Source organism: Schistocerca cancellata, chromosome 7, assembly GCF_023864275.1.
Source record: "Schistocerca cancellata isolate TAMUIC-IGC-003103 chromosome 7, iqSchCanc2.1, whole genome shotgun sequence".
Lineage (NCBI taxonomy): Eukaryota > Metazoa > Arthropoda > Insecta > Orthoptera > Acrididae > Schistocerca > Schistocerca cancellata.
The window spans coordinates 479,825,491-479,969,669 of record NC_064632.1 but is presented as its reverse complement, the minus strand read 5'-3'; positions in this window follow the sequence as shown (position 1 = coordinate 479,969,669).

Below are 144,179 nucleotides of genomic sequence, written 5' to 3'. Positions count from 1 at the left end.
GTAAATTTGGTATTTTTATAAAAAGAATTTGCTTGTTAGTTAGAAGTTCTTGCTCCGTATGACGCAGTATTGCGTGTTCTAGATGGGCTTCTTCATCCGAAATTATGATCCTGTGTTAGTAATGTTCTCGTTCTACGTAGTGATATATGATACGTAATACCTGTTTAGACACCGCATCTGTGTGTTGTATTATACACCCTGGTATTATATTTTAAATTTACCGCCTTCTTTTGTAGTTTTTGTTGTGGATTGGCAAGACAGCCAACCCACTATGACAGGAAGCCGACAGGCACGCGTTTAAGCTCACGCAGGCTGGCGTGAGGTCTGGAACAGGTCAAGTAATTGAGACTAGCAAATGAACTACGTAGCTGATGGAATACTTTAATCCATAATTGGTGAACATCGCTCTTGACGGTACATGTTTTACAGCATCAATAGTAACTGGTAATGGCGCCTTACTAGGTCGTAGCAAATGACGTAGCTGAAGGCTATGCTATCGTCTCGGCAAATGAGAGCGTAATTTGTCAGTGAACCATCACTAGCAAAGTCGGCTGTGCAACTGGGGCGAGTGGTAGGAAGTCTCTCTAGACCTGCCGTGTGGCGGCGCTCGGTCTGCAATCACTGATAGTGGCGACACGCGGGTCCGACGTATAGTAACGGACCGCGTCCGATTTAAAGGCTACCACCTAGCAAGTGTGGTGTCTGGCGGTGACAACACAGTTTTACTCCGTCATAGTTTTTGGATACATTATTGCATAGGTGTTGCTTTTAGTAATTCTGTCTTATTAATGTGTTATGTGCATTATAATTATGAAGTGTTAGTGCCAATGTATATCCGGTTTACGATCTCTCATCCTTATCAGCAGCTTCGAGGCAGCGCCATCTAATGAGGTGATTCTGTATTAGGCATCAGTACTATCACACAGCGCTGTGGTGCATTATGCTGACTACTTAAGCCCTATCTTATTCTATTATTTGCTCCTGTGAACGTGTACGCGCTATGCAGGTCTTGGAGCCACTCACGTCCATCTAGAAAGGTAAGGGCTTATCATAAGGCTTCGGCAATATGATTGCATTTCTGAGTTTTGGCCTGATGTACTCGACGATGCCCTTTAGCTACACTGTCTAAAGCATCGTCCTAAGAAATATCAAATTAAGGTATTTGCTTTCTCACTATTTCATCTGTTTATACATGCTTTTAAATTATCCAAGTCTGCACAACGCGATCGTGATCCTTAAATACACTCCTGGAAATGGAAAAAAGGACACATTGACACCGGTGTGTCAGACCCACCATACTTGCTCCGGACACTGCGAGAGGGCTGTACAAGCAATGATCACACGCACGGCACAGCGGACACACCAGGAACCGCGGTGTTGGCCGTCGAATGGCGCTAGCTGCGCAGCATTTGTGCACCGCCGCCGTCAGTGTCAGCCAGTTTGCCGTGGCATACGGAGCTCCATCGCAGTCTTAAACACTGGTAGCATGCCGCGACAGCGTGCACGTGAACCGTATGTGCAGTTGACGGACTTTGAGCGAGGGCGTATAGTGGGCATGCGGGAGGCCGGGTGGACGTACCGCCGAATTGCTCAGCACGTGGGGCGTGAGGTCTCCACAGTACATCGATGTTGTCGCCAGTGGTCGGCGGAAGGTGCACGTGCCCGTCGACCTGGGACCGGACCGCAGCGACGCACGGATGCACGCCAAGACCGTAGGATCCTACGCAGTGCCGTAGGGGACCGCACCGCCACTTCCCAGCAAATTAGGGACACTGTTGCTCCTGGGGTATCGGCGAGGACCATTCGCCACCGTCTCCATAAAGCTGGGCTATGGTCCCGCACACCGTTAGGCCGTCTTCCGCTCACGCCCCAACATCGTGCAGCCCGCCTCCAGTGGTGTCGCGACAGGCGTGAATGGAGGGACGAATGGAGACGTGTCGTCTTCAGCGATGAGAGTCGCTTCTGCCTTGGTGCCAATGATGGTCGTATGCGTGTTTGGCGCCGTGCAGGTGAGCGCCACAATCAGGACTGCATACGACCGAGGCACACAGGGCCAACACCCGGCATCATGGTGTGGGGAGCGATCTCCTACACTGGCCGTACACCACTGGTGATCGTCGAGGGGACACTGAATAGTGCACGGTACATCCAAACCGTCATCGAACCCATCGTTCTACCATTCCTAGACCGGCAAGGGAACTTGCTGTTCCAACAGGACAATGCACGTCCGCATGTATCCCGTGCCTCCCAACGTGCTCTAGAAGGTGTAAGTCAACTACCCTGGCCAGCAAGATCTCCGGATCTGTCCCCCATTGAGCATGTTTGGGACTGGATGAAGCGTCGTCTCACGCGGTCTGCACGTCCAGCACGATCTCTGGTCCAACTGAGGCACCAGGTGGAAATGGCATGGCAAGCCGTTCCACAGGACTACATCCAGCATCTCTACGATCGTCTCCATGGGAGAATAGCAGCCTGCATTGCTGCGAAAGGTGGATATACACTGTACTAGTGCCGACATTGTGCATGCTCTGTTGCCTTCTTCCTGCCTCCTCCTCAGGGCTCCCTCTCCTCCTGCTCCCTTCTCCTGAGCGGCTTCCCCCTCCTACTCCCCCTCCCCCTCTCTTGTACTCCCTTTCAGTGTCTCTGCACTCCCTCCTGCCTTGTCTTCCCTCTTCCTCTTCCGCCCCACGTGTCTCCTGCCTCTTTGTGTACCCACTGATGCCCCTACTCTCTTCATCCTGCCGCCTCCCCTGCTGCCCCTTGCTCTCCCCTCCTTTTGCATCCTCTTTGACCTCTCCGTTGGCAGGTCCCACCTGGCAGTTTTATTCTTCAACGTGTGTGCTCCGAGTGGGTTTTCAGTGTGTTGTTTTGGAGTGTTTTTAATACTGTGGTCGACTTTTAACCTGTGACTGTGCATTTAGTGTCTTCTTTGTGTTTTAAGAAACTCCAATTGTGTTTTTTAGCTTTCCGGTGACTTTTTTAATTGTCCCCCATGAACATCTCCATGTCAGTGTATTTTTACCTCCATTTACTCCCCTTACTCTGTTTTATGTTCCCTTTTTTATCGCCTTTTATATGTAACATTTTATTCTTGTTTTAGTTGTCATGTCACTCAGCTGTAGGGCTGAAGAGCGGCGGATTGTGCCGCTGACAGCCCTCCCCTGCCCATATGGGGCAGGGGAATGAAATCACAATAAAGAAAAAAAAGAGCACTGAGGCCCCAAGCTCTCTGCTAGAGGGCCATCGGCGCACACACGTGTGACGACAGAGGGAGTAAGTTCGTTTCGACTGTCCACAGCACATTTGTACTAAAATGGTAAAAGGGAGCCTTGAAAAGAAGAGCAAAGGGGTGTAGTTCATTTCCTGGCAGCGGAAGGAGTGCGTGGAACGGAAATTCATGAAATAATGGCACAAATATAAGAACAGTAATCCATGTCCGTTGCAAGAGTCAAGACATGGCAAAAGCGCTTCAAGGAAAGACGGGAGTCGTTGGCCGATGAGGTACGATCTGATACCCCACACAGCTTTACCCAGGTCATTAACCAGCAGGTGAATGCCCCCATTACTGAAGATATGTGAGTTGCGGTGCCAGCCATTGCCCCAAAGGTCGGATTCAGCCACGGAATTGCATTGGAAATTCAGTGACCTCTGTACACGTATGTCATTCTTCGATGAATTTCCATTTCCGCACTCTTTACATCGTCGGGAAATGTACTAGACCTATTTGCGCTTTTTTCGATGCCACCATTTCTCTGTTTTCAGCACCACTGAGTGCAGTGGACGATTGATGGCAGTACGTGCCTGCTCTGTCGTCACTTGGGTGTGCGCTCATTTCCCCCAACAGACGAGTTTGAGGCTTTAGCGTTCTTATAGGGACTACACCCTCAGCTGTAGGCAACGCCATTACGATATATTAAGTGGTTATCATTTTACAGCCTCCTCTTCGTTTCTTTTTGGAATGACCCGCAAGTACAGCACAAACAGGTCTAGATATGTGTCGTATTCACCAAACACACACGACGTCAAACGTATAAATGCGGCAGGAAGAGAACCAGCCCCCTATCAGCGAAAGCTGTACAAGTTCTAAGGTGGCTTACTTGCACACACCAATCACACAGCTTCGCCATAAGGCCAAGAAGGGCTGGGCAACGTCTAAGATAAATGGTGGCAACACAGATCAGCAACAATTTACGATAATTCATTTGTAGAAACTTCATACTCAACTGTAGTATGAAGGTACTGTGATGCACTTGTTCAGTGTCCATTTGCGCCGATCCGGTTTTGTTGTGAATCTAGTGAAAAATAACTACGACCATGTTTACAATGTCCAGTTTGGCTTCTCTTGGCAGTGACTGTAGACGTCGTCCTGCTACTCTCTTGAGGTGTCGTTAATACTCTGTTGAAGCTTTGAGTGAAATGCGCTTTTATCTCCGTTTGGCAGACGGATGTCCACTTGCGAACTATTGTGTGAGGTAAGGCGGATACGTGAAGTACGCCTTGGCCTCTGCGCCCTTTCTGGAAGCTAGCTTTGACTCAGTTGTGCCTGAATTTTAGACAGCTGGACGCCCTTCTTATGTACGGCTGTCGTCTGTATCTTCCAGACAACATGATGACGCATACGGCCATGTATCGCTATCACATCGTCCAGAAAGCTGTCATAGGTCCGTCCTCTACGAATCGTAAACTGCGGCACAATTCTTACAAGGTATAGAATCGCATTTCTGTGATTTTTTTACATTTATGGTGCATGAAGTTCGGAAATCAAATATAAAGCAGATCGATTCAACTCTCAAATATTCCCGAGAAAATCGACTTAGAAATTTTCCGAGTGTCTTTCATTCACTAAATCATGAAAGAAATTTTGGCAGTCCATGTGCTCAGTTCCCGGCGAGTGCAATCTTTTATCAAACTTGCATTTTCAAGGAGCATTTCTGTGAAGCGTAAAATACATAAAGATAGAAAAATGATAGCGCTTGAGACTCGTTATTGCCGGACTTCGTTTCTTTCATTATATCTTTTCGTTTTTTTCCGTTCACTAGAAATACCTGCGTCATTTAAATATAAAATTCATCAATTATCACAAAAGTGAATTAGTGCATATCTAACTAATTTTTAAGAAAAGTGTATGTCTTCCTGTTTCTAATTACATACACATAAAAGTACAGGTTGCCTTGCAAATATAAATTCTTAATTACCAAACTTTTTAAAAGACTGCTAATGAATATTGTTTAAATTAAAAGTAAACATTAGAAATTAACTTTCTTTCATCTTTAGGTAATCTGCTCCTGACGGAAATGGCTGCAGACATACGTTTAAGAATTTGTATTAACGGGGAATCGAACCCAAGCCATATATATGACAGGCAAAAACTCTACCACAGCACCATATCATCATTCAAAAATTCGTCCTTGTTTTAGCATATTGAAGTCGCTCGGAAAACTTCAAAGTCGATTTTCGTGAGAATTTTTGAGAGTTGCATCCAGAGGTTTTGTCGTATTGAAATTTATGTTCTGAACATCGTGTACCGGAAACATAAAAAATTCTAAAAATCCTGTCGGCATGTGGTCTTGCTAGATTCGAACGCATCGCCAGCTATCAATGAGGTGGTTCGTCTTTTAAATTTACAGTAATACATCTAGCATGTCATTGCTGGGCACTTTCCGACCTGTACCTACTGGTCCATAAGTCTATCTTCTGTTCTACTCTGTACTGCTCTTGTTTGGTAGAGAGTTCTCCGTACCAGCGTTGCCTGGTATAGGGTGCCTTGTACCTATTAAGCGTGACAGAAGGTGCTTTGTAGCGATTTGCGTGCTAGAGGGCGCTTGGTGCCAAATTTGCATGGCAGAGAGTGTTTCGTATCTATTCTGTGAGGCTTCGATCCGATGCTTTGTGGCAGAGGTTTCTTCTTCTATATGAATGCGTGGTGTCTGTACATTTTGACATTTCCGACAGAACAGACACCACGCGGAATCCGCAGATGTGATATATGTTACGTAAATTGCACGTGGAGGTGAGGGTAGGGAGAAAGGGAAGTAATACCAGGTGCATAGGGACTATATGCGGAATCAGCGGCGACAGAGTGAAAATGTGAGCCGGACTGGGACACAAATCAGGTATCTCCTGTTTGCTAGGCAGTAAAGTAAACCACTGCGCCACCCGGGCACAGTGTTAATTACAAACGCGAGGACTATCTCGGCACACTCCTCAGCCGACACACACTTCATCGTACCACCACCACTTACCTGCAGTCCCCGCTCGTGTGACGGCCGCGGTGGTCCCGCGGTTCTAGGCGCGCAGTCCGGAACCGCGCGACTGAACGGTCGCAGGTTCGGATCCTGCCTCGGGCATGGATGTGTGTGATGTCCTTAGGTTAGTTAGGTTTAAGTAGTTCTAAGTTCTAGGGGACTGATGACCATAGATGTTAAGTGCCATAGTGCTCAGAGCCATTTGAACCATTTTGAACCCCGCTCATGTCCCCCACCCTCGCTACTTTTAGGTTACCCCTGAAGGTCAAACGTAAATGTACGTCTTCACATGCTCGAAAGAACAAGCGCCACACATTCATATAAATGATGTGCCTCGATGAGCTATGGATCCACAACCATCAGTGCAGACGCAAATTTACGTTCTACCTCGAGCAGGTATCTGCGTTAGCGAGCACGGTGCACATGGACAGAGACTGTGGATAAGAGGTGATGCTAGGTGGGAATGTGTCGACAGTCCACGCATTTTCGGTTAACACTGTGTCTGGGTGGTCCCATGGTTGATGTAAGTGCCTAGTAAGCAATAGGTCCAGGGTTTGAGTTCCGGTTCGTTACACATTTCCCTCGTCACCACTGATTCTTAATGAAGTCCTGATGGTTCAGATGGCTCTGAGCACTTAACATCTGAGGTCATCAGTCCCCTAGAACTTAGATCTACTTATACCTAACTAACCTAAGGACATCACACACATCCATGCCCTAGGCAGGATTCGAACCTGCGACTGTAGAGGTCGCGCGGTTCCAGATTGAAACGCCTAGAACCGCTCGGCCACAGTAGCCGGCAAAGTCCTGATGCAGCTGACATCATCAGTTCCTTCCCTTCCATTTCCTCTCTCCTCCCTCCACCTTCAATTTACATAAAAGGTTGTTTTGTACCAATGTTGAATCGCACAGGGTGGTTTGCACCGATATTAACTTGTAGAGGGTGTTGTGGCATGTTACGTGGCAGAGGGTGCTTCGTAACAATATTATGTGATGGAGATTGTTTCGTACGAGTGTTGCATGGCAGAGGGCACTTCATATCAATGATACGTGGAAGGGGGTGCAACCTACCAATGTTACGTTGGAGACAGTGCTCCGTGCCAGTTTTGCGTTGCATAGGGCGCTTCATTCCAATGTTATGTGACAGAGATTGATCCATAGCAACGTTCCGCGGCCAAGAGCGCTTCGTACCAATGTTGCGTGGCAGAGAATGCTTCATATGATTAATTTTTGAGTACATTTCTCAAGGAGAACAGCAGTTTGCCAAAAAGTACTTTAAAAATGAACAATCTCGACCGAAAAAAAGAAAACATTTAATTTGTGGTGACCAGTTTTGGTCAGTTTCTGACCATCTTCAGGCCCTCATACGAGGGTAAGTCAAATGAAAACCTTAAATTTGTAATAACAAATCGAAATTTCGCGGCGTTATCCTGTAAGTTGGTAAGCCTGCTACAAACAGCGTGCAGAATGGCCTGTAGGTGGCAGCGTAGTGCAAAGGCACACATACCGTCGCAGTATCAGTATAAAGATGGCCGCCACACTTGCGACTTGCACCAGGGAAGAACAGCGTTCTGTAATTCGGTTTTTGCGTAGTGAAGGTGTGAAACCTATTGAAATTCATCGACGAGGGAAGGTTCAGTACGGTGATGCATGTTTCTCACAGCAGCAAGTCTACGAATGGAGTAGCAAGTTCGTAAATCGTGTGACTTCAATGCCGGCCGCGGTGGTCTTGCGGTTCTAGGCGCTGCAGTCCGGAACCGCGGGACTGCTACGGTCGCAGGTTCGAATCCTCTCTCGGGCATGGATGTGTGTGATGTCCTTAGGTTAGTTAGGTTTAAGTCGTTCTAAGTTCTAGGGGACTGATGACCTAAGATGTTAAGTCCCATAGTGCTCAGAGCCATTTGAACCATTTTGTGACTTCAGTAGAAGATGTTCCTCGTTCAGGTCAGGCACAACGAGTTGTGACTCCACAGAAAATTGCAGCAGTTGAAGCAAAAAATGGTTCAAATAGCTCTGAGCACTATGGGACTCAGCTGCTGTGGTCATAAGTCCCCTAGAACTTAGAACTACTTAAACCTAACTAACCTAAGGACAGCACACAACACCCAGCCATCACGAGGCAGAGAAAATCCCTGACCCCGCCGGGAATCGAACCCGGGAACCCGGGCGTGGTAAGCGAGAACGCTACCGCACGACCACGAGATGCGGGCTACAGTTGAAGCCATAGTGAAGGGAAACCGCCGAGTGACACTGAATGACATTGCAGCAAGTTTACAGATTAGTTATGGGTCAGCACACCACATTGTGCATGATGTGCTCCAGTTTCACAAAGTGTCTGCAAGATGGGTGCCACGGCAGCTGACTCCTGAAATGAGAGAACGACACAGTGATGCTTGTGAAGAACTTCTTCGGCGCTTTGAACGAGAAGGTGATGGCTTCCTTGCAATAATCGTTACTGGGAACAAAACCTGGGTTCACTTCCACCAACCGGAAATGAAGAGAGCGAGCAAGGAATGGCGCCATTCCTCATCACCAAAACCAAAGAAGTTTCGAACAGAACCATCAGCAGGGAAGGTTATGCTGACTCTCTTTTGGGACGAAAAAGGCGTCATTTTGGAGCATTACATGCTAGAGGGACCACTGCCACCAGTGCATCATACACAGATCTCCTAAAAAATCATCTGCGGCCTGCAATCAAATCAAAGCGACGTGGATTGCTGTCAGCAGGTGTCCTTTTGCGACATGACAATGCAAGGCCTCGCACTGCCCGTACAACAGTTGTAACAATCACAGACCTGCATTTTGAGTGTCTTCCTCATCCACCATACTCACCAGACCTTGCCCCAAGTGATTTCCATATGTTTGGACCACTCAAAGACGCAATGGGAGGAAAGAAGTTCCGTTCTGTTGAAGAGGTATGCCACGTGGTGCATGAGTGGTTGCGCGGACTTCCAAAAGAATTTTTTTCTAAAGGATTTTATGCACTTTGTAGGCGCTGGAGGACTTGCATTGAGCGTGTGGGAGATAACGTTAAAAAGTGACTCAGCTTTGTACCACTTCTGCTCTGCACAGTAAATAATATTTTAAAAAAATATTTGTTTTCATTTGACTCACCCTCGTACTATGGTGGAAGGTGGTGGCGGTGAATGGAGCGGTTGTTGTAAGTCCACGAAAATATAGTTATTGCAGTTACTTCGTATGTGTTTTTAGTAGTGGTGGGTGCTGTTACCAACGTTGCGTAGCACAGTGTGCTTCATAGTAATATTACATCTCACAGGGTGTTTCGTACGAATACTACATGTTGGAGGATGCTTCTTACCATTTTGACGTGACAGGTGGTGCTTTGTACCCACTTCCGTGGCAGAGTGGGCTTTGCATCAGTTGTGCAGGCCAGTGAGTGATTCGTACCAATGCTGCGTGGCAGAGAACGCATCCTACTGAAGTTACCTGTGGCACGTATTTTGTAGTAATCTTATGTTGGAAAATACCGGAAAAGGTCACACGGAAAATGAAGCTCACGCTGGATTGTCACTGGAGTTGGGCAGTCAGTAAGTGGCCATAGTGGGGGACTACGCTCTACTGGTACTGTACTTATACGGATGGAAAGTGGTTGTAGCTTGCATCGAACTGGCGCTACAGCCGGGCGGACCGTGAAGCGTGGTAGCTCACAGCTAACGTCATGATGTCACTCAAGACGCCAATAAAATACGGAAACGATAACGTTCGTTCATCCTGAGAAGTTTCCTGGCGTGTGTCTGCTAAATAGTTTGTTATTTAGAGTGATAATATTCAGTTGCCTAACATTTTTCTCTGAATTTTTATATAATTCTACGCAATGGCCCGTTAACAAAATTACCGCTATGCGCTGGCGATAGTTTCTGCTAACCACACAAAGTTGGGGCGGGTCGGTGGTAATTACACTGGTTCACTTATTATTGCACTGGTCTGCAGCTATTCACACTAAGGACAGAGGTAGCTGAAGTGACAGACCGATAATGTACCAGTAACTAGTGGCCAAAACTTAAGGTAAGGCACTGGACGTGATATCGTTTGTCGGTTACAAAGGCCTACGGGGCCCATTTGCCTCGTTGCGTTGCGTTGTTTTGAGGGAAGAGACCAAACACCGAGGTAATCGGTCTCATCGGATTGGGGAAGGACGGGAAACGAAGTCGCCGTGCCCTGTCAAAGGAACCATCCCAGCATTTGCCTGGAGCGATTTAGGAAAATCACGGAAAACCTAAATCAGGATGGCCGGACGCGGGATTGAACCGTCGTCCTCCCGATTGCGAGTCCAGTTTTCTAACCACTGCGCCACCTCGCTCGGTCATTTGCCTCGATACATTCCTGTTCGAAATAGCTTTCTGACGCCCCATATCCAAAGCAGCAGCAATGAGACTCCCATCAGACGTTCGATCGGCCCGTAAGGTTTCGCGGAGGGGATGTGACGTGGTCATCCATCCCTGAGTTTTACTCTTATGGAAATCCTGAGACACTTTAGATCCACATTAGACATTGTTGACCTTAATAACCCCAAATGCCACGAGCCACATGTCTTGCACCGATTATCACCGCATTTTCAAGGTCGGTAAACGTGCCACGGTCTACCTGTCTGCAACAGACTGATCAGATATCGCATGCTGTAGCATTTCTGACTCTTGGAGCCATAATTTATTACCGCACATGACATCTTAGCTAAGATACTGTAGCTGACGCGTAATGACAGGATGCACAAAGTCACAGACCAGTATACGTAACATAACACTTTTTCAGGTGGACTGATAAGGTGAGGAATGAGGAGGCTCTGTGCAGAATCGGAGAGGAACGGAATAAGTGGAAAACACTGAAAAGGAGAAGGGATAGGCGGTGGTAGCTCTGCATGGAGGCACCAGCAGCCCCGACAGGCCACCGCTGGCGCGCCGGCGCCCGGACCCACGACCATCAATGACGTTACAGTCGATGTACTTCTTAATATCGCTTTTGGAAGAAGTAAACCAGGTGTAAATCACACAGTATTTTACTGATGATCTGGAAACGCAAGTTTAGAATAAGTAGAACATTATATAATGATTTATTTATTTATTTATTTATTTATTTACACGTCTAGTTCCGTAGGATAAAACTGAGAAGCAAATCTCCAAGGTCATGGAACGTGTCACTACATGAAATTACAACATAAAAGTAATAGAAGATAAAATAAAATGTTTACTAACCCATAAATTTAAGTAAACGCAGTCCACAATATAACATAACAATCAGCTTAATTTTTCAAGGAACTCCTGAACAGAATAGATGGAGTGACCCATGAGGAAACTCTTCAGTTTCGATTTGAAAGCGCGTGGATTCCTGCTAAGATTTTTGAATTCTTATAGTAGCTTGTTGAACATGGATGGAGCAAAATACTGCAAACATTTCTGATAGGACATCTGTTAAGACATCGGGGAATGACTTCCGTGATACTAGATGGAGCTGTAGAGGACAAAAACTGTAAAGGAAGACGAAGATTGGAATACATCCAGCAAATAATTGAGGACGTAGGTTGTAAGTGCTTCTCTGAGATGAACAGATTGGCACAGGAGAGGAATTCGTGGCGGGCCGCATCACAGCAGTCAGAAGACTGATGACTCAAAAAAAGAAAAACAAAAAAAAACTTAACATCGGCTTGCTGTATATTTCTCAAATATATTCTCAGTTCGAATATAATAAATTTTCTTGAGACTGAGAAGCATACGTCCAACGACACGGTTTTAGAAAGCATTGCTCGTGCGAAACTTAGCTTGCCCTTTTCTATGGAAGAAGGGCAACAAGCAGATTCCATATTTCTGTATTTCCGAAAAGCATTTGACACGGTGCCCAACTGTAGACTGTTAACGAAGATACTACCATATGGAGACATATGAGTAGCTCGAACACGTCTTAAGTAATAGAACCCGGTGTATTGCGCTCGACGGTAAGTCCCTAGAGAACTACGACAGGACCGCTATTATTCTCTGTATACAAAGATGATCTGGCTGACAGTGTAGGCAGCAATCTATGGCTGTTTACTGGTGATGCTACGATGAACAGGAAGGTGTCGAAGTTGAGTGAGTGACTTTAGAAGGATGCAGGATGACTTAGACAAATTTTCTGTTTGTTGTGATGAATGGCAGCTACACTCCTGGAAATGGAAAAAAGAACACATTGACACCGGTGTGTCAGACCCACCATACTTGCTCCGGACACTGCGAGAGGGCTGTACAAGCAATGATCACACGCACGGTACAGCGGACACACCAGGAACCGCGGTGTTGGCCGTCGAATGGCGCTAGCTGCGCAGCATTTGTGCACCGCCGCCGTCAGTGTCAGCCAGTTTGCCGTGGCATACGGAGCTCCATCGCAGTCTTTAACACTGGTAGCATGCCGCGACAGCATGGACATGAACCGTATGTGCAGTTGACGGACTTTGAGCGAGGGCGTATAGTGGGCATGCGGGAGGCCGGGTGGACGTACCGCCGAATTGCTCAACACGTGGGGCGTGAGGTCTCCACAGTACATCGATGTTGTCGCCAGTGGTCGGCGGAAGGTGCACGTGCCCGTCGACCTGGGACCGGACCGCAGCGACGCACGGATGCACGCCAAGACCGTAGGATCCTACGCAGTGCCGTAGGGGACCGCACCGCCACTTCCCAGCAAATTAGGGACACTGTTGCTCCTGGGGTATCGGCGAGGACCATTCGCAACCGTCTCCATGAAGCTGGGCTACGGTCCCGCACACCGTTAGGCCGTCTTCCGCTCACGCCCCAACATCGTGCAGCCCGCCTCCAGTGGTGTCGCGACAGGCGTGAATGGAGGGACGAATGGAGACGTGTCGTCTTCAGCGATGAGAGTCGCTTCTGCCTTGGTGCCAATGATGGTCGTATGCGTGTTTGGCGCCGTGCAGGTGAGCGCCACAATCAAGACTGCATATGACCGAGGCACACAGGGCCAACACCCGGCATCATGCTGTGGGGAGCGATCTCCTACACTGGCCGTACACCACTGGTGATCGTCGAGGGGACACTGAATAATGCACGGTACATCCAAACCGTCATCGAACCCATCGTTCTACCATTCCTAGACCGGCAAGGAACTTGCTGTTCCAACAGGACAATGCACGTCCGCATGTATCCCGTGCCACCCAACGTGCTCTAGAAGGTGTAAGTCAACTACCCTGGCCAGCAAGATCTCCGGATCTGTCCCCCATTGAGCATGTTTGGGACTGGATGAAGCGTCGTCTCACGCGGTCTGCACGTCCAGCACGAACGCTGGTCCAACTGAGGCGCCAGGTGGAAATGGCATGGCAAGCCGTTCCACAGGACTACATCCAGCATCTCTACGATCGTCTCCATGGGAGAATAGCAGCCTGCATTGCTGCGAAAGGTGGATATACACTGTACTAGTGCCGACATTGTGCATGCTCTGTTGCCTGTGTCTATGTGCCTGTGGTTCTGTCAGTGTGATCATGTGATGTATCTGACCCAGGAATGTGTCAATAAAGTTTCCCCTTCCTGGGACAATGAATTCACGGTGTTCTTATTTCAATTTCCAGGAGTGTAGTTGTAAAACTGAGTTATGCCGATGGTAGGAAAAACAAACCAGTAATGTTCCGATATAGCATTTGTAGTGTCCTGCTTCACACAGTCACGTCGTTTAAATATCTGGGTGTAACGTTGCGTAGCTATAAAAAAAATGCGACGAGCGTGTGAGGACCGTAGTAGAGAAGGCGAATGGTCAACTTCGGTTTACTGAGAGACTTTTAGGAATGCGTGGATCATCCATAATGGAGAGCTCATATAGGACACTAGTGCGACCTATTCTTGAGCACTGTTCGAGTGTCTGTGATCCACACGAGATGGCATTAAAGGAAGACATCGAAGCAGTTCAGAGGGGGGCTGCTAGATACGTTACCATTAGGTTCGAACAATACCCAAGTATTACTGAGAAGATTCAGGAATTCAAATGGAATCTCTGGAGGGAAGGCGACGTTCGTTTCGAGGAGCACTACATAAAATTTAAAAGAACCATCATACGAAGGTGACTGCAGAGTGATTCTGCTGCCGCCAACTCTTCGCGTAAGGACCAAGAAGAGAAGACGCGATAAATTACGAAGGCATATAGACGATCGTTTTTCCGTCGCTCTGTTTGCGAGTATAACGGGGGAGGAAACGACTGGTAGTGCTGCAGCGTGCCCGCCTCCGCGCACCATACGGTCTGTTGCGGAGTATGTATGTAGATGAAGATGTAGATGCAAAAAGGTGAAAACCACTGAAATCACTCAGCAGAGGAAAGTCCACTGGACCTGACGGGATACCAATTCGATTCTACACAGAGTACGCGAAAGAACTTGCCCCCCTTCTAACAGCCGTGTACCGCAAGTCACTAGAGGAACCGAAGGTTCCAAATGATTGGAAAAGAGCACAGGTAGTTCCAGTTTCCAAGAAGGGTCGTCGAGCAGATGCGCAAAACTATAGACCTATATCTCTGACGTCGATCCGTTGTAGAATTTTAGAACAAGTTTTTTGCTCGCGTGTGATGTCGTTTCTGGAAACCCAGAATCTACTCTGTAGGAATCAACATGGATTCCGGAAACGGCTATCGTGTGAGATCCCACTCGCTTTATTTGTTCATGAGACCCAGAAAATATTAGATACAGGCTCACAGGTAGATGCCATTTTCCTTCACTTCCGGAAGGCGTTCGATACAGTTCCGCACTGTCACCTGATAAATAAAGTAAGAGCCTACGGAATATCAGACCAGCTGTGTGGCTGGATTGAAGAGTTTTTAGTAAACAGAACACAGCATGTTGTGCTCAATGGAGAGACGTCTACAGACGTTAAAGTAACCTCTTGCGTGCCACAGGGGAGTGTTATATATAGAGATAGTGTCGGAAGTTCCATGCGGCTTTTCGCGGATGATGCTGTAGTATACAGAGAAGTTGCAGCATTAGAAAACTGCAGCGAAATGCAGGAAGATCTGCAGCGGATAAGCACTTGGTGGAGGGAGTGGCAACTGACCCTTAACGTAGACAAATGTAATGTATTGCGAATACATAGAAAGAAGGATCCTTTATTGTATGATTATATGATAGCGGAACAAACACTGGTAGCAGTTACTTCTGTAAAATATCTGGGAGGATGCGTACTGAACGATTTGAAGTGGAATGATCACATAAAATCAATTGTTGGTAAGGCGGGTGCCAGGTTGAGATTCATTGGGAGAGTCCTTAGAAAATGTAGTCCATCAACAAAGGAGATGGCTTACAAAACACTCTTTCTACCTATACTTGAGTATTGCTCATCAGTGTGGGATCCGTACCAGGTCGGGTTGACAGAGGAGATAGAGAAGATTCAAAGAAGAGCGGCGCGTTTCGTCACAGGGTTATTTGGTAAGCGTGACGGCGTTACGGAGATGTTTAGCAAACTCAAGTGGCAGACTCTGTAAGAGAGGCGCTCTGCATCGCGGTGTAGCTTGCTGTCCAGGTTTCTAGAGGGTGCTTTTCTGGATGAGGTATCGAGTATATTGCTTCCCCCTACTTATACATCCCGAGGAGATCACGAACGTAAAATTAGAGAGATTCGAGCGCGCACGGAGGTTTTCCGGCCGTCGTTCTTCCCGCGAACCGTACGTGACTGGAACAGGAAAGGGAGGTAATGACAGTGGCATCGTTGGGTGGCTTGCGGAGTATAAATGTAGCTGTAGATGTAGATGAGGTGTGTTAAGAACGTCAGATGCTACTACACAGTTACATCTACCGCTGGAAATTGCACAAATTCAGCAGACTTTTGATCTGATTGTTTGCACAGTAAAAGATGGAGGCATTACACTCCCATTCGCGGGATGAAACATTTATTTTTGTTTATTTTTACTAAATTAATATTTACATTTTGTTTATGGTACAAACAGCGTTCATTAAGTAATGCAACACCTTTTTCTTTCTCTGAAAGCAGGTTGGTTTTAATCAGGAATCCAACACACTACGCCCGGGTTCCCGGGTTCGATTCCCGGCGGGGTCAGGGATGTTCTCCGCCTCGTGATGAATCGGTGTTGTGTGATGTCCTTAGGTTAGTTAGGTTTAAGTAGTTCTAAGTTCTAGGGGACTGATGACCATAGATGTTAAGTCCCATAGTGCTCAGAGCCAATTGAACCAACCAACACACTATATTATTCCTCTCCCTGTATGCCCATATTGTATCACTCTAATGGTTGACGTCGGAGCCAACATCTTGCTACGTCAATTACCTCCCCGGTTAGGTTAGGTTACTGGTGTTTAACGTCCCGTCGACAACGAGGTCATTAGAGACGGAGGGCAAGCTCGGGTTAGGGAAGGATGGGGAAGGAAATCGGCCGTGCCCTTTCAAAGGAACCATCCCGGCATTTGCCTGAAACGATTTAGGGAAATCACGGAAAACCTAAATCAGGATGGCCGGAGACGGGATTGAACCGTCGTCCTCCCGAATGCGAGTCCAGTGTGCTAACCACTGCGCCACCTCGCTCGGTAATTACCTCCCCGTTATCCACCTACTGCTTCCCGCGCAGTGCATCCTAATTGGGCCAAACAGATCAAAGATGGAAGTTGTGAAATCCAGGCTGCAGGGTGGATGAGGAAGGCCAAACCAGTGAATTTTTGCAAGGTCTTCTAGGGTGGGCACATTTGTGTGAGGTCTTGCGTTATCATGAAAAAGGAGATTCGTTTGCATCCGTTGATTACTCGAATGAGAGCGTCCGCACGTCAGAACACTGCAGGTGTCGCAGCTGTGTGGGGCCAGCCGGCACACGGGAAGTGGACAGGTTTCCAAGACCTTGTTGTGATGACAGATGCCTTGTCCAACGACTCATCATGCTTTCGTTCAGTGCCAAGTCTCAGTAGACATTCTGCAAACGCCCATGAATATCTGCGATGCTTTGGTTTTCCACCAAAATAAACTCAATGACAACTCTCTGCTTGGAAAGCACCCCCGTACAGACCCCATTCTGAAGGCTACGTATAGCGCCGCCAACTATCAGAACTTCATGAAACTATAGGGGCTGAAGCGCGAATGTTTACGATGTACACAAATACCATATTTTTTCAACACAAATTGCCGAGAAAAATATGTGTTGAGTTACTTATTGAACGCCCATCGTAATATGGGAGAAGTTCTCAATACAGCTTATCACTACGTAATAAAACTTCATTTTATTTTCAATTTGCAGAAAACATGACATACTAGCCAGACAGTTCGGTCGCTAAAGGTAGGGCCAAACATTTACACTACTGGCCATTAAAATTACTACACCAAGAAGAAATGAAGATGATAAACGGGTATTCGTTGGACAAATATATTATACTAGAACTGACATGTGATTACATTTTCACGCAATTTGGATGCATAGATCCTGAGAAATCAGTACCCAGAATAACCACTTCTGACCGTAATAACGGCCTTGATACGCCTGGGCATTGAGTCAAACAGAGCTTGGATGGCATGTACAGGTACAGCTGCCCTTGCAGCTTCAACACGATACCACAGTTCATCAAGAGTAGTGACTGGCGTATTGTGACGAGCCAGTTGCTCGGTCACCATTGACCACACGTTTTCAATTGGTGAGAGATCTGGAGAATGTGATGGCCAGGGCAGCAGTCCAACATTTTCTGTACGCAGAAAGGCCCGTACAGGACCTGTAACATGCGGTCGTGCATTATCCTGCTGAAATATATGGTTTTGCAGGGATCGAATGAAGGGTAGAGGCACGGGTCGTAATACATCTCAAATGTAACGTTCACTGTTCAAAGTGCCGTCACTGCGAACAAGAGGTGACCGAGACGTGTAACCAATGGTACCCCATACTATCACGCCGGGTGATACGCCAGTATGGCGATGACGAATACACGCTTCCAATGTGCGTTCACCGCGATGTCTCCAAACACGGATGCGACCATCATGATGCTGTAAACAGAACCTGGATTCATCCGAAAGAATGACGTTTTGCCATTCGTGCACCCAGTTTCGTCGTTGAGTACACCATAGTAGGCGGTCCTGTCTGTGTTGCAGCGTCAAGGGTAACCGCAGCCACGGTCTCCAAGCTGATAGTCGATGCTGGTGCAAACATCTTCGAACGGTTCGTGCAGATGGTAGTTGTCTTGCAAACATCCCCATCTGTTGACTCAGGGACCGAGACGTGGCTGCACGATCCGTTACAGCCAAGCGGATAAGATGCCTGTCATCTCGACTGCTAGTGATACGAGGCCGTTGGGATCCTGCACAGCGTTCCGTATTACCCTCCTGAACCCACCGATTCCGTGTTCTGCTAACAGTCGTTGGATCTCGACCAACGCGAGCAACAATGTCGTGATACGATAAACCGCAAACGCGATAGGCTACAATCCGACCTTTATCAAAGTCGGAATCGTGATGGTACGCATTTCTCCCCCTTGCACGAGGCACCACAACAACGTTTCACCAGGCAACGCCGGTCAACTGCTGTTTGTGTATGAGAAATCGGTTGGAAACTTTCCTTCATTTGCATATCACAGCTTCTTCTTCCTGTCAGTTACATTTCGCGTCTGTAGCACGTCATCTTCGTGGTGTAGTAATTTTAATGGTCAGTAGTGTATTCTGCTTCTTTCTTCACTTTCCAGTACACCTTCATACTTGATCTGTCTTCAGTTTTTATCGGGCCATCCAGTGGGCCATCTTAGGGCTAAATCTGAGGGATGTGCTATGGGGAGCTTCCCTCGTTAGAAGCAACACGTCTACTAAAGGGAAAAACTACCATACGCTTTCCGTCTTTTGCTAGAGTATTGCTGTGCGATATGGGATCCCTACCAGATACGATTGACGGAGAGCATGGGTAAAGCCCAGTGAAGGCCAGCTCGATTTGCATTTTGCGAAACGGGGGACAGGTGTAGCAGATGTGGTAAGTGAGGTAGGGCGGCGATAGTTAAAACAAAGATTTTTTTCGGCGCAGTGAGATCTTTCCTCGAAATTTCAATAGCCAACTTTCTCCTCTGAAACCGAAAATGTTTTGCTGACGCTAACAACATAGCGAGAAATGATCATCGTAATAAGAGAAATCAGGGCTCACACAGAGAGACTTAAGCGTTCGAGAGTGTAACGGTAGAGGAGTAAACTGAAGGTGGTTCGATGAACCCTTTGCCAGGTACTTAAGTGTGAACTGCGAAGTGAGTTTCGGCATACTCACCGAAAAACGTTCGGATCGCTCTACCAATCATTCACTTCCTTAACGACAGAAATCCGCTCTCTGATCACGGAGCCATCGAGGACCGGTTCCCGAACGTCCTCCTCGTTGGAAACTCTCTTCCCATCCTTACTAAACCTGCCTTCCAAACACAGATTTTGTTTCTGGCATGACGAAAGGTTCATCAAAAATGAGCACATACGTACCCAACAGACCAAGGGAAGACATAATGCCGCAATACAGCCGAGAATTCCGCGAAATCCCTGGTTCTCCCAAATCAAACTATCTAAACGTGATACCACTACCACAGGGCGTAACCGGCTTGGTCATGGCTGTCACCCTTCACATCTTTATAGGATCAAAAATTCAGCTGTCTCCATACAGCGAAAGCTGAAATTGCACACTCAACCATTTGATTCTAGTATGTTCACGCTACGACAGACAACGCCAAGTTCCTAAAGACCTTTATCAGAGTAAGAATTCCTCAACCTACATGTGTGACGAACCTGTTTCGACAGCTGACCACAAGGTACTATTTCAGTGTTGCCCAGTTTCTGCAAGAAGCGGATATCCATTTATAAGTCAGACTCAAAGGTTCGAGCGTAAGAAGTTGTGATATAAGGACTGTGTTGAATGCGTGAATGTGCAGAGTGTACCATGAAGTTTACCTGTAATTAATGTAATTTCTAATTCTATGCTGTATATAGATAGACTTGGTATACACCACATCTGTAGTTACTCACTTCTCCGGCTAAATGGTTAATGCCCCCTCCCTCCCTTCCCCTGCCCCCTCCATCCCCCCTCCCCTACCCTCCCTCTCGCACCTGCCGACCCGCCAAAAAATTAGAAATCATAGTAGCGCAAGGTCTGGACTTCACCATCAGCGTCACAGACGTCTTTGCGGCATCGGCCAGTTGGCACTGTTTAGTTACGGCTGGACGTACCGTCGCATTTGATCCATATACCGCCTTAATTTCATGGTGAATCTGCGTGAAATTTAAACCTTTTGCTCACAAGAGCAAAAGGTTCGTCGTATTTAAACTTCGGAGTATATTTTGAGTTGGCTCATCATTTCAACCGTACACATTGCGATGCACCTATTATCCGCATCTCGGCAGACGGCACCTGGAACATATACTCGCTTCTGACAATGTGCCACTTTTATTGTGCAATGGTCTTAGCCCGCGACGACATGTGTAACTTGCGGTAGGTGCTGCGAGTTTTCTACGGCGATCTACGCAAAATTAAATCTATCTCAAATAAGAATGACGGGACAAATTCCGTCATCTGTGCGCGTGCGATTCCCTCCTCTGTGGTACCACGGACGGCGTATAACTGTCTCCATTGGTAATGGAGGACTAGTGGGACGTGTAAGGGACCTAATTTTGTCTTGCTGCGTCAGTACACAACGCTCGATTCTTAAAATGTTTACCGAGCTGGCATCTTCATGTGAATTCGTCGTCACGTCACAGAAATGGCATGTAGATCTTGAGTCCCCCTGCTTTTGATGCGAGTCTATAATGGAACTACCGAGAAACCAGCTAAGCCCCTGTCTTACTGAAATCCTGAATTACATAGTTCTAAGGAATTAACGCAATTTTTGTTACACACAATTTTTCTATAAAACTATAAACTGTGCCATAATGTGATGTAGTAAAGTGTACGCACACAAGAATCACATCAGATGTTTCTAGTCACTGTTGTTGATGAACATACAATTTTTTCTCGTTTCCAAACTGCGTTCCAGACTTCACAAAGCAAGTAATACTTTTCAAAACTGACTTAACTGTGCATTGCTCGCAGAGTCACGGTCTTAGACGTGCGCAGCAATCTAAGGTAAATACACTACTGGGCATTAAAATTGCTACACCACGAAGATGTGCTACAGACGCGAAATTTAACAGACAGCAAGAATATGCTGTGATATGCAAATTATGGAACGTTTCCAAGCGATTTCTCATACACAAACAGCAGTTGACGGGCGTTGCCTGGTGAAAGGTTGTTGTGATGCCTCGTGTAAGGAGAAGAAATGCGTACCATCACGTTTCCGACTTTGATAAAGGTCGGATTGTAGACTATCGCGATTGCGGTTTATCGTATCGCGACATTGCTGCTTGTGTTGGTCGAAATCCAATGACTGTTAGCAGAATATGGAATCGGTGGGTTCAGGAGGGTAATACGGAACGCCGTGCTGGATCCAAACGGCCTCGTATCAATAGCAGTCGAGATGACAGGCATCTTATCCGCATGGCTGTAACGGATCGTACAACCACGTCTCGATCCCTAAGTCAACAGATGGGGTCGTTTGCAAGGCAACAACCATCTGCACGAACAGTTCGATGACGTTTGCAGTTGCATGGACTATCAGCTCGGAGACCATGGCTGCGATTACCCATAACGCTGCATCACAAACAGGAGCGCCTGCGATGGTGTACTGAACGACGAACCTGGGTGCACGAATGGCAAAACGTCATTTTTTCGGATGAATCTAGGTTCTGTTTACAGCATCATGATGGTCGCGTCCGAGTTTGGCGACATCGCGTTGAACGCACATTGGAAGCGTGTATTCGTCATCGCCATACTGGCATATCTCCCGGCGTGATGGTATGGGGTACCATTGGTAACACGTCTCGGTCACCTCTTGTTCGCATTGAATGCACTTTGAGCAGTAGACGTTATATTTCAGATGTGTTACGACCCATGGCTCTACCCTTCATTCGATCCCTGCGAAACCCTACATTTCAGCAGGATAATGCACGACCGCATGTTGTAGCTCCTGTACGGATCTTTCTGGATACAGAAAATGTTGGACTGCTGCCCTGGCCATCACATTCTCCAGTTATCTCACCAATCGGAAACGTGTGGTCGATGGTGGCCGAGCAACTGGCTCGTCACAATACGCCAGTCACTACTCTTGCTGAACTGTGGTATCGTGTTGAAGGTGCATGGGCAGCTGTACCTGTACACGCCATCCAAGCTCTGTTTGACTCTATGCCCAGACGTATTAGGGCCGTTATTACGGCCAGAAGTGGTTGTTCTGGGTACTGATTTCTCAGGATCTGTGCACCCAAATTGGTGAAAATGTAATCACATGTCAGTTCTAGTATAATATGTTTGTCCAATGAATACCCGTTTATCATCTGCATTTCTTCTTGGTGTAACAATTTTAATGGCGAGTAATGTGGAAATTAGTGAACGTTCCAAGCTCAGGATGTCGAACACCGAGAAAATTTTTGTATCATCGGAGTCCAACATCAATGATCAAGGTGTTGGACTGTAAAGCGGGCGATCTGTGTTTAAATCTCTCTCGCGCCGCTTTTATTTTTTTCACAAAATTAAGAAGTTTTCGACAGGGCGTTGACGTGTCTGTTCTCCTTCTGTAGTCTTGGCAACTGTGATATTATACATAGGTTATAGATTATTAATCATGCGGCAAGAATATATTTCCGCTGAAAGTAAATGTGATGAATAGTGATAGCAGGCGAGGTACCGTATAGGCCTCTCACAGAAATGAAAACAACAAATAAACTAGTATGAACTATTTTACAACAAAGGAATTAAAGAGTCAAAACTTCCAAAATGGAACGCAAGAGTCATAACATGTGATATACTTCTGTAGAACAACCAGGAGGTGCGTACGTCTGGAAGCCCCTTTCTTACACCTCACTGTTACAAATGGACCTTACACCACAACACTGGCACAAATCTGAATACAGCAGACAGACATGTAAATGAGCAGGCGGACACTATACACTGGGCCTTCTTACCACTAAATTTGAGGGTACTGCGAAAGGGAGTTTCCCTCGCAAGTATTCTGCCAGTGAAACACAATCATAGTTTTGCCTCCCCTGCAGCATTATCTATGTGATCGTTCCTATTTATATTATTCGTAATTGTAATCCCTAGGTATTTAGCTGGACTGACAGGCTTCATATTTGTGTGATTTATCTTATAAACGAAATTCAACAATTTTATTTTGGTACTCATGTGGATGACCTCACACTTTTCCTTATTCAGAGTCAACCGATGACGTCAGTAGACGGTAAACGCCAGCATCACCTGCAAAAAATATAACAGAGCAGTTCAGATTGTCTTCTAACTCGTCAATATAGATTAGGAACAGCAGAGAGTATGTAGCACATTCTACAGGAACGTCAGATATCACTTCTGTTTTATTCGATCCGCCGATTACTGCGAATTGTGATCTTTCTGACAGTATGTCACGAATCTACTCGCACGACTGAGATGATACTCCATGGGCACGTGATTTCCCTTTAACAGTCTCCTATGAGGAACGACGTCGAAAGACTTCTGGAAATCTAGAAACATGGAACAAATTTGAGATGACCTCTCGATACACTCACTAATACGCGATAGTAAAGATCTAGTTGTGTTTCACAAGAACGACATTTTCTGAATTCGAGCTATGTGTTAATAGACAGTTTTCTTGGAGATAACTCATAATGTTCGCCCACAGTATATGTTCCAAAATCCTGCAATAAATCGACTTCAGTGACATAGGTCTGCAATTTAACGGATTTTTTCCGCTGCTTTCTTGAGTATCGGTGTGACATGTGCAACTTTCTTCCTTATGTATAGTTCTTTCTTCGAGCGAGAAGTTGTATATGATTGCTAAGTACGGGGCAATTGTACCAGCATACTTTGAATGCAATTTGATTAGTGTACATTTTGGACTAGAAGAATTGATTTTATTTAGTGATTTAAACTGCTTTGCTACACCGAGAATATCTTGTAAGGTACTCATGTTAGTAGCTGTTCTTAACTCAACTTCTGGAATAATTTCGGAAAACTGGGTTTAGTAACTTCGCTTTAATGGCACTGCCATGTCATCGGTAATATTACCATCACTTTAGTGCAGTGAAAAATGCAGGGTGAGCGAGAAGTCCCTGTATACCGTAGTGCCGAATGTTAATTGATTTGATTTCTTTTAGCACTAGTTCTTAATTGCATATTGTGTATCCAATAAATTGGTATGTTTCTCATCATGCTATAAATGTATTTCTATACGACACTATGTCCTTCTTGATATATTTTTTAGTCTGTCCGGTGTTACAGTACGAAATGCATCCTCAACATCATTGCGCAGTTCTTCGTTTGTAGCACAACGATGTGCAGATACATGTTCCCTAATGACTTTCCATAACGAGTTGTCAGGTGTGGTGAGGTCGGGCCTTCTTGGTGCCGATTTCAAGGGAGTTGGTGTTACTGATGAAACACGACCTATCTACCGTCCTGAAAAGTGTTTATTTAGGAACTCGTGCTCTGCAAGAGCGTATGGACGATGACTCCCTGTTACTGCATCCCCATCCGTTCAGTGAGGCCCCTTTCCTTAAGCTGAGGTATTAAACATCATGTGTATATAATTTTTGCCATTCACAGTCCCTTCAAAAAGGTGTCGTCCACGCAGATGTTGTGATGACATAGCTGGCCACATCATTACGTCGGGCCTTTGTTTCTAACTCGACTGCATAACGAGGGTTCTCCGTGAGCGGAGCGACAATATATGGCACATTCAACTGAGAGCGAAAACTTGGCACTATACATTGCATTTGGAAATTGAGTTAACAAAGCATCCGATAACTGTTTTACGAACGCCGTTCGAAAAGGTCTGACCTTAAGGTCTTTTTTCGTGTGATATCGCAATATGTGCTCGGTATACCTAGTTATGAAGCACATTCATGGGTCGACTTCTCAGGAGATTGTTCAATCGAAGACACTCTGGCACGTCTTTCTTCTATATCTTCTTCCTTCCACTTCGCGACCGGTATTTGACATTGCAAAAAGTCAAAGCGTGTCTTTCCCAATACAAAAGTGTCGCCTTTCGCAGTGGACCCTTATTAAATCTTTCCTGGAATGCTTCCATAATCTTTATCTGTCTCATTGTCTGCCCTGTGTGTTGTTGTTCGTGCACCCACACACTTATCACTAAGTCCTCCTCAGTAGAGTACGAGGTGCATTCAAGTTCTAAGGCCTCCGATTTTTTTTCTAATTAACTACTCACCCGAAATCGATGAAACTGGCGTTATTTCTCGACGTAATCGCCCTGCAGACGTACACATTTTTCACAACGCTGACGCCATGATTCCATGGCAGCGGCGAAGGCTTCTTTAGGAGTCTGTTTTGACCACTGGAAAATCGCTGAGGCAATAGCAGCAGGGCTGGTGAATGTGCGGCAACGGAGAGTGTCTTTCATTGTTGGAAAAAGCCACAAGTCACTAGGAGCCAGGTCAGATGAGTAGGGAGCTTGAGGAATCACTTCAAAGTTGTTATCACGAAGAAACTGTTGCGTAACGTTAGCTCGATGTGCAGGTGTGTTGTCTTGGTGAAACAGCACACGCGAAGCCCTTCCCGGACGTTTTTGTTGCAGTGCAGGGAGGAATTTGTTCTTCGAAACATTTTCGTAGGATGCACCTGTTACCGTAGTGCCCTTGGGAACGCAATGGGTAAGGATTACGCCCTCGCCCAGAACATGGACACCATCATTTTTTCAGCACTGGCGGTTACCCGAAATTTTTTTGGTGGCGGTGAATCTGTGTGCTTCCATTGAGCTGACTGGCGCTTTGTTTGTGGATTGAAAAATGGCATCCATGTCTCATCCATTGTCACAATCGACGAAAAGAATGTCCCATTCGTGCTGTCGTTGCACGTCAACATTGCTCGGCAACATGCCACACGGGTAGCCGTGTGGTCGTCCGTCAGCATTCGTGGCACCCACCTGGATGACACTTTTCGCATTTTCAGGTCGGCACGCAGGATTGTGTGCACAGAACCCACAGAAATGCCAACTCTGGAGGCGATATGTTCAACAGTCATTCGGCGATCCCCCAAAACAATTCTCTCCACTTTCTCGATCATGTCGTCACACCGGCTTGTGCGAGCCCCAGGTTGTTTCGGTTTGTTGTCACATGATGTTCTGCCTTCATTAAACTGTCGCACCCACGAACGCACTTTCGACACATCCGTAACTCCATCACCACATGTCTCCTTCAACTGTCGATGAATTTCAATTGGTTTCACACCACGCAAATTCAGAAAACGAATGATTGCATGCTGTTCAAGTAAGGAAAACGTCGCCATTTTAAGTATTTAAAACAGTTCTCATTCTCGCCGCTGGCGGTAAAATTCCATCTGCCGTAAGGTGCTGCCATCTCTGGGATGTATTGACAATGAACGCGGCCTCATTTTAAAACAATGCGCATGTTTCTATCTCTTTCCAGTATGGAGAAAAAAAATCGGAGGCCTTAGGACTTGAATGCACCTCGTATAACGAGGGTTCTCCGTGAGTGGAGCGACAATAAATGGCACATTCAACTGAGAGCGAAAACTTGGCACTGCACATTGCATTTGGAAATTGAGTTAACAAAGCATCCGATAACTGTTTTACGAACGCCGTTCGAAAAGGTCTGAACTTAAGGTCTTTTTTCATGTGATATCGCAATATGTGCTCGGTATACCTAGTTATGAAGCACATTCATGGGTCGACTTCTCAGGAGATTGTTCAATCGAAGACACTCTGGCACGTCTTTCTTCTATATCTTCTTCCTTCCACTTCGCGACCGGTATTTGACATTGCAAAAAGCCAAAGCGTGTCTTTCCCTATACAAAAGTGTTGCCTTTCTCAGAGGACCCTTATTAAATCTTTCCTGGAATGCTTCCATAATCTTCATTTGTGTCTCATTGTCTGCCCTGTGTGTTGTTGTTCGTGCGCCCACACACTTATCACTATGTCCAACTCAGTAGTGTAATTACGACCGCTCACACCTGACATGGCTACAAGTTAAGACGCGACTGCGACTGTCATAGTGTAAACATGAATTCCAACAACTGATGAGAAGTAACATAGCTACCAACATACATAATACAGGTGTTGGCTGGTTCAAATGGCTCTGAGCACTATGGGACTTAACATCTGTGGTCATCAGTCCCCTAGAACTTAGAACTACTTAAACCTAACTAACCTAAGGACATCACACACATCCACGCCCGAGGCAGGATTCAAAACTGCGACCGTAGCAGTCCCGCGGTTCCGGACTGAGCGCCTAGAACCGCTAGACCACCGTGGCCGGCATAATACAGGTGTACGGGGACGTTTCATCCATATTGTATATTGGTTGTCCCTTGCCGCAGGTATACTTTACGTATGTCCAGAATCTCTTTGGATTTTCTGCCAGATTTAGAGACTGAGTTTCGCTGTTGAAGCTGCTAAGGCGTCTAGGATAGAAGCCCACGTTAAGTTTCAAGCTTCAGTAAAACATTGGCAGTCTTGGAGATTTTGCGTTTTTTTTTTCCTTTTTTTAATTTGGCATGCTTTTATCTTGATTCTGCAGCTGCGTTATAACCTATTTTGTGTACCAAGGAGTATCAGCACCACCTCTTATGAATTTATTTAGTGTACGTATCTTAATGGGCATCGACAATTTCTCTTCGAATTTAAGCCACATCTCGTCTACGCTGGCGTAGTCGGTTTTTGAAAGCAGTGGGGACAGTCTCTGAAGAAACTGTCAAACGAAATTATATCTGCGTGTTTAAATAGATACATGTTGCGTTTATGTCTGGTGAATTTGTATGTCGCGGTGTTCAGTCTCGCTACAGCGACCTTGTGGTCACTACTCCTTGTATCCGTCATGATGCTCCTTATCTGCTCAGGATTGTATGCTGTTACGAGTCAAAGTATGTTTTCCCAATTATTTATACTTCGAGTTGGTTCCCGAACTCACTGTTCAAAAGAATTGTCGGAAAGAGCTTTTAGTACGATTTCACACGATGTTTCATGTGTACCAACCGACTTTGCACATGTGTTTTCGCCAGCATGTACACAGTACATTGAAGTCACTACCAACTGCAATTGTATGAGTGGGGTCCTATTGGAAATGAGACTCAATTGTTCTTTGAACTGTTCAGCAACTGAATCATCTGAGTCGGGATATGGGTAAAAGGAGCCAATTACTAATTTATTCCGGTAGTAAAGTGTAGCCTCTACCCATGCTAACTCACCTGATCTACCTACATCAAATGCACTACAAGATAAACTATCCTCGTTACACGGCAAACTCCCCATCGCACCCTCCTCAGATTTAGTGGTACGATAGCCGAATGTATAGTCCGCTAAAAACTGAACACAAATCAAGTATGAAAACAGGAGGAAGGTGTACTAAACAGCGAAAAGAAGAAAAATAGAAACAGTAAACGGTCCTACAACAAGAAGTACAATACAGAGCAGCGATGTAGTCAAACAGCGTCGTGGTGATGTGGTTACTGCGTTTGAATACCACACCTGTGAGATCTGTTCAAATCTACCTCACGCTTTTTTTTTTTTACAACAATATGAGCTGTCGATCCGATCATTGAATGTTTGTCCTTAAATTTATTCTCTTTCTGTAATCTTGGTAGTTGTTATGCTACACACTGGTTGTAGAGTATGAGTCTACATCTACATCTTCATACTCCGCAAGCCACCTGACGCTGTGTGGCGGAGGGTACCTTGAGTACCTCTATCTGTTCTCCCTTCTATTCCAGTCTCGTATTGTTCGTGGAAAGAAGGATTGTCGGTATGCCTCTGTGTGGGCTCTAATCTGTCTGATTTTATCCTCATGGTCTCTTCGCGAGATATACGCAGGAGGGAGAAATATACTGCTTGACTCCTCGGTGAAGGTATGTTCTCGAAACTTCAACAAAAGCTCGTACCGAGCTACTTAGTGTCTCTCCTGCAGAGTCTTCCACTGAAGTTTATCTACCATCTCCGTAACGCTTTCGCGATTACTAAATGATCCTGTAACGAAGCGCGCTGCTCTCCGTTGGATCTTCTCTCTCTTCTGTCAACCCTATCTGATACGGATCCCACTTTGGTGAGCAATATTCAAGCAGTGGGCGAACAAGTGTTCTTTAACCTACTTCCTTTGTTTTCGGACTGAATGTCCTTAGGAATCTTCCAATAAACCTCAGTCTGGCATCTGCTTTACCGACAATTAATTTTATATGGTCATTCCATTTTAAATCACTCCTAATGCCTACTCCCAGATAATTTATGGAATTAACTGCTTCCAGTTGCTGACCTGCTATATTGTAGCTAAATGATAAAGGATCTTTCTTTCTATGTATTCGCAGCACATTACACTTGTCTACATTGAGATTCAATTGCCATCCCCTGCACCATGCGTCAATTCGTTGCAGATCCTCCTGCATTTCAGTACAATTTTCCATTGTTACAACCTCTCGATATACTACAACATCATCCGCAAAAACTCTCAGTGAACTTCCGATGTTATCCACAAGGTCAATTATGTATATCGTGAATAGCAACGGTCCTACGACACTCCCCTGCGGCACACCTGAAATCACCCTTATATCGGAAGACTTCTCTCCATTGAGAATGACATACTGCGTTCTGTTATCTACGAACTCTTCAGTCCAATCACACAATTGGTCTGATAGTCCATATGCTCTTACTTTGTTCATTAAACGACTGTGGGGAACTGTATCGAACGCCTTGCGGAAGTCAAGAAACACGGTATCTACCTGGGAACCCGTGTCTATGGCCCTCGTTGACGAATAGCGCGAACTGGGTTTCACTCGATCGTCTTTTGCGAAACCCATGCTGATTCATACAGAGTAGATTTCTTGTCTCCAGAAAAGTCACTATACTCGAACATAATACGTGTTCCAAAATTCTACAACTGATCGACGTTGGAGATATAGATCTATAGTTCTGCACATCTGTTCGACGTCCCTTCTTGAAAACGGGGATGACCTGTGCCCTCTTCCAATCCTTTGGAACGCTACACTCATCTAGAGTCCTACGGTACACCGCTGCAAGAAAGCGCGCAAGTTCCTTCGTGTACTCTGTGTAAAATCGAACTGGTATCCCATCAGGTCCAGCGGCCTTTCCTCTTTTGAGCGATTTTAATTGTTTTCCTATCCCTCTGTCATCTATTTCGATATCTACCATTTTGTCATCTGTGCGACAATCTAGAGAAGGAACTACAGTGCAGTCTTCCTCTGTCAAAAAGCTGTGGAAAAAGACATTTAGTATTTCGGCCTTTAGCCTGTCATCCTCTGTTTCAGTACCATTTTCGTCGCAGAGTGTCTGGACATTTTGTTTTGATCCACCTACCGCTTTGAGTCTTGTGCTGAGAATACGTTATCGTCGCAAGTAAATGTGATGAACAGTGAGAGCATGCGAGATACAACATAGATGTCTCATGCAAATGAACACAACAAATAAACGGGTGTGAACTACGTTACAACAAAGCAATTAAAGAGTAAAGACTTCCAAAATGGAACACAAATTCTGCACAAATGGTTCAAATAGCTCTGAGAAATATGGGACTTAACATCTGGGGTCATCAGTCCCCTATAACTTAGAACTACTTAAACCTAGCTAACCTAAAGACATCACACACATCCATGCCCGAGGCAGGATTCGAACCTGCTACCTTAGCAGTCGCCCGGTTCCCGACTGAAGCGCCTATAACCGCTAGGCCACAGTGGCCGGCAAACATTCGTTGAAAAACCCAGACTTATTTTTGAAGGGTTCCACCTGTAAAATTCTGTAGTTTCAGTCAGAGGATTTCTGTACATCAGCGTGCATGGAACTATTGATGTAAATACAGCTACAATTCGATAGCATGCAGTGAAAGTCAAAGTGCCCCGGCAGATGGGCGAGCTGTTGCTACCCAGTGAGCCGTCGCTAACAGCCAGGTACAGCATGCGCGAATTCCGCTTCTCAATGGAAACCAATTTACGCCGTCTCCTGCCGCCTCGTGAACAAAGGAAAGCAATACGGCAGCTCATTATAGGTTTCTCTTTCGCTTTCGTCGGGTATAAATATAGCCGACATCGTTTATTTTATAGACCGTTTTTTTTTTATTTTCTGCATCCCTTTGGTGCAGCTACTTTGACGCGCCAAGGCAGACGACAGGTTGTGCTTAGGAATTAATGAGTTCAGCAGTAGCGCGCGCTGAGGTCGATGGCCCGTCACGCCTTTCGCTGAGGAGTCTGAAGGACAGCCGGAGATGAGGAAGGTGGCAGGTGGCTGTCGGGCGGCAACTTACGCTGAAGATTGGCCCCGTGAGGACAAGAGACAAGATGCTGACGGATGGGCGCTCCAGCGGCGCTACTTGTTAACGGAGGAAGCGGGAGGGGAATCCCCAGACAGAGAGTTCGGGTAGCGGGGAAGTCCCGGTGGAAGGGAAAGTAGCTGCCAGCTCGTGCAACACGGTGATTGATTTTCGTAATGCTACCCACCTTGGGGGGAGATCCAATAAACAATATTCTCTTACGGCCGCAGGTCATGTTACAGTATCTGAAAGGGAAATTAATCCTTTTATTGTCTGAATGAAATTCTGACTGACACACTGTAGCAGATCAGGCAGAGTTGCCTGCAAGCTGTCATCCACACTTGACAAGGCTACGAAATAGGCAAGAAAGGGAGCTCCAGGCGCTCAAGAAAGAGCTAGTGCTGGCTGGAAATTGGACGCTACCACTCGACTCGCTGTCCATCAATTTCAAAATTATTGTGCTTATGGATGTGTAACGTTATTCGGTCTCAAAAGATAATTACTTACAATTTACATCACTTCCACTTTTAAGTATAAAAAATTGTGGCAATGCATGAAAGCTGACAAGCTGCCTACATTCAATCCACTTTTATATATATACAGGGTGAGTCACCTAACATTACCGCTGGATATATTTCGTAAACCTCATCAAATACTGACGAATTGATTCCACAGACCGAACGTGAGGAGAGGGGATAGTGCAATTGGTTAATACAAACCATACAAAAATGCACGGAAGTATGTTTTTTAACACAAACCTACGTTTTTTTAAATGTAACCCCGTTAGTTTTGTTAGCACATCTAAACATATAAACAAATACGTAATCAGTGCCGCTTGTTGCATTGTAAAATGTTAATTACATCCGGAGATATTGTAACCTAAAGTTGACGCTTGAGTACCACTCCTCCGCTGTTCGATTGTGTGTATCGGAGAGCACCGAATTACGTAGGGATCCAAAGGGAACGATGATGGACCTTAGGTACAGAAGAGACTGGAACAGCACATTACTTCCACATGCTAACACGTTTTTATTGGTCTTTTTCACTGACGCACATGTACATCACCATGAGGGGTGAGGTACACGTTCGACGGGCGTTTCATAGGACGTGGAGGACGCATAAATTGGCCAGCCCGTTCTCGTGATCTTACACCACTGGACTTCTTTCTGTGGGGTACGTTAAAGGAGAATGTGTACCGTGATGTGCCTACAACCCCAGAGGATATGAAACAACGTATTGTGGCAGCCTGCGGCGACATTACACCAGATGTGCTGCGGCGTGTACGACATTCATTACGCCAGAGATTGCAATTGTGTGCAGCAAATGATGGCCACCACATTGAACATCTATTGGCCTGACATGTCGGGACACACTCTATTCAACTCCGTAATTGAAAACGGAAACCACGTGTGTACGTGTACCTTACCCCTCGTGGTAATGTACATGTGCGTCTGTGAAAAAGACCAATAAAAAGGTGTTAGCATGTGGACGTAATACGCTGTTCCAGTCTCTTCTGTACCTAAGGTCCATCACCGTTCCCTTTGGATCCCTACGTAATTCGGTGCTCTCCGATATACACGGTCGAACAGCGGAGGAGTGGTACTCAAGCGTCAACTTTAGGTTACAATATCTCCGGATGTAATTAACATTTTACAATGTAACAAACGGCACTGATTACTTATTTGTTTATATGTTCAGATGTGCTAACAAAACTAACGGGGTTCCATTTAAAAAAACGTAGGTTTGTGTTAAAAACCATACTTCCGTGCATTTTTTTATGGTTTGTATTAACCAATTACACTATCCCCTCTCCTCACGTTCGGTCTGTGGAATCTATTGGTCAGTATTTGATGTGGTTTACGAAATATATCCAGCGGTAACGTTAGGTGACTCACCCTGTATATATGTGTGTGAGTGTGTGTGTGTGTGTGTGTGTGTGTGTGTGTGTGGCTTTTTCTTTTTTTGCTTACTGTGAATAAACTGTTTACAGTTACACTTTATGAAAAGTTTTTGGAAACAGTCAACAGATTTTGACCACATATGTACTTTGTGTTATTTGTTTTCTCATTGCCGATTTCCCGACTAATACTTATTACATTGAGACATATGAAACATGGTTTCTGCCGGCCGCTGTGGCCGAGCGGTTCTAGGCTCTTCATTCCGGACCCGCGCTGCTGTTACTGTCGCAGTTTCGAATCCTGCCCCGAGCATGGATGTGCGTGATGTCCTTAGGTTAGTTAGGTTTAAGTAGTTGTAAGTTCTAGGGGACTGATGACCACAGATGTTAAGTCCTATAGCGCTTAGAGTCATTTGAACCACATTTCTGTTAGTTTCTGAATGTTCGGAGAGCACTGTTGCTACACTATACTTGCTCAAAAGTTCTATATTTCGTTCCACGACTTCGTCAAATTATAAATTTTCTCACCTATGACGCTGTAATAGGCGTCATTCTGGGTTATATTTCGTAACGAGATCCTTTTCTTCTTTATCTGCATTTATAAGCAAGTTGATGAGTAGCTTTCGTCTTCTCACAAATTGTAACATAATTACAATAACTATGGTAGAATTTCATTAAATCTAAACGACTACCTTTAACTTTTTATTTGTAAAGCATGAAATTTAAAATTTTTATCATGCCAAAATGTAACTCCTTTCAATGCTAAGCCATGCCATTACTTTTAATTTATGAAAATCCAGTGTTTTATGAGCCGAGCACGTCATTTTTCCTACGGTACTGTCGAGAACATCATTTTTGTATCTACGCAACATTTATTTTCTTAATCATTACTGTGCTTCACGACATCACGATGTACGCTGTATTTTTGTTTTTTCCCATTTCTCAGGGTGCATTGTACATACGTAGACTTAATTTCTTTTTCACTTGGAAAGTCCTGCACTTCTGTAGTGTGAATTATTTAAATCCTTATTATATCATTACGCACAGCATTTGATTAATTTTACAGCGTCACTTTCAGCTTGCGGTAGAAAATGGATGTAACACAAAAGCTGAAACAGGTAGTGAGGCAAAACAAAGAATTTTTAGCAACGGCATCTCTTATTCATCAAACCAAATGAAAAATTGCGCGGGACTGCTACGGTCGCAGGTTCGAATCCTGCCTCGGGCATGGGTGTGTGTGATGTCCTTAGGTTAGTTAGGTTTAAGTAGTTCTAAGTTCTAAGGGACTTATGACCTAAGATGTTGAGTCCCATAGTGCTCAGAGCCATTTTTTTTTTTTTTTTTAAATTGCCACGGGAACTGTTATGTGCGTGCTGAAGTACATTTCAGGCTGTGCATACAGCAAGTTGACTTTGTTGTATTCGTGGCAATGCATGCATACATGTTTTCACCGTTTCCATGTAGTGGCTCTTCGATGTATGTAACCCAGTATTGACTTAATCACTGACGTTATCAGAAATGTCCTAGCTGAGGTGGACACATATGCTCATGATCAATAATCATGCCCAAACTCTCGACAGATGTTGCAGTTCCTCTTATAAGGTGGTGTTGCAGTGACATGTCACGTATTAAGAGTACAATTCCCCCCTGGTGTTCTACAGTTTGTCATTGCCGCTGATCCAACTCTCAAGCCTGGATTCTTTCCTTTAGTAATCGAATTATTTACTAGCAATTTTAGTTGCTGTTGCACTTTCTTTTAGTCCTTATTCTTCTGACTGGCTTGGCATGAGGCGCAAACAATGTCTTGTGACAGTTTTTTCACGTCAGATGTGCAACTGCACCCTGCGTTCTCAGTTATTATTTGTGAGACTGGTCCCGGCGGAAGCTCGAGTCCTCCCTCGAGCATGGGTCTGTGTGTTTGTCCTTAGGATAATTTAGCTTGAGTAGTGTGTAAGCTTAGGGAATGATGACCTTAGCAGTTAAATCCCATAAGATTTCACGCACATTTTCTTTTTCAATTACTATTTGTTAGGTGTTTTCCATTCTCAGTATTCCCTTACAGGCTTTATCCTTTACAGCACCCTCTAGTGCCTTTAAAATTCTTCCCTGATAACACATGTGCTATCATTCTTCCCCTTCTTCTTGTTAGTGTTTCATATGTTGCTTTCTTCATCGATTCTGAAGAGGATCTCCTCATTCTTTATCTTAGCTGGTCACACAATTTTCAACATCCTTCAGTAGCATCACATCTCAAACGTTCTGATTCTCTTCTTTTCTGCATATATCAGTCTATACATTACCATAAATTCTGTGCTCCAAATGTACGTTCACACAACTTACGAGGTGCATTCAAGTTCTAAGGCTTCCAATTTCTTTTCTCCGGACTGGAAAGAGACAGAAACATGTGCATTGTTTTAAAATGAGGCCGTGTTCATTGTCAATACGTCCCAGAGATGGCAGCACCGTACGGCAGATGGAATTTTACCGCCAGCGGCAAGAATGAGAACTATTTTAAATACTTAAAATGGCGACGTTTTCCTTACTTGAACTTGCGTGGTGTGAAACCAATTGAAATTCATCGACAGTTGAAGGAGACATGTGGTGATGAGTTATGGATGTGTCGAATGTGCGTTCGTGGGTGCGACAGTTTAAGGAAGGCAGAACATCGTGTGACAACAAACCGAAACAACCTTGGGCTCGCACAAGCCGATCTGACGACATGATCGAGAAAGTGGAGAGAATTGTTTTGGGGGATCGCCGAATGACTGTTGAACAGATCGCCTCCAGAGTTGGCATTTCTGTGGGTTCTGTGCACACAATCTTGCATGACGACCTGAAAATGCGAAAAGTGTCATCCAGGTGTGTGCCACGAATGCTGACGGACGACCACATGGCTGCCCGTGTGGCATGTTGCCAAGCAATGTTGACACGCAACGACAGCATGAATGGGACTTTCTTTTCGTCGGTTGTGACAATGGATGAGACGTGGATGCCATTTTTCAATCCAGAAACAAAACGCCAGTCAGCTCAATGGAAGCACACAGATTCACCGCCACCAAAAAAATTTCGGGTAACCGCCAGTGCTGAAAAAATGATGGTGTCCATGTTCTAGGACAGCGAGAGCGTAATCCTTACCCATTGCGTTCCAAAGGGCACTACGGTAACAGGTGCATCCTACGAAAATGTTTTGAAGAACAAATTCCTTCCTGCACTGCAACAAAAACGTCCGGGAAGGGCCGCGCGTGTGCTGTTTCATCAAAACACACCCGCAAATCGAGCTAACGTTACGCGACAGTTTCTTCGTGATAACAAATTTGAAGTGATTCCTCATGCTCCCTACTCACCTGACCTGGCTCCTAGTGACTTTTGGCTTTTTCCAACAATGAAAGACACTCTCCATGGCCGCACATTCACCAGCCGTGCTGCTATTGCCTCAGCGATTTCCCAGTGGTCAAAACAGACTCCTAAAGAAGCCTTCGCCGCTGCCATGGAATCATGGCGTCAGCGTTGTGAAAAATGTGTACGTCTGCAGGGTGATTACCTCGAGAAGTAACGCCAGTTTCATCGATTTCGGGTGAGTAGTTAATTAGAAAAAAAATCGTAGGCCTTAGAACTTGAATGCATCTCGTATTTCCACAAACTACGGTCAACGTGTGGTACTAGAACACGTCTTTTGGGAAGGAATGCCATCTTTGACTGCGTTAGTTTCCTTTACAAGTCCTCTTCTCTTCATCCGTATTGTATCATCGTGCCTCCAGTTTAGCACAATTACTTAACTTCGTGGTCACCAATTTTGGTGTAAATTTTATCCCTAATCTCATTTCTGCTACTTCTCGTTACGTTCATGTTTCTTCGCTTTTCCATTCACCCATAGCTTGTGCTAATAGGACTGTTCATTCCACTCAGCAAGTCCTGAAATTCTTCCTTACTTTCACTGACAATAGTGCTGTAGCCAGCGAATCTTACCGCTAATAGCGTCCATCGTGAATCTTAATCCCACTATTAGACCTTTCTTTTATTGCCGTCATTGCTTCAGAAGAGCACATCCCTCTCTTACATCCGTTAAAATCTGAGCACTTCTCGATCTACCTTTTTTATTGGCTCTGAGCACTAGGAGACTTAATTTCTGAGGTCATCAGTCCCCTAGAGCTTGGAACTACTTAAACCTACCTAACCTAAGGACATCACACACACCTATGCCCGAGGCACGGATTCGAACCTGCGACCGTAGCGGTCGCGCGGTTCCAGACTGTAGCGCCTAGAACCGCTCACCCACCCTGGCCTACCCATTTTTGTTATTGCCTCTTGTTTCTTGTACATATCGTATATTACCCACCAGTCCCTGTAGCTTACAATTATATATCTGAGAGTTTTTGGTATCTCACACCATATTACACTGTCAAACACTCTTCTTATGGCCGGCCGTTGTGGCCGTGCGGTTCTAGGCGCTTCAGTCTGGAACCGCGTGACCGCTACGGTCGCAGGTTCGAATCCTGCCTCGGGCATGGATGTGTGTGATGTCCCTAGGTTAGTTAGGTTTAACTAGTTCTAAGTTCTAGGGGACTGTTGACCACAGATGTTAAGTCCCATAATGCTCAGAGCCATTTTTTGAACTCTTCTTATGTCGACAAATCCTACCAATCTGTCTTTATTTTTCTTAAGTCTTACCTTGAACATCAACAACAACGTCATAACACTCTGATGCCTTTACCTGTCCTAAAGCCATACTGATAGGTACCTACCTGCCCGTGCTATGTTAGGAACTGTGCAGCTGAAATTTTCCGGAACGTCTGATGGTGTGCCTCCAGTCCCATAGATTCTACTCACCAACTTAAATAGTCCTTTGATTGTCACTTCCTCCAGTGATCTTATAAATCCTTAGGAACGTTATCTGTCCGTTCTGCCTCATTTGATGGCATGTTTTCCAAAGTTCTATTGCCCTCTGTCCTTCTATCAAGTCACAGAACAAATCCTCCCCCTCTTTCCGCCAATGCTCCCTCTCCTCTCCCTTTAACAGCATAATTCCCATTGCACTCTTGATGTTCATACTTTTGCTTTTAAATTCACCGAAGGTTTTTCCACTTCCCTATATGCTGAAACACTTCTACCGACGACCATTTCATGTTCAATTTCTTCGCATTTTTCCTTGAATCATTTGACCTCGTCTTCCCTGAACCTCCTATTTACTTCATTTATAAGTGACTGACAATGCTGTACTACTTTTATAAAATTTCACGTACCATCGTGAAGTTAAAAAAAATCACGTTTTGCACACACCATGCATTGTGGAGAACACACGTCCCTAGCGTTGGCACGTGACTTATGGATATAAAGCCTATCCGACTGAGCAGTGCAGATGCCTCTCCTAAGTACATATATCCCGTACAGGCAGATGACTGAGTGGTACCCGAGATGAAATATGGTATTAACCCATGTAGTCTCCGTATAAGAGGGGAGGGGAATGGTTGCCCTGATCATGAGACAGAGATGGATGGCATCCACGACGATCCCAGAATTCCAAACGCCTATATCTGAGCAGACTATGAGGATACCCAGAATGCAGGGTCAAAAATATTTGCATAATGGGGAGCGAGTGACTGGGGCTCCAGTCTAGAGCACAAGAAAATTTATGACAACAGGATAGGAGATTTTGCACATACAAGTAAATTAAAGTCCGCATCTCGTGGTCGTGCGGTAGCGTTCTCGCTTCCCACGCCCGGGTTCCTGGGTTCGATTCCCGGCGGGGTCAGGGATTTTCTCTGCCTCGTAATGACTGGGTGTTGTGTGATGTCCTTAGGTTAGTTAGGTTTAAGTAGTTCTAAGTTCTAGGGGACTGATGACCATAGATGTTAAGTCCCATAGTGCTCAGAGCCATTTGAACCATTTGAAGTAAATTAAATATTACTCAAGATAATTCAGGGATAATTTTAGACAGAAGCATTCATGACTAATGTTTTTTTTTGTTTTTGTTTTGTTTTACTGTAGGAAACGACGGAGTTACGCGGCAGAAGTAAACCCATCGTCTAGGGACAGCGCCTTTGGCTAGTAATTAAAACGTTCTAAGTCGCGGATGCATTCCCAGCCACTGCTTGAATGTTGAAACAATGGCGACCGAAGACTTCTGTTTTTAGGAGCCACCCTCGTTTTGCCAACGGCCTTGTAATGAAAGCAGAGAAGCGGACAGAGTTACAGGGAAACGTCAGTCTCACGAGGCAGGAAACTATTCTACAAGTTGGGGGAGAGGGGGTGAGGCAATGATCAATTACATGAGGACGTAAAAGCCAATGGGAATCACTGTATTAACGACGCATATCGCGTACCAGCAGAACATGTGGCTGTAATTGAAAAAGTTTCGCAATAGTCTCTGAATCGGCAAAAAATTCCGGATTAGTCTCCCACTGGAATCAACCGGAGTGGACTACCAATAGCGAGAGGACCATGAGGAAAAGACTGAATAACCAGTAACACTTCACGACCGGAGAGGAAAATATGAAATGCTTGTACGTGCTTGGGAAGACAGAAAACGTGTGAAAGGAAATGAAGAGACCCAATCAAGACACCATGTGAGTCAGTGAAGTGAAAAAGATTAGAAGATAAGGATTTCTCGTCAGACGGATATAAGGTAATACCGATAGCTGCAGAAAATATAAAGGGTGTAGTATTCGTTATGAATAGCAAGGTGCGTCAGAGAGCGACTTATTGTGAACTGTTCAGTGATACGTTTGATTTCATCAAAATCGACAGCTAAATATGTCGGCGTTGCACCGGAAGAGGAAGAAGTAGAGAGAGTATATGAGAATACTGAACAGGAGATGAAGTATGTAAAGGGATATGTTACTCCAATAATCATGGAGGAATGTAATGTGGTAGTAATAGAAGAAATAGAAAAAAAAGAGTTACTAGAGATGTGGTGTCACCGCCAGACACCACACTTGCTAGGTGGTAGCTTTTAAATCGGCCGCGGTCCGCTAGTATACGACGGACCCGCGTTTCGCCACTGTCAGTGATTGCAGACCGAGCGCCGCCACATGGCAGGTCTAGAGACAGATCCTAGCACTCGCCCCAATTGTACAGCCGACTTGCTAGCGAAGCTACACTGACAAATACGCTCTCATTTGCCGAGACGATACTTAGCATAGCCTTCAGCTACGTCATTTGCTACGACCTAGCAAGGCGCCATTTATCCTTTGCTATGTATCTAATGAAGCATGTACAATAACGAGAGATGTACACCAATTGTGGATTAAAGTTAAGTATTCCAGAAGCTATGTACTATTTTTGGCTACTATAATTCCTTGTCAATTTCGGCTACCCGTCACTGTGGATTGGCTGTCTTGCCAGTCCACTACAAGAGAATATGGGCTTTATGGAAGTAATAGTAGTGAGGAAAAACTATTCAATTCCGCAATAAATTTCAGCTAATAATAGAGAATCAACTGAGAAAATCACAGCAGGAAGAGGCATGCTTGGAAAAGGCCAGGAGTCGCGAGGAGATTCCAGCTGGATTACATTATGGTAAGAAAGAGATTTTGAAACCAGTTATTGGCTTGTGAGGCGCACCCAGGATGAATACAGACTCACAGTTCTGTAATGATAGAGAGCAGATTGATGTTTATAAGTGTCGCCCAGAAGAATCAAGATGGGGAGAAGTGAGCACTGAAGTTATGAGTAATGTTGAGGTACGTTTTAAGTTCTCTTTATCAATACCACAGAAGATGGTTCGTATGGATAGAAATGGATGTATCTAAAAGTGACAATCACAGAAGTTGGACAGACAAACTCAAGTACGAGGAAGGTATTCTTTAGTCAGCGCAAGAAATGCTGTAGCAAATCGAGGGAAGAAGGAAGTCCAAAATGGTTAGAGAAATTTTGTCTTTTAGTGGGCAAGGAAGGGCGGTTTGAACTAACTTTCTCTTCGACGATTAAGTTGTTAGAAGCGAGACGAGAGAGGAGAGCGACTGTCCCGGAATGTAGACGAAACTGAAATACGTGGATGAGAAGACCAGAGTGGACTCTGAACCCTCTACTCCCAAATCCACGTCCAATGTCTCCAACACTGTGGCATTCTATTATGTGCAAGGCGGATGCATGATCGCACACTAAGCTGAAGCAGATTCTCCTGCTGCAGTCAGTGAATATAGAGCAGAGATTGTGAAGACTCTTTTCCTGGTGCCGAGAATACACATGAAGCTTAACACCAAGTAGACGTCACAAGATCACTCAGAACAGTTTATAATACTGGGTTTTGTAAATATGCTCGAATTACGGAGGAAACACATGTAATATAAATGTAAGGAGACACTACAATAGAACTATCGGGAGACGCTTTGATGACTTTTCATGTACTTCCTGACCCAAAAGGAGACTGTTGATGGTCCACCACATACTGCGTAGCTACAAACAAAATCAAGCAGGAGTGACAGTCCCCAGCATAAAATCTGTCTTCGTGATTGACTTAAGAGGAAATGGGGATCAAAAAGAAAACGTCAATAGTCATCAACATTTAGAAACATCTATTTCGGGTTTGTGCCGTATAAATTGCAGTACCAATGATGACGAATGTAAGATATTCTCACTCAAACACAAATATACTCTCTATCTCTTTCCTGACGTCAGTGCGGCGGACGAAATCTGATCCTGTCAATTCGATCCCAAATAGGTTATGAATCAGAGATATACTGCATTTCAACGAAGTAGAGTATATTTCCACGCTCTGCTTGGATCTTAACGAATCCCTCCTTCATAGCCCTCAGTAGCTACAAAAATGTTTCCTCAATCATAGTGTGGCCAACGGAGATTATACTGAAGACGAATACGGATGCATTTTTATCCCTTGCTTTCTTGGTTTGATGTGCAGCTTGTATAGTAAACCTGTCCCTCTAAAAAGTCAGCGCGATAATGTGTAGCACAAAATGGTGCAGAGTCAGCAGGTGCAAGTTCCGAAACAAGCTTTCGTATGCTTGCAAACTACTAGAACCAATGTGTACTAGTCGATTTCCTTCTTATTGATATACGCAGTCTTAAATGTGGCCGTGGGCCAACACCGTGTTACGAGTGGAGGCCGAAATGCACGCGTTTTAGCTCAAGCAGGCTAGCGTGAGGAGGGAAGAACTATACTGCCGTGAGGTCTGGAACATGACAAGGAATGAGAATTCAGAAAGCGGACTAATTAGTTTGATACTTAACTTTAATCCATTAATGATGAACGTCGCTCTTGACGGTACATGATTGACAATATTATCTGTTTAGAATACATTCTGGAAGATAGTACTTATAGTGACTGAATATGGCGCCTTGCCAGGTAGTAGCAAATGAAGTAGCTGAAGGCTATGCTAAACTGTCGCCTCTGCAAATGAGAGCGTATGTAGACAGTGAACCATCGCTAGCAAAGTCGGCTCTTCAACTGGGGCGAGTGATAGGGAATCTCTCTATACTAGACCTGCCGTGTGGCGGCGCTCGGTCTGCAATCACTGATAGTGGCGACGTATACTAACGGACCACGGCCTATTTAAAGGCTACCACCTAGCAAATGTGGTGCCTGGCGGTGACACCACATAAACAGTATTTATTGTGCAAAGAAAGGTGACCTGCAGAGTATACAGAGCCTACAAACGGTTCTCGTAGCACGACTGTGTCGCTCAATCTCTGGTCGTAAATTGTGTGGTGTGTTCATTTTGATAATCAATCATGATTACTCTCGCTGTAGTTCGTTTTCGAAACCTACTCATTAAATATATTCCTAACTACCGTTAAAGTTATTCTTAATCAGATACTAAATAGATTTAACCACCTTTGTATTTTAAATATTTACGTGTCGAAACATTAGGATATGTCAAGACTGTAATTGATATGAGTGGTTGATGAGCAATAGTGCAGCCCTTAACTAGTAGATATTTCATCCCATTTACGACTGTTGTTAATATTATTGGCCAGCTGACAGCATTTTCACCACGCATTCATTCTCTGTAAAGCAACTGGAACAATGATCTACTGAAGCATCCTCTCTTTACATCATCAGCGAATATCCTCATATAACAATGTTATCAACCATGTAAATTACACTGATGAGCCCAAAACCTTATAACCACTGCCTATCGCTAAGCTGTATTCCGCCTGGCGGCGTTGCGGGGGCGTGCTGTGGCAAGAAAAGTACTGTAGTGTCATGAACCACTTTTAGCACAAAGTGGAATAATTTCTTAGGAGCCGCTGATTAGCACTGCGTCAAACTACCGCTGATCAGTAGGCGCACTGTGGCGACATGGTGATCACAATAACATGTGTACAAAAGAATTGCAAGACAGGTAGCCATTTTTTGAGTCGTCAATCCTGTGACTGCTTTCATGCGACCCGCCACGAATTTCTCTGCTGTACCAACTTCTTCATCTCAGAGTAGCACTTGCAACGTACGTCCTCAATTATCTGCTGCATGTATTCCAATCTCTGTCTTCCTTTAGAGTTTTGGCCCTCTACAGCTCCCTCTAGTACCGTGGAAGTCAGTTACTGATGTCTTAACAGATGTCCAATCATCCTGTACCTTCTCCTTGTCAGTGTTTCCCACATATTCCTTTCCTCTCCGATTCGGCGCAGAAGCTCCTCATTCCTTATGTTATCCGTCCACCTAACTTTCAACATTAACCTGTAGCACTACATCTCAAATTCTACGATTCTCTTCTGTTTCGGTTTTCCCACTGTCCGTGTTTCACTACCATACAGTCCTGTGCTCCAAACGTACATTCTTAGAAATTTCTTCCTCAAATTAAGGCTTAAGTTTGATACTATTAAACTTCTCTTGGCCAGGAATTCCCGTATTTCCAGTGCTAGTCTGCTTTTGATGTCCTCCTTGCTCCGTCCGTCATTGGTTATTTTGCTGTCTAATTAACAGAAGTCATTAACTTCATCTACTTCGTGACCATCAATCCTGATGTTAAGTTTCTCGCTATTCTCATTTCTGCTACTTTTCGTTAATTTTGTCTTTTTTTGATTTACTCTCAGTTCATTTTCTGTATTCATTAGACTATTCATTCTATTCAGCAGATCATGTAATTCTTCTTCACTTTCACTGAGAATAGGAATGTCATTAGCCAATGGTATCATTGACATCCTTTCACCTTGAGTTTTGATTCCACTTCTGAACCTTTCTTTTACTTCCATCATTGCTTCTTCAATGTACAGATTGAATAGTAGGACCGAAAGACTACGCCCCTGTCTTACACTCTTCTTAATCCGAGTATTTCGTTTTGGTCGTCCACTCTTATTACTCCCTCTTGGTTGTTGTACATATTGTATATTACCCGTCTCCCCCTATAGCTTACCAATATTTTTCAGAATTTCGAACACCTTGCACCATTTTACATAGTCATTCGCTTTTTCTAGATCGACAAATCCTATGAACGTCTCTTGATTTTTCTTTAGTCTTGCTTCCGTTATCAACCGCAACGTCAGAATTGCCTCTCTGGTGCCTTTATCTTTCCTAAAGCCAAACTGATTGTATCTAAAACAACCACAATTTTCTTTTCCATTCTTCAGTATATTATTCTTGTTAGCAACTCGGATGAATGAGCTGCTAAGCTGATTGTGCGATAATTCTCGGACTTGTCAGCACTTGTAATCTTCAGAATTGTGTGGATAGTATTTTTCCGGAAGTCAGACGGTAGCCATACTCAGAGGAAACCTGCTCGTCGCAGTGGTAATAGCCGTAGCAGGAAGGACGATGTCATCACTCAAGGGCAAGACTTTTGTTACGAACTACGAGACTGGACGTAGGGTTTTAGTATAAGCCGGCCAGTGTGACCGAGCGGTTCTGGGCGCTTCAGTCTGGAACCGTGCGACCGCTACGATCACAGGTTCGAATCCTGCCTCGAGCATGTATGTGTGTGATGTCCTTAGGTTAGTTAGGTTTACGTAGTTCCAAGTTCTAGGGGACTGATGACCTCTGGTGTTAAGTCCCTTAGTGCTCAGAGCCAGTTTTTAGTGTAAAAAATGCATTTCTGCCGCCGCTGACCCTGAGCCCCCATTCGGCATTTTGTCTTCCTTCGCCGGCCGCGGTGGTCTAGTGGTTCTAGGCGCGCAGTCCGGAACCGCGGGACTGCTACGGTCGCAGGTTCGAATCCTGCCTCGGGCATGGATGTGTGTGATGTCCTTAGGTTAGTTAGGTTTAATTAGTTCTAAGTTCTAGGGGACTGATGACCACAGAAGTTAAGTCCCATAGTGCTCAGAGCCATTTGAACCATTTTTTTGTCTTCCTTCGCTAACGCGGTGGACGTCGCCGGGCCTCAGTCACCTAACTGCGGGTATCCGTTACGGCAGCTCACTGTCACAAAACAACACCGGTGTCAAGGCCGTGTCTCACTCTTAGGCCGTCACTGTGTCTGACGTCATCATCGTCGCACACTGACAGTCTTCCTTCTCACTTGCGATTCCTGCGTTGCTTCGCTGGCCTGGGTCGCTGGGGTGGGGCGTGTCTGCCACGCAGTGCCAGCGATGTAATTTGTACCGGAGATTAAAAGAGTGTTGCTTCTCTGTCTTTAGTCTATCTACTAGACCACAGCTGCATGCAACCACACCAACCACCCTACCGAGTGACGTTGGCATTTATCAGTATATAGATGCAACAGAGACTAGCGGCGAATAATTCTAGCCATGGTAATGGCAACTCACATAAATTACTGTGGCATACTGCAAGTTGCTATGGTCCGACACCTGGAAACCAACATCACGGCGAAGCTGGTCATCTAATCGCGTGCTGCCGTCGCGAACCTCTATGAGACTGGCTGAAGATGGGCGAAAGCATGAGTAGGCAACAGCTGGTTGGATGTCCACGCCTTATAGAGTGTGGAGGTCGGAGGGATTCCGCTCTGTGAAGCACGGTACACGGTCTGACGACGGAGTACATTGCTGATGCAACCACGATTGTTTCGGAGCGCATATTGTTAAGCATGGGGCACTGTATCAGACGACTTCTACATGTTCCCACAGTGACAACATCTTCAATAGCGATAGCACTGGGCATGCGATCATTAAAACTGGAGCTTTGTTGGACGAATCGCTCTTCTTTGTACGCCAACTCGAAGGTCGTCTTCCGATACATCATCCTGCTGACGAATGGTTGCTCAAACTATGAATCGCGTCATTGATGCAGGCCGTTGCGGTCGGTATCATCCCCCTGGAGCAATAAACTACGCTCCCCTGCGACCTGCAGTAATTGCAGAAGGCACGATGACAGCTGTGAACTGCCTGGTCCCTTCAGACTTGATGTCTTACCCGGTGGTGATGGCGTCTTCTATCGGGGTAACTGTCCACATAACAAACCCACATGGTAATGAACTCAGGCTGATGTCTTGGTCACCACATTCGCCTGATTTGAACCCCCTTTGAGCTCTCTTGGCACGCCCACAAGCCATCCGCAGTGAGATGCGTGACTTGTCCGTAGACTTCTGTTGCCATAACCTCCAGAAATATGCCAAAGCCTTCTCAATTTTATGTCAAGCAGAACCGCTGCTGTATTGCGTTTCGAAGGTTGACAAACACACTTTTAAGCAGGGGATCCTAATGATTTGGTTCATCGGTGAATATATGGTGGACAGTTGAACGTGGAACATCATAAGGATTCGAAAAATTTGCATCATACAAAGAAATTTAAGAATTAAGTTGACCATATCGCAGGAGGTAGTACCATTAATTTGCTCATACACTCCTGGAAATTGAAATAAGAACACCGTGAATTCATTGTCCCAGGAAGGGGAAACTTTATTGACACATTCCTGGGGTCAGATACATCACATGATCACACTGACAGAACCACAGGCACATAGACACAGGCAACAGAGCATGCACAATGTCGGCATTAGTACAGTGTATATCCACCTTTCGCAGCAATGCAGGCTGCTATTCTCCCGTGGAGACGATCGTAGAGATGCTGGATGTAGTCCTGTGGAACGGCTTGCCATGCCATTTCCACCTGGCGCCTCAGTTGGACCAGCGTTCGTGCTGGACGTGCAGACCGCGTGAGACGACGCTTCATCCAGTCCCAAACATGCTCAATGGGGGACAGATCCGGAGATCTTGCTGGCCAGGGTAGTTGACTTACACCTTCTAGAGCACGTTGGGTGGCACGGGATACATGCGGACGTGCATTGTCCTGTTGGAACAGCAAGTTCCCTTGCCGGTCTAGGAATGGTAGAACGATGGGTTCAATGACGGTTTGGATGTACTGTGCACTATTCAGTGTCCCCTCGACGATCACCAGTGGTGTACAGCCAGTGTAGGAGATCGCTCCCCACACCATGATGCCGGGTGTTGGCCCTGTGTGCCTCGGTCGTATGCAGTCCTGATTGTGGCGCTCACCTACACGGCGCCAAACACGCATACGACCATCATTGGCACCAAGGCAGAAGCGACTCTCATCGCTGAAGACGACACGTCTCCATTCGTCCCTCCATTCACGCCTGTCGCGACACCACTGGAGGCGGGCTGCACGATGTTGGGGCGTGAGCGGAAGACGGCCTAACGGTGTGCGGGACCGTAGCCCAGCTTCATGGAGACGGTTGCGAATGGTCCTCGCCGATACCCCAGGAGCAACAGTGTCCCTAGTTTGCTGGGAAGTGGCGGTGCGGTCCCCTACGGCACTGCGTAGGATCCTACGGACTTGGCGTGCATCCGTGCGTCGCTGCGGTCCGGTCCCAGGTCGACGGGCACGTGCACCTTCCGCCGACCACTGGCGACAACATCGATGTACTGTGGAGACCTCACGCCCCACGTGTTGAGCAATTCGGCGGTACGTCCACCCGGCCTCCCGCATGCCCACTATACGCCCTCGCTCAAAGTCCGTCAACTGCACATACGGTTCAAGTCCACGCTGTCGCGGCATGCTACCAGTGTTAAAGACTGCGATGGAGCTCCGTATGCCACGGCAAACTGGCTGACACTGACGGCGGCGGTGCACAAATGCTGCGCAGCTAGCGCCATTCGACGGCCAACACCGCGGTTCCTGGTGTGTCCGCTGTGCCGTGCGTGTGATCATTGCTTGTACAGCCCTCTTGCAGTGTCCGGAGCAAGTATGGTGAGTCTGACACACCGGTGTCAATGTGTTCTTTTTTCCATTTCCAGGAGTGTATATGGCGCTCTGATGATCAGATCAAGATCACTATTTCTGAGATGGAAAAAGTAACTTGCCACTAAAACATCACATTTCGTCCACTCTCAGATTTCGACATATTTTGTTTTTTGATTCGTAGTAGATAACATATAAGCAACGAAAAGGCATGTAATTCCGTTTCTTTAGTTGATGACTGCCATGTTCCTTTGCTAAATACAGTCTGCAATGAGTGAAACACATTTTTTTCTACCTAGATGTTTATTGACTTGTGACAAGCTGTGTTTTCATGCTGCCTGACGAGTAGCCATAGCAATCAGTTTTAATCTAATACAAGAGCAACGACGTGATCGTCGTAATTTCCGACCATTTCGGAGAGATTGTTTACATTGAGTGTGCTTCGTCTCAAAATCACATCACCCACCGCAAAATTCAAGTTCAACAGCGATTCTGAACATTTCGAGAATCTCGTCTAAATGATTTCGCAGAGAGTACTGACTTATGGGCCTCAGTTTAGCAAAAAACATTTCTGAAAAATTCTAAAACGTTTTCCAGAGTTAATGGCGCTTCTAAGAAAACCTTGTAATTTACTTGTTGTAGGTGTATCGTCCTACGATCCAGGCCTGTCTTGGCAGTCAAATAAAGCAGAAAAACACAAATAAGTTTGTAACTTGTGAATATATTACATATTGCAATAAAACGCATGATTTATTCCGAAAATTAGGATGTGTACAAAAAAATCAGTGTTCTTATTTGAATCAAGAATGTTTGATTCGTCAGTAAATGTACGACGTAAGAGAAAATATCTCTTTCGCCCCTTCATGTACGGAACATTTTTCTCACTTTGCGCACTTCACACAGTAGACGATGTCCCAAGCTGAATCAGTCACTCTGCGTACACACTGAACATCAATTGTCGTGACACAATTCCTTAAGGTGTGCCCGAAGTTTCGTTCACACCTGTTCCCATCTCACATCTCTCTTCTGAGAACCAGTTAGTGAATTCTGTTGACTAAGAAGCCCCACGTAAACGCGATGTGATACCCTGCAACACTTACATTGTACATTAGGCTATAGGATCGGGTCCCGATGGGAGACCTTTCTAAAACTGGATCTACACGTAACCTAGACAAACAATATCTAATCTTCTGTGCCTCGTGAATGAAAAGTTGGAGCTGATTACTCTTTTGCTGCTTGCACAGTCTAACTGTTTTGGTACTGTCACAAATATTGGATTCAATCTTCTATTGAGATAGAACTGTCGAGGAAATCTGTGCACCGAGGTGATTTGTAATGTCAGTAGTAAATGAGCTGTAAAAAATCAAGATCAGAAATAAATTGTATCGTTTGACATTGGATGTTACATTTTGATATTAGGAAATTAAATCAATAAATTAAACACGAAATGAGCATTAGAGAAGAGGGGAGTGATAAAACTGACGTTGTTAGAAAAAAGTAGAACAGGTCGGTGGGTCAAGAGATAGGTCGCAAGTGATTAACTTCACTCAAGAGTGAGCAGCGAGGCGAAAAATTGCAGGGGTGCTTAGAGAACGGATTATTTAAAGCAGACTGTCAGGTCACAGTGAGGAGACGGTCTTCCATGCAATTAGTAGGTGCGCAGAGATAAAAGACCAAGCATAAAATATAAAAAGTAGATGAACGTTATAAAAAAAATTAACGTCGTGTAGTAAAACGAAAACAGTGTCCTAGATGTTCATGAACTGCAGCATGTGTTAATCAGCCACTGGAGCTGAAAACAATTACGGAGTGATTACTTTCGACAACAGAATTAATTATAGGGCTCTGCCCAAGCATAGGGTTCTTGCATCGCCCATCGCTGATGAAGCGATGTCACAAGGGCACTAAAATTTGAATGAAGCTTCTTGGGCAATGCTCGTCAGCGCCTATTGACGAAGCGTGTAGCTTTCAATGAAGACGGGCGTATACCCTAGATAATTATCGACAAAAGCGCCAGAGACACACGGGCATTTTTAGACGAGATACAAGGACTACTGTAAACGTACATGAGGACTACGGATTAAAGACATGTCTTTTTGTGTTAGAATGCAATATATTCAACTCTCCATGATCAATCTCTCTAATTTTAGGTAGGCTTTTACCCCGTAATGTAGGCGGAGATGGGAAATACATCCACTGTCTCTGTATATAAAAAGGAAATGTCCTGACTGACTAACTCATTATCGCTCAGCCCAAACCGCTAAGGACAGAAACATGAAATTTGGATAGGGTTTTGATATTATATTTTGAATCTAGGCTTACGAAAATTGCTATTCGGCTTTTCAGCCAGAATTTAAAAAATACGTGTTTCAGTGTTTTTGGAAACTGAACGCCTCTGTGAGTGAAACTTTTTTAAAAAAATAAATCCTTGTTAAGGAACTGCTAAAGTATTTTGAAAGCTACGCCTATGAAAATTGGTATTTCACTTCTCAGTTACAAATAAAAAATAAGTGTTTCAGTGTTTTTGGAAATTCACCCCCTAAGGAGGTGAAATAGGGAATGAAATGATTTTGAACATATTTCGTTATGAAAACATTTCTGAAGTTAAATCTACTCGTATGAAAATTTGAATTAGGCTTCTCGGTTGGAAATTCATAAAAGAATACGTGTTTCATAGTTTCTGCAAATTCAACCCCTATGATGGTGAAACAGAGCTTGAAAGTTTTTACGAAAATATTTCATTATGGAAGCATTTCTGAAGCTAAATCTATGAAAATTTGTATTCGGCGTCTCTGTTAGAAATTAAAAAAAAATACACATTTCACTCTTTGCAGAAATTCAAACTAAGGGTATGAAATAGGAGGTGAAGTAGGGGATGAAATGTTTTATGATAGTATTTCATTGTAAAAGTATTTTTAAAGCAAAGTCTTTCGAAAATGGTATTTGGCTTCTCGGTTAGAAATGAAAAAAATGCATGATTCAATATGTTTGGAAGTTCAACCCCTAAGGGCATGAAATAGAGCCAAACTGATTCATTGATTCATCATTGCCCAGCCCAAACTTCTAAGGATAGAAGCTTGAATCTGGGAGAGCATGTTGATCTAATACTGTAGGCATCGTTTTCAAAATTCCACGTCTAAGATAGGGAAATAGGGGATGGAAAGCTTTTTGCAAATACGTCGCTACTAAGTGAAGCTAGAACTATGAAAACTGGTATTTGATTTCTCAGTAAGAAATTTAAAAAAATAGATGTTTCAGCATTTTTGGAAATTCACTCACTAAGGGGTAAAGCAACAGGTGAAATTACTTTTGAAACTAACTCGTTAATAAAGAATTACTGAAGCATTTTAAAGGTACCTCTACGAAAATTAGTATTTGACTTCTTTGTTAAAAATGAAGATACATGTTTCAGGGCTTTTGGAAATTCAGTCCCCTAACGGAGTGAAACAGCGGATAAAAATTTTTCTAAAATATTTAGTTATATTAAAAAAACTTCAAACTAAATCTGAGAAAACTGGTATTTCACTTCTCGGTTATATAATTATAAAGAAATACATGTCAGAGGAAGAAAGTTTCTATGGAAGTGTCTCCATAAGATCGCAAAAGGCTTGGAATCGAGCTATCAGAATCGCACTTTGGTCAGAACTGCATTCGGAAAAGATCATGCTTCTGTGGTCTTAATTAGTGTGAAAAGTTCAGTAGGTGTCGCAATTGCTCAACAACATAAAAATTCGATTGAAGGAATATAAAAAAATCTGGGCAGTGGGTACTAAGCTAGTATAATATAAGAAAGAATTTACGTGTAGTTCCTATTCCTACGTCATATTTCTCAACTTACTGACTTCTTATTTAAAATGTTGTATGTGATAAGCTATATTCCATAAGCTTACGTAACTTGATTTGCCTACATTCTTTGGTATATTGCATACTTGTGAAATGTTAAAAGCCAAAAATTACAAAACCAGTGCCGGAAAATGGAAAGGGATTCGCCATCTTGCAAGGAGAAATAGTAAAGGCACTGAAGGACATGAAGAATAGGAAGACATGTGGAACTGATGATTTGCCAGCAGAACTGTTGAAGAGTCTGGGAAGCAAGGCAAGAAAAAAATAGTCTTCCTCTGCAATGAGATATATGACAAAGGGGAATGGCCTAAGGCCTTCCTTGAAACAGTTATGATACCAACGGAGAAAAAGAGAAACACTAACAAATGTGAAGAGCATAGGACCATCAGTTTAATTTCTCATGCAGCTGAAGTGTGTTAAATAGGTTATATGCCGAGCTGGATAGAGGGATTGCACAGGTGCAGTTCGGATTTAGAAGAGGAAAAGGAACAAAAGATGCTATTGTCCTGTTAAGAACTATAGGGGAAAGATATATGGAAAAAGATAGAGAAATCTCTGCTGTTTTATAGATTTGGAAAAGGCTTTTGACAGAGTCCAGTGGAACGAGCTGACGGATATTTTGAAGAGGAAAGGAGTAGACTGCAAACAGAGACGACTGATACAGAATCTACATTTATACCAGAAAGTAAGGATAAGGACTGGAAATGAAATGTCAGAAGGAAGCAGCATTGGACGAGGTGTTAGTCAAGGTTGTTGCCTTTCCCCACTGTTGTTTAACGCATACCTTGAAGAGATTATTGCGAAAAGCTTTGATGGGTCAAGAGGAATATGTATTGGTGGAAAGAGGACAGAATGTATAAGATTTATTGATGACTCTGTATTAGAGGCAGAAAGTGAGCGGACAGTGAACAACATGCTGAACGATCTGAATGAAGCTTGTGTGGAATATGGGATGCAAATAAACACAGCAAAAACAAAGAGTATGGTCATCAGTACAAGACGCAGACTGTCCAATATTAAAATAGAACAAGCTACCATTAGCCAAGTGAGTGCATTTAAGTATCTTGGAAGCACAATAACTGAAGACTTGAGATATCACCAGGAGGTGAAAACTCGAATTGCCATAGCGAAGGAAGCATTCAATAGAAAGAGGAGACTGTTATGAGGCAAATTAGACAAAGGTCCAAAGAAAAGGAAAAAAAGCTTGGAAACTGTTTTGTCTGGAGTGTGGCACTATATGGGCCAGAAACATGGACGCTGAGACGAGAGGATGAAGAACGGTTGGAAGCATTCGAGATGTGGGATGTGGAGGAGAATGGAGAGAATAAGCTGGATGGAAAGAGTGAGTAATGAAAGAGTATTGGAAATGGTTGGTGAGAGAAGATGTCTGCTGAAGGTTATAAGAGAAAGGAAAAATAACTTGTTGGGATACTCACTGAGAAGGGAGTGCTTGCTAGCAGATGCATTGGAAGGACTAGTTTCTGGGAGAAGACTGAGAGGAAGCAGGAGATACAAGATGGTAGACGTCATAAATGGAAGCTGAAATTATGCGGACCGGAAGAGGATGGCAGAATAACAGACAGCCTGGAGAACTACCATGTGAGAACCTGCCTTTAGGCAGAACACTAATGATGATGAGTTACATTTTGCTGTCCAGCCAGCCCTTTCAGGAAAAATGAAATAACAATAAATAAACGCAAAAATTATGCCTTCTTCGCCCTACTCCCACCCATGATCGAGCCTGTGCTTCAACTACCTTCTCGTCGAAATAAGTTACTGATTTTTCCTTGCTTTCGCTTGGTGACTAGCACTAACCAAACCATTGTAGATGGAGAGGCATCAAGGGAATGAAGTATAACACGGAAATGTTCCAGGGAAATATTACTAGACGATGATTGTTTACTTTTTGTAAGTGCCTTAAGTAATAATACCATGAATACCGTACTCTTCTTTCCATTATCTGCAAGAGGAGTAGAAAGTGCTACAAATAATAGTCACACATCATATGAAGGGCTTATTTCAATAGTGGTACGAGTCCACTTTTGTTCATTCTGTGATACAGAGTCCTAAAGTTAAATGAGCGCTGAAAAATCTGCAGTTGAGATACCAGAAATATTCAAGCATATGGCTTCTTGCTAAAGATGAACCTTTTTTTCTGTTTGTTTGGACCATTAATGTCAGAAGCTTTATAGACAGAAAAGTGGAGGTAATGGACTTGTACCACTACTGAAATAAGCCATTCATACATAATACAGACATACAGTCACATGAAGGTGCAATTAGATAATTATAAGAGATGCCGAAAAGCATCGTTGCAGAAACTGTGAAAAATTGTCATAAAGCGAGCTACATTTACCAGAACGGTCTGAATTTGATATGCTTGCATAATTTGTGGAACATGGACCACAGAAATCGATAGAAGCGAAGCGGAAAAACCAATGGACTATAAAAACGGCGCTGTAAAAACAGACGGAAGCGCAAGGGCGGCAAAGTAATCGCTGCAAAGTCCTTGACCAGACACAGGGATGAGAGAGCTATACATATGGATTCAAGGCTGCATGCAAGCAGTCCGACGTGAGACGTCGATGCGAGTCTCATTGTCGCTCACGTGTTTGGGAACGGTGTGGCAGCGGTCGCACGCAGCGCGGGTCTGCATCATTGCAGGCGCAACGGGGTGCCGTGTGGGCGTAGCGCATGTATAATGAATGCACCGACGGTAGGTCCCAGCTGCCGGCGGGCAGAGGCGCGTAAATACGGCAGTGGCGCGGAGTACAGTATGCGGCTGCGCCTCAGTTGTAGGAATCTCCACAGCTGAATAGTCTCTCGGCTACAGAGCGACATAATACACTGCTCGCCGTTTTCTAGGCAACAACGCTGTCTGCACATCCGTAGTGCAGCTGTTTGTCCGCATGTAGTTACTAACAGAGAAGAAGTATGCCCGAGAGATCTATGACGATACACCAGTATTGTGTTCCTTGACTGTGTATAACATTTCGTCGCATTTTAAAACTCTGCCTTACTATATCCTTGGGTCTGCTGCTGATGACTTGCAGCTCACATAGATCTTTGTAACCCAGCATTTTATACCTGAAGATGGTGCTTAAGGCACTGAAACCAGATATTTGTTGACAAAAATATTTCGCTATAGAGAAATAAATTTTTCTTATTATTGATAATACTGCAATCGCTACATTCCTATGACGATGTCACCTTTTCAAAAATATTCAAATGTGTGTGAAATCTTATGGGACTTAACTGCTAAGGTCATCAGTCCCTAAGCTTACACACTACGTAACCTAAATTATCCTAAGGACAAACACACATACCCATGCCCGAGGGAGGACTCGAACCTCCACCAGGGCCATCCGCACAGTCCATGCCTGCAGCGCCTGAGACCGCTCGGCTAATCCCGCGTGGCTCTCACCTTTTCAGTTTCCTTTCTTTATTTGTAACGCTGCTACCTCTGCTTTCGCTGAATTTCGCCAAAGCAACGAACACGCTCTCCATTAGTAAATGTATTTGGAGCCTTATCTAGTAGATACCCACGGTCTTAATTAATTTATCTGTCACTGCTGTAGTTTTTAGAGCAAGACTGTCTTTCTAATAACAGAAGGAGGCTCGAAATCACTGCAAGCATTAAAACTGGTACCGAAACTAGAGTCCTTTGAACTGTGCATAATAATATCGTGGTGTCACGTATCAATACCACCCTTCTGGCGTCTTTATGTTGGAGACGGAATTACAAGTATTCGTCAGACACCGACAGCGATCGTGTGGGTTCTGGCGGACCCAATGGTGCACGCCTCCAGAAGATCTGTAGCACGACTGGCTTCTGCTGCTGCGATATACCAGGTGATCAAAAACTCAGTATAAATTTGAAAACTGAATAAATCACGGAATAATGTAGATAGAGAGGTACAAATTGACACACATGTTTGGAATGACATGGGGTTTTATTAGAACCAAAAAAATATAAACGTTCAAAAATGTCCGACAGTTGGCGCTTCATATGATCAGAATAGTAATAATTAGCGTATCTACATCTACATCTATAATCCGCGAGCCACCTTACGGTGTGTGGTGGAGGGTACTTATTGTACCACTATCTGATCCCCCCTTCCCTGTTCCATTCACGAATTGTGCGTGGGAAGAACGACTGCTTGTAAGTCTCCGTATTTGCTCTAATTTCTCGGATCTTTTCGTTGTGATCATTACGCGAGATATATGTGGGCGGTAGTAATATGTTGCCCATCTCTTCCCGGAATGTGCTCTCTCGTAATTTCGATAATAAACCTCTCCGTATTGCGTAACGCCTTTCTTGAAGTGTCCGCCACTGGAGCTTGTTCAGCATCTCCGTAACGCTCTCGCGCTGACTAAATGTCCCCATGACGAATCGCGCTGCTTTTCGCTGGATCATGTCTATCTCTTCTATTAATCCAACCTGGTAAGGGTCCCATACTGATGAGCAATACTCAAGAATCGGACGAACAAGCGTTTTGTAAGCTACTTCTTTCGTCGATGAGTCACATTTTCTTATAATTCTTCCTATGAATCTCAACCTGGCGCCTGCTTTTCCCACTATTTGTTTTATGTGATCATTCCACTTCAGATCGCTCCGGATAGTAACTCCTAAGTATTTTACGGTCGTTACCGCTTCCAATGATTTACCACCTATGGCATAATCGTACTGGAATGGATTTCTGCCCCTATGTATGCGCATTATATTACATTTATCTACGTTTAGGGAAAGCTGCCAGCTGTCGCACCATGCATTAATCCTCTGCAGGTCTTCCTGGAGTACGTACGAGTCTTCTGATGTTGCTACTTTCTTGTAGACAACCGTGTCATCTGCAAATAGCCTCACGGAGCTACCGATGTTGTCAACTAAGTCATTTATGTATATTGTAAACAATAAAGGTCCTATCACGCTTCCTTGCGGTACTCCCGAAATTACCTCTACATCTGCAGATTTTGAACCGTTAAGAATGACATGTTGTGTTCTTTCTTCTAGGAAATCCTGAATCCAATCACAAACCTGGTCCGATATTCCGTAAGCTCGTATTTTTTTCATTAAACGTAAGTGCGGAACCGTATCAAATGCCTTCCTGAAGTCCAGGAATACGGCATCAAACTGCTCGCCAGTGTCTACGGCACTGTGAATTTCTTGGGCAAATAGGGCGAGCTGAGTTTCACATGATCTCTGTTTGCGGAATCCATGTTGGTTATGATGAAGGAGATTTGTATTATCTAAGAACGTCATAATACGAGAACACAAAACATGTTCCATTATTCTACAACAGATTGACGTAAGCGAAATAGGCCTATAATTATTCGCATCTGATTTATGACCCTTCTTGAAAATGGGAACGACCTGCGCTTTCTTCCAGTCGCTAGGTACTTTACGTTCTTCCAGCGATCTACGATAAATTGCTGATAGAAAGGGGGCAAGTTCTTTAGCATAATCACTGTAGAATCTTAAGGGTATCTCGTCTGGTCCGGATGCTTTTCCGCTACTAAGTGATAGCAGTTGTTTTTCAATTCCGATATCGTTTATTTCAATATTTTCCATTTTGGCGTCCGTGCGACGGCTGAAGTCAGGGACCGTGTTACGATTTTCCGCAGTGAAACAGTTTCGGAACACTGAATTCAGTATTTCTGCCTTTCTTCGGTCGTCCTCTGTTTCGGTGCCATCGTGGTCAACGAGTGACTGAATAGGGGATTTAGATCCGCTTACCGATTTTACATATGACCAAAACTTTTTAGGGTTCTTGTTTAGATTGTTTGCCAATGTTTTATGTTCGAATTCGTTGAATGCTTCTCTCATTGCTCTCTTTACGCTCTTTTTCGCTTCGTTCAGCTTTTCCTTATCAGCTATGATTCGACTACTCTTAAACCTATGATGAAGCTTTCTTTGTTTCCGTAGTACCTTTCGTACATGATTGTTATACCACGGTGGATCTTTCCCCTCGCTTTGGACCTTAGTCGGTACGAACTTATCTAAGGCGTACTGGACGATGTTTCTGAATTTTTTCCATTTTTGTTCCACATCCTCTTCCTCAGAAATGAACGTTTGATGGTGGTCACTCAGATATTCTGCGATTTGTGCCCTATCACTCTTGTTAAGCAAATATATTTTCCTTCCTTTCTTGGCATTTCTTATTACACTTGTAGTCATTGATGCAACCACTGACTTATGATCACTGATACCCTCTTCTACATTCACGGAGTCGAAAAGTTCCGGTCTATTTGTTGCTATGAGGTCTAAAACGTTAGCTTCACGAGTTGGTTCTCTAACTATCTGCTCGAAGTAATTCTCGGACAAGGCAGTCAGGATAATGTCACAAGAGTCTCTGTCCCTGGCTCCAGTTCTGATTGTGTGACTATCCCATTCTATACCTGGTAGATTGAAGTCTCCCCCTATTACAATAGTATGATCACGAAACTTCTTCACGACGTTCTGCAGGTTCTCTCTGAGGCGCTCAACTACTACGGTTGCTGATGCAGGTGGTCTATAGAAGCATCCGACTATCATATCTGACCCACCTTTGATACTTAGCTTAACCCAGATTATTTCACATTCGCATTCGGTAATAACTTCACTGGATATTATTGAATTCTTTACTGCTATAAATACTCCTCCACCATTGGCGTTTATCCTATCCTTGCGGTATATATTCCATTCTGTATCTAGGATTTCGTTACTGTTCACTTCCGGTTTTAACCAACTTTCCGTTCCTAATACTATATGCGCACTATTTCCTTCAATAAGAGATACTAATTCAGGAACCTTGCCCTGGATACTCCTGCAGTTTACCAATATTACGTTAACTTTTCCTGTTTTTGGTCTCTGAGGACGGACGTTCTTTATCAACGATGATACTGTCCTCTCTGGTAAGCCGTCAGGTATTTTATCGTTTCGCCCAAGGGGGGGTCCCTCTAACCTAAAAAACCCCCGTGTGCACGCCACACGTACTCTGCTACCCTAGTAGCTGCTTCCGGTGTGTAGTGCACGCCTGACCTGTCTAGGGGGGCCCTACAGTTCTCCACCCAATAACGGAGGTCGATGAATTTGCAACCATTATAGTCGCAGAGTCGTCTGAGCCTCTGGTTTAGACCCTCCACACGGCTCCAAACCAGAGGACCGCGATCGACTCTGGGCACTATGCTGCAGATATTAAGCTCAGCTTGCACTCCGCGTGCGATGCTGGTTGTCTTCACCAAATCAGCCAGCCGCCGGAAGGAACCAAGGATGGCCTCAGAACCCAAGCGGCAGGCGTCATTCGTTCCGACATGTGCTACTATCTGCAGCCGGTCACACCCAGTGCGTTCAATAGCTGCCGGAAGGGCCTCCTCCACATTACGGACGAGACCCCCCGGCAAGCACACCGAGTGCACACTGGCATTCTTCCCCGACCTACCCGCTATTTTCCTGAGGGGCTCCATAACCCGCCTAACGTTGGAGCTCCCTATAACTAATAGGCCCGCCCTCTGTGACTGTCGGGACCTTGCCGGAGAATCGGCCACTGGCCCAACAGGCGAGGCATCCTGTGGTGGCTCGGAAACGATGTCATCACCACTAGGAAGCACCCCGTACCTGTTGGAAAGGAGTAAGGCAGCTGCCACGCGGCCAGATCCCACCTTCGCCTTTCGGCCAGGCACGCGAGAGCCCACCACTGTCCGCCATTCACCCTGGAGTGATGGCTGACCGGTAAGATGCTCACTGCCGGAAGACGCAGCGACATCAGGGGTTCCATGTGATTCCAAGGCCACCGAAGTAGGCATAGGTCTCACCACAGTTGCCCCAACGCCACTACGAGCCGACGCCTGCGCCTCGAGCTCGATGAGCCTAACAGACAAAGCTTCCACCTGCCCCCGAAGAGTGGCCAATTCTCCTTGCGTCCGCTCACAACAACCACAGTCCCTACACATGACTATGTTTACCCTACCCTATACGGTGACAAATTCCCAAGATAATCTTCTGATGAGCTACTCTGATAATCAAGAAACACTCACTGAAATACGAGACGCGAAAACTACGCTAGGTTTTCCCAGAAAAACTATTTAAAAGCTAAGCGCAGCAAATAAGTACAAAAACGCTTTATACAAACAGTACTCGCTGCTGCTGGTGCTCTCGCTGTCACAAGACAACTGCTGATTCAAGTGACTAGTGGCTAACGGCCGCGAAACAAACAAATGACGGTTTTAGGGCGCTTTCTGTTCTAAACGATCAAGAAAACACTAAGAAATCTAACACGAAAACTACGTAAGGTTTTATCAAGAACTGTTAGTTACTATGCAGAGCAGATAAACACAATAGAATCCCTTCCTTAGTGGAAGGTCGTAAACAAAATGCAAAATAAACGCTTTATACAAACAGTACTGTGCTGCTGCTGGTGCTCTCGCACTCGCTGTCAAAGTAAGACAAAGCAAAGATGATGTTCTCTACAGGAAATGCTCAATATGTCCACCATCCTTCCTCAACAATAGCTGTAGTCGAGGAATAATGTTATGAACAGCACTGTACAGCGTGTCCGGAATTATGATGAGGCATTGGCGTTGGATGTTGTCTTTCAGCATCCCTAGAGATGTCGGTCGATCACGATACACTTGCGACTTCAGGTAACCCCAAAGCCAATAATAGCACCGACTGAGGTCTGGGGGCCTGGGAGGCCAAGCACGACGAAAGTGGTCGCTGAGCACACGATCATCACCAAAGGACGCGCGCAAGAGATCTGTCGGACATTCTGTGAACTTTGTTTTTTTTTTGTTCTAATAAAACCCCATGTCATTCCAAGCATGTGTGTCAATTTTTACCTCTCTATCTACATTATTCCGTGGTTTATTAGGTTTTCAAATTTATACTGACTTTTTGATAACCCGGTAGGATGCCCGGTGGCAGCTATTAAACCCACTAACGCTTGGAGTCCCTTCGTTATGTGACGCTACACAGACGCCACCTAGTCGCAGCTCTGACACCATCGTTCATACTTTAGTTGACAGAGCTTTATCCTTATCAACAATGAGAGCTGGACTTTATTTCTTGCTGCAGTATCTGTAAAGAGTCTTCGTTGACTTGGAGAAACACAAATTAAGTAAATTCTTTGTTTATTGTGCTAACTTGTTCACTAACCATTTCCGCTCCTGCCCAGCTTTCCTACGTCGACAATTACCACACCAATCTGTGGCCCACCTCCCCTTGCCATTGTAAACGAAGCTGTACACAACAACTATTATAAATATGAAAGTGTGCTTGTCTGCTTCCATTTCACCATAAAACCATTGAATCGATTTTAATGAAATTTGGTATGGATGTTGCATGTATTCTGAGGAAGAAGACAGGCTACACAAGTAGTAAAATATATTTATTGAACTGAAGAATATTACGAGAATTAAGAAAAAGTGTTCACTCTTCGAAATCACTATTTACTGTTTCACTTTGGATCTTTGTCATGTTTCTGAAAATGATTTTATTGCTTCATATGTTCTAAATAATATGATTCCACGTAATGAGGAATGCTTATACAATCCTCAACGTGTTTGATCCATGCTAATATTCCTTGTGCGAAAGGGCGTTTGTCTGATATGTTCTCACGATTAAAAAACTTAACTAGTTTCTGCGAAATTTGGTATGGAGAATCTTGAACCCTAAGAAAGAACATAGCCTACTTTAGAAAATTTTAAAAAATCTCTGTGCACCTCTTATCAGCAGCAAGAAACATAGATGCACACTCCTGCCACATGCAACTCCACATGCACTGCTTGGCAGCGATGCTTCATGTACCATCCCATAGTGCGCTGAGGGGCAGTTGTGGTGGGGGGAGAGGGGGGGGGGACGCAGATCGCAAGCTGTGCTTACCCGTACACGCTGACACATGAGCGAAGCTGACGTTATTGCACATACAATAGCTTGCTTATTCACCATAACTTGACATTATAAGACTAGTTATACACGACTACAGTTAACCAAAATTGCCAAAAAGTGTTGAACTGCGTTTCCACAACTCACTACTCTCCACAATTACAAAAACATTATCCAACCCATCCCCTCTTACGTTTTCTTCTTACGCCAATGTTTACTGATCATTAGCTCCACCATGGTTCTGTTACTCTCTAGAATTCCTGAAAGCCATGCACTCGCGAATTTTACTCCATTATATCTCGTGGCAACCGTGACTGCACTATGACAATAAAGATTTCATGTGGGTAACCGACTATGTGTTTTTTCAGACTTTAATTACAGATCTCGACCTGCTGCGCAAATCTCTATCCATAACTAGTGCTGCAGTTTTTTTTTTTTCAAAAGAGTGGGTGGCTCTAAAGTTCCCCAAATATAGACTCCTGTCCCAAGACACCACAGAAGTAACAGATGAGCAGATGGAGTAGTGGCATACAAACGCTTTCACTTAATATGGACCGATTTACTCACACCAATTAGAAATGAAAGTAAACAAGTCAAATATATGTTCGTAAATATCAAGTCCCTTAAGAAAATTTGCCTGATTTGCGTGCTCTACAGACCTCCGAAAGTAGGTGGGATAGCCTATTTCAACACTCACCTTTCAAAATTCGATCCGACTTAGGAGCATACAATCAATGCTAGGAAGACCAACCCAAATATTCTGCCAGTTCACTGTGGAATTCAAATGTTTAATTTCTTCCTCAAATGTAACAGTTCAAATGGTTCAAATGGCTCTGAGCACTATGGGACTTAAATCTGAGGTCATCAGTCCCCTAGAACTGAGAACTACATGAACCTAATTAACCTAAGGACATCACAGACATCCATCCCCGAGGCAGCATTCGAACCTGAGACCGAAGCGCCTAGAACCGCTCGGCCAAACAGTCAGGCCGAAATGTAACAGTATTTCAGCTTGCACCTACTCATAATGCAGTCTCTATTCTAGCCCTCATACATATATTTGCCACGAAATCTATGAGCAAAGAAATTCGTACCTGGAATATCAGCTCACAACATCATACTGATGAGTTACACTCTCAAATATTCAAGGTATAAGCTGTGGCAAAATACAGAGACTAAGTGCATCAGTGTACCCGAACTTGGAGTGGAGGCACAAGAGATAATTTGAGAGACGACTTCCATACCATGCCTGGACGTGAAAGACCTACTCCATGAATTTGCCACCAAACTAAATTACATAATAAATATGCTCCCCCAAAGACCTGAAACCTGAAGGGGAAACCTGGACTCTGGCTAACGGAAGAGCTAAAACAGTTCGTAAATCTTGAAGACACTGCACATCCTACCCTTGAAGATAAAATTGATTAGCCGGCCGGGGTGGCCGAGGGGTTCTAGGCACTACAGTCAGGAACCACGCGACTCCTACGCTCGCAGGTTCGAGTCCTGCCTCGGCATGGATGTGTGTGATGTCCTTAGGTTAGTTAGGTTTAAGTAGTTCTAAGTTCTAGGGGACTGATGACCTCAGATGTTAAGTCCCATATTGCTCAGAGCCATTTGAACCATAAAACTGATTACAAGCAGAAAGCAAATAGAGTCAATCAGTCTGGGAGAAACGATAACTAAGACATCGCAATACATTAATCTGAAACAAAAACCAGATGCTGTATGGAAAAGCTTATGTGATCTAGGAAAGACTAGGCAAAGCAGAAACTGCAGCTGATGCCGTTGTCCCAACCAAGGAGCTGAACCAGTGCTTGACTTTAGGGATAATCTTTATTTAACTGTAAACAAAACATAGATGTACTGATTATTTCGCGGAGGAACGTAATGGTAATCGCGAAAAATTCTTTCTTGAGCTGACAATGCTGTCGAAAAATCCAACAGCTCAGCAATCACTGTACAGGAGGATTCGCAGCCCAAATGATCAAGCTTATTGTTGACCCACAATTGTTCATAATAGCTACTGATCGTTAGACCTTGAAGTTCTTGTCTGGACAACACAGCAGAAACACTCATTCCCAACACAAAAGAAGCACTAGAGATCCGACTGCTAAGATGAGTAGCCACGTACATTTTGTCTGACAGGAGAGTAAAAGTATACATCAAAAATAAGTGAGAGTGAAACACTTAAATGATCAGATTAAGGAATACAGAAACAACTGGAAGGATTATGTCACAAGAATGGAGGACGACAGAGTACCAAAATTGATGATAATTATCACCCAATGCGCAGGAACACAGAGGAAAATCAACAGTTTCAACCAAGAGGGCGTAACAGACAAATTCCTAATACATGCAGAGAGAAGAAGAAGAAATATCATATTAAACGTATGATGATTCTTTAAGAAACTGTGACTTTAATGATATTTGTAATTACGTGTAAAACTCTAGTCTGATGTAAGAGGACTCCTGAAGGCATTAATCTATTCAGGGTAAATGAATAAACAAAAAGTTAAACAAACAGTTTGTCCCAGGATGAATGGCCTATACTCAGGCATATGACAGGAACGATCATTTGAAGCAAAAAGCTTCATGTTGAGACATGTCCTGCCCTGAATGGTTTTCGATATAGAACATATTTAATGAACATTGTTACTTATTTTGTTTATAGTTCAGTACACTGTCATCGTTTACAACGTACTATAGTGGTGTAGACGAAGTCGAAACGAATAATCTGATGTAGGACACGTCGTCTGTTAAGTCGGAAAACTACCGCAAACTGGCTCAACGGATGCATGTTGCGCAAAATTTTCTGTGTTCTCTCACTCTCTTTACACGATCTATAAGTCTTTTAGCAAGACTGAATCAGGCCTTTTTAAAGGAAATTTAATGTAGGTTAATTTTGTAATGCGACAAGTTTTCGCTGTAGTCAGCGGATTTCGTGTTTTTCAAAAAAACGTACAAAAGAAACTTTAAATACATTCCATCTTAGAAACCATTTGGAATAGAGCATGTGCCCATATTTAATTTTTTGGTTCAGATGATAGTTCCTGTCATATGCCTTTCATGGACTATCATGTATGTTAAAATAATTATATGTTATACATACCGTTATATTTAGTCTCCGTCCACCCAAAGTAACTAAAGCGTGCGTAATGACTACCAACACATTAACAATAGCAACTATAAATGCAACAGAAATAGAAGGAGACATACTAGTACGCCTAACAAGAAGACTCAAATGGTTCAATGGCTCTAAGCGCTATGGGACTTAACATAACAAGAACACTCACACCACAAGAAAACACTAGAGCAACAACACAAGAAGACAACTAGAACGAATCAAATAAGAATGCAAAGAATAAAGAGCTGAACACGGATGAAGAGGTGCTCAGTCAAGAATGTGAGTTGCAATCTGTATGAAGAGAGGAGCGAACAGAGTGACACCTCAAGACGCCTTTTGGTCTGCTCCGTGGGATCCCTTCCACGAGAGTGAAGGGAGCAGTGAGCTAGCTTGCAATCCAATCCGTAAGAGTGGTAGGGGGGTAGTGAGCAATCTGATTCCTGAGAGTGAGCTAGTGAGATCTGATCAATGAGAGTGTTGTGACAGGAGCGATGCCTGGATCGCTTAGCAATATCCTCCGACTGCACAGTGGCTGAACACAGCAGCTTTTTACAATCGCTGGCAGCACCCTCCTAGTGAGATGCTAAGTTGGAGGATAAGAAGTAACAACTCACTCAAAAGTATATAAGTATTTATTGACTTTCTAAAACTCGAGATATTCTTTTGAAATCAAGAGTGGGGACACGATGCCAGAAGTGTTTTCCGCCTTTATATACGCTACCGAAGCACTTCTGTTTCGTTTGCCTAGGTAGCTGCGCGGTCAACATGGCAGAACGTAAACCGAAAGGGCCCAGGTTCGATTCCCGATTGGGTAGAAGACTTTTTTTTCCACTCGCAGACTGAGTGTTGTGGTGTGCTTGCTTTCACGTCATCCTATTAGTATTAGTATTGAGATGGCCGAATGGGTACTGCCCGACAGCCAATAAATTGCAAAAAAAAAAGGAGCTCACTTTATTTTCTGTTTTTGTGGATGAGAAAAGCTTCATGTACTAAGAAGTTATGCAGATCCATATTTGTACATGGTCTATAACACATTTTTGTAGCTTGTGAAACGTTTTCTTATGGATGTGGGATGGGTCGCTGCTGCAGCAGACTAGCGCAGTATTTACATCCCACTCATTGCTGCCACCAGAGACGCATTTTGAAATCGATGACCTACCATTCATTTTCTCTGAATCATGCATCACAGACTCTTTAGAAAGATCTGGCTCTTTGAATCAATTCAGTTGTGGACTGCCCATCTCTAATATGAACCGATAATGGTTCTGTTCGGATGCTTGGAGACATCTACAGCCATTCAGCACTTTCCCAAATAACGATGGAATTTTTATAGATGACAACGCGCCATGTCGCCAAGGCACAATTGATCACAATTAGTTTGAAGGACATTTTGGACACCCAGATCGCCCGACAGAATCCCATCGAAAGTTGTGGCACATAACCGAGAGGTCTGTTCGTGCACAGAATCCTGCACCGGCAACATTTTGGCAATTATGGACGGCTATACAGGCACCATGGCTCAATATTTCTGCAGGGGACTTGCAACGACTTGTTGAGTCCATGCCGGTAGAGATGCTGCATTACCCTGGGGGAAAGGAGGTCCGACACGATACTGGGAACTATCCCATGACTTTGTCACCTCAGTGTACATTCACTGTGATCTTAAACCATTCTTGCATTCAGGTACTTTAAATAAGCGTCTTTCTTTCTCCCATCATCATTGCTAGGTCTTCATTCCAGACTGGCTGCCAGCCGGCCGCTGTGGCCGAGCGGTTCTAGGCGCTTCAGTCTGGAACCGTGCGATCGCTGCGGTCGCAGGTTCGAATCCTGCCTCGGGCATGGATGTGTGTGATATGCTTAGGTTAGTTAGGTTTAAGTACTTCTAAGTCTAGGGGACTGATGTCCTCAGATGTTAAGTCCCGTAGTGCTTGGAGGCATTTGAACCATTTTCCAGACTGGCAACCTTCTTTTATTTATGTTGTCTCATCAGCTGATTTCATTTTTGTATAACTGAATTCTGCCCATGCTCGCTTTATGTTTACGTTCATATTTGACTCTCTGTTGATATAAAAGTCTTATGCTGCAATTTTGCAGAAGATGTATTAAGAAGATTTCCTCTTCTGATTTGTATGTTGTTTAGTCTACACTATACTGGGGCATTTTTATTTCATTCCAAATTATCTTCACGTTAGACAGCTCAAATCTTGTATCAAATCGTGTTTTCAAATCTACCTCTCTTATTACTACGTTTATAATCTTCTTTTGTGCCTTTGTCCCGCTTCGGTGCGGCGTCGGCACGGTTACTAAAGAATTTGGTTGGATAGTTTAAGGGGTAGCCGAATGACCTACTGTCCCCCCACCCCACCCCACCCCTTTCTCCGTTGCCCACATGCCACCACAACCAGGACGGAATATGTGGGAATATGTGCACCAAAACTGCGTGCGTTTAATGTTAGCCACGTGAATGTGAGCAAATCTAGACGTCTGCGACTCGTGTGAGTAAGGCGGGACTTGGGTTGAAATGGCTCTGAGCACTATGGGACCTAACTTCGGAGAACTAGAACTACTTAAACCTAATTAACCTAAGGACATCACACACATCCATGCCCGAGACAGGATTCGAACCTGCGAGCGTAGCGCTCGCGCGGCTCCAGACTGTAGCGCCTAGAACCACTCAGGCACTCTGGCCGGCGCGGGACTTGGGTATCAGCCCCGGTATTCACCCAATGGGGTGGGGAAAATAGCCTAAAAACCACATCCAGGACAGCCAGCATATCGTCCCTCGTCGATAATCCGCTGGGCAAATTCGATCCAGGGCTGCGCACTTGCCAGAATCCCGGTTCAGATGGTTCAAATGGCTCTAAGCAATATTGGACTTAACGACTGATGTTATCAGTCCCCTAGAACTTAGAACTACTTAAACGTAACTAACCTGAGGACATCACACATATCCCTGCCCGAGGCAGGATTCGAATCTGCGACCGTAGTAGCAGCGCTGCTCCGGAGTGAAGCGCCTGAATCCCGGAAGCGGCACCTTAAGACACACGGATATCGGGGTGTGTACTATTCGTTTTATATCATAGTTATTTAAGCAATTGTAACGTAAAAAGTACTGTATGCTTATATCGCTGCTCTGCTGTAATACAGGGTATGAGGTCTCAATCTGACCTGGTTAAACGCACCGCTCGCTATTACAATTGAAACACCACGAGAACGGCAAGCAGTAAACGTGATATCGACATGAAGTATACTATATGCCTCTATATGCAGATAATATTATTTCACTGCCAGCACATAAGTAGCTAGGAGTGACGTTATCTACCAAGACTGTTATTTAAGTGCAACTACTCACAGAGACACAGTGTGGGCTGTAATTACCTTGTGGCAGCGAAACTTGGTAGGTGAACTAATGTGTTAATGCGGAATCGATTTACGCTGCAGGGCAGATTAGTTCCAACTGCGGTCACCAGGTGAACATCTGGCGCTTTACACTGTTTGTATGACAATATGATATCCACGCTGTCACTTGTATGGCTATCGAGGAGAGAGACCGTGTGCTGTTAGTGAAATTACTTTATGTAACGGCAGCAATAACAGTGCTTCATTGAGAGAGTATCAGCGACTGAAAGATCTGAAGACAGCGTTGATGTCATTAAAAGGTTTAAAGAATATGATAAAGAAATTCGGACACACAGGTGAGTTTGGAGTGGTACCAGATGGGGCTGCTGTAACCGACCAAGGAGCACGTGCACCGGGTAGCAACCTCATGGTCCGAAGCGACGTTCGGAATTTCCTCTTCGGTTTCTGACTCGGATCGTTGTTGATGACAAGTGGCAGGGCAATATTCTGAATGGGGCACAGCTTACACTGTAGTGTGCAGTGAATACACAGGACTGCCGAATTTGTGGTACTGTTAAACTGCGTGTCGTCGCTGTATGTGTCTGTGATGTGGATTCACAAGCACCTAGATCCGTTCTTCTTAGAATAGAATATACCCAAAGGGGCTGTCAGGTGTACCATGACTCTGCACGTTATCGAGACCTTCTTGTACAGTATATGATTCCTGCTTTGGAAGAGCGCAACGGTGTGGAAATCAATGTTTTCATGCAAGATAGGGCAACGTGTCACGTCACTCGCCCAGTGAAAGATCTACTTAATTGAACCTTCCTGAAAAGTGTTGTCTCCAGAGGTTTTCTCGGCGCATGGCCTGCAAGATCACTCGATCTGAATACATGTGACTTTTGGCTCTGGGGTTGTCTAAAACAACGCATTTACCTGGGAGACATTCGGTCTCTACCCGATCTGAGGGCCAGCATACCGGAAAATGGTGCTCATATTCTACTAGAAGCACTGAGAGCAACTCTTCATCACGTCGTTTTACGGATGCAGCATCTCGCCCACTTCTCTGGTGTTCATGCTGCAGTAACTATGTAAGTACAATTTTGGTAAACATTTTTTTGGAATACAGTGATCAATAGATTATTATATTTTGACTAAAGTTCAGTCTTGATCACACCATTTATGTTTCAACGATATAGGTAACCGGTTTTGGTTATTTTTGCATAACCATCATCAGACCCATGGCTCCCTTAGGATGGTAGGCGGAGCTCTCCTCAGCTCCGCCTACTATCCTGATCAAGACTGAACTTTAGTCAAAATATAACTATGTAAGTGGCGGTTAATAATAAGGTCAACATTACGCCTCTTTCACGTATCTGACTTTTTCCGCCCATGTCCCGTTCCTAATCCATTACATAAGGAAACATTTCTATACGTCCTTCTTGCGTTGACAGCGCTAGAGTTGCACATAGTCTCCCAAAACTGAAACTTATTTTTTCCAGCGTAAATTGTTTCCACATTAACGCATTAGAATATCTACAGAATTTCGCTTCCATACCGTAATTGCAGCCCAGTGAATAGCTGCACATTAATCATAACCACCCGGTAGTTTCTGTATACAAACAAAAATGACATAGAGAATTTCTTATTCGGAAGTCGCTCTTCAAACGTGGTGTTTTGAGAAAACATCGTGTTACACCTTGTGTAAGAAGCTGGAACGCATACCAGAACTTGCTGGAGTTTGACAAAGACAGGACGGTGGCCTGTTGAGAGTGTAGTTTATCGTATGCCTGTTCATGTCGATCGGGATCACATGACTGTCTTGCGACTAGAGACAGTGACGTCGTCACTTACCTGGCGCTACGACTGTTGAATTTTGACATGCAGTGTGGAACTGTATCTGACATCCAAGCTTTGTTCGACTCGTTGTCTAGCAGGATTAGAGTCGTCTTTTGTGTCAGAGGCGGCAGCTCTCTGTACTAGATTTCGCACCGTATACGAGGTGCGACAATAAAGTAAAGAGACTGATTTTCTTTGCAAGATATGGCAACCCTACAGGCTTGCGTAGGCACAATATCTTTGACCTTGGCCTCTAAGCTGCTTCTAGTCCAAGTGGCACATCGATGCAACTGGTGAGTTGTGGTGTAATAACGTAACACGTGTTTGTGTCTCTCGTCACGGAAATGGAACCGCATAATATTTCGCAACGGTATGACATTTCTTTTGGCGTTAAATTGGGTGTAAACACGACGACAACTTACGGTAAGCTTCAGAAGGCTTTTGGAGAGGAGGTTATGTCAAGATCTCAAGTTTTTCGTTGGAATAAAAAGTTTAGCGAAGGCAGAACGAATGTTGAAGATGAAGACCGCAGTGGACGACCATCAGCCTCACGGACGGATGTCAACTTGGCCAGATCGGATCGAAGATTATCCGTGAAAATGATTGCAGAAGAACTGAACATCAATCGAAAAACGGTTCGCCTAATAATAACTGAAGCTCTTGGTATGAGAAAGATTTGAGCAAAATTGGTCCCCAAAAATCTCACACCACAACAGCGAGAAACACGAAAAAATGTGGCAGCCAATCTGTTAGAGCAAACGGAAATCAATCCAGAATTGTTGAGCCGTGTTATCACTGGTGATGAAAGTTGGTTTTTTCAGTACGATCCAGAGACAAAACGCCAAAGTTCACAATGGTGCTCAAAAAGATCATCCAGACCAAAAAAAGCTCGCATGTCAAAGTCAAAAGTGAAATGCATGCTTGTGTGCTTCTTTGATTCCAAGGGAATTGTTCATAAAGAGTGGATGCCTCCTGGACAAACAGTTAATCAATACTACTACAAACAAATTTTAGAAAGACTTCGTAAAAGAGTTCATCGTGTCCGTGCCAACATTGCTGATCAGTAGATTATGTATCACGATAATACGCCATCCCATACTGCACTGTAGTACATCAATTTTTAATCTCAAAACAAATTTCAGTACTACCACAGCCACCTTATTCACCAGATATCGCTCCGTGCGACTTTTTTCTATTCCCAAGAGTCAAAACGTCTGTCAAGGGACACCATTTTCAAACAACACAAGATGTCCAAAAAGCTGTGACGAGAGCCTTGGAGGATATTACAGAAGATGAGTTCCACAAATGTTACCACGAATGGCAGAAGCGCTGGAAAAAGTGTGTGCAATTAGAAGAGAACTACTGTGAAGGAGACAACATTAAACTTGACTAAAACGTTAAGCAACATTTTTTTCACATCAGTCTCATTACTGAATTGTCGCACCTCGTATACCACAAATCATCTACAAACGTAATCGTGTATTATTCCTGCTGTACTGTGTGCTATCGTTCAGATATAGCGCTGCCACGTAGATACAATAGAAATTAGCCATGTCCTGCTGCAGTCCGCATCTACGAACGGGAGGTGCTCCTAAAGAAGCGCCCGATCTCTCAGAGCCACAATACTATCGCAGAGAAGTCAATACAGAGCCGAACGTGAAAGCGCTCTGTTCTGGTTCGTGACCTCAGCTGAAGCAGTTAATATCATCGAGTAGGACTAAAGAGATATGCAAGTCTCAGATGGAAACGTACTTTTGTAAATGCTGAACATTGTACTTCAAGAAATGTTCAAAAGTGGATGAATTCCTAAGGGAACAAACTGCGGAATTCATCGGTCCCTAGACTTACACACTACTTAAACTAACTTATGCTAACGACAACACACACCCATGCCCGAGGAGGACTCGAACCTCCGGCGGGAGGGCCCGCACAATCCATGACATGGTGTCTCAAACTGTGCGGCCACCCCGAGTGTCATACTTCAAGAGAACAGTTTGTTAATTAGTGCATCAAGTGATGCTTTAATATTCAATGACAGTCGTGAATTATCAAGCATCCTGTCACAAAGGATTGTATCAAGTAAAAACTATTTTTATTAATTACCATAATAAAGTGAACTAATATTTAATCTGTTGTAGATTAGATGATCCATCTCCTAGATCAATCGAAGACCCCATAGTTATGGGCAGCCGACTTTAGTTTCGTCTGATCACAACATACTGTTGTTCTTAATATAGCAGAATTTCGCTATTGCTGTCCATCCTGGTGTTCCACAAGTAATGGCCATGAGTTTAAAATTTTTAAAACGTAAATATCGAGTATAAAAAGTATGTTTATCATCTAAAAACCCATTCTGCGACGAAACTCCTCGATTATGTTCTTACATACAGGACTGTAAGTGAACACTGCATAAACTTGGGCACTGCGTAGACGAATGACTGCGTTCATACCTCACGTGCAGAGTTTGCTTGACTGCTTCCCTACTTCCCTACTCTGTGGGTATTTTCAAATATAGCTCACGAACGACATTACCTTTCAAGGACTCACTCTCTCGAATTCACATTTCGTTCCATCTACCTTTTCATAGACGAGTCCATTGTTTTTCTGTTTTGACGCTTAACTTACGAGATGAAATTAATGTTACCTGCATTGTGTAATATTATAGAAGTACGTATGGCAATAACGATAAGATCTTCTGTGTCGTGACGCCCTGTCACATTCGTCTTCAGAGTTCATCGACGATTCGACCTCCCTGCGGATCTTCTTCAGGATTCTACTGGTCTCACTGGATGGCCGAATGCTGACGAAAGACGATATGGCGTTCACTTATAAACTGTTGTTTTCAGCGCATTTTTCAGAGAAGTGAGGTATCCACGTGTAAATTTGCCGGCTGCTCTTGCTGGACCGCCGTCATTGGTTAAATACTGAAAACGGATATTGTCGCAGAGGGTAAATAAAAAAAACTGGTGTTGCGGCACCACGATTTGTTTCCTGGAAGCTGTTTACGTTTGTTGCTCGCTGAGGCTGTGGGCTTAATTCCGTGATAGAGGTAGGCACGAAGGCGGAAGCCTGTAATCAACGCCTCCATTGAAATTGTACTCATTCTTCGTTATTTCTTGTGCTTCTCGGACTTCCCTTCTATAAATATTACACTACTGGCCATTACAATTGCTACACAACGAAGATGGCGTGCTACAGACGCGAAATTTAACCGACAGGAAGGAGATGCTGTGATATGCAAATGATTAGCTTTTCACAGCATTCACACAGGGTTGGCGCCGGTGGCGACACCTACAACGTGCTGACATGAGGAAAGTTTCCAACCGATTTCTCATACACAAACAGCAGTTGACCGGCGTTGCCTGGTGAAACGCTGTTGTGATGCCTCGTGTAAGGAGAAGAAATGGTACCATCACGTTTCCGACTTTGATAAAGGTCGGATTGTAGCCTATCGCGATTGCGGTTTGTCGTATGGTAAGGTTGCTGCTCGCGTTGCTCGAGATCCAATGACTGTTAGCAGAATATGGAATCGGTGGGTTCAGGCTGGTAATACGAAACGCCGTGCTGGATCCCAACGGCCTTGTATCACTACCAGTCGAGATGACAGGCATCTTATCCACATGGCTGTAACGGATCGTGCAGCCACGTCTCGATCCCTGAGTCAACAGATCGGGACGTTTGCAAGACAACAACCATCTGCACGAACAGTTCGACGTTTGCAGCAGCATGGACTATCAGCTCGGGGACCATGGCTGCGGTTACCCTTGACGCTGCATCACAAACAGGAGCGCCTGCGATGGTGTACTCAACGACGAACCTGGGTGCACGAATGGCAAAACGTCATTTTTTCGGATGAATCCAGGTTCTGTTTACAGCATCATGATGGTCGCACCTCTTGTTCGCATTGATGGCACTTTGAACAGTGGACGGCTCTACCCTTCACTCGATCCCTGCGAAACCCTATATTTCAGCATGTTACAGGTCCTGTACGGGCCTTTCTGCATACATAAAATGTTCGACTGCTGCCCTGGCCAGCACATTCTCCAGATCTCTCACCAATTGAAAACGTCTGGTCAATGGTGGCCGAGCAACTGGCTCGTCACAATACGCCAGTCACTACTCTTGATGAACTGTGGTATCGTGTTGAAGCTGTATGGGCAGCTGTACCTGTACACACCATCCATGCTCTGTTCGACTCAATGCCCAGGCGTATCAAGGCCGTTATTACGGCCAGAGGTGGTTGTTCTGGGTACTGATTTCTCAGGATCTATGCACCCAAACTGCGTGAAAATGTAATCACTGTCAGTTCTAGTATAATATATTTGTGCAATGAATACTTGTTTATCATCTGCATTTCTTCTTGGTGTAGCAATTTTAATGGCCAATAGTGTATTTTCTCCGGCAGGCAAGCGTGTGTTCTGAACCATCTAATCGATTGTGATTAGATTAGATGCAGTTTTCAGTCCATAGGCCCAAACATAAGATCATTCTGGTAGATTTGGAACAAGTCAGAAAGCATAAAATTAAAAAAAAAAAGTAAATCATTTGTATGTAATACCCACTACCTTGATCGTCAGGAGATTGTCAAAATAGGTGAATACATTACAGTAAACTGGAACTGCTTATATTTTCAGACGTAACGCACTGTCAGAATGAAATATAGTTATTCACTTTTAATAAATTTGTCGCATTCAAAATACCTAGTCTTGACAGTTGTGACCAAGTGCTGTCAAAACTTAAATCTAACAGACGTTTTTACTTACGCTGGACTAACAGTCCCTGTTAAGATGTTCATCATAGAGTAGAAGGAACTATCTATCAAAAACTCTATTTAAACTACGCTTTATGTCGAACCAAGTTTTCAATAGTTGCTGGAAATGTATTGAAAATGTGTGTTCCTGAACATCGGACCCATTTTTGGACCAAGGTAAGTGATTTGAGGGCTATATGTAGAGTGATCTTATTCCTAGTATTGATACTATATACTGAACTATTGTTTGGAAGTAGAGGCATATTACTTGCAACAAATTGATGGAATAAATATACTGAGAATCAGTGGTTAGAGTGCAAAATTGAACAAAGTGACGTACTGTATATATTTGCACACAGTTGGCTTGCTTCCAGTGCTAATGGCGTGTATGACATTGTACACAGGTGCATACGACGTATCTGCTGAAGAACAATAATGTCTACCTTGGTCCCTATACGCACTCATCACGTCATCACATTCTTCTTCCCAACGAGACCTTTCTCATTTCTCAATGCTCTTAGCTGGTGCACGCTACCTAAATTTCTTTCTCCCAGAACTCGCTACGTCAGAAGCAGCCTTTGTACCCTCATAAGTATGTTCGATATCTGCCAGTATCACTGTTATTATTATGAGGCGGAGTTAAATGAAAACCATAAAATGAAAAGCTTAAATATTTTAATTTGTTTGCCGGCCGGGGTGGCCGAGCAGTTCTAGCCGCTACAGTCTGGTACCGCGCGACCGCTTCGGTCGCAGGTTCGAATCCAGCCTCGGGCATGGATGTGTGTGATGTCCTTAGGTTAGTTAGGTTTAAGTAGTTCTAAGTTCTATGGGACTGATGACCATAGAAGTTAAGTCCATTTGAAACATTTTTCTTAAATTTGTTTTTATTGAACAAATGTGGAACAGCTGTGCATCATTTTCTCGACACCATCTCCCCCAAACCACCTCCTAATTTGATCGATATTCTTCTTAGTATGCTGTATGTTCACAGTAGTTTTGCTGACTCTCTTTTGGTACGAACGAGGCACTGTCTTGGAACACTACATGACTCTGGAAAACACCATCACCAGGGCACCATATTTCAGCATGTTACAAAATCAGCTTCGGCCTACAACAAGATCAGACTGACGCGGACCTCTGACTACAGACATTATTTTGTAACATGAAAATGCTCAGCTTCATACAGACCGTGCGACACTTGCAACCATTAAGCATTTGACAAATACGGTTCCGATAATACTGAGATGGCATAAAAAACTCTTTTTTGCATTCCTTTCACATACGCGTGCTATATCGGCTGCTAAACTAATTTCGAAAAATTAGAACTAAAATGTGTGCGTTGGATTGCCGATCAGGCACACCACGATGCGACACCAGAGTCCACGGCAACAGCTGAAGCCATTGTAATAGAATATCGCAGCTTGTCGGTCGATGAAATAGCCACAGACCTGAACTTATAAGGGTTCAGTATGGCATTGTATGGGGGATCAGTATGACATTGTATGTCTATCACTGCAGAAAGCGTACGAATTGAATAGAAAGTACGGAAATGACAGACGCTTAGCTTCATGGTACGTCTCTAAAATCTCACGAGTGAGGCTGAGATGACATTCGGTGACTGAACTATTATTTCCGGTGTAAACCTGGTAAATAATTTCAAGAAAGGAAAGCGTGTGGAGGTTCATCAGACGAGGCAAATTCATGACGGCTTTGAGAAAGGCAATGTCCAAGCACCGTTGACTCGTGAGTAAAACAACACGGGCCTTTAAGGAGATGCATCACATGCAGCAAAAACAAAAAAAAAAACGAAAGGAATCGCTCTGCTGCTGTAAGCAATGTGATTTGGCACCGTGTGTTGTGCCTTGTCTAGATATATAGGTTATCCATAATTAAAGTTTCACTTCAATAACACCGTACAAGGGAAACCGTTATCTAGAATGTCGCAAAATTTGAATAGCATATTATTGACGCATGACACAATAATGTAATTTTTCTGGCGCAACCACAAGCGCCGAAATGAAGATGCAGAACGCAAGACCAGAGAAGGCAGTGAGGCGACTTCAACCTATGGCCCGCTGACAAAGGCCGCGTTATGGCATGAGCGACCTCTGCAAGAAGAGAATATAAGCGCCGCTCCTGCCAGCCTCAGCGGCTCAGTATCGGCTCAGTAGTTAGACGGTATTAGGACAGGCATCGCAGAGAAGGCTTCGATAGGAGTTATTAGTAATCCATAAACTGTGTGACAAACTTGCGTGAACTTTATACACTACTGGCCATTAAAATTGCTACACCAAGAAGAAATGCAGATGAGAAACGGGTATTCATTGGACAAATATATTATACTATAACTGACATGTGATTACATTCTCACGCAATTTGGGTGCATAGATCCTGAGAAATCAGTACCCAGAACAACAACCTCTCTCCGTAATAACGGCCTTGATACGCCTGGGCATTGAGTCAAACAGAGCTTGGATGGCGTGTACAGGTACAGCTGCCCATGCAGCTTCAACACGATACCACAGTTCATCAAGAGTAGTGACTGGCGTATGGTGACGAGCCAGTTGCTCGGCAACCATTGACCAGACGTTTTGAATTGGCGAGAGCTCTGGAGATTGTGCTGACCATGGAAGCATTCGAATATTTTCTGTATCCAGAAAGGCCCGTAAAGGACCTGCAACATGCGGTCGTGCATTATCCTGCTGAAATGTAGGGTTTCGCAGGGATCTAATGAAAGGTAGAGCCATGGGTCGTAGCACATCTGAAATGTAATGTCCACTGTTCAAAGTGCCGTCAATGCGAACAAGAGGTGATCGAGACGTGTAACCAATGACACTCCATACCATCACGCCGGATGATACGCCAGTATGGCGATGACGAATACACGCTTCCAATATGCATCCACCGCGATGTCACCAAACACGGATGCGCCCATCATTATGCTGTAAACAGAACGTGGATTCATCCGAAAAAATGACGTTTTGCCATTCGTGCAACCAGGTTCGTCACTAAGTACACTATCGCAGGTGCTCCTGTCTGTTATGCAGTGTCAAGGGTAAGCGCAGCCATGGTCTCCGAGCTGATAGCCAATGATGCTGCAGACGTCGTCGAACTGTTCGTGCAGATGGTTGTCGTCTTGCAAACGTCCGCATCTGTTGACTCAGGGATCGAGACGTGGCTGCACGATCCGTAACAGCCATGCGAATAAGATGCCTGTCATCTCGACTGCTAGTCATACGAGGCCGTTGGGATCCAGCACGGCGTTCCGTATTACCCTCCTAAACCCACCATTCCATATTCTGCTAACAGTCATTGGATCTCGACCAACGCCAGCAGCAATGTCACGTTAGGATAAACCGCAATCGCGATAGGCTAGAATCCGACCTATATCAAAGTCGGAAACGTGATGGTAAGCATTTCTCCTCCTAACACGAGACATCACAACAACGTTTCACCAGGCAACGCCGGTCATCTGCTGTTTGCGTATGAGAAATTGGTTGGAGACTTTCCTCGTGTCAGCACGTTGTAGGTGTCGCCACCGGAGCCAACCTTGTGTGAATACGCTGAAAATCTAATCATTTGCATATCACAGCATCTTCTTCCTGTCGGTTAAATTTCGCGTCTGTAGCACGTCATTGTCGTGGTGTACAATTTTAATGGCCAGTCGTGTACAAATAGGTCGGACTTTGTCGACAATCTCACTATAGAAACGGGGATTAGCTGTCATGATGCCACTATAGCATCTATGATTACGAAAGTCAATAAATCATTGAAGAAGTCTAGGAGAGTTTTTCTTCTAGACAGAGCAGATAAGCAGTTGTTGGCATCTCACTTAGAGAGAGAATTAGCGTCAGTTAGTTCCAAGAAAATGGATGTAGAGGAATTATGGACAAAGTTTATGCAGATTGTAAATTGTGGTCTGGAGAGTTAAGTGCCTAGTAAGCGAACAGAGGATGGAAAAGACCTCCCAGGTTTAATAATGTAATTCGGCGGATGCTGAGGAAGCAGAGGTTGTTGCACTCTTTGTTCAAAAAGGAACGCACAAATGACGTCAAGCGAAGATTAGTAGAGATTGGTGCGTTTGTGAAAAGATATATGCGCGAAGCATACAATTACCACCGTCACACTGAAGCGAAAGATCTGGCAGAGAACTCGAGAATATTCTGGTCTTACTTAAAATCGCTAAGCGGTTCTAAGGCTTCCATTCAATTCTTTGTTGACCGGTCTGGTGTGGCAGCAAAACAAAAGCGGAAGTTTTAAATTTCACGTTCAAGAAGTCGTTCAGACAGGAGAACTGTACAAACACATCGTCATCTGACCATCGGACAGACTTCCGTATGGACGACACCGTAATAAGCACACCTGGCGTAGAGAAACAACTTAAAGATTTGAAAGCAAATAAATCACCAGGTCCGGATGGAATTTCACTTCGATTTTACAAAGAGTACTCTACGGCATTGGCCCCTTAACTAGCTAGCATTTATCGTGAATCTCGCACGCAGCGCAAAGTCGCAAGCGACTGGAGAAAAGCTCAGGTGCTTCCAGTATGTAAGAAGGGTAAAAGAACGGCCCCGTTATATTACAGACCAGTATTCCTAGCTTCTGTCTACTGCAGAAGCCTTGAACATATTCTCATTTCGACTATAATAAACTTTCGTGAGACTGAGAAGCTTATGTACACGAATCAGCATCGTTTTAGAAACCATCGCTCGTGCGAAATTCAGTTTTCGCTTTTCTCACATGATATACTGCGAACAATGGATGAAGGACAACATGCAGATTCCATATTTCTAGATTTCCGGAAAACATTTTACACGGTGCCTCATTGCAGGCTGTTAACGTAGATACGAGCATATGAAATAAGTTCTCAGATATGTGAGTGGCTCGAAGACTTCTTAAATAATAGAACCCAGTACGTTGTTCACGACGGCGAGTGTTCATCAAGGACAAGGGTATGTCTGTCTCAGGGAACTGTGATAGGACCGCTGTTATTGTGTGTATGCATAAATGATCTGGCGAACAGGATGAGCTGCAATCTGCTGTTGTTTGCTGATGATGACGTGAAGTACGGCAAGGTGTCGATGTTGGGTGACTGTAAGAAAGTACAAGACGACTTAGACAAAATTTCCAATTGGTGTGGAGGAAAAACTTAAGTTAATGCCGATGAGCAGGAAGAACAAACTTGTAATGTTCGGATACAGTATTACTAGCGCCTTCCTTGACACAGTCAAGTCGTTTAAATATCTGGGTATAAAGTTGTAAAGCGATATGAGATGAAACGAGCATGTGAGAACTGTGGCAGGGAAGTCGAATTGTCGAATTGAGTTTATTGGGAGAATTTTAGGAAAGAATGGTTCACCCGTGAAGGAGACCGCATTTAGGACGCAGGCGAGACCCATTCTTGAGTACTGCACGAGTAAACTTGGGATCTGTACCAGGTCGGATTGAAGGAAGACTTTGAAGCAGTTCAGAGGACGGCTGCTAGATTTGCTACCGGCAGGTTCGAACAACACGTGTTGCGAAGGTACTTCGGGAACTGAAATGGGAATCAATAGAGGGAAGGCGACGTTCTTTTGGAGAAATGCTGCTGAGAAAATTTAGAGAACCAGCTTTTTAACCCTTTGTTTCCTGAAATAAGAAAAAATGTACTTTTTAACATTTTCTTTGCAGAATTTATGCCATTGTTGCCTCAAATGACGGTAGGATTTTTTGTAAAATTTTATTTTATTTTTCACAACTTTTTTCTCTCCTGGTACTCACAAGTACCGTCAGACTCCATGGACAGAATCACAACATGCGCAGAAAAATGCTCCAATTTTTATAAGTTGTACTTTATTCCACATAAATATTAAATATTTTAACATTAGAAAATTAATTAACAGAAATATGATATTTCTGAATTTTTTTAAAATTTCACATAGATTTAATCTAGAGCAACTTCACAATACATAGTAACTTAGCTATACATTTTTGACAGTATATACATATCACATATTTAGTGATACCTCATGAAATTGTAGGAAACAGTTCTTTTTCTCATTGCAGCACAAATACACTTTACATGTACTACATTGTGAATGTGCTCTCGACTGAATTTTATTTTTCGCACAAATTTCGCATCGTCCTCTTTTACAACTGAACACTACAAAATGGTTTCCTCTGTTGCCAAGACGTACATCCTTCGGAACAGAAAAGTTATCCTTCCTTCTCTTTGGGAGAGTTATTTAATCTTTAACAGAGTTTCTCTTTTTGAGATTTGGCACTTGCTGTTCATTCATTAGCCCTAGTGCCAAGCACGCCTGAATTCCAGCAATGGCAGTGCCCCATGTAGATCACTGAAAATGACGTAAGCATTGACAAAAGCAATTTCTATTGCTCCCCAGAAGAGACCGTGCCACCATTTCTTTGATCGCTTGTCAAGACCATAAGTTGAACGTAATCTGTCTGCATGATCCACACCACCAATGTTTTTATTGTAATCACATACAATAACTGGACATGGTATAGTCATACTAGTTCCATCTTTCTGTTTTCTTGTCACTACGCTCTGTTCAGTGCCATGGAAGTTTGACGCAAAATACACTACTTTATTGTCCTCCATTGAAATACTGTTAGGTCTAAAGATGACTCTCTGTGATTTGATTTAGACATTTTTCTTTAGGTAAATTGCCTGGCAAACCTTTCCTGTTTGTTCTAATTGCTCCACAGGCAAATGTATTTACCGATTTCTATGTGAGAAAAAGTGGACAGAACAACTAGAGAGAGGTAACGCATTGTTGCTACAATAAAGTGTTCACACAACCTGACGGTACTAATAAGTCCGCCTTATATTTTCCACTTTATCTCATTCACATGTAACGTAATGCTTCAAACTATTATAAAAAAAAAACAAAGAAGATAAGTACGTGCAATAGAAAACTCAACGGAAGTTTCAATAAATTGCGCACAAATTCAGGCAACGCCATGGAAACAAGCACATACAATCTTCTGTTTTCACAGCAGCGCGCGAAAAACAATTTCAAGCTCTGACCGCCAGAGAGGTCTATGTATTGCACAATAACATATATGAAACAGTAGAGCAGAGTTACTGTTACGTACCGACAGGCTCTCAGATCACGAAACTGCACCACGAGAAAATAATGAGAGTGAAAACTTACTGGTACTTTTAAGTACCGCCAGGCAACAAAGGGTTAAGCTACAGCCTCCAACGTACATTGCGCGTAAGGACCACGAAGATAAGATATGAGAAATTAGGGCTTATACGGAGGCATACAGACAGTCGTTTTTTCGTGACTATTTGCGAGTGGAGCACGAAAGGAAATGACAAGTAGTGGAACAGGGTACCCTCCACCACGCACCGTACGGTGCCTTGCAGAGTATCTATGTAGTTGTAGTTGTAGATGTAGTATGACCTTTCTGTGGTGGATGGGATCAGCTAACAATGCAACAACTGTTGAGTGCCCATCTCACGCAGTCACGCACATTGAACAGTATGGATGGTATAATGTCCGACTCAAACCACAGCCGTCGTATAATGACTCATCTGTCTTTTGCAGGCGACGCCATTTAAGACGCATACAGTGCCATCCATTGGTTTTTTCCCATGATGTTTCTCCCTGCGTTAAAAACATATCTGTTCAAATTTTACACTGGAACTTTAATGATGAGCACATCATACATAACATAAAAAGAAGTTCGGAAATGTGCTCCTTTGTAACGTTATTTTGTTTAGGGGCTTCAAAAACAAAGAATATTCAAAGTAACATTGATTTTAAGAGTTTATCGGTAAAAATAAACACAGAAGAGCCTGCGATGGCAAGGACCTAACACAGCAGGCTCTACAGTGATCAGCGCGACATCGAGCCCAGCACATCGCGTATAGCCGTGAAGAGCGTCCCGACCACACACGGATGTGTGCATTGTTATGTAGCACTCATCTTGTAAAACGGTTAAAAACTATACCCTGTTCACATTCTTCTTGGTGCTCCGCGACCGCCAGTTTTACCCTTTGTGTTAAACAAAAAAAATGGTTCAAATGGGTCTGAGCAGTATGGGACTTAACATCTAAGATCATCAGTGCCCTAGACTTAGAACTACTTAAACCTAGATAACCTAAGGACATCACACACATCCATGCCCGAGGTAGGATTCGAACCTGCGACCGTAGTGGTCGCACGGTTCCAGACTGAAGCGCCTAGAACAGCTCGGTCACACAGGCCGGCTTCGTGTTAAACGTATGTAGCATTCGTGCTTTCAGTTTCGCCAATATATGCTTCGCCACACCAGACGTAGTTTCATATATGTACTGCCTGGCAGGGGTAAAATACAGGGAGCGAAAGGCTATTTACAATTTGTACAGAAACCAGATGGCAGTTATAAGAGTCGAGGGACATGAAAGGGAAGCAGTGGTTGGGAAGGGAGTAAGACAGGGTTGTAGCCTCTCCCCGATGTCATTCAATCTGTATATTGAGCAAGCAGTAAAGGAAACAAAAGAAAAATTCGAAGTAGGTATTAAAATCCATGGAGAAGAAATAAAAACTTTGAGGTTCGCCGATGACATTGTAATTCTGTCAGAGACAGCAAAGCACTTGGAAGAGCAGTTGAACGGAATGGAAAGTGTCCTGAAAAGAGGATATAAGATGAACATCAACAAAAGCAAAACGAGGATAATGGAATGTAGTCGAATTAAGTCGGGTGAGGTTGAGGGTATTAGATTAGGAAATGAGACACTTAAAGTAGTAAAGGAGTTTTGTTATTTGGGGAGCAAAATAACTGATGATGCTCGAAGTAGAGAGGATATAAAATGTAGACTGGCAATGGCAAGGAAAGCGTTTCTGAAGAAGAGAAATTTGTTAACATCGAGTATAGATTTAAGTGTCAGGAAGTCATTTCTGAAAGTATTTGTATGGAGTGTAGCCATATATGGACGTGAAACATGCACGGTAAATAGTTTGGACAAGAAGAGAATAGAAGCTTTCGAAATGTGGTGCTACAGAAGAATGCTGAAGATTAGATGGGTAGATCACATAACTAATGAGGAAGTATTGAATAGGATTGGGGAGAAGAGAAGTTTGTGGCACAACTTGACCAGAAGAAAGGATCGGTTGGTAGGACATGTTCTGAGGCATCAAGGGATCACCAATTTACTATTGGAGAGCAGCGTGGTGGGTAAAAATCGTAGAGGGAGATCAAGAGATGAATACACTAAGCAGATTCAGAAGGATGTAGGTTGCAGTAGGTACTGGGAGATGAAGAAGCTTGCACAGGATAGAGTAGCATGGAGAGCTGCATCAAACCAGTCTCAGGACTGAAGACCACAACAACAACAACAACGTTGTTCGCCACACCAGACGTAGTTTCATATATGTACTGCCACAGTGCACAGGCGGTCAGACACATCCGAGTGATGGAAACGTCTAGCAGTGTAGAAGTTTATAGTACGACGCGGCCTGGCGGTTCATTGGATTGTATCATCGACGACAGCTGCCACGAACCCCTGCAGACTTCGATGATTGCCAGCTTTGATCATTGGAGTATCTTCCGACTTACCCCCGGGTCTGCTAATTTGTGCTTTGCGTTCCAACCTCACCGCACTCGGCCCCTGTCGGTTTGACTTTAGCTCTTCATCTCCCGGATTATCCCAGTCACAGCGATGCCGTTCGCGCTCATTACACGGGCTTACGGAGTATTACGTTTCTGACGTGAGCTCACGTACATTGCTGCCCTCTTCCGGTGCACAGCATGCCACGTCCTTGTACTCCCACACTTCCTCTTGCGGCAGGATCTGTGTTGCGGGTAGCAGCAGGCAAGGATTGTGTTCTCTACACCACAGTACGCAGAGTCAAATAAGGGGACGAACTGCAAGATGTGATTCCTGACACGAGATATTCATATCAACATTTGTCCCGATATGGACGGAAAGTCTGCGATAAAGCGAGTAGTACTGGTACATTACATTACACATTGGGGTATTTATTTATTAATATCTCGTCAAGGATATGCAGTACGGTGATCCATTGATTTTAAAAACCACGACCGGTTTCGACGCTGAAGGCCATTATACAGTGGTAACTATGTAAACTAGTAGTTCTAAGCCCTTCAGTCCAGAGCAGCGTTGCTGCTACGGTCGCAGGTTCGAATCCCGCCTCAGGCATGGATGTGTGTGATGTCCTTAGGTTAGTTAGGTTTAAGTAGTTCTAAGTCTAGGGGACTGATGACCTCAGATGTTAAGTCCCATAGTGCTTGGAGCCATTTGAACCATCTGAACTATGTAAATGCGAACAACGCAGCAGAACAAAGTTAGTCAAGAAGAATGTAGCAATTGGCATCATCAACAATAAGTCCGTGTTCCAAAAACATTAGCAGACAAATGCGATTTTTCTCGGGTTCTTTGATCAAAGAGAAAAGGAGTCCAGTTTTTTGGGTAGCCTTTGGCCTAGCGTTCATTTGTATACATATCGGAAGAACGGGCATACTGTAGCGATCCTGCAGTTCATCGTCAAAATTTAAATATTACATACTTCCTGCAGCCCAGGCAATTTGAGCAAAACGATAGGTTCTTTCGCATTACGGGTTGTCTAGGGTGAACCTCAGTCGGATTATTGTAGCACCATTTGTTCAGGGGTGAGTCCTGAGAAAACAGCAAAAAACCACAATTTTTGGGAAGGAAAAGTAGCAATTGTGGGAGGCGCCCACTTCTATAATTTCTATTTACGGGAGATCATCGAAACTTTTACCATTTGTCCTGAAGATGATATTCTCGGAGAACTTCGGCTACCCATATCCAGGAACTCAAAATTACAGTTCTTATGCAGAAAATCGCAAAAACCGGTTTCTAGTCGTTTTTGCACTGTGCATCCCAATTTTCTAAGCAACTAAAAAAAGTAAAGAGCTCACATTAAAATTACATTTTTATTCAGTTCCCCGTTTTCGAAAATCTACGTTATTATCAAGAAACGGCCGATAAACAACGATTTCTTGGTACCAAAAGTACGAATTCCGATACTGGCCACTTCTGTAATATCTATTCATGACAAATCATCGAAATTTTTACCATATGTTCTTAAGATCATGTTCCTGGGGAACCTCTAAACTTCTTTTCGATATCACTATCCGTTACCGAAATCCAGAGGTGCAGAATACTGTAATGATGCACGTGCAATACGCAAGTTATACGCGGTCTGAGGCGTAAATTGTGAAATTTATGGCTTTAATAGTCACCGTATTTAGCGACAAGTTTCTTTTCTCAGAGGAATGTATATTACAGCATTATGCATATGACGTATTAAGTGGTGTGAGATACCAGGATCAGGTAGTACATTTCTCGTGGGAAAGACCGCCAGAATTGCACGCTCGGTGTGATTGGCTGATAGCTTTTGAGGCTGGGCGCCAAAACGCTTTCTTTCATTAATATTTAATAACTTTGCATTAAACTTACTTAAAATTCTGGAATAAGTACCCCTAAATAGCAAACTATCGCCTACTTGTTTCGAAGTTAAGAATTGCATCCATAACTAAAAAACAAAAAATAAACTTAAACGGCTGATGAATTTCTTGGGTGTCACACCTAGTGTAGGCTCCCAAGCAAAATACCAGCACTCCCTAATCAGATCGGAAGGGGCAGTCATGGTGGACAGTCGTGTAGTCTGGTCCGGTTGGTCTGATTTTAATTTTGTACACTTGTAAGGTGTCAGGCAAATCCAACACCTTCCATGAAATCCCTGCCATGATAAGCAAAGCCAGTAGTATGTCACATAGCTCCGAATAAATCGTGACATTAAATTAACCAAAGTAATACGAGTAACGAGTGAGCAAATGGAATACCACAGACTAACACAAGAATGCCTAAATGCATGTAATACCTTCCCACTGTGAGACAGACGCAGTTCCGAGGGGAGAAACGAGAACAGAAGCCGAGAGCAGAACCGTGTTAAGTTAGAAGGCTGTACGATAAGGGACGGACACCCACGTCGCCAGCTAACCGTTAGGACCACCCCCAGCCCATGTTAAAAGCTAGAGCCCTCCAGAAGAACAGTATAGATCTTACGATAACACAAAAAGGGCCACCCCAGCTGCATGTTTTGGCGTGAGACTTTTTCGCGTCTCTGTTACGTCAGGACCACCCCCCCAGCCCATGTTAAAAGATAGAGCCCTCCAGAAGAACAGTATAGATCTTGCGATAACATTAAAAGGACCACACCAGCTGCAAGTTTTAGCGTGAGACTTTTTCGCATCTCTGTAACGTTGCCAACTTTAAAAACATTGCCCCACCACGAAAAGTATAACGTTTCTCATTGGATCGACAGAATTTTTGTAGGCGGAGCTTAAGGTTAACATTGAAACCCTGATTGGTCAGATGAAAACACAGTCAGATAGTTCTTTTTAAACCAACTTCGGTAAATTCTTGTAAGGAGTAAGTTAGGGGAGAGTTGCTTCCGAGACGACGAGGTGAGTGGAGCTGTGCTGTCTACCGCCCCCTGACGAACACCGACAAGGTAATGAATGCACGCGATGCCACATAACAGCGCATAAAGCTTCACTCATAAATGCAGAAGTCTCATCTGTTACACCCCCTTTTTGCGTAATACTAGTGTCGAACGTCAATTAAAGCTCATGGTGTTCACATTTGCCAATTGAAGTAAATATCTGAAACGCAATGATATTTCTGTTATATAGTTATTGAGAAGCCACATCAGCCACTCTAATTTATGACAAGTTAGATAAGTAATTAAAGATAATTGAGGGTCACTGTAGACCATTTTGATAGTTTTCTCTTTTGTGAAACTTAATTTAAACCTAGATTATAGATGTGATATGGCATAGGTCATCCTTCAATCCATTGTAGAACTTGGAAACCCATTCATGGAATATTCGTTCACATTTTTGTTGAACGCAGTTGGTTTTTACCATCCTGTATTAAAACATTTCCTTTTATCAATAGTGCAATTTATAAACGATGTTTTGTGAGTAGAATATAATTTCCAGTGGTAAACTTAACTGCTTTTTCGACGTTATTTTACCAGCTAATTAAAAAATAGGAAAGCCTTGAACCACTACCACTAAATTTAGTTAGTATTAAGATTCTTTTACAGGGAGTGCAGTGGAGCTGACGCTGAAATCATAAAGTATTTGGTTATATCATCGCTAATCTCACTGAACTCTTCTAAATTCTACATGTCATTTGTGGTCTTGCGTCTCCTTACCAGCAACAGGTCCCAGGTTCAAACTAGTCAATTCCCTAAAAATCACGCTCAGAGCGTCGTTGCGCGAAAGTGGTAGGGAGACACGATATAGAACAAACAGACACCAGGCAGAATGTTAGATATTTTATAACAATTTAAGAATTAGTTAAATGTAATAAATTAATGGAGTCACAAGATAAAGTTTGTAAATGTGTTTGTAGCGTATGATTTGTTAAAGGCAGCGAATTATGTCTTTAACTTGCAGTTTCTTGCGTTCTGCTAAAACAAATACGAGTGACATCTCTGAAAAAAAAAGTGAACGAACTACTGAACTACATAACATCAGTTCCTCGCTAACAGTTTATCCCAGCATCAAGATAACGGATCTATAACATACGTGCTGCTATTTGCACAGTGGGCATCTTTAGAAGACTGCAGATAAGTCAGATCATTAGAATTCCATGCATTTCACTCCGGGCGGAGAAAGCAACTAAGCGCCTCAGGTGTAATGCATTCCCAGAACAACTAGGACTTATAACATCTCGTCTGTCGTAACATAGAGGCGGTTAAGGGGTAATATAACGGTATTTCTTCCTTAAATCAGCCGGCCGCGTGGCCGAGCGGTTCTAGGCGCTTCAGTCCGGAATAGCGCGACTGCTACAGTGGCAGGTTCGAATCATGCCTCGGGCATGGCTCTGTTATGTCCTTAGGTTAGTTAGGTTTAAGTACTAAGTTCTAGGGGACTGACGACCTCTCATAGTGCTCAGAGCTATTTGAAACATTTTTCCTTAAATCGCCGTACATGGCATCACTGGCGGGGATAACTTCGACTCATCAAAAATAAAAGTAAAATTCATCTATTTAAAAAAGCAAATAAAAAAATCCTTGAACCTCCCTAGCAGACAGTCTCCACGCCTTCCAATCTATGTGAACATAGACCAGATGTGCTTTGGAGTCATAAAAATAGCATCGACAGAAATTAAGAGATATATACCAAATAAATTAATAAGACATGGTACTGATCCCCGATGGCATAACAGTGCAGAACACGTTCGCAAAAGTAACGGTAAGACCTTTTAAAATTAATGCAAAATCCCCAAGTTTGGCGAAGTTTGATAGAAGTTCGAAATTTTGCGTGAACTTCAATGCGAGGTACTTCTATTAGTTTCCACAACGAAACTCCGTCTTGAAATCTGCCCAAAAAACCAATGGGATTGAAGTCGTATGTAAAGTACACCAGTGACAAGATGCATTCAGTACCTTCACTGCGTGATACGACGACGTTATTGATGACAGTTGCACAAGTCACACCAGTACCCAAGAAAGGAAATACGAGTAATCGGCTCAATTACAGACCCAAATCACAAACATCTATTTTCAGTAGGATTTTGGAACATATACTGCCCCTAAATATCTTGAATCATCCCGAAGAAAATGATTTATTGACAAGTAGCCTACACCGATTCAGAAAATATCGTTCCTCTGAAACACAATTAGCTCTTAATTCTCACGAAGTAATGCGTGCTATCGGCAGGAGACATCCAATTGATTCCATATTTTTAGATTTCCAGAAAGATTCTGGCGTTGTTCCTCACAAGCGACTACTAATAAAATTGCGTGCCTGTGGATTATCCTCTCATTTTTGTGATTGGATCCGTGATTTCCTGTCAGACAGATCACAGTTCGTAATATCTGATGGAAAGTCATCTAATAAAACAGAAGCAACATCAGGCGACTCCCGAGGAAGTGTTATAGATCCTGTGATGATCCTGATCTACATAACCGATTTGGGAGAGGATCTGAGCGGCCCTCTTACATTGTTTGCATATGTGTTGTCATTTACCGCTTTGTAAAATTGTCAGATGATGAAAGCAAATGGGAGAATGATTCAGATAAGATATCTCTACGATGAAAAAAGTGGCAGTAGGCTCTAAATAATGAAAAGTGTGAAGTCATCCACATGAGTACTAAAAGCAGTCCATTAAAATTGAGTTACACGGTAAATCTCACATACTTAAAGACTCCAAACTCAACTAAATACATAGTGATTACAGTTATGAATAACTTAAACTGGAACGGTCACATAGACTATGTTGTAGGAGAAGGAAATCAGACTGCAGTTTACTGGCAGAACACTTAGAAAATGTAACAGGTTTACTAAAGAGACTGCTTACAATAGGCTTGTCCACCCTCTGCGGGGGTATTGTTCTGCGACGTGGGGCGTCGAAAAAGTTCAAAGAAGGGCAGCTTCTTTTTTACTATCGTGAAATAAGGCAGAGAGTGCCACGAATATAATACATGAATTGTGTGACAGTCATTAAAACAAAGACGTTTTTCGATGCGGCAGGAACTTCTCATGAAATTTCAGTCGCCAACCTTTTACTCAGAGTGTGAAAATATTTTGTTGGCGCCCACCTACATAGGTAGAAATATCGTAATGAAATAAGAGAAATCAGAGCTCGCACGGAAAGATATTTCCGCGCGCTGTTCCTGAGTGGAACGGTAGACAAGTAGCTTAAAGGCATTAATTGTGAATTTCAGAGAGATCATGTAGATGTAGACGGAGATGTCCAAGTACTTTTGGTAATCCGAGGCTTGAAATTATTAGCTATAGCTGTGAAAAAATGCGAGAAGTCTAAAGTGACCGAAATGGCTGGTAAATGGCTGGAGAACTCTCAGAAATTTGTTATAAGTCGGATTTGAACTATGTTTGAAATACATTGGAACTATTTTTGAACTTTATTCCATCTGTGATGACTGGGTTGCCACTTTTTGATACAAAAAATAAGGGACTAAGGGTCTTTTCACAAAAATAACGGACAGTTCACAAATACTTCAAAATCAAGCGTTACGGACCACTTTCAATTACATTGTAATCAGTCACATTAACAGAATGAAAGAATTATAGAAATTTTTAAAAATAAACTAAGTTACACCCTCTTAACAGTAAATACTGCATAATACATTAGATATGAGAAAACACCCAGGAAAAACATTAATAGAGCTACCGGATTTTATCCACCCGTACTCCACATTTGACATATCTAACATTAAAACTGCACTGCCTATTCTTATCATGCAATGGAACTGTCAACAAGACGTGTTCATGTTTATACACTACTGGACATTAAAACTGCTACACCAAGAAGAAATGCAAATGATAAACGGGTATTCATTGGACAAATAAATTATGCTAGAACTGACATGTGATTACATTTTCACGCGATTTGGGTGCATAGATCCTGAGAAATCAGTACCCAAAACAACCACCTCTGGCCGTAATAACGGCCTTGATACGCCTGGACACTGAATCAAACAGAGCTTGGATGGAGTGTACAGGTACAGCTGCCTATGCAGTTTCGACACGATACCACAGTTCATCAAGAGTAGTGACTGGCATATTGTGACGATCCAGTTGCTCGGCCACCATTGATCAGACGTTTCCAGTCGGTGAGAGATCTGGAGCATGTGCTGGCCAGGGCATCAGTCGAACATTTTCTGCATCCAGAAAGGCCAGTGCAGGACCTGCAACATGTGGTGGTGCATTATCCTGCTGAAATGAAGGGTTTCGCAGGGATCGAATGAAGGGTAGAGCCACGGGTCGTAACACATCTGAAGTGTAACGTCCACTGTTCAAAGTGCCGTCAATGCAAACAAGAGGTGACCGAGACGTGTAAGCAATGGCACCCCATACCATCACGACGGGTGATACGCCAGTATGGCGATGACGATTACACATTTCCAGTGTGCGTTCACCGCGATATCGCCAAACACGGACGCGACCATCATGATGCTGTAACCAGAACCTGGATTCATCCGAAAATATGACGTTTTGCCGTTCGTACGCCCAGGTTCGTTGTTGAGTACACCATCGCAGGCGCTCCTGTCTGTGATGCACCGTCAAGGGTAACCGCAGCCATGGTCTCCGAGCTGATAGTCCGTGCTGCTGCAAACGTCGTCGAACTGTTCGTGCATATGGTTGTTGTCTTGCAAACGTCCCCATCTGTTGACTCAGGGATCGAGACGTGGCTGCACGATCCGCATGCGAATAAGATGCCTGTCATCTCGACTGCTAGTGATCCAGCAGTTGGGATCCATCACGGCGTTCCGTATTACCCTCCTGAAAGCATCGATTCCATATTCTCCTAACAGTCATTGGATCTCGACCAACGCGAGCAGCAACGTCGTGATACGATAAACCGCCATCGCGATAGGCTATAATCAGACCTTTATCAAAGTCGGAAACGTGATGGTACGCCTTTCTCCTCCTCACACGAGGCATCACAACAACGTTTCACCAGGCAACGCCGGTCAACTGCTGTTTGTGTATGGGAAATCGGTTGGAAACTTTCCTCATGTCAGCACGTTTTAGTTGTCGCCACCGGTGGCAACCTTGTGTGAATGCTCTGAAAAGTTAATCATTTGCATATCACAACATCTTCTTCCTGTTGGTTAAATTTCGCAACTATAACACGCCATCTTCGCGGTGTAGGACTTTTAATGGCCAGTAGTGTAGTAATTAGCAGTTCACTTCTAATCAGACCTTCTGCACACCTGTTTCTACTGGCTGACCACTTGTTACACATCAAGGAGAAAATGCGTTCACAGATGCATTTGACCCAGGAGCAATCATTACAAAAGACTCAAGTTTTTCTAATTCTATTATTTTCCATTGCTCTTTATGACTACTAAACGCTGATGCCCACTTGTTTGAATCGTCGTCTGTACTCTCAAAAATGCCAACGGGAATGTTCACAACGAAACAAAACCCTTAATACAGTGCCTCCATATCAAATATTTCAGTTGATTTACTGCACCTTCCACGGTGTTATTCAAACCAAAAAATTGTAGCTTCGCCGCAACATTCTCCTCCTAGAAATCGTATTATTTTTTAAGGTAGTTTAAGTCTTCTCGATAGAAGTGCATTAAACTTTTCTCAAGTTTGGTTCTTTCTGAAGAAGATACAGCTTCCATGCCATTATTAACTGCAGTTCTGAAGAACTGATCTTCATACCTTTGTACCAATTTCCTCTTCAGTAAGCACATTTCGTCATAAGCTTCAACCATAGAAATAGTGACTCTTTCTAAGAATTTGATGCTCTGAACAGAAATCGTCGCAACACTGATGAAGAATAGTAAATAGATTTATAACAATGTATCCTTATGCCCATATTCTGGATCAAAATATTGCTTCAGAACAGTCCTGTCCCAATAATTTGAAGTGGTTTTTCGTGGCAGGACAGTTATGGATTAATATTTCCATTGCACGCTCTAAAGATAGCCATCGAGTTGCAATGTATCTCAATATCTCTTTCCACTCATCATCTACAAAGTGAAAATATTTCTTCAAGTCCTCGCGACGCGTCACAGACATGAATGACTATGTATTTTCAGTGTAACATTTTATGTGTCTGTATCAAGGCAATCAGTTGCATGGCCCATTGTATTATGAACAATACGAGCTGAGCAGTTTTACTCAGAATTCTGCATTGTGCATCATGAAGCAGCTTAAAACAGAACTGAGATTTCCGTTACTGACAGTGTTGTCTGCACTACAGGCAGTAATCCTGTCTAGAGCAAGGCCATTTACATTAACTACCTTAATGACACACTCATAAACTGAACTTGCTGTTTCATTAGCACTTTCATGAATGTCCAGGCATTTGTAACTGTGATGTATTTTGCACATATAGGAAACATTTTACGATTACCTTTGTTGGTGCCATGTGCTGCAATTAAAAGGGAACGGTGTTTAGAAACAAGTTCGCTCGTGACATCTTTTAGAGACTTTGGAGTCAGTATTCCTGCACCACACTTTCTCACTTCGCTCTTCCACGTGAAACACTGTTAGAGACACTGGAATCCCAAAAGTATGAGAGAGAAGTTTATTCAAATAGCCCATGCTGGCGCAACTGTAGTTGTGTTTTACGGCGTGAAAAGCAGTAGTTAGTTCTGCTGCAGTAACTTTATCTTGCTATGTGTGAGGGGTTACGTGATTAGAAAATACCGATATTTCATTTTATTTTGTATTTCTTTTGTGGGTTTCAGTTCTAGCATGTTGCTTCAGGTCTGACTCACTGCCGTGAGATACGGAGAATTCACTCACACAGATGGCACAGGGGGCCTTGTGGCATTGTTCAGTAACAGGTTACACCCAAGTGTATGTCGATTCCCAGCTATTTTTATATGGTTTTACTCTTTTAACTTCCTTCCCAGGAGTTGTACTGAGTGAAGTTTCTACAGAATCTGACATCATAAAAGTGATGTCATCTGTTAGCTTTGATAACTTCACAGTTTATGTGAATTAAGCCTCAAACAGCATAAACAATCACGTTGGCGATTGGAAGAGAAGACCTACTGAAGCACGCGGCGGAAGATGAGGTAAATAACTCAGCATGCTCAGCCTTACCAGCTAATGAAGAGACAACGCGAGATTTCCATCTTCTGAGGCTCTAAAGAAGGTGCTCAAAATATATACGGAGTTAGTAATATTTAGGGATAAAAAAATCATACGCTTGTTTTTAGGGCACAACAGCTCATAATACTGGATGCAAAATTTTCGCCTCAAATAAGAGCTGTCCCGTATAATAAGGGAAAGGTGGCAACCCTAGTGATGACTGATGCCACAATAATTTATTTCTTTGGTATTCGTGATAGGGAGTGCTAAAGAGTAATGAACAATGATGTTGTTGTTGTGGTGTTCAGTCCTGAGACTGTTTTGATGCAGCTCTCCATGTTACTCTATCCCGTGCAAGCTTCTTCATCTCCCAGTACCTACTGCAGCCTACATCCTTCTGAATCTGCTTAGTGTATTCATCTCTTGGTCTCCCTCTACGATTTTTACCCTCCACGCTGCCCTCCAGTACAAAATTGGTGATGTCTTGATGCCTCAGAGCATGTCCTACCAACTGATCCCTTCTTCTGGTCAAGTTGTGCCACAAATTCCTCTTCTCCCCAATTCTATTCAATACCTCCTCATTAGTTATGTGATCTACCCATCTAATCTTCAGCATTCTTCTGTAGCACCACATTTCGAAAGCTTCTATTCTGTTCTTGTCTAAACTATTTATCGTCCATGTTTCACTTCCATACATGGGTACACTCCATACAAATACTTTCAGAAACGACTTTCTGACACTTAAATCAATACTCGATGTTAACAAATTTCTCTTCTTCAGAAACGCTTTCCTTGCCATTGCCAGTCTACATTTTATATCCTCTCTACTTCGACCACCATCAGTTATTTTGCTCCCCAAATAGCAAAACTCCTTCACTACTTTAAGTGTCTCATTATCTAATCTAATTCCCGCAGCATCATCCGACTTAATTCGACTACATTCCATTATCCTCGTTTTGCTTTTGTTGATGTTCATCTTATATCCTCCTTTGAAGACACTGTCCATTCCGTTCAACTGCTATTCTATGTCCTTTGCTGTCTCTGACAGAATTACAATGACATCGGCGAACCTCAAAGTTTTTATTTCTTCTCCATGGATTGTAATACCTACTCCGAACTTTTCTTTCGTTTCCTATACTGCTTGCTCAATGTACAGATTGAATAGAATCTGGGAGAGGCTACAACCCTGTCTCACTCCCTTCCCAACCACTGCATCCCTTTCATGTCCCTCGACTCTTACAACTGCCATCTGCTTTTTGTACAAATTGTAAATAGCCTTTCGCTCCCTATATTTTACCCCTACCACCTTTAGAATTTGAAAGAGAGAATTCCAGTCAACATTGTCAAAAGCTTTCTCTAACTTTACAAATGCTAGAAACGTAGGATTGCCTTTCCTTAATCTTTCTTCTAAGATAAGTCGTAGGGTCAGTATTGCCTCATGTGTTCCAACATTTATACGGAATCCAAACTGATCTTCCCCGAGGTCAGCTTCTACCAGTTTTTCCATTCGTCTGTAAAGAATTCGCGTTAGTATTTTGCAGCTGTGACTTATTAAACCGATAGTTCGGTAATTTTCACATCTGTCGACACCTGCTTTCTTTTGGATTGGAATTATTATATTCTTCTTGAAGTCTGAGGGAATTTCGCCTGTCTCATATATCTTGCTCACCAGATGGTAGATTTTTGTCAGGACTGGCTCTCGCAAGGCTGTCAGTAGTTCAAATGGAATGTTGTCCACTCCCGGGGCCATGTTTCGACTCAGGTCTTTCAGTGTTCTGTCAAACCCTTCACGCAGTATCGTATCTCCCATTTCATCTTCATCTACATCCTCTTCCATTTCCATAATATTGTCCACAAGATCATCGCCCCTGTGTAGACCCTCTATATACTCCTTTCACCTTTCTGCTCTCCCTTCTTTGCTTAGAACTGGGTTTCCATCTAAGCTCTCGATATTCATGCAAGTGGTTCTCTTTTCTCCAAAGTTTTCTTTAACTTTCCTGTAGGCAGTATCTGTCTTACCCCTCATGAGATAAGACAATGATAACATATACAATTCGTGTGCGTGGGCCATGGGATTGTGGATAACATCGGAAGTTCACTGAGGCTTTTTGCGGATGATGCTGTAGTATATCGATAGATTGTAACAATGGAAAATTGTATTGAAATGCAGGAGGATCTGCAACGAATTGACGCATGGTGCAGGGAATGGCAATTGAATCTCAGTGTAGACAAGTGGAATGTGCTGCGAATACATAGAAAGAAAGATCCTTTAACATTTAGCTACAATATAGCAGGTCAGCAACTGGAAGCAGTTAGTTCCATGAATTATCTGGAAGTAGGCATTAGGAGTGATTTAAAATGGAATGACCATATAAAATTAATCGTCGGTAAAGCAGATGCCAGACTGAAATTCATTGGAAGAATCCTAAGGAAATTCAGACCGAAAACCAAGGAAGTTGGTTACAGTGCACTTGTTCGCCCACTGCTTGAATACTGCTCAGCGGGGTGGGATCCGTACCAAATAGGGTTGATAGAAGAGGTAGAGAAGATGCAATTGTGAGCAGCACGCTTCATTAGAGGATCATTCAGTAACCGCGAAAGCGTTACAGAGATGATAGATAAACTTCAGTGGAAAAAACTGCAAGGAAGACACTCAGTAGCTCGGTACGGGCTTTTGTTGAAGTTTCGAGAACATACCTTCACCGAGGAGTCAAGCAGTATATTGTTCCCTCCTACGAATATCTCGCGAAGAAACCATGAGGATAAAATCAGAGAGATTATAACCAATACAGAGGCATACCGACAATCTTTCTTTCCACGAACAATACGAGACTGGAATAGAAGAGAAAACCGATAGAGGTACTCAAGGTACCCTCCGCCACACACCGTCAGGTGGCTTGCGGACTATGGAGGTAGATGCAGATGTACACTACTGGTCATTAAAATTGCTGCTCCACGCAGATGACGTGCTACAGACGCGAAATTTAACCGACAGGAAGAAGATGCTGTAATATGCAAATCATTAGATTTTCAGAGCATTCACACAAGGTTGGCGCCGGTGGCGACACCTACAACGTGCAGACATGAGGAAAGTTTCCATCCGATTTCTCATACACGAACAGCAGTTGACCGGCGTTGCCTGGTGAAACGTTGTTGTGATGCCTCGTGTAAGGAGGAGAAATACATACAGTCACGTTTCCGACTTTGATACAGGTCGGATTGTAGCCTATCGCGATTGCGGTTTACCGTATGGCAACATTGCTGCTCGCGTTGGTCGAAATCCAATGACTGTTAGCAGAATACGGAATTGGTGGGTTCCGGAGGGTAATACGGAACGCCGTGCTGGTTCCAACAGCCTCGTATCACTAGCAGTCGAGATGACAGGCATCTTATGCGCATGGCTGAACGGATCGTGCAGCCACATCTCGACCCTTGAGTCAACAGCTGGCTACGTTTGCAAGACAACAACCATCTGCACGAACAGTTCGACGACGTTTGCAGCAGCATGGACTATCAGCTCGGAGACCATGGCTGCGGTTACCCTTGACGCTTCATCACAGACAGAAGGGACTGCGATGGTGTACTCAACGACGAACCTGGGTGCGCGAATGTCAAAACGTTATTTTTTCCGATGAATCCAGGTTCTGTTTACAGTATCATGATGGTCGCATCCGTGTTATGACATCGCTGTTGAACGCACATTGGAAGCGAGAATTCGTCATCGCCATACTGGCGTATCACCCGTCGCGATGGTATGAGGCGCCGTTGCTTACACGTCTCGGTCACCTATTGTTCGCATTGACGGCACTTTGAACAGTGGACATTACATTTCAGATGTGTTACGACCCGTGGCTCTATCCTTCATTCGATCACTGTGGAACCCTACATTTCAGAAGGATAATGCACGACCGCATTTTGCAGGTCCTGTAGTGGCCTTTCTGGATACTGTTTACAGTATCATGATGGTGCATCCGTGTTAATGACATCGCGGTTGAACGCACATTGGAAGCGGGTATTCGTCATCGCCATACTGGCGTATCACCCTGCGCGATGGTATGAGGCGCCATTGGTTACACGTCTCGGTCATCTATTGTTCTCATTGACGGCACTTTGAACAGTGGACATTACATTTCAGATGTGTTACGACCCGTGGCTCTATCCTTCATTCGATCACTGTGGAACCCTACATTTCAGCAGGATAATGCACGACCGCATGTTGCAGATCCTGTAGTGGCCTTTCTGGATACAGAAAATGTTCGACTGCTGCCCTGGTCAGCACATTCTCCAAATCTCTCACCAGTTGAAAACGTCTGGTCAATGGTGGCCGAGAAACTGCCTCGTCACAATACGCCAGTCACTACTCTTGATGAACTGTGGTATCGTGTTGAACCTGCATAGGCAGCTGTACCTGTACACTTCATCCAAGCTCTGTATAACTCAATGCCCAGGCGTATTACGGCCAGAGGTGGTTGTTCTGGGTACTGATTTCTCAGGATCTATGAACCCAAATTGCGTGAAAATGTAATCACAAAAAAATGGTTCAAATGGCTCTGAGCACGAGGGGATTTAACATCTTAGGTCATCAGTCCCCTAGAACTTAGAACTACTTAGTCCGCAGCACGTGATCGTGCGGTAGCGTTCTCGCTTCCCACGCCCGGGTTCCCGGGTTCGATTCCCGGCGGGTTCAGGGATTTTCTCTGCCTTGTGATGACTGGGTGTTGTGTGCTGTCTTTAGGTTAGGTTTAAGTAGTTGTAAGTTCTAGGAGACTAATGACCATAGATGTTCAGCCCCATAGTGCTGACAGCCATTTGAACCATTTAGAACTACTTAAACCTAACTAACCTAAGGAATCACACACATCTATGCCCGAGGCAGGATTCGAACCTGCGACCGTACCAATCCCGCGATTCTGGACTGCAGTGTAATCACATGTCAGTTCTAGTATAATATATTTGTCCAATGAATACGTTTTTATCATCTGCGTTTCTTCTTGTGTAGCAATTTTAATGGCCAGTAGTGCAGATTACTTAGGCGAAAAACATCACTTCAAGAGTCTTCGTACTACTCGGCGGCATAAGTTGGAGAGCTGCGCGAGGCGACCTCTGACAACAGATGCAACGACAGCGAGGGCTCGACTGAAGTCCTGATTCAGTACACCATGTCAGCGGTACTGCATCCAGCGGCAGCCCACCGAGGAAGGAAAATCATCGTGTCATGCCTGCTAATAGCAATTCAAGACCATTAACTGTGAAGATCAAGCATTTCAAAATCAAAAGCACTTAAACTGTTCACTTCAGGTATTAATAAATATATCAATAATTTTTTGTAACGAATTTTATTTAAATTATAGTCATGTCGATAAAATGACTGCGGAAAGGGAAGTCAGGTACGCTCTCAGAAGTAGAGAAAGAGTACAATCTGACAGTAGTAGTGACAATCCGGCAGATCAGATACAAATAACTGGGTTTCATGAAGCAGTAAATTTAGACATGAATGGCTCAAGGGAAAGCGCGGATTCGAACCTTAAGAATGGATCTGAAACAGTAAACACGGTTACCAATGATACCACTGAGAATTCTGAAGTGGCCATGAATAGTTTCACAGAGGATGTAGATTTAACCAATAATGATAACAGTGAAAATATAGATACATTGGCAGATAATAATAATGAAAATCTAGAGTATGTCGCGACTGATCAGAATGAAGTGTTCGACTGGAATGACGACGCCAGAGGAAATGAATTTGATGTAGACATTACCAATGAGCCAACAGAAGAATCAAATAGGCTAAGTCCTTGTACGGTACCGGCTGATACTTTGCGAACAGTAGATAATGAGAAAACGGAAATCAGGGTAAGGGTTAAGATATGATCTCATTGTTGAAATTACTTTTAAAAGAAGCTAAGAAAGGACAGAAAGAAATTAAGATCGAGTTAAAAGACACTAAAGAGGAAATGAGGCAAATTAACAACAATTTTAGGTCTTTAGATCTGAAGATTCCAAAACTTGAAGCTAAAAACGGAAGGATATACCAAGCGGTTAATACAAGAAAGAAAAGAATGGGGTAAATGAAATATTTAAATGATTATAATGTTGCAATCGAATAAAACTTACACACTATGAAAATAACACTGACAGTAATAACGACATTAATACCAATAATGAGAGTGACAGATACAAAAAGAATTTATGTTTCGGTGTATCTATCCTTGTTAAGTAGGAGTGGTTGAAAATACCGCTTCAGTTGTAACTGAAGCAATATTTTCAACCTCTGCTATAATGCTCAGTTGCGGATGTTCTTCCAGCAGGACTGCTTGTTAAATTGGACGAGAGCATCATAGCCGATTTTCAACACTACTGTCAGCCGGCCGGAGTGGCCAAACGGTTCTAGGCGCTACAGTCTGGAACCGCGCGACCGCTACGATCTCAGGTTCGACTCCTGCCTCGGGCATGGATGTGTGTGATCTCCTTAGGTTAGTTAGGTTTAAGTAGTTCTAAGTTCTAGGGGACTGATGACCTCAGAAGTTAAGTCCCATAGTGTTCAGAGCCATTTGAACTATTTTTGAACACTACTGTCAGCTGTAGTTTTATTATCAATTAATTGGCAACCGGTTTCGAGGATACACTTCGTCATAATCAGGCCCTAAAAGAAATATGAAAACAGCAACATTAGCACCCTCATGCCTTCAAAATCAGAATTATACCTCGAATTAAAATATGTAACATATAGCTATTCCATTCTATAAAAACGATCTACATACGACCTTAATAAATGTATTGTAAACTACTGCAATGAAATGTACATTGGAGTGTAAACATCAAGTTTTACTCGGTGTCATTACTGCTATGCACATAGTCACCTACAGTAAAACTCTATCATTGTGCAAACAATGTAACATGAGAACAGAATTCAGTACCTATATACAATTAGGGCGCATTACAGAACCAATCATGTGTGTACTAGAAAAGCTAAAACAATAAAAACCAGTATACACAAAAATAAACCAATCAATTAAAAACACGTAGTTAATAACATCACGCAAATAAATATCGACTAATCTTCGACATGATCGTGCAAACAACAGAATTACAAATATAATCCGGTAGTAAGAGGTACATATCTTTGTACAACTGGTCTACGTCGTAACCGGCAATAAACATGAAAATGAATTCAGTACCTATATACAATTAGGGCGCATTACAGAACCAATCATGTATGTACTAGAAAAGCTAAAACAATAAAAACCAGTATACACAAAAATAAACGAATCAATTAAAAACACGTAGTTAATAACATCACGCAAATAAATATCGACTAGTCTTCGACATGATCATGCAAACAACAGAATTACAAATATAATCCGGTAGTAAGAGGTACATATCTTTGTACAACTGGTCTATGTCGTAACCAGCAATAAACATGAAAATGAATATCCGCATACAGCATAGAACCTAACATAAAACACCAAAAGATCTAAGCGAATATAGAGGACAAAACCAATCATAAATCTATAGAAGCTTGTATGAAGACAGGATAGGGAGAAGAGAACCAACTAGTGAAAAAAGAACCTGCCCTCAAAGCTGTCACTCTGTTGGGGCACCAGATATCTGTGGAGCATTTAGGCACGATCATATCACTAAAGCGTCAACGGTGTTGGAATACAGTAACCCAACAACTCTACGATACGAAAATACACATTAATATACACTAATGAAAACACGTACGGGTTTACGAAATATATGAGTTGTAAAATGGGACGGAGGCCGAGCAGCTAAAACAATAAAAAATACTTATGGGTATACGAAACACACAAGTCACAAAATGGGATGAAGTCTGATCAGCTGAAACAATAAAAAATAAAAAGGAGGTGTGGTTATATATTGTGTGACGCATAAAGTGCTGCAAGGCAACTAGCATCGCATGGCTCATAAAAGTATACTAAAAAAGAAGGCCATATCAATATTGGTTTGACACATTAAACAGTTAAAACATTAACCATACATATAATTGAATCTTCTCACGCTTGTAGACTTATATACGAGTAGTGTAATAACTATTCCAATAAAATGGAGAATATGTCGGAGCTCATTAATACAGCGAATGACAGCTTACATCAAAATTAGAAAAGTGTACAAAGTAGAAACAATTACTCGAAAATCGAGCGAAGGGTGTAGGGAGAGCGGGAGGGGAGGGGTAGGGGAATCCATTACGTAAATTCATCATATTGCCACTAATATCTAAAAGGGCGGGGGGAGGAGAGGGGGGGCTAGGCGGAAGGAGGGAAGGGGAGAAACCTGTATATAATGTAACCTAACCACGAAACCAAAACCACCAGATGGGCCACTAATATCTCACATCACATGTATGTAGGTCAACATAATAAGAGAAGCTGATCTAGATGTAAGAATGCAGTAACCCAACTTCAATGATCTATCGTGTTCAATTACGTCACCTGAATGAACACTGTGGTATAACGCAAGGAAACAACAGTACCGAAATCGTAATGCAAGACGAAAAACTCATCAATGTTTTTAAAGATTTGAATAACTATGTGTTGCATATTTTAATTCGAGGTACAATTTTGCTTGTGAGATGATGGTGCTAATTGGTGCTAATGTTGCTGTTTTCATATTTCTTTAAGGCGTGATAATGAGGAGGTGCATCGTCGGAAACGATTGCCAATAAACTGACAATGAAATTTGCCCTGACGGTAGTGTTGAAAATTAGCAATAAAGAATTTATAGGTGTACAGAATACATGTTTTCTGATGTGGTGAGTTCTGGGGAAATGACATTTAAGGAGACTGCACTAGCTGAGAATAACGCGAAATGAGGAAAATCTGGGTGAAGAGTAGGATTACAAGGGTAACGAGAACGTACAGAGACGAATGTAATCATCAATGTTGCTTTAGCAGATATGTCGTCATATGGAGATGTTATTCAATTCTGTAATATAATGCGGGACATTAGTCCAGAGTCGGGTACGTCGATAACAATGTACTTGGTTCTGTTATACAGGGCTATTCAAATAAAAGGGAAGAGCTTTCAAGCATTTATTGGTTCCAAACTACAAAAGATAGAAACACAATTCCAGCGTTCCTGGAAAGGGAAAAATTCACATTTTTATCCATTCAATTTGAGCACCATGTGTTACACGACAAATATCAAAACGGTAGCTCATTTCCTGTCGCATGCGAAGCAGCTGGTATCTCGTTATCGAATTCACAGCTTCAACAATGCGATTACGCAGACTTTCAGAAGTGTCAGGCATAGGGAGGACAAAGAGGCCCACAGATAAAAGTCACAAGGTGTGCGGTCTGGAGACCTGGTAGGCCACCGGCGATTAATTTCATCTTATACTCCTCCTCTTCCAATCCAATATCCCAGACCTCACACCTTGTGACTTTTATCTGTAGGGTTACGTAGAAGACCGCCTTTATGTCCTCCCTATGCTAGCACTATTGAAAGTCTGCGACATCGCATGCGCGGAGCTTCATTAACAACCTCCTGTGGGGAAAAGTAGCCGGTCGTTGTGGCCGAGCGGTTCTAGGTGCTTAAGTCCAGAACCGCGCTGCTGCTGCTGTCACACGTTCGAATCCTGCCTCGGGCATGGATGTGTGTGATGTCCTTAGGTTAGTTCGGTTTAAGTAGTTCTAACTCTAGAGGACTGATGACCTCAGATGTTAAGTCCCATAGTGGTTGGTTGGTTTGGTTGTTTGGGGAAGGAGACCAGACAGCGTGGTCATCGGTCTCATCGAATTAGGAAAGGATGGGGAAGGAAGTCGGCCGTGCCCTTTCAGAGGAACCATCCCGGGATTTGCCTGGAGTGATTTACGGAAATCACGGAAAACCTAAATCAGGATGGCCGGACGCGGGATTGAACCGTCATCCTCCCGAATGTGAGTCCAGTGTCTAACCACGGCGCCACCTCGCTCGGTAAAGTCTCATAGTGCTCAGAACCATTTGAACCATTTGAACCTGAAGGTAGGAAGATGGAATCTGCCTGTTGCGCTCCATCAGTGGTTCGCAGGATATCATGAGTTTCCGATGAGTGATGTTGTCTAAATCCGTGCTGCTTTGTTGACAGTTCCTTTATCAAGGAAATTTATTGGCAGTTCTTAGCGACCTGAGAGTAACTGTTCACTCTTAGCATTGACGCTCGCGTGTTTACCAGGTCGGCTGACGGTTTCGATACAGTAAATGCAGTTGTCAGTTCTATTCTACAGAATATCAAACGAAAACAGGTCAGAAGCAAAATTACTGTTCTAAAGACATGAACTGCGTTTTGCACAGCTCCGCACACAGGATCCGTTGATAAACATTTCTAAGGAGCATCTAATCTGATGAGCATAGCATAATAGTAGCTTCAAAGGGTCGCTCGAGCTAGACGCACGAAAAATAGCCGAGAGAGAGCATCCGCATATTCACGCCAACATAAATATCGGATCTGACAGTATCTGGTTGTCCAGACACGCATTGCGGGATGAGGTTACTTGAGGCGGAGCGGCGTGTCTCGCATGGACAGCGGCTACAGAAATATTTTGTTTCGAGAAGACGGCTAGACGACGGCGAGGTAATCCAGAGAATGTGGGCCGTCCCGTATCTCGAGGATCCCCACTAGAGCTGTGTGGGGCCGAACGTGTGACGAGACATACCCCGAAATGAGGCATTAGAAGGCGAGGGAGGAAGGAAGGAAGGAAGAAATGAAGGCAGGAAGGAAAGGTGCTGCTGTGTGACCACGAAATCCAGAACACATCTCCGTCCTCTGCTGCCGCACCTACGGCTGCAGATAACACATCTTTTATTTACTCCCGCCATACAGGAGAAGGATGGAGTGTATCATCGACAATTTATAAAATGTACACAAAGGTAGCAATGCAAAATTGGAAGAAAAAATTTAAGAACATGGAATCTCAATGAATCATAGTACTCTATATTCACTACAATTGAACAGCAAATTTTTGAATAAAGTGAAGAAGACGTTGAAAATTAATCAACAACAAGGCCTCCATGTCAACATGAATAAAACAAAATTCATGGTAATGGGAGGAATAAATTCCTAATCTATGAGACGCTGTCACACTAGGCATACTCATAGTTGCACACAAGCACAGAATTAATGTAAGTGTCTGTGTAATTTAATTTTGGATAATATTTTGTGAATACAGTGATATTATTTAATCTTGTGTTTCATTTATGTTGCAAGCTATTGCTCCAATTAAACGGCCTCTTGGTAAGGCTAAAGGTTCCGTGTTACAAATTACACTACTCGCCATTAAAATTGCTACACCACGAAGATGACGAGCTACAGACGCGAAATTTAAGCGACAGGAAGAAGATGCTATGATATGCAAATAATTAGCTTTTCAGAGCACTCACACAAGGTCAGCGCCGGTGACGACACCTACAACGTGCTGACATGAGGAAAGTTTCCAACCGATTTCACATAAACAGACAACAGTTGAACGGCGTTGCCTAGAGAAACGTTGTTGTGATGCCTCGTGTAAGGAGGAGAAATGCGTACCATCATGTTTCCGACTTTGATAAAGGTCGTATTGTAGCCTATCGCGATTGCGGTTTATCGTATCACGACATTGCTGCTCGCGATGGTAGAGATCCAATGACTGTTAGCAGAATATGGAATCGGTGGGTTCAGGAGGGTAATACGGAACGCCGTGCAGGATCCCAACGGCCTCGTATCACTAGCAGTCGAGATGACAGGCATCTTATTTGCATGGCTGTAACGGATCGTGCAGCCACGTCTCGATCCCTGAGTCAACAGATGGGGACGTTTGCAAGACAACAACTATCTGCACGAACAGTTCGACGACGTTTTCAGCAGCATGGATGTCAGCTCGGAGACCATGGCTGCGGTTACCCTTGACGCTGCATCACAGACAGGAGCGCCTGCGATGCTGTACTCAACGACGAATCTGGGTGCACGAATGGCAAAACGTCATTTTTTCGTATGAATCCAGGTTTTGTTTACAGCATCATGATGGTCGCATCCGTGTTTGGCGACATCGCGGTGAACGTATATTGGAAGCGTGTATTCATCATCGCCATACTGGCGTATCACCCGGCGTGATGGTATGGGGTGCCATTGGTTACACGTATCGGTCACCTCTAGTTCGCATTGATGGCACTTTGAACAGTGGACGTTACACTTCAGATGTGTTACGACCCGTGGCTCTATTCTTCATTCGATCCCTGGGAAACCCTACATTTCAGCAGGATAATGCACGACCGCATGTTGCAGGTCCTGTAGTGGCCTTTCTGTATACAGAAAATGTTGGACTGCTGCCCTGGCCATCACATTCTCCAGATCTCTCACCAATTGAAAACGTCTGGTGAATGGTGGCCGAACAACTGGCTCGTCACAGTGCGTCAGTCACTACTCTTGATGAACTGTGGTATCGTGTTAAAGCTGCATGGGCAGCTGTACCTGTACACGCCATCGAAGCTCTGTTTGACTCAATGCTCAGGCAAATCAAGGCCGTTATTACGGCCAGAGGTGGTTGTTTTGGGTACTGATTTCTCGGGATCTATGCACCCAAATTGTGTGAAAATGTAATCACATGTCAGTTCTAGTATAATATATTTGTCCAATGAATACCCATTTATCATCTGCATTTCTTCTTGGTGTAGCACTTTTAATACGCCAGTAGCGTATATCAAAGGTCCAGTCCGAACCAAAGCTTTGGGATTATTCAATGCACGAAGTCCGATAAAGAAATATTTTCATAAATATCACTCATGTCAAAGTTACAATGAACAGACTCTACGCAAAAATCCAATGTCAAGCGCGTAAATTTTGTATAACCTGATCGTATACTGTTATCATTACTTATTTTTATTATTTGCTTGTTCTCCGATATTCTGAAACCAGACAGGAAAAGCCATGATAAATCAAATATCCTTGACTCTGTGTTTATTTTTATCTGTGGTTTACCCATCAGTCAATGAGTTGTGCACCACTGAGAGATCCTTATTTGAATCGTAGTAGCTAGCAGTTGTGTTTTTCAAGGAATGAGGTCTGTTTTCTGAGAATCGGGGAAAGGGGGGGGGAGGGGGAACAGTCTGGAATGCTGCATTATCGAAATGAAAAACCATATATAAGATTCTCAAAAAATTTTAAAGGTTGTTTGTAAGTTTTGTAATGAGAGAATTTTGTAATTTTTAAAGTCTTCTTATGCTGTGCTGTCATTTTCTCAATAATCGGAGTTCGATTTCTCAAAAACGATTTTCTATAAAGTAAAACTCACCTTAATGATTCAGTTTTGAAGTTTCATGCTGTGTGCATTGCACCTTACGCCACACAAAGCAACATTTTTTTTCCACCAAAAAATTTTCAGAATAGATTACTTATCTTTAGCTGCTACAGCTGCTTATTTGTATCTGCTTTTGAGAACATCAGTGCCCCAGACACTAAAACAGCATACCGAGCAAGGGGCAAATCACTTTTATTTCAGGGCAGAGCTCAACTTGCATTCTTGAGCAAACCGTATAGGCGGTATTGTCAGGTGTCGTGCTAGCTGTACACTAATTTTCATTCAACAATGTTGGTAACTTCAAACAGTTATTTTCTTCTGAGTAGAGCAGTAATTTATTTTTTGTCGAAGTTCTTGGTCTGACATTGCACTTCATATCGCTCATCGTTCATAATGTGCTTCAGTACTGAGTTTTAGTTATTAGTATTCGCTGACCACACAGTTAGTTTCCTTTGGGATTTAAGTGGATGCATTTTCTTTACTTCAAATTCTGAAACTCATGAAGTTTAAAGTTTTGTTTCACGACACTGTTCACATTCCCACATAAAGCCAACCAACAGTCAGTTTTGCTCAGGAATTTAATACGTTATCTGAAGTACAAGTTATATAATGAAAAAGTTTGCGAAACCATTATATTCAGTTCCCTCACAAAAAGACTTGCTTAGATGCTCTTTTATTGCATGTTAGTTTTGTTACATGACGATAGTTGTTAAATACCACAAAAATTTACAATATTTATGGTTTCACTATAGGGTAAATGTACCAAAGAGAGCGCAGCTTGTGTTCCTGACAGTTGACTGAACTGATCAACTTGCCTCTTCCCAGTTTAGACTGGTTTCAGAAACATCTCGTACAAGTTGTGGTTCCGAAATGAAAAGGGTAAGAATCACTTTTCAGTTTCCTTGATGTAGTTTTGGTACTGTGTTGCATGTTATACACAGAATACACGAGCAATAGCCTTTAATTCTTGATTGTATTTTGAAAGGCTGGCTTGCAAACTAACATACTGCACCCACACGTTTTGCAAATGTGTAGTGTGCTGCCATCTGTTGACTTCGCTTAGAATCACGTATTTTGTACGAAAGAGCGCGCATGAAACGTCCCCAAAGCGTGTGTGCGTTCTCTTTAGGACGGGTTGGTTGGTTGATTTGGGGGAGGGGACCAAACAGAGAGGTCATCGGTTCCATAGGATTAGGGAAGAATGGGGAAGGAAGTAGGACGAACCCTTTGAAAGGAACCATCCCGACGTTTGTCTGAAGCGATTTCGGGAAATCACGGAACGAGGGTTTGAACCGTCGCCCTTCCGAATGTGAGTCCAGTGTGCTAAACACTACGCCTTCTTGCCGGTCTCTCTTTAGGGAACAATTGCAAGTTTGCTTTGTGGAGTCCGAAGGATAGGTTTTGTTCCTGTATTACTTCAAATTAAGTACGAAAATCGGCCAGGAGACTCATCTAAACTGAAGAGCTGCTCAATGAGGCCAGACAACGAATTGAAAATGGAGAAAGTAAACAAAGGTTGCAGCTGCTTTGGTACGAAGGAGTGTGTTTTAAAAAAAACTGAAAGTGTGACTAGAGAACATAGATATTGGCCTTTCCAGAGGACTGGATGCAGTGCATTTAGTGTGGAAGATGGTGGTACGAACAGTGCTCTTCATTTGAGGGTCATACTGCGTTCATTTGTGATATTTGCTAAATGTGAACTCTTTTCGCTTGTTTTGCGTTCTCTTCATCGCAGGTGAACGAAAGTGTGCGTATTTCCAGTTTTTTGTTTTTTTTTGTTTTGTATTTTTGAGAAGTTCAGTGAAAGTATTACCTCTCTGCTGCTGTGATTTTCTGAACATGTAGATTTTGTGTTAATAAATTTAAACCTAAAATGATTTTGTTTTCCTATTGATAACAAGCCATATATTTAAGGTTATTCCTTAACTGCGACCTCTTAGGTTTTAAGATTTATTTGTGTATGTCATTCACTGCATTAGATTTCTGGAAATGATGTGGTACGATAAGCCCTTCGAAGTTTGTGAATGAGTGTACAGTGTTTTTTTTTCCTTTATTGGATTTCGATTCCCCCCCTCCCCCCAGACGGGGGGGGGGGGGGGGGGCTGGCTGGCAGCAGCACAATACACCGCTCTGCAGCCTCCAGGAAAGTTAAAAAACAGAGTCAGGAGATATAAAAAACAAACAAAAGCAGGCGATAAAACGGTGACTGTTAAATACTGAAGCATGGAGAAAAAGATACGAAAAAAACATAAAACCAAAACGGTCGGCGATGCTGATTAAAACACATAGTAAATAGACAGGCACAATTCAAAAAAACGGTGACAGTCTGGTTTCTGTTCGCACGAGATAAAAAAACACAACTAGCGACGATATGGTGGCTGTTCGCAACACTGACTGGTGACGCACAACACTGAACACTCACTTAGAACAGCACTATACATGCTACACGGCGGCTAATGGGGGGGAGGGGGGGAAGAGGGGAGGGATGACCTGAACCGATGAGGGGGAAAAAGAGCAGGAGAGGAGGAGAGGAAAGGAAAGGAAAAAAGGGGGGAGCCAACGGAGGGAGGGGACATAGAAGAAGGGGGTCTGGGCGGATACGAGAAGGAGTGGGAAAGGCAGTGGAGGGGAGAGAAAAAAGGACTGGGGTGGGGGGGGGCAGAAGGGAGGCAGAGAGAGGGTAGGCGGAGAAAAAACAGGATGGAAGGGAGGGAGAGGGAGCCCGGGAGAAGGACACAGTGAGGGAGGGGGAGGTGAGGATCAGATTCGATAGGAGTGATAAATGGAGGGAGAGAGGGCATCATCTGGGAGGGGGAGTCGACGGAAACCACCTTGGGAAAGGAGATGAAAGGTGTAGTGGTGGAGGGTGTGTACAGTGTTATCATATCTGTATTTCTATGGTTAATTTTCCAAAATGATTGCAGGTATAAACGTTAATGTGTTCAGTGTAGTTAGTTCTATATATTCTGCCCTTGTGTCGTGTGTAGTGACTTCTGAATGTTTTTCATATGATTTTTATATACATTATGTGATCAAAAGTATCCAGACACCCGAAAAACCGAAGTTTTTCATATTAGGTGAATTGTGCTGCCACCTACTGCCACGTGCTCCATGTCAGCGACCTCAGTAGTCATTAGACATCGTGAGAGAGGTGAATCGGGCGCTCCGCGGAATTCACGGACTTCGAACATGATTAGGTGATTGGCTGTCACTTGTGTCATACGTCTGTACGCGAGGTTTCCACGCTCCTAAAGATCTCTAGATCCACTGTTTCCGCTCTGATAGTGAAGTGGAAACGTGAAGGGACACGTGCTGCACAAAAGCGTACCATCCGACCTCGTCTGTTGACTGACAGAGAGCGCCGACAGTTGAAGAGGGTCGTAATGTGTAATGGGCAGACATCTATCCAGACCATCACACAGGAATTCCAAACTGCATCAGGATCAAATGATTCAAATGGCTCTGAGCACTATGGGACTCAACATCTTAGGTCATAAGTCCCCTAGAACTTAGAACTACTTAAACCTAACTAACCTAAGGACATCACACACACCCATGCCCGAGGCAGGATTCGGACCTGCGACCGTAGCAGTCCCGCGGTTCCGGACTGCAGCGCCAGAACCGCACGGCCACCACGGCCGGCTGCATCAGGATCCATTGCAGTTACTACGACAGTTAGGCAGGAGGGGAGAAAACTTGGATTTTATAGTCGAGCGGCTGCTCATAAGCCACACATCACAGTGGTAAATGCAAAACGACGCCTCGCTTGGTGTAAGGAGTGTAAACATTGGACAATTTAACAGTGGAAAAACGTTGTGTGGGGTGACTAATCACGGTACACGATGTTGCGATCCGATGGGTGTGGGTATGGTGAATGCCCGGTGAACATCATCTGCCAACGTGTTTAGTGCCAACAGTAAAATTCGGAGACGGTGGTGTTACGTTGTGGTCGTGTCTTTCATGGAGGGGGCTTGTATCCCTTGTTCACTATTACACAACAAGCCTACAGTGATGTTTTAAGCACCTTCTTGCTTCCCAATGTTGAAGAGCAACTTGGGGATGGCGACTGCATCTTTCAAAGCGATCGAGCACCTGTTCATATTGCACGCCCTGTGGTGGAGTGGTTACAAAACAATAACATCCCTGTAATGGACTGGCCTGCACAGAGTCCTGGCCTGAATCCTATAGAACACCTTTGGGATGTTTTGGAACGCCGACTTCGTGCCAGGCTTCACCGACCAACATCGATACTTCTCCTGAGTGAAGCACTCAGTGAAGAATGGGCTGCCATTCCACAAGAAACCTTCCAGCACCTGACTGAACATATGCCTGCGAGAGTGTTAAGCTGTCATCAAGGCTAAGGATGGGCCAACACCATACTGAATTCCAGCATTACCGATGGAGGGCGCTACGAACTTGTAAGTCATTTTCAGCCAAGTGTCCGAATACTTATGATCACATAGTGTATCTAAATTAACTAAGCAGCGTCACCAAGGTGAGAAAGGGAGCAAGGAGGTAGGACGGCGTAAGGTGGAGGATCTAACGGGTGGGGGAGGATGACTACAGGGTTCTTATGTGGGGAACAGGCACTTGCAACGGCAGTTAATCAATCAGCCAATCAGTCAATCAGTCGGTGGCCCCTAAATTCGCTCAATGTAGTTTTTCCGTACCGACGTTTTTCTAACATAAGCAGTACTTGTGTGATGTATTGCGTGTGAAATACGCTTTTAAAGAGGTTTCAAGTGGTTGGCAGCTGGTCATAATGTAGAGATGTTTACGACGACTTGTTCAAAATTTTATCTGGCGCGCTGAGTGGTAGCTTGATATTTATTTATTTCATTAACTATTCTTCAGCTAACTAAATCTTTACAAGGTATAGCCTCTTTAATATTGAGTAAAACAATTCAATTTCAATATCTCTTTATATGCCTCTGTCTCCTGCCGTTCTCCGCCACCTTAAGTCCGCGACTTTCTTCAGTTCTTTATCCCAACGGTAGGATGGTCTGCCCTATGGTCTTCGGATATCTGTGGGGCTCCACGATTGTACTGCCTTTGTCCCTCTTCCGTCAATTCTATGAACGATATGTCCTGCCCATTTCCATTGTACAGTCTTTACCCATTGCACAAAGTCCTAAACTCCAATTATTGCTCTTGTGACTTCGTTTCTTTTCCGATCTTTCTCATTCATATGTCCATTTCTCTCTGAATTGTTTGAGGTTTTCTTTGGAAACACTCGGTGAAAATCCAAGTTTCGAAGACAATGCTGAATTTTTTGAGGTTTCCTTTTGAAAAACTCGGTGTAAATCCAAGTTTCAAAGCCAATTTTTAAAAAATTGTTACCCTTTAAGATTCAAAAACGGATTCCATTTCTTTCATAATCCCTCAAAGCTAGTTTGATTAGGCGGGTCTCCTTGGAACCGTCACAAATAAAATACTATGCACTATTCCAGAATGAGATTTTCACTCTGCAGCGGAGTGTGCGCTGATATGAAACTTCCTGGCAGATTAAAACTGTGTGCCCGACCGAGACTCGAACTCGGGACCTTTGCCTTTCGCGGGCAAGTGCTCTACCATCTGAGCTACCGAAGCACGACTCAGGCCCGGTACTCACAGCTTTACTTCTGCCAGTACCTCGTCTCCTACCTTCCAAACTTTACAGAAGCTCTCCTGCGAAACTTGCAGAACTAGCACTCCTGAAAGAAAGGATATTGCGGAGACATGGCTTAGCCACAGCCTGTGGGATGTTTCCAGAATGAGATTTTCACTCTGCAGCGGAGTGTGCGCTGATATGAAACTTCCTGGCAGATTAAAACTGTGTGCCCGACCGAGACTCGAACTCGGGACCTTTGCCTTTCGCGGGCAAGTGCGCTATTCTTTAGACAGTTGTTGTTCAATATTATTTGTCTGGCAGAATTAAACTTGTTATGCATAGCAACTGTTTTGAACAGATTTATCTTAAGGCCCACTTTGTCGCAACTATCTGATAAATAGTTTAAAGAAGATACTAAAACTGTCGTATTGCTGACTAGGACTACTATATTGTCCGCAGCTCTGAAGGTAGTGTGTCTTTTTTCAATTATTCTAATTTCCCTTTCTTTATAAACAATTCTGTTTATGTTCATCTCAAGGACTGTTGTGAATAGTTTCGGAGATTTAGGGTCACTTCTCTTTCAATGGAAAATTCACTCTTGTGTTTTCGCAGGCTGAAAAAAGCCACCGACATGTTATCTGATACCTTGGGGGTTTGATGACAGCAGTCAAAATGGTGTAGCAGAATTTTGGACGCTGTCACATCTTAGTTCTTACCGCCTATAGCGAATACAGGTAAGAACCTACTATAATTAGAATTGAGGCATGTTATATCTGTTCACTTAAAACTTAATACCCTGTTTTTTATTTTATTGGAATTCTTTATTAGGTTCGCAGGAGAGCTTCTGTAAAGTTTGGAAGGTAGGAGACGAGATACTGGCAGAAGTAAAGCTGTGAGTACCGCGCGTGAGTCGTGCTTCGGTAGCTGAGATGGTAGAGCACTTGCCCGTGAAAGGCAAAGGTCCCGAGTTCGAGTCTCGGTCGGGCACACAGTTTTAATCTGCCAGGAAGTTTCATATCAGCGCACACTCCGCTGCAGAGTGAAAATCTCATTCTGGAATTCTTTATTACCTTATTATTCATTTTTATTTTTGCACGTCAAAAACAAGAGCGATTCAACACGCCGACGGTAGAATCTTCGTTTTGGCGGCCAAAGATGCTGTGTTCTGCCACATATGAAGCTCCGGCCAGCAATAACAAGAAGATCTTGCCGCCGAATGTTCCTAACCTGTGGTTTTCATTGAACACTAGAAATACACATTTGATTTGAATAAACTGAAAATCTATGTGTCTCTAGTAGAAAATATAATCATATACACACAGGAAAAAAAGTTTTGTATCATCCCGGTTTCCAGAACTCCTCAAGATAGACGTTGACCTGATATTGTATCACAGACGCAGTCCCTTTGACTGTTCAGAGATGTCACTAAACCCGCTCAAAGATATAAACAAGCATGCATGAGTAGCGCCTATTAGACAGCCAATCAGTTCCAGTCATTCCACCAGGAAGAAGGTACACGGCTCATGTTGTCTGTTGCTCAACCATACCTAGACGATCTCTACCGCGGTTCGATCGCGTCCGCGTTGTTATTGTGCTAGGAACGGCTCTCAACAAGGGAAGTGAACCAAAACGATGTTCGGACATGGAGGATACAGAGATACAGGAACTGTCGATGACATGCCTCGCTCAGGCCGCCCAAGGGCTACTACTGCAATGGATGACCGCTACCTACCGATTATGGCTCTGAGGAATCCTGACAGCAACGACACCATGTTGAATAATGCTTTTCGTGCAGCCACAGGACGTCGTGTTACGACACAAACTGTGCGCAATAGGCTGCAAGATGCGCAACATCACTCCCGACGTCTATGGTGAGGTCCATCTTCGCAACCACGACACCATGCACCGCGGTACAGATAGGCCCTACAACATGCCGAACGGACCGCTCAGGATTGTCATCACGTTCTCTTCACCGTTGAGTGTCGCATATGCCTTCAACCAACAATCGTAGGAGACGGGTTTGGAGGCAACCCCGTCAGGCTGAACGCCTTACACACACTATCCAGCGAGTCCACCAAGGTGGAGATTCCCTTCTGTTTTGCGGTGGCATTATGTGGGGCCGACGTACGCCGCTGGTGGTCATGGAAGGTGCCGCAACGGCTGTACGATAGTGAATGCCATCCTCCGACCGATAGTGCAACCATATCGGCAGCATATTGGCGGGGCATTCGTCTTCATGGACGACAACTTGCGCCCCCATCGTGCACATCTTGTGAATGACTTCCTTCAGGATAACAACATCGCTCGACTAGAGTGGCCAGCATGTTCTCCAGACATGAGTCCTATCGAACATGCCTGGGATAGATTGAAAAGGGCTGTTTATGGACGACGTGACCCACCAACCACTCTGAGGGATCTACGCCGAATCGCCGTTCAGGAGTGAGACAATCTGGACCAACAGTGCCTTGATGAACTTGTGGATAGTATGCCACGACGAATACACGCATGCATCAATGCAAGAAGACGTACTACTGGGTATTAGAAGTACCGGTGCGTTCATCAATCTGGAGCACCACCTCTGAAGGTCTCGCCGTTTGGTGTTACAACATGCAATGTGCGGTTTTCATGAGCAATAAAAAGGGCGGAAATGATGTTTATGTTGATCTCTATTCCAATTTTCTGCACAGGTTCCGGAACTCTCGGAAGCGAGGTAATGCAAAACGTTTTTTGATGTGTGTAGTTAGTCGCTCTGTTGACGTATGTTAGTCAGGTCAGGCACATTTTCTTATATACTACGACGGAAATATATGTGTTCCGAGTTGAAACTTAATTTCACTCTGTACTTACTTACGGTGTTGAACAGATAATTTACTTTCAAAAGGATTCGTATACTGTGCGTACATGCAGTTCCAAACAACAGACGAATTTCGTAGTCTGGTTCATTTATTGAGAAAGCTAACGCATTCTGACAAAGATAATGGAGTCTCATGCGCATTTCAGCAATGTATATCATCTCTGACTGACTGCCGTAAAAAATTTCAATTTTTACATGAACAAGTAAATGCAATATTTTTCCAGCCCGGTCTCATCCCGAAAAAACGGCGTTGCAAGGTTAACGAGCAAATATTTCAGTTATATACTTCATAAACGTGGTTGTAGCTTACGTGCTGGTAACTGAAATCCAAGCGCGGTGGAACTGACTTATTCAAAAGGAAAATTATTCCAAACTCAGTACTTCATACCAGAAGCGTTGAGCCGCACTAACAGAAAAAAAACTAGTGGAAGTGATGATGAAAACTCGAAAAGAAATAGGAATATCAATGAGAACTACTAAAGAATCAGGGAAGCTAATGGTTGAAACCGAGCATCGCGGAGTGGCCGCGCGGTTAGAGGCGCCATGTAACAAATCGGGCGGCCACTCCCAGGTTCGAGTCCTCCCTCGGGCATGGGTGTGTGTGTTGTCCTTAGCATAAGTTAGTTTAAGTAGTGTGTAGGTCTACGGACCGATGACCTCAGCAGTTTCGTCCCATAGGAATTCACGCACATTTGAGCATTTGGTTGAAACCGACACGTTCCAGGTAAAGAGACGAGTGAAGAGAAAACATCTGTTGACAAGATGCTCACAAATGTCTAAGGGTGTAAGCAAGAAAATGCCTTAAAATTAGCCCTAGAGAATGAAAGGTTTTTCTAAGAAAGTTAAATAGAGCTAACGATTCGTAAAATAGGAATTACAGCAACTGACCGTGATAAAGGGAGCAAAACAGACAAGGAGGAAATTCAAGAGCGTATAAGGGCTCCCTATACAAGCCATATGAAAGGACTCATGAACGACGGAGAACACCTTACACTTAATGCAAATGACGATGTCCCAGAAATCCTCTTAAAAGAAATGAGAAAAGCTATAAATAAAATGCACAATGGCAAAGCAATGCTCATGATTGGCAGGTGATTGATAAGCTTACTCGTGGAGAAAGACATGTGGCTAAAATCTCTATTGCTTGTGTATATCTTGGAACAAAGCAAAGATAATGATTCCACACAAAAAAGCAACTATTCAAGATTTGAAGGCTTACCGACCCTTCAGTTTACTCCCTCTAATCTACAATGTTTTCATTAAAGTCCTGACAAATCGCCTCAGTGCTCTTGTGGGAAACGCACAAGCCATAGAAGAAGCTGTATTCCACTGTGGCTACATCAGAATTAAACATATACACACCCTGCCTGACGTAATTGGCAAAGCTTGATATAAATGACAATAAATTTAAGAATGGCCGTTTTGGTAGAAACATCCCTGTAATGTTCTAATAAATGATTAATAATATAAAAGGTTTCTTGGCAAGGATATAAGAACTAGTTTTTGTAAATTCAAACGGCTTTTCCTTGCTGCTATGTAATATTTAACGTCCAGACGCCTTTTTACGCTAAAAGCATCTTCAGCAGATTCTTCTTTAGTACACATGTCAAGCCAACAAATTGAAATAATCTCGGCTGGCCTGCTTAAGATTACAACCTCTTACTTCCATTTGGGAAAATATAAAAATTTCTGTAGATTTCTTTTGATTTGGTGATTAAAATTGTTTGTAGCGGATTTCCCAAGTAAGTAGGAGGACAAGAAATGAGCTGTCATTTCCCATATGAGGCGAGATGTCTTGCCCAAAGACACTTCGTGAAAAAGTATTCAACTTATTGCTGGCACACACCATGGCATCTTGTGCACAGAAATCAATTTAAATCATTTTCAGTTAGATTCAAGTCACCAAATGAATAGATCAGTCAGTCAGTCAGGATATTCATTTAATAACCAAGCAATCCAGATTGTCTTGGTAGACCTATCCTGGCTTGACATTGTACTTCAAGAAATACACTAAAGGCACCTTTAACCCTGTGGTGCATGAATTTCACAGCAGTGAACAACTTTTAATGGTCAATTCTATGGCGTTTTCACTCAGTCATGAGGCTGAAAATGCATGCAGGACACAAGTAGGGAGTGCCCACTGCAGTGAACTGTGTGCATTTTCAGCCTCAGGAGTGATTGAAAACGCCAAAAAAAGACCATTAACTGCTGTCCACTGTAGTGGATGCTATGCGCCACAGGGTTAATACAAAAAGGCGAAACGGAAACGCGTCTGCGCATTATTATATTAGACAAAGGGAAAGGAGTTTGAAATTATTAAAACGAGTATTTATGGAATATTGCTTCAGTCATTTAAGTCAATGAATATGTAGGTGTAACTTTGCGAAACGATAAAATGGGGCCAAAACGTGAAGTCAGTTATATGAAGGGCAAATGGTCGACAGTGGGCCATTTGGAGAGTTATGGGAAAGTATGAACACACCTAGACCGTGTGAAATCGCTTGTAAGACGCGTTCTTGAGTACTGTTAGAGTATTTGGGAATCCATGTGCGGATAAGGAAGCCTTCCAAACAAATACTTGTTGCTAGGTTTGTGACCGTCCAGTTCAGTCATTATAAGAATGTTACGAAAATGGTCCAGAGCTTAAATATGAATCAAGGGAGGGAAACTGAAGATCCTTTTAGTTAAATATTTTTGGGAAGTTTAGGGAAGCAGTGTCAGCAACAGACTACAGAATTACTGCATCAATCGATCATCTTACGTAAAAGGTCTAATACTATTAAACATAGGTTTTAAATTGAGAGAAATTTACGATAAAATTTATGGGATCGTGGAAAATAAGAGAATAGCAACATTTAAGATGTGGAGCAACAGAAGGAATATGTAAATGAAATGGACAAAAAACGCTCGTAACCTTTGTTAAGTGATTTTCCTATCGAAAAAGGACGAAAGAGAATAGATTAGAGAAACATCTAACACATATAATTTGCTGTTCATAAGTTGTCATTCAAGAGCATGTCAAATGTTTCTCTAATCTTTTTTATCTCTTAATGTTGGACAAATCGTTTCACGAAACATTCGACCGGCTTTTATTATTTTCAGGTTACTTTCAGTACGAATGATCTTATTGACACCTCACTTGCTTTCAAATGTGTGTGAAATCTTATGGGACTTAACTGCTAAGGTCATCAGTCCCTGAGCTTACACACTACTTAACCTAAAGTATCGTAAGGACAAACACACACACCTATGCCCGAGGGAGGACTCGAACCTCCGCCGGGACCAGCCGCACAGTCCATGACTGCAGCGCCTTAACGACTTGCTTTCCTAGCGCCTTCTGTTAAATGACCTGAATTTAGTACTTGATTGGAAGGAATCAAATTTGATAGCTAAACGTCACACCAAAATAGTTTTTGTGCACAAATTTCGTTGATCTTGAAAAGATAAACTTTTTGACACCTCTTTGTCTCCCTAGCGTCTGCCGTTCTCGAAATGTCATAAATTTAGTACTTGATTCGAAGGAAGATTTTTTAAAATCGAATTTCACATCAACGCATCTTTTTTATGCAGAATATTCAGGCGTTGAAGAGATGAACTTCTTGACACTTCGCTTACGTCGCTAGCGGCAGCTGTTTGTGAAATATTTCAATTTCCTCTCTGAGGCTGTCCGCAGTCGACTGCAGACAATCCTGCCATTGGCTCGCGAGGCGGCGACCGTGTAGATCCGTAGCACGGACCGGTGGAGACTTAGTGTAGGGGCAAGTGGAGGTGTTGGTTTACCACTGAGCGGACTGCGGTGCTTCGTCGAAGCTGAGGTTACGGCCGGCCTGATGAGATGTGGTGTCGAACTATACTTTAAACCTTTTAGTACTCAGCAGTGGAAGCGGAGCAATACAGTTACCTGTTATTAAGGCACTGTGTGCTGGCTTACATCCAGAGACGGCGATGGGCGTGAATGAAGTTTCTCGTTGTAGCGGGTTGCGTTGGCTGTTGTAAACGCACTGGGCGACGGCATTCTGTGGCTCGCTGAAGTGGAAACGATCCATGCTAAGCGCCTTTAGTTATTGTCACACGGGGAAGGCGCTGTGCGCTGATGGACAGTTGTTCTATGCAGTTGAGCAGAATTCAGCTTTGCTTCGGCACGATATGGGTGAGCGTTCGGAAGTCTGTAAAACTTTGTTCACTGCTTGCGCTTTAATTGTTTAGTGTGTTTTGCCTTACTCCTAACGTCACTCAGTTTTGTTAGCCATGTGTGAATTTGGAATTTCAATGTGCTAGTAGCTTTTCTAAGAAGTAGGTGTTTTATTTTCGTATGTGTGTTAAGATTCCTTTTAAGGCTTTTGTGTGATTTTCATTTTTCGAGTTACCTTAGGCGGGCCGCATTTATCAAAACACACTCTTATTCAATAACCTTAAAATTACATTCATTGGCTCATCAGTTTATCACACCAACCGATATAAAGGAAGTTTCACATTTCACATTTTCATGTTCTATGTTGTTAATCAAAGAGAGGGGAAAGTTCATTCTCATCTTTTTTTGTGCATCACTAGACCTCACTCACACTGCTCAATTTGATACCCCATTCGCTCATTTAGCACGCTCTGCTCAAATATTTAACCAGTTAATTGAAATGACGAGAAATGAAGTATTTCACCAGAGAGCCAGGAAAACTGTAACGAGGTGTCTAGTTAATTTTCCTATTTTTGAACTTTTAATTGTATATATGTTAACTTAGGATCAAATATTAAACAAATTAAATACAGCTGAAGGACAATCATGAACACAAGATAAAGGACAAAATTACGTTCAAATTCGGGAGTGCTTAGGAACATAAAATTCACACCTTTTTATTACAGTCTTTTACGTAAAATAAATAGCTGTGATCAAAAAACACTGTTACACACAAAGGCTGTTACAAAAGGGGAACAACTTGGCCGCAGGCCGCACGTTATCCCAATAGTGGCCGCCTACCTTAACGTGAACACCCTTATCAGAGTTTGGCACAACAGATTTCTAAAAGAAGACACGAACGTATATTTAACAACAAACCTAATGATTGCACAAGCACACCACCTTCACCAAGCTAAGGATCCTACAACACAATGGCAATAACTATAATTAATAAAATATTTTCATAAATAAGAAAACTTTGACACCCAGCTTTAAATAAAATAGACATGGAGTCAGTTGAAGCCGCTGCAAAATTACTGATCAGTTACTTTAATTGAAAAAGCAGTTCACTCTAGCAATAGATAACATCATATAAACAGAAAGAATATTTATTATGCAAATAAATATTTAAAAATCAACGCTTAAAAACAGGAAAACTCAGTGGAAAATACTTGATGTATAATTCTGTTTTGTAAATCAAACAGAGGGAAAGTTCACTGTCATCATCATTTATTTTTTTACACAACTAGACCTCACGCTGGTCAATTTCATACCCCATTTGCCATTTACCACGCTTTTCTCAATTATTTAACCAGGTAATTGAACTGACAAGAAATGAAGAAGTACATCAATCTGTGAAGCTTCCTTGAGTAGATAAAACAACTAATTATATTTAATTACTGTGATTACTTCCCAGCAATCAAATATTTTTTTGCAAAACTAGACTTCACGCTAGTGGGTTTCATACTCCATTTGCCGATTTGCCATGCTTTGCTCAAATATTTCATAATTTAATTGAACAGAGAATATGAGAAACGAAGACATTCTTCACAGAATCAGTCAGGAAATCTACTAAGTATCGTCTGCTGAATTTTCCTGTTTTTGAACTTTTAAGTGCTGGTTTTTATATATTTATTTGTGTAATGGATTTTCTTTATGTTTATATGATGTAATCTGACAGCAATGATATACGAGTATTAACAAGAGAGCCTGCGACATGCAAGCTTTAATTTTGATCGCTGAAGTTCCCGAGGCTTTATCGTGAAACAGCGTTCTGATGTATCTCTACTTTGAGGAAGTATTCTGCTACACATGTGTATAATACGCTCCATGTTACCTGCAAGATAATGGTGAAATCCGCTGGAGTGGGTCGATCATTTCTTGACATTGATTCGTAAGCAAAGACTAAATGAAATGGGAGACTTACAATTACGACTTTTGAGTTATAATTTATCATTTCCACTTTTCTTTACGGCCCCAACACTTACGACACAAAATTACCACTGATTACATTACATTTTTAACTACACTTTGTTAAAAATAAAAAGAGACGAACCCTCTGCCAAGCACTTAAATGTGAATTGCAGAGTAGTCACGAAGATGTAGATAAAATATATGCTATAACTTTCTTATATTGTGCTATCAGTATTCTTTCAAAAACTATTAATTATGCCAGTACTTCAACTTCACTCTCATGTCATTCGTCGTTGTTCACTCTTACGCCCAATACTCTCGACATGATGGGCCGCTCTGTTCTGTTGTTACCTCGGCATTCCCTCCAGTGGTTTAGCGCTCCCACGTCGCATGCTATGTTTTTCGCTAACTGCACAACATTGTTACTCGTGGTTTGCTGACGACTGCAGTACTCTCCCAAAAAGTTCACTTTTCCTTCCGCATAAAAATATGGCTGAGTCCATGATGTATTTAAAAATTCATTTACAAGAGTCAGTTAGTTGTCAGTTAGCTGCATGTGTTTAAATATTCATTTACAGAAGTCAATTAGTTGTCAGTTAGCTGTATGAGATGCTATCGAAGTTTTCTGAAGATATGGTCACCCGATGCAAAGTGAATGTGGAAAACACTAACAAGGGGACGGATGGGATTTTAGAAAATCAGCGAATAACTTCCATGGTACTACAGAAAGATGCAGACACCAGAATTCTGGGGGCAGACAAGGGTTCGACTATACACAAAAAATATTTAATGACGCTTCGTGTACTTACTAATCTGAGATTAAAGAGGAAATGATGGATAGCCACATCGAATCAGTGATCCAAGACAACAAACAAATACAAAGAAGTAAGAATGGCAGGTAACAGGTTCTCCACCTGTCGTGCCTCCTACCACGCAGAGGTACCACATTACCAAGCTGGCCAGATAGTGGCACCGCTGCTCCTAGAGATCTCCCTGCGCGCCACCGTCAGTACATAGCAGTCAGTAAACAGCACCACGTCCACCACCATAGCATAGTAACGACTTCTTAACTTACGTAGAAGATGCCGCGCCATACGATGTACTGGACCGTTGTTTGCTGTATACTGTATCAACACTTAAACAGACAAACGCTTTGGTAGCGTACAGGGCCTTAACAGGTGCTGTTCACACTAGCAAACACTATTATAACATTCCCCATCTTCTTCATACACCTGCAACCTGTTCATCCGCAGAAAACGTGTAACGTAACAGAAAACGTAGGACCGCGTCTTATAACGGCGATCTTTGCATAGGAAGCACCTGCTGCTAAGTCTGCATTACGCAGTGATACTTTCACGAGGCATACACAAACAGAACAAGGCAACATGTTCGTGGTAGCACACTCAAGCTCAAAACCTACTGCTTGAGATCACAATCATATGCCTGAGATCACAATAATGCTTATTTCCACTGTTTGAAATGCAATATCTTTCCAAAAATCTTCTCCTCCTACAAAATATGAAGTTTCGACACATATCTGTCATCTTCTGCAGGTTTCCATTTTATTTCTATTAGAATATCGTAAATCGGAGGCCTACATAAGTGTCATACGGCCTTTCAGTGGAAATTATACTTATCTTCCGAAGATTTAAAAAAGAAATAAATACTATCAAACAAAGTGCCCAAACCAATGGGTACACCTTACACGAAAGACATTCCTTTCATCAACAAAATTGTAAAAATGAATGACAAAGTAGTTACAACATCATAAAACATCCACTGTAAAAGAAGATATACCGTGGCCTGTAACCTGTTGGCAACCTGCCATATAAAATTAAAAACATATTAGAACAATTCAATACAAATGTTACTTTTTGTACGAAAAAAATTATTGCTCCACGTATCAAACAAACCAGATAACACATATAAACTGGAAGATTATAGTGTAAACGTAGGCTTCCGCGGGCGTTCTCACAGTCAATAAAATTCTTGTGGGCTTGTGACCGCATTGTCAACTATAAAATTCCGAAGTTTCAGCGACTATTGCAAGACGCCTTCCTCACGGTGTATTTCTAACTGCTGAATGGGCGATAGTTTAATTACTAACGTACTGTGGTGGAATACTGTCACTGGATATGAGAGCGAGGAAGAAGGGTATTAGGTGTTCTTTTCTTGGTCTTTTCATTGCGTCTTTTCACTAGCGGAAATAGGCGTTATCCATTGGAGTTTGCCATGGGTGGAAATCAGCTAATAGGAAACTGAGCGGCGACTACAACGTGGCCTTGTTTACTAACTGCCTAGTATCGACAAGGCCGCGTCAGCGGTCTTTGTACCATCCACCGCTGTGGCCTACAACGCGCCTGTTGCTTTGCGAGAGCTGTCCTTCCGCAAAGCTGTCACTACTGGCAGCCAAGACGCTGGAAGTCGGTATCCGTCTTCTATATTCATGTTGTCAGGTCGCTTGGCTATTTCTATAGCCTTTCTGATCTTCCTCCTCAAGCTAGCGGCTGTCCAGCAAGTTCGCGGGCCTCTCGATTCAATCTTCATCCTGCACTGTTCCTGGTGTTCTGCCACTGCAGATTTGTTGTATTGTTTGAGACGGAAATATCACTCGTGTTCAGAAAACCTTGTGCTAATTAAACGCCCAGTCTCGCCTAGATACACCGGTCCGCGTTCCCACCCGATTTCATAAACTCCGGTGGCATGAAACTTGTCAACTGTATCTTTCGTCGAGGCCAGAACGTCTTTTATTCTGTTGTTGTTAATACCTGCCCGACAGAGAATTTTGCCCAGACGTTCAGTTACCCCTTCTACGTATGGTAGCAGGACGGTGTTCCGTGCTTCGTTCTGCATTTCCCTATTTCCCTCCTCCTTTGGCGCCATAGTTTTTTGTATCGTCCTCATGTCGTAGCTATTAGCTGCAAAAGTGGACCTGAGGTTCTGTAGTTCAGAATTCAGATTATGTTCATTAGTAATTAGTGCCCATTCAGCAATTAGCAGTACTGCCTGAGGAAGCCGTCTTGCAATAGTCGCCGAAACGTCGGAATTTTATAGTTGACAATGCGGTCGCAAACACAGAAGAATTTTATTGACTGTGAAAGATTATGAACTATACAAGGAACACCAACTGAAAACGAGACAGATGAAAAAAATTAAGTAAGCTCTTTACTATTTCAAAAGTCATTTTGTTTCCTTTACGGTGCGCGGGCTTCACCGGGAAACTGTTACGCATCCTCCATACAGTCTCCATCTATGCTCCATGTGACACCCAAATATTTGGAGCCCTGAAGGAAGGAATTCGTAACCGTCGACCTGCTTCGGCCGAAGTGGTGCATGTCTTGGTTCGATCATGGTGTCTTAGGCAATCACAAGCATTTTTCTATGAAGACATTAACTGTCTTCAGAATGAGATTTTCACTCTGCAGCGGAGTGTGCGCTGATATGAAACTTCCTGGCAGATTAAAACTGTGTGCCGGGCCCAGACTTGAGGTACTGGCAGAAGTAAAGCTGTGAGGAGGGGGCGTGAGTCGTGCTTGGGTAGCTCAGATGGCAGAGCACTATCCCGCGAAAAGCAAAGGTCCCGAGTTCGAGTCTCGGTCCGACACACAGTTTTAATCTGCCAGGAAGTTTCATATCAGCGCACACAACGCTGCAAAGTGAAAATCTCATTCTGGAAACATCCCCCAGGCTTCTAATAATTTCCGGGTATGCAGCCGGAAATTATTAGAAGAAGAAATACGCCGGGAAAATTTCAGAAGTCACATCCCCCAGGCTGTGGCTAAGCCATGTCTCCGTAATATCTTTTCTTTCAGGAGTGCTAGTTCTGCAAGGTTCGCAGGAGAGCTTCTGTAAAGTTTGGAAGGTAGGAGACTAGGTACTGGCAGAAGTAAAGCTGTGAGGAGGGGGCGTGAGTCGTCCTTGGGTAGCTCAGATGGCAGAGCACTTGCCCGCGAAAAGCAAAGGTCCCGAGTTCGAGTCTCGGTCCGACACTCAGTTTTAATCTGCCAGGAAGTTTCATATCAGCGCACACAACGCTGCAAAGTTAAAATCTCATTCTGGAAACATCCCCCAGGCTGTGGCTAAGCCATGTCTCCGTAATATATTTTCTTTCAGGAGTGCTAGTTCTGCAAGGTTCGCAGGAGAGCTTCTGTAAAGTTTGGCAGGTAGGAGACTAGGTACTGGCAGAAGTAAAGCTGTGAGGAGGGGGCGTGAGTCGTGCTTGGGTAGCTCAGATGGCAGAGCACTTACCAGCGAAAGGCACAGGTCCGGAGTTCGAGTCCCGCTCCGGCACACAGTTTTAATCTGCCAGGAAGTTTCATTAACTGTCTTGTATCTCAGTGGGATAAGTGTATTAACAGTTTGCCGATTATTTAAATAAAAAACATTTCTGCGTCTGTCTCGTTTTCATTTGACTGTCTCTTATGAAAGATCAACTTCTAAAACTATGATGGTTTCTACGCAGATGATATTCGCAGATAATTGGGTGAGCTTTAATGGTCGTCATGCAGCTTTTCGTCTCCAGCTAACCATTTACTTGAAACTGTATACACTGTTGAAAATGACCAAAGATTCTAAACAAAGTACAACAAAATCCGTATCCTGGCTATCGTTGTTCAGAAATTTTCAGGTAATAAATTATGGAAAGAAATCACATACATAACGAATAAACAGTGTATTCATAGGATATCTTGTCACATTGCAGTATACGGCCAAACTGTCACGCAACATGTGTTATGTCATAATATGCACATCCCAGTGATTAGCGTAGTCGATTTTCTAACACTGCATCGTAACTGGAGACAATATCCACTGCTGATAACGACTGCACAGCTAATTACTTCTTCTCCTTTTATTACGGTAAGTGAAACCTGTTAATTTCCGCAGTCTTGAAAGCTTTTGTAGCTGGCTCTCGACACAGCATTTTACACTGCCGGAAAAAAATGTTAGTACACCTGGTGAGACGACGTCGATTTTCATCCGTTGAAAGCATATGCCACCTGCCAGATAGTAGATGCACTGATAATGGTTCCAGCGTCGTCGGAAATAAATAGGGTACTGGCATAGCCATCTGTGTCTACCCTTTAATAAGGAATGCTCGTAGCCGGAGGGTTCAGTGTGGTGCTAAAGAGTGAAGCAAACAGGGAACCATGACACGGAGAAGCAGTCGTGCTTCCTACAGCGAACTGGGCGGGTTTCAATGGGGTCAAATTGTGACCTTCCGAGTGACGGGATGTTCCTTTCGGAGTAAAACCATACACGTTGGAAGTACAGCGTCAGTTGTGCAACAATGCAGGTATCAGCGGTCAAGTGAACGTTCACACCGTCATAGACGAGGTTCTGGACGTCCACGGAGCACGGACGCCCGGTAGTGTCGCCGTATTGTAAGGGCAGCAGGGGTATATCGTACAGGTACCATAGCATAGATAGTGTTTGTGGGACCACGAACGGGCGCACACACACCTCTAGCCCGTCTTCCACTGATGCCACAGCTTCGACCTGCACAGATCGACTGGTGCCGTCAGAGGATCACTTGGAAGATGGAATGGCGTGCCGTGGTCTTCAGCGGTGAAAGCAGATTCTGCATGGACGCAATTGATGATCGTTTGCGATTACGACGTAGACCTGATAAGCACTGTCTCATAGAATGCAACACACATTGGCCTCACCCCAAGCTTTATGATCTGGGGTACGATAAGTTACAACCCTCGTTCACCTTCATGTTTCTGGAGGGTGTGTTAACCAGCGATCATACGTGTAGAATGTTGTTTCAATAATAAGTTGGGAAAGTGATATGTTGTTCCTATAGGATAATACTCGTCCATACACTGCCCATGAAACTCATCGTGCTCTGCAAGACGTGTAGTAACTTCCCCGTACAGCACAATCTCCAGACTTGACTCCAATAGATGATGATGATTTTCGGTTTGTGGGGCGCTCAACTGCGCGGTCATCAGCGCCCGTATCAAATACCAGGTTTTAGATTGTCCAATTTTTTTACACAATCCAGTCTAGCTACTGTCACGAATGATGATGTTGATGATGAGAATGATGAGGACAACACAAAAACCCAGTTCCCGGGCAGAGGAGAATCACTAATCCGGTTGGGAATCGAACCTGGGACCCCATGATCCACAGGTAGCTACGTTAGCCACTCTTTTCGCATTTTTTTTCTTTATTTTGTTCCATGTTGCTCTTTGCGATTGGTCTGGGCGGACGTCACATGACATCTGTTCAAGTCGAGCGTTGATTCCTTTACTCAGTCTTTTTACTACAAACGGCCACTGAGCCACTAGACCACGAGCTGTGGACGACTCCAATCGAGCACCCGTGGGACACGATAGGACGAGAACTAGCTCCTTGAGTCGTCAACCTAAAACTTTTACAGAACTCGTGAACAGGTCGAGTAGGCGACACACAAGCGCAACGTACCGTAGAGCAGTATTCGCCGTCTCTACGATCGACTGGATGCCAGTGTCAGTGCCTGCATTGCTACCAGTGGAGGCTGCACCATGCTTTAATACTGATGTTTTAGCATGGCACGGTACCTGGTTCCTCAAAATCGTTTGTGGTATTGATTTATAAACGTAATCCTTTGATTTACTTCATATGCACTGCTGCAAAAATAAAAGTTTTGTCAACTGCAAACCTAATAAAAAAAAATTACCATAAATCATAAATCCTTTTAGGAAAGATAAAAGCCTAAGCCAGGTGACTCTCTCAAAAAGGGAGATGTATGGGAACAGTCGTTTGCACTGCAGCCATGCTATGAAAGAATATTCCTTTAAAATCTGAAAGGTATGTGCTAAGGTCTGATCAGGGTAGATCCAGAAAATAAAGTCGGTAGTTGCCAACCGCTAGGTGGAATGAGTATACGGTAGTTGCCAACAGCAAGGTGGAATGAGTATAATATCTTTGAGTAGGAGTATCTTTGATGGTTAAGAGAGCCTGGCGCGTGCTGTTAAAAACCGGTGAGTCGCAGTTAGGTGCCCAGAGGAAGCAGACGTGTGCCGACAGCTTTAAGGTAGGAGTCGCGCTCGCTGCGCAGTTACCCAAAGAAAACTTTAGCACATAAATGAGAGAAGATATATAATGATTTCAAAAATGGCTTTTGTTAGATAATACACAGAGTTAGGATTTGCATGTCCAAGGTTTGACACAGTAAGCGTTTTGTAAAATTTTTTTGTAACTGTGATTCATGCTACAAAAATGTTGGAAATGGTAGGTTTTGTGTATGACTTAAAATTTTAACAGTATATATATTGAGATCAACATTGTTTAAATCTAACAGCCTGAATCATAATCCACATCCTTTGCTTCTATTGAATATGAAAATGAGTAGTAAAGTGAAGTTACCCAGCAATGAAAGAAAGTAAAGAAAATCAGGCCTTTATGCAATATATATGTGCAGTTCATGGTTTGAAATCGATTTTCGTTTAACTAAGCTTATCAGAGCAAAGTTATTTCAAATAACTAATTTTGTACCATTGTACAACTGGCGTTATTCAAGTCAAGATATAATTTCATTAAGTAAACATCAGGGGCAAAAGTTAATTTTTCAGTAACATCTTAATGCCATTGCACAAACGGCACTATTCTCTTAAACTTGATTGCTGAGTCAAATACATGTTGCATTTCTGGCAAAATGGAGGAGTGCAAGAAACAAGTTCACTGATGCAGTCAGATGCAGGTTTGTTGAATAATTAATTTGGAACAATCTTATCATTGATACTTTCACAAATAAAAAAGGATACAATTTTATCTAAGATACTTTCAAATCGAAGTAATGAAGATTCTGATGAGCTCACAATAATTATTTCTGTAGAAGGCGCATGTTACCATGCATATCGTAATTGGATGGTGTTATAAACCTGTCGTATTGTGGGAGAGCTTTTCTGCCCTCATCGCCAAGCCAGACCATCATCAGTTAACCATGACAAAATCATCGAGAATAGGGGTTTCTTAATCTTATTAATAAAATTATATTGGACGGAACTCCAAGGTCTGCTACAATTGGCTGGCGCGATTCCTATGGTGGCAGAAACAGCCAGGTTTCCAAGAGCTAAGTCAGACAACATTTGCTGCTTAGAGACAAAGGAGAACACTAATTGCCAGAGGATCGTTGACTACATGCTTGCTGCCAAGGCGTCGCGCAGAGAGGTGTCTGAACTAAGTACAGAGGGTGGGCTGGATGCGAATGATGCAATCCCTGTAACAAGGCAGGACATAAGCCTTAGTTAACTTCAATCAATATATAAATGCACGTTGCTTGCATCAAGCTCTTTGGAGATTCTGCTCGTGTTCGTACTGTTCTGTACGACTTCATATCGAGAGGTGGACTACAGAGTGGAGCGGCAACTGTCTTCGTAGGAAATATAAACAGTATCAGAAATGGTCAGGGAACAAGTTAACACAACAAGCAGAATATTTGCTTAACTTGAATTTCTTCCAGTGTTGAAGACTACTTACAAATAACGCGGCAAGAATTAGAGTCTAGCTCATAGAGCAGCAACTAGGATGAGGTTTGCTGTACTGAGCACGATGGAGGGTGTCGTAGCGTAAGAGGGCTGAGCGGCTGCCGCCGACCGTTCTATGTCGCAGGGGCAGAGGAAACTCGTAGTTCAGAGCTGCTGGAGGTGTGGCACAGCCAGCATGCACCACTGGGTCCGCCAGGTTCTGTGCGATCGCATGGAAACTAAGCATTCCATTACAAATCTAAAGACGCCCAAATGGTGGTATCAATATCTGATATCACACATACTATTTTTTTTAACCGCTAACCACTTTCGAAGTCGTTGGCTATTTTTTTGAGTCATCAGTCTTGTGACTGGTTAGACATGGGCCACTACATCTTCCTCTTCTGTCCCAACATCTTCATCTCAGAGTAGCACTTGCAACCTATGTCCTCAATTATTTGCTGAATGTATTCCAATCTCTGTGTTCCTCTACAGTTTTTGCCCTTTACAGCTCCCTCTAATACCATGGAAGTCATTCCCTGATGTCTTGGCCATATCCACGATATACTTCCACTGTATGCTCTCGTGTATCCACACACCTGTACCAACGCTGTGCTTCATTATTGCAATCCAGTTATTCACTTATTAAATGTTTCCATACTTAATTCAGTGGATAATTTATTTACTAGATGCTTTACGGTAATAAGATAAAATGTTATACTGACCGCTAGTTTGTTTTGTAGTTAACTGAGACCCTTCATTAATACTGTCACGTAGAAGAAGGTGTAATTAGATGAATGACGAACACTAATTTCACTTAACAAAGGTTTATTCAGCACTTGCACATACAAGAGCGCGAGCGAACTGGCGCCAGCAAGAACACATACGATATATATACAGTTACATAACATTCCAGTACAATGACTCTTGACATTTGTGGATAGTTCTATAATGTACTCGAACCACATATAGAAATTAAAATTTGCAGTTCACGACCCTCCATGCAACAGTCTAGTATCATAACCACTACACCAAGGTGACGGTGCTACTGAGCTTCTTCTGCTACAATATATCCATGTGTGATGTAGTGCCTGTATTTTCCTGTATAATTGGGTCACACCTATTACTTTTCCTTCAGTGAGACGTTCCCATTGGGTGACATCATTTTTTTCTTAAATTTGCATCAGCTCATGGGGAGCTTCCCTCCTCTGTAGATCATCAGTTACCTGACGTGTAGCATCTTATACGTATGCTAAACATCCCTGGTGACAGCTCTCACAGGAATTTGGCAACTCCTTCTGTGGAATTAATTTCAAAAAATCTGCGATCTTCTGATTAACATAGTCAAAATTTTGGATCAAAAAAGCATACTGTTTGAATCATTTGGTTGTTGATCACATTTTGCCCAGAAAAGTGAAGATGACCCTTTTAATAATGACAGAATTTCAAGAATTTAAAATAATAAGTTGTTTTCACCGTATTAATCTGTTCATCCGTTACAGGGAAGGTCGGTGAGTAAAACTCCTTCATTTTCCTGAGTTTTGACGTTGAAATTTTTGTGGAAGCATTTTAAAGAGATTTTGTTTTTGGTTTTATATTGTAATATTTACATTCCAATAGTCAGCATAGTACACCACTGGCCATTAAAATTGCTACACCAAGAAGAAATGCAGATGAGAATCGGGTATTCATTGGACAAATATATTATACTAGAACTGACATGTGATTACATTTTCATGCAATTTGGGTGCATAGATCCTGAGAAATCAGTACCCAGAACAACCACCTCTGGCCGTAATAACGGCCTTGATACGCCTGCGCATTGAGTCAAACAGAACGTGGATGGCGTGTACAGGTACAGCTGCCCATGCAGCTTCAACACGATACCACAGTTCATCAAGAGTAGTGTCTGGTGTATTGTGACGAGCCAGTTGCTCGACCACCAATGACCAGACGGTTTCAATTGGTGAGACATCTGGAGAATGTGCTGGCCAGGGCAGCAGTCCAACATTTTCTGTATCCAGAAAGGCCCGTACAGGACCTGCAACATGCGGTCGTGGATTACCCTGCTGAAATGTAGGGTTTCGCAGAGATCGAATGAAGGGTAGAGCCACGGGTCGTAACACACCTGAAATGTAACGTCCACTGTTCAAAGTGCCGTCAATGTGAACAATAGGTGACCGAGACGTGTAACCAATGGCACCCCATACCACCACGCCGGGTGATACGCCAGTATGGCGATGACGAATACACGCTTCCAATGTGCGTTCACCGCGATGTCGCCAAACACGGATGCTACCATCACGACGCTGTAAAAATAACCTGGATTCATCTGAAAAAATGACGCTTTGCCATTCGTGAACCCATGTTCGTCGGTGAGTACACCATCGCAGGTGCTCCTGTCTGTGAAGCAGTGTCAAGGGTAACCGCAGTCATGGTCTCCGAGCTGATAGTCCATGCTGCTGCAAACGTCGTCGAACTGTTCGTGCAGATAGTTGTTGTCTTGCAAACGTCCGCATCTGTTAACTCAGGGATCGGGACGTGGCTGCACGATCCGTTACAGCCATGCGGATAAGATGCTTGTCATCTCGACTGCTAGTGATACGAGGGCGTTGGGATCCAGCACGGCGTTCCGTATTACCCTCCTAAAGCCACCGATTCCATATTCTGCTAACAGTCGTTGGATCTCGACCAACGCGAGCAGCAATGTCGCGATACGATAAGCCGCAATCACGATAGTCTACAATCTGACCTTTTATCAAAGTCGGAAATGTGATGGTACGCATTTCTCCTCCTTACACGAGGCATCACAATAAAGTTTCACCAGGCAACGCCGGTCAACTGCTGTTTGTGTATGAGAAATTGGTTGGAAACTTTCCTCTTGTTGGCACGTTGTAACGTGCAGACCTACAACGCCAATCTTGTGTGAATGCTCTGAAAAGCTAATCATTTGCATATCACAGCATCTTCTTCCTGTCGATTAAATTTCGCATCTGTAGCACGTTATCTTCGTGGTGTATCAATTTTAATGGCCAGTATTGTAGATACCTGAATACTGCTTCGTAAATGCAGACAGTATAGTCTATTCCAATGGCTACACAGAGAATTACTTCATCTTCTACTTCTTTTTATTATGGTAAGACAGACCTATTATTTTCTGCAGCCATGAAAGCTTTTCTTAGCTGGTTGTAGTCATGATATTTTACCTTAAGAGGGCCAGAGCGTCATTAAGTTGAAACGAGCCCATTAGGTAGAGGACGGAGAACTCGCTACGTCCCATCTTCGCAAGGCAAGCGACTGATGGGGGCAGCCCGTCTGCTGTAAAAAGCTGCTTTGTGCGAGACACTAGGAGAAATACTTTCAGGGAAGATAAAACTCTAAGCCAATGGCGCTCTCAGGATGAGAAATGCATCGGAACAGCCATTTGCTCTGCAGCTGCGCCACGAAAGAATGTTCGTTTAAAATCCTAGTAATAGAGATTCTGATGGGTTCACAACAACAAATTGTGTAGAAGGCGCACTTTCCCGTGCCTTTCTGGGTGAAAGGCTTTCAGTTGACTAGGGTTAGAAATATTTCACGTAGTGGAACAGATTTCCTGCCTCCACCCCAAGCCATACCATCATCGGTTAACCATAACAATATCAGCGGAAGTAGGAGTTTGTTAAACTTATTTATAGAATTGTTACTGGACGGCGCTAGCAATGTCTCCTGAAACTGGCCAGCGAGATTCCATTGGTAACAGAGCAGCAAAGTTTCCAAGAGTTAAGCCAGACGATACTTGATGCTCAGAGACGGAGGTTCGATGAGCACACACTTGTTGCCAAGGTGTCGCACAGAGGCTAGTTTCCGTATTAGAATTAAGTAAAGATGGCGAATTTTATTTATAATTTCCTGCCATCGTTTAAAAATGGTAAGAATGAGGTGGTCTACGGGTAGCGTTTTTGACTACTGATCAAATCGTCGCGGGTCATGAGTTAGAACCCAGTCATTGATTAAGCTGTGAATTCAAATTATCAGCAGTGGCGTCAGAAATTTCCAGCATAAGAAGACACCGACCTTGTCAAAGAGGGCGGAGGTGCAGACCGATGTTCAGGGCACTCTCTCGCCCTTGGAGAAGGAAACTTCGGGAGAATCAGCAAAGATCAATGGCACAAGGATGCACAAGACAACGAAAACCACTACATTAAAGACACATCCATATGACATGTGTCCTGTGAGTGGAAAAAATGTCATGACGATCACTCCATTGGCAAAAGATACCGGATTAATCCCCCATTCGGATCTCCGGTAGGTGACTCTCAAGGGGGGAGGGGGGGTTATCATGGGAAAATATGGAATAACCAACAAGAGGATAATATTCTACAAGTTGGAGTATGGAATTTCAGAAGTTTGAACGTACTCGGAAAGCTAGAAAATTTGAAAAGGGAAATACAAAGGCATAATCTAGATGTAGTGGGGGTGGGGGATGAAGTAAGTGGAAAGTAAGGATTTACGGTCTGAAGAATATAGGATAACGTCAGAAACTGCAGGAAAGGCTATAATGGGGATAGGATTCGTCATCAATAAGAAGGTAGGGCAGAGAATGAGCTGCTGTGAACAATTCAGTAATAGGGTTGTTCTCCTCAGACTCGACAGTAACGCTGACGACAATAATTTCCGTATTCTTTCTTTAAACCGCTAACATTTTCGAAGTCATTCGTCTCATCCGCGATATAGTCTCACGCTATGCTTTCATGCATCCACGCTGTGCAAAGGCTATATTTCATAACTAAAATCCCTTAATCCAGCTATTAAATGTTTACATACTTCAGTCAGTGGATAATTCATTTGATAGATTTTTATGGTAATAAGACAACTTGTTATACTGACCTTCCGTTTGTTCTGCAGTTAGCTGGGACCCTTCATTAACATATCCATGTGTAGAAAGGTACCCACATTTTCATGTTTAGTTGGGTCAGCACTGTTAGTTTTCCTTCAATAAGACGTTTTCGTTGCGCGGTATTATTTTTTTCTTAAATTTGCATGATCTTATGGGGAACTTCCCTTCCCTTTAGATCGATATTATAACATCTTAGGGGTATGTACACAGTTCACCCGACACATTCCCCTACCAATAATTAAAACAAACCTGTTCTTAAGTATCCCACCGATTGTAAGTACCTAGTTTGTACTACCTTCTTCTGTTGGGTCAAAATTAAACTCTCCGCGAATAATTCTAAACCGCTTTTCATTATTATTTACACAATTTTAAGCAGTTGTAGTAAGAAAATTATAAAAATCTTTGACAGCAATCTTTTCACTGGAATACATAAATATCTATAGAGTAGAGCTACATTAAATAACCGCGCGGTCTAGGCGCCGTGTCACCGTTCCTTTTAACCTGAAGTATGCCGCGCGGGGTAGCCGTGCGGTGTAGGGCGTCTTGTCACAGTTCGCGCGGCTCACCCCGTAGGAGTTTCGAGTCCTCCCTCGGGCCTCGGTGTGTGTTGTTCTTAGCGTAAGTTAGTTTAAGTTAGGCTAAGTAGTGTATAAGCTTAGAGACCGATGACCTCAGCAGTTTGGTCTCATAAGATCTTACCACAAACTTTTTCAAAATGGCTCTGAGCACTATGGGACTTAACATCTATGGTCATCAGTCCCCTAGAACTTAGAACTACTTAAACTTAAATAACGTAAGGATATCACACAACACCCAGTCATCACGAGGCAGAGAAAATTACAAACTTTTTACTTTAAATAATTGTCTTTGGATAAAAAATTTGTATATTTCAATATTTCCATCCTTACGTTTGTTAACAATATGCATACAAAGAATACCAACTTAGGGAAATTTCACCATGAGCCATCACTGAAGTAGATTTTCGCAAGTAGTGTGCAAAACTTAAGGACGAAAGTACCTTTCTTTTAATATGTCACTCGTAAGTAACATAGCTCGATGGAACATGGATCACACATAGAAAGAACTGCTACACAATAGTACAAAAGGTAACTGAAATAAATACTCAGACAAATAGATGACGCTTTTATTGAAAGACAACAACAGCGGTGAGTTCACCGCGATTCAAAATGGTTCAAATGGCTCTGAGCACTATGGGACTTAACAGCTATGGTCATCAGTCCCCTAGAACTTAGAACTACTTAAACCTAACTAATCTAAGGACATCACACAACACCCAGTCATCACGAGGCAGAGAAAATCCCCGACCCCGCCGGGAATCAAACCCGGGAACCCGGGCGCGGGAAGCGAGTACGCTACCGCACGACCACGAGCTGCGGACTCACCGCGATTCATGATGGTTAACTGGACATTACAGACGGCAGTACATGGTTCTTAATTGAACGTGTGATCACCGCGGACGGGAAAGTTGTTCTTGTGGTAAGCTGGTTGACAGTTCAAAAAAAAAATGGCACAAATGGCTCTGAGCACTATGGGACTCAACTGCTGTGGTCAACAGTCCCCTAGAACGTAGAACTACTTAAACCTAACTAACCTAAGGACAATACATACACCCAAGCCCGAGGCAGGATTCGAACCTGTGACCGTAGCAACAGCGCAGCTCCGGACCGGACTGGAGCGCCTAGAACCGCACGGCCACCGCGGCCGGCGTGGTTGACAGTTGCTGGATGGTCGTTGTTTCGTGTGAACGTCTCCCCAACGTGTCCATCACGTTCCCGACGGTATTTAAGACTGTGTAAAGGGCTGGCCAGGCCACACGCAGAATATCCTCCAGTTTCAAGAACTCCTCCAACTCTGCTGCTCGATACAGTCGCGCATAATCGACCACAAAAATGTCCGCCTCGATAGCTGAGTGGTCAGCGTGACGAATTGCCGTCCTACGGGCCCGGGTTCGATTCCCGACTGGGTGTCGTGTCGTTTTCATCATCATTTCATCCCCATCCGACGCGCAGGTCGCCCAATGTGGCGTCGAATGTAATAAGACCCGCACCAAGGCGGCCGGACCTGCCCCGTAAGGGGCCTTCCGGCCGATGACGCCAAACGCTCATTTCCATTACCATCCACAAAAATGAAGTCAGGGTAGAACGCACCCCTGAAAAGATGCACATGAGAAAGGACTATACTATCACAATAACGTCGGCCGGTGAGTATATCGTGTTCAAAGGTTTAGAGGTCAGTACACCCATGTAACCTTATGGCTCACTACACTGTAACACATGGGCCACTAAAACGACCATGCCAGACACTGTTCCTGGGTGCTTTACATCTTCTCACCTCTCGCCAGTATGAGGGTACGTCCACCACTGTTGAACTCAGGCGAGGTGAACAGTTTTTGCAACCTTGGTTTTGGTGAACAATGTTTGGAACATTGGTTTCAGGATACATCCATGCCCGAGTACATACTCCTGTTAAAAAATGTCTGCCATTTAAATGGGGTGGCATTAGGGCTTGCAGGACCTGAATGGACGTATGAACGAACTGCTGCACATGTTCGGCACGATGTATCAGTGGTGTGTCACTGATTTCAGCAGTGATTTGAGGACCATTTCCACACCCGTAGACCAGATTCCGGAGTTGCGTAGTACAGACACACATCAACATCGACGCAATGTGGGAGCTGTGGTGAGTCAACGAACATCATCCAGGGAGGAAATCCGAGCACATGATGCGCTAGCTGTGTCGCCAAGTATCATTGGGAAGCGTCTGCTTGTACAAGCATGAAATTTTTCTTATTATTGTTTTTGTCTCTCTAGTTTCTTCTCATTTAATTGACGATGTGAGGATACATAATAAAAGCAAGAAATTTATTTGTAAAGAACCCATAGAATGAAAGACAATATTCACCGTATAACCGAAGAACACTTTTATGTATCGATATTTCCAGAATCTATATACATTGAATGTAAAGCCATTATTTTGTCTCTTGTCCTTGGAAGCTCTAACTAAGCATATGTAAGCTAAATAACACTGTAAATTGTGGTGGCAAAATGTTAAATATATCAGTATAGTTTGACAACATCGCTATTTAATCAGAACAACCACTTTGTCTCATTGCCATTTACTTGATTTATCTTGTATTTTACATGTGTTACAAGAGAAAACGAGGGGAAGTTGATGGCGGATTGTTCCGAGGCGAACGACTGCACACTATGCGTGTTCCTTTGTTAGCTGCTTTTCACTTACGAGCCAGAAACTCCCTGAGATCTTTTATCCAATCCCTTCCCTGCTGTACGTCACCTGTTATAGTGAGAACTAAGCTGGTCCGATGTGGTGCAGCCTCCGAACAGTGACGCCTGCCACAGTGGATAGTTTCAGGGTAAACCTGTTAGACAAAATTGTAGAAACTTCTGTGAAGCGCACTGCTACTGATGCAAAAATTATCCATCCTCAACGTTTGTTGCCTCCATGTCGCGACTGCTGTATGAAGCTGAGAAGCGTAGCTCGCAGATTGCTAAATTAATGTCGCATCCTTGAGAAAACTTCTCAGTAAATCTCTCATTGCGAAACTGGAGTTAACTCCACAGGCACTAAGATTAGGTGTCTCTCTAACCAGGTCTCGTGAAAGACTAGATATTGGAATGGCGCTCTGTTATCTTCAGTAACGAGATTAGGTTCTGCCAGTATGCGGGTGAGCGACGTAGACGTGTACAGCACAGATTGGTGAGTGTCCTATTCTGAAGTGCATTTGCCATACAGGTGTCACCACAGGCTTCGTGGCGTGAGGGGCCATCAGTTTTAACTAGAGTTTACATTTGGTGTTTCTACAGTGTAAAGTAACCAGTGCCCACCACAGCCGGCCGGAGTGGCCGTGCGGTTCAAGGCGCTACAGTCTGGAGCCGAGCGACCGCTACGGTCGCAGGTTTGAATCCTGCCTCGGGCATGGATGTGTGTGATGTCCTTAGGTTAGTTAGGTTTAATTGGTTCTAAGTTCTAGGCGACTGAAGACCTCAGAAGTTAAGTCGCATAGTGCTCAGAGCCATTAGAACCAACCAACCCACTACATTACACATGTTGTTATCCCGTACTACTGCTGTTTCTTCGACATGAAGGTGATTTGCCTTTTCAGCAGGACAATTTAATCCCGCATACAGCTGCTGCGACGTAACGTGCGCTTCGTGGTAAACAACTGCACTGAACAGCAAGATCACCCGTAGTCTCGCCAACTGAACACGTAATATAAATGATGACGCGGCAACGTACTCGTTCTCCTGAGCGTGAAAGAACCATTGCCGAATTGTAACCAAGGTGCAAGGTGCCCAGGATAGTTTATCGCAGTATGGCCTTCGGCATCTTTTTGATCATTTGCATGTGAGAATTAACGCCGGCGTTGCCGCCAGATACGGGTATACTCTGTAATGATGCTGCTGTCTGGCCAGATTTTACTGTAATAGATGTGTTCCATTTGGTCTGACTTTGTTACCAGATATTCCTACAGTGATTAACTACCTGTCACACCACTCAATAAAATGTCCTTGAGATGAAGCATTTATTTTTCTCACAGTGTACATGGGCTTTTGTGATTATAGCTACAATGAAGATCATTCACAGGTTCCTAAGGGGATTCACTTTAGTAAGAAAATATTGATGTTTAATATTTCTCATCTTACCAATGAAACATTTCATCCTTGGATGCACAACAGGGGTCTTCGAAGTCCAGCAAGAAGAAATTGTCTTAAAATTTATTTATTTTAGTTTTCTGCTATGTAACCCTTGAAAATACAATTGACTCTCTTGAGAAGGAAGCAACTCAAATTATTTCTTTTTATTTTATGAATTTTGTAGTCCTACTCGTGTAGTGCATGACAGAGGTATTTTAAACACCGTAGCTAACAGATGACTTTCCGATGTTTTTTTTATATTTTACATGAATGATGTGCTAAGGCAGCTAGATTACTGATAACAGTATCAGTTTGGCACAGTTATACTCTTTATTGAGAGGTCAGAAGCACTGTAAAAGCTACATCGTAGTAAGTACGCAATAGAAGATAAGGGTATTCCTCAATGTCAAAACACTTTCAGATGAAAGTAAGTTTTGTATCATAAACAGGATAAGTATTTAAGATACTATTATTCCTTATTTAGAACTTAATTATATACCTCAGTACACGCAAAGACACAAGAACATCCGAAGTCAGCAAAAGTGACCAAAACTTTAAATCAGATGTTACTGAATGACATGCAGATGAAGCCCTTTCTTATCAAGAAGATAGCTAACATTCAGACACTGATGGTCGTCAGCAAAACAAACTTGGTTCAAAATGGCTCTGAGCACTATGGGACTTAACTTCTGAGGTCATCAGTCCCCTAGAACCTAGAACTACTTAGACCTAACTAACCTAAGGACGTCACACACATCCATGCCCGAGGCAGGATTCCAACCTGCGACCGTAGTGGTCGCGCAGTTCCAGACTGTAGCGCTTAGAACCGCTCGGTCACCCCGGCCGGTGAAAACAAACTTGCCTCTCAGGTTCAACACGCAGTGAAGAATTAGATGATACAGGCTACAGAATTACCGATTACCTCATCGGTTGCGATGGAGCACAGTAAAGTAAATCACTGTCACCAATGAGCAGAATGTGAGTACACAGCATGATGAAAATTCCACCTTGTTCAAAAGAGGTACTGTAAATAAATAAAAAGGAAAATCCACTCGAAATAAAGGTTTCCGTATACTGAGAACATTTATAGTCATCATTTTCGTCTGAAAGACAGTTTAACAGTTTTATGCCATGCGGAGGAACGTTTGATGTTTCTATGTCTCTGAAAAACACCGCCAGTATAGATTAAAGCTGTAACAATAACATTATCCTGTATTGAATACAGACCACGAGTTGATTCTTGTAATCAGAAGGCAAGTACATGCACTTCGAAGAGACAGTCAAGAAGAGAGCACTTTGGATTACGAGTAAACGTGTTGGATACAATAGCAATAACTACCTTGTGCCTCTTTTCATAGCAACATCCCTACTATATGGAAGGCAGATCTCATAAAAACAGAACTTTTCTCGTATGGAGAGGAGAATCAGGAAGCCGCGCCTCCATATTCAAGTTGTACAGGCCATGGCACGTTGTGGAATTAGCAGCCAAAGGACGAAGATTGCGGCAACTGAAAGATCGCCAAAAGGATTTTGTGCCAACATCTATAAGACAGAAAAGTGGTCAATCTTTCTGTAAATGCACAAAAAATGTATGGAAAGAATATAGTGAAATTACTTGTGAAGAGCGTTACTTTTAATGAGCAAATATTCCGTCGTGGATCAGTAAAACTGACAGTTAACTGCTCAACTTTGGAAAACAACATAATTTGTAATATTGTATTTCATATTACACTTTCTTATTCATTCCGTGTCACTAACCCCTTCAAAACTTCACAATATTTCAGTTAATACCAAAATTTACTACTTGTTTCAACGTAGGGATCTTACAGTCTCATCTCATGCAATTTTTGCTAATCCAGCCACTCGTGCATCCAAGGGTTAAATATAGTTCATATGGTTCAAATGGCTCTAATCACTATGGCACTTAACATCTGAGGTCATCAGTCCCCTAGACTTAGGACTGTTTAAATCTAACTAACCTAAGGACATCACACACATCCATGCCCGAGGCAGGATTCGAACCTGCGACCGTAGCAGCAGCGCGGTTCCGGACTGAAACGCCTAGAACCGCTCGGTCACAACGGCCGGATAGATATAGTTCTTTTCCTTAAGGGGGGTAGCACGTCAAACGGGCCAACTTGGAGCAGGAGAGGCACAACAGGACATTTTAATTCGCACTGTCTATAATTTTACAAATAAATTCATAAAACTTTGTCAGAATGACCAGGAAGGATTCAGAATTCACACTCATAGCAGTGGAAGTTCGAAAACATAACGAAGTAATTTTTTTTACATTTGAAATTTCATCATTTTTTTCACTTACTAATGCCAGCATTTGTTGCTATAGGTACACTTTTCTCCATAATTAAGAGACATTCTTCGATGAATTTTGCACAGCATACAAAGCATACTTAAAGGTGTATGAAACTCTAGAATTTTCCAAATCTATTAAAAACTGTGGTAAAAATTGAGGTAATTAACTATAAAATTTGTGTTTTTCCTAAAGATGAAGTTTAAAATATAACAGCTCATTCGTTTTTTCATAAATTAAATAAATTCTAGAGTTTCATAGACCTGTAAGTATGGTATGTATGCTGTGCAACATCCATCGAAGAATCTCTCTAACTTATGAAGAAAAGTGTACCTATAGCAACCAATAGCAGCCATTAGTAAGTAAAAAAGTGATGAAATTTCGCACGTAAAAAAGAAAATTATTTTGTTATGTTTTCGGACTTCCACTGCAATGAGTGTGAATCCTGAATCCTTCCTGGTGATGCTGACAGAGTTTTGTGAACTTATTTGTAAAAGTATAGTCACTGGAAATTAAAATGTCGTGTGATGCCTCTGCTGCTTCAAGTCGGCCCGTGTGACGTCCTATTCCCCTTAAATACACTATCAGCTTTTAATTGAAAATTCGTCTGTGGTATTGGTACGTTTGTCTAGAAGAACTGATATTAGTCTGAATTTGAAACTTGCTTTGCTTTCAGATATTTAATAGTGACGCTAACTCTGTTCCCGGTCTGAAAACACCTGTGAAAATGGTGCTGCGTTACCGGTGCTAAATTACGTCAAAGCAAACATAAGATTTGCACTCCTGTTGTCGGCGTTCTAGATCCCCTGAGGCGACTGCTAAGTGGACCTGAAATAACAGAGATATCGGTGTGTCGTCGCACTGCTCATTCCCGGAATAAGCGGCAGTCGCAAACTTGGCTGTCTGCCGCAGCCTTAAGCCGCTAGGCAGCAGCGCGAGCGTCCGTCGCTGAGCGGCTCTGCGTAAACACGTCGGCCATCAGCATTCGCGAGCACGGCGGACTGCGCTGCGGGACGGCGTTTCCGTCTCGTGGGCGGACGCCATTACAGCGAGGCAGATGGCTGACGGGGTGCGGGGGGGAGGGGGGGAGGGGCTTGTGCTGTACATTGTGGCGCAGGAAACTCATTAATGATAACGGGGATCAGGCGGCTTCCCTCCTGCGCATTACAACACACCGGCTTCCGCGTCCCGCCGCGTCTCGTGGGGAAATTGCCACGTTAAACCCTCACTCACAGATTGTATCACCTAACGCGTTCAGCAGAAATA